Here is a 144,179-nt window from a genome sequence, read left to right on the forward strand (position 1 = left end):
TAATTATAGCAAAAATAAGTACTAAAATAGTAAAATTAATAAAATTGTTTTGTTTTTTTTTTTAATTGTTTTATTGAATTAAAAGAATCAGAGAATTGTTGCTGTTTCTTTTAAAATCAAGTCCTTTATATCATTAAATTTTTCGGGAGAGAGTAAAACTATAGTTTTCACAAAATTCAAAAACATTACTTAAGACATATTTCTTTCATATTTCAGGTATATATTTAATTGTCAAGTGGTGCTAAAAACATACACTAGAGAGCGTAAAAATGTACTTCAATGTATCTTTAAACTTTTCAGGTTTATTTTCCGATTCGAAAATTGACCTTTACGTTGGTTTAGGTAGGTAGTTTATCCTAAGACAGCAATTGTGGCCAATCACGAGTAAATTGGGCTTCGAGTCGATCGACATTATTGGTCATTCTTGTTTTCCAAGGTAGCCATAACCTACACTATAACCCTGCCAATCGAAAAGAGTACATTTTAGTATTTGAATAAATAAGCGCAAGTGACAATATTTATTAGTCGTATACGGTATCTCAGGATCTTTCATTCGTTGTTCGTAATGTTCGTTCGTAGTGTGTCACCTTGTAAGCATCGTTTACGATGAGAAGAAAATGATTTTGGATAATAAGTGTTTATTTAAACGAAATAACTATGTTTCGCAAATTAAAGAGTTAAAAGTGTTGTTACAATAGTGTTCGTGAGACTTTAGTGAAAAAAAAAATGAAAACAGCGTTTTTCTTTTGACCTTTTTACATTCTGAAGTGTCAATATGGATCCTAGCGTAATGAAAAATACAGTAGTTTAAATATACAATCTACCTGTTTTATTGAGCGGTTTCACAATGGGGCCGAAAAGGGCACCGCCATAAAATTTTTAGCACCATTATAGCCCGTCATAAAGTCATTATAGTTGATGTTTGTATATAAAAAGTGTTCAGTTGAGGATGGTGAAATGTTCGGGAGTTCCACCGAGGCCGCGGAGCAATGATCTTAGGGCGGATAGAGATGCTAGGTGGAATTGCATCGCCACCGTCGGTGGATTACCGGTCACGTCCAGCTAATGAGCAGCTGGCGTTTGCGAAGTGTGATGATTGTGGAGGATGTCAGGCAAGCCCGCGAGTGTGGCCGCGTCGCGAGCGGGCGTCGCGAGTGTGGCGGGCGTGGCGGGAGCGCCGCGCGTGCTGCTGTACGTGGCGGAGCGCCAGCTAGAGCACGCCGTCGCGGGCTCAGACATACCGCCCGCAAGCGCTCTCTTTGACGCCGTTCACGACATACCCCACCAAGTACCCTTATCGCGATCAATCTATAGACATGATCAAAATGATCCCAGGAATACGTCTGGCGTAATTTATAAACATTTCAATGACGACACTAAATGCGTGTTTGACGAAAATGTTACGCAAAGAACTGAATTCTTTAATGTTACACAGCAGTTTTTGAAAGAGCCTCTCAAAGAGGATAAAGCTCTTGAAAGACAGAGTAGTGTTAAGAGGGATTGTTCCAATCCAAATGCTGCTGAGTTTAGTGTAGAGACATTCCAGGGTAGGGTTCCTGAGGTGGGAGAGATAGCAACATATCAGAGATGTCCAATTAGTTCAGAGAACATGCCCTCCATGCTTCCTGTAGCACTTCGTCATACTGAAAATCAATTTGAGAGTGCAGTACAAGTAAGTGAAGGTACAAACTGTGGTGAGAGAGAGATTTCTATGAGTAAGGGTTATGTGAACTATCAATTCCTGGAACAAAGTGCTTCTCATCAATCTATTGTGAATCAAAGTATTAATATACTTAATCAGCAAGTTGGAGTGAGTAGAACAATTGTTAGTGAGGGGGAGAGCTGTAGTGCACCACAGCTGGTTCGCACCGCAGAAGGTGTAGTGTTGGCGGTGCTACCATCGCCTGCTGTGCCCCAAAACAGTGAGCCTCTGGAACATAGAACTGCACAGAGTGAATTGCCACAAACTATTACTGTGCCCTTGGGTTGGAGAAGGATTGTGAGTGGCAGCTCAGTATTGTACATTAGGTATGTATTTAATATAATTTTGTCAATCATATTTTCCACTTCATTATTACATATAAAGTATAAGTTAGAAGCTATTAGAATATAATTGATAGCATTAACATTTTAAGGTAGATATAATCTCCAATGATATTAATATTAGTAAGTTTGTTGCAAAAAAAGTTATACTAAGAATTACATTGTATGCGTCTGTTAATTTTTTTAACTGGCTTTAACAAACTTGAACTGTGGTCAGAAAATGCTAATTAGTTTCATTTTGGCTGTATGCTGTTTACAATGACCAAAACCCAAATAAAAAGACAGCCACATATATTTCATAATGAAAGAAAAAACCTACATAATAAAGTAACAATTTAGAACTTCTTTTCAATGTTTTTTTAAAAATCTTGTTTTCTTAAAAATGTATTAGCAATCTACTTAGAAAACAAATTGTAAAACTTTGAGAAATCTTAATTAATAAGGCATTGTACTACTCTATGTGGCCTACTCAAGGTCAACCATATTTTCATGGCATAATTATCTGTCTACCAAAACAGTAATAGATAAATGTTGTTAAATCCAAATGCTTTTATGAAGGGATTTCTACTTATTTATTTTTCTTATTTGGATATATCATATAATAAATATGACACATTTGAGAGAATAAAAGATAAGTAAAAAAATGCCAGAACACAATAAATTTGAGGAAATAACTCATTTTGATGTCACTCAGGATTTTTTGTTATTGTGATTATTGTTTTTTTGTTTGAAATTGTTTTAATTATTTTTATAGAGTGGGAGTAATAAAATGTTTTTTAAGTTTTATGTGTGTATTTTGGATATGAAGCAATTTCTTATAAAATGTTATTATTGATATATTGTTTTGAAGATCTTAAAATAGTGTTAAAGGCACATTGATTTATATTTATGTTTTTACTGATATCACATACCCCAGACAAAGTACTATGATGTCATTTGAAACTATTTGAAAAACCCAAAGCTATGAGTCATGAGATAGTTTTAGAATCTTCTTTCCAGAATATTTTTATAGTACAGTGACAGTGAATACCTGGTTTTTCTTGCAGATATAAAATAAAATGAGCAAAGTTTTATTAGTTGATGTTTTGGAATCTATAAAGGCTAAGTTAAAATATTACAAAATATTAATATACATTTTTGGAAATTAGAAAGTTTAGTCACTCATTTAAAAATAACCCAAATAAGTCACTTCAATATACCAAAAAGCAATGAAAGTCTGGTGGTTAAAATTTGTGGTTTACGATCGTTAGACGTGGTTTCTACTTCCGGAAGGAAAAAAATAACAATTATTAAACACAAAAATAATAAAATAATATAAATTGTCTAAAAATAGGCAAGTCCTAGGACCAATAATTGGAAATAAATTACGAATTTCGTCCTCTTTGTAAAAGAAGCCCATTGGCGCAACACTGAGCAAATCGATGTTTCGTCTATGTGTCGGAATGTTAAACGGCTATTATCAGCGCGACAGACCAAAGCGAGGTCCCTTCGTGATCCCTTTAGGGCTTAGTTACGCCGAGGAGCATACAAAACGTAGTAAGAGTTCGGTTGCTTCCCAATCTGGTGAAATAGTAGGCGACCCGAGTAAAGGCAAAAGAACCGGGTAGGCGCACCGAACCCACGGAATCTGCAAATGTCACTTGGGTGAAAGTCCGGTCCAATTGCACAAATTGTTTCGGATATCCTCATGGAAACAAACAAATAAACATTGCGATGAAGTTCTTTAAAATGTAACAAAAGGACTGTCTTTTTTATTGTCATAAAAGTTTATTTAATGAATGTGTAGAATTATAAATAGTACTTCGCGGCTTTTACCACAATAGTTGACGTAGTCAGCATGGTTTCGCCCGTTGTGATTGTCTACACGTCCAAATGATACGATATGACGTACACGATTTATTATAATTAATTATATTATAAATAATATTATAAATAATAGAATTAAATTCTACTTTACTCATATAATACGATTTTGAGATAAGCTTATTTAATTATTACATAAAATATTACACTAATTAAAATAATTTTAAGCATAAAACTTAATTTTGCAATACCGGTAACACCAATGCCGTTTATTATTAACACGATTGTTTCTCTCGACGTATTTTTTTTTTAAATAAGCTTTTGAATAAATTTATTTTATATGTTGACATTTTAGCCCATTAACTAAAGATATAAGAATTTAAGACTTGATGCTTGTTTAATGTTGTCTTCGGTTTTTTCATCCCAAATGTGAATTATTTTTATATTGTACATTAGTAAATTGAATATAAGACGGAGGTTTTGTGAATAGTTAGCTTTTGTCGTTACACTGTTGTAATAGATTTGTTTACAGTAAACCAACAAATGGATGCACTTAATGTCAGTAATATCTTTTACGTTTTTTAAGGAAATGTAAATCTCGTTACACCATAACGACCGAAATACATGAAGGTCTATAAAAGCTAAGTTTTTGTCTAAAATTTAAAAAGTGTGGACGTACAGATAGATAAAATACTACATAGAATATTAGATACGTTACTGCATAAGACAAAGGTTAACAGCATGTGTAACAAACACTTAATTACAAACTCAATAAGCAGAAATCAGTATAGTTAATCGATAATGAAGTACTGGGAGAGCATGAAGGCGAAGCAACAGCGCGGTTCGTGCGTTAACGTTAAATCAATCGGGCAAGTGGACAAACCAGTCGGGCAGCTGTTCCAACTCGGTAACGGCGCAAATGACGAGATATGCGTGTATTTTTAATAAGTTTTCAAAGTAAATAAGAGAGACCTTCGAAATTCGAAATATCTATTCAGCTAGACCTTTACAAACGTACTTTTGACTCAACTATTTTAACATCTAATAGCACAATGGTATTAAGTTACCACCAGGCTCGGAATGCTGTTCTGAGGAAGAGCCGTCCAGAAATTCAACGGTTGGTTTTTTTTAAATGAATTCAAATTTTTGTTCTTTCCATTGTAATATCGACTATATATAAGAGTCTACCAACCAAATTCCACACATTTTGGTCAATCAAAAACTCTTAAATGCTATTGCTTTTATTAGTGTTAGTAATATAAATTTAATTATAGATTTAAAATTAGGATAAAGATGTGTAAGATATCTTGTGGAACTTTATTACATATCCGTACAAACAAAACCATGAAGGATTTGTTAACTTTTTCGTAACGATTGTATTTCTATTTTTGGTGTCATTTGTCTCACTATTTTTAATATAAATATTTAAATTTTGGCGCATAAACCATATGGCATTAAAAATATATTTGTAAACTACTACCACAATACCAATTTCATTTCAATAATGGCGTACTTTCAATAAACATACTTATAACAAATAATTGTTATATGGACATATTTTTTATTTAATACAAGGATCTCGATTAAATTAATAAAGAATGTTATAAGTACGAATTAAGCCAGCGCCGGATAAAGAACCGGGCAACTGCTCGGGGCTTCAAATTATGAGAGGCACCGATGTAAAAATATTTTCTTTTTATTTTTTTACAAAAAGCATTACAAAAATCTTGTATGTCACATATACAACAGAAATGGCATTATAAACTTTTCATAAGCGCTCGTTATGCTATTCAATGTGTAAATAACTATTGTATTATTTTTTAAATAATATTTTTACACAGTTCTATATTATGTAAGTTTTTGACTTTATCTAATTTATTTGTAGTAAATTTGTTTACCCTTGTATTAAAAGGCGACAAATTTTATTATGACCAGTTTGTTTAAAATTCTGAATCCGGCTCCGATTTAAGCAACATTATAATCAATCATTCTTTATGTGTTGCAACACTATTATTTAACTTCTGACTTATTGAAAGTTAATTTTTTTTAATTAATGTTCGTGGTAGAGTCAAGTTTCCGCTTAAATATTTAATAATTATGCTTTACGACACTAACGGCGCATTTAAACTAGCTATTCAGATGGAGAGATAAGACTGTTGTGACATTTACATGAGATTCTCCATTTTGATCATTTATCGAAATCGTATCTGTCTTATTTTGAATCTCCACTTCCATTTAAATACGAACACATTTACGAATTAATTTATTGAATACTGTTTAAAATATTATAACGTATACTAACCTGATTCATTTAGTGCCCATAATGAGAGGAACTGTGTCTTACGCAACTTTTAGTTGATAAAGGATACTCCAAGTATTACTTACTTCATTCTAGTGACAAGAGAAAAGAAAACGCGTTGTTAGACAATATCAAATTCAGATATAACGCTACAAAAAAAAAAAAAAAATATATATATATATATATATATATATATATATATATATATATATATATATATATATATATATATATATATATATATATAAATATTATAACATTTGAGAATATATAGTAATACTTGTGTTATTACGCTTATGTTATACAATTGGTTGGTTACAGGTTACAAAAGGTAGGAGGCAATAACTTCTAGCAGTATAAACTCAGCAGGAGTAGATAGTAAACAATAAACAATTTTATTTTGTATTATTCTGAACTTTGATTGCTTTTTCTTACAACATTATTATTATTATCAATTTATTTATTATTTCTAACAAATATTTTTGGGATAGGGTGTACCATAATTAGTTTAGTTGACAGCGAATGAGGTACATATTCACCCATTTAAATCTTTTATATCTATAACGAATCACCCCTGTATAGAAGATATATTATAAATTTGAAAGAAGTTTAAACGAATTTAAATATTATTTATTATTATTAATTATAGATTCGATAACGTATGGACGGCATAACTTTCTTGTTTCTATTCTTTGACTGATATGTGAAAGTATAGTAATAAATTAGACGCTAATATATATTGCTCTGTGCGTCGGCTATCAGTCGCGAAGTGGAGTATAACGTACAATAAACAATGGCTGTGGCCCCATTCAATTTCCGCATATCGGAGAGCCAGTAATAATCGTTCAATCTGCGCTTTTGCAACTACCGGGATACAGCACGGGACGTTATGTACGATAATTCTATCTTTCATCGAATGACTGCCTGCTTTCCGTGACTCGTGTCGTATGAACTCGTCTCCTATCATTTTATTGCCGTCATGGAAATTATAAGAATGGGTCTATTTTTAAGTCTATAGGAAGACGTTAATTTTTATTCATTATCGTTTTTAATTAAACTAACGTGGAATGAAATTTTTCGAGTGTTTGTGTGGTAGTAGTAGTTTTTTAAAAATTTCGAATTCAAAAATATAACAAATCTTTCGTGACTCTGGATGTTTATATAATAAAGTTCCATAACATGTCTTAGACCTTCCTTGTCTTAATTTTAACTATATAATAAAGCGTATTATAGCATTTAAGAGTATTTAGTTGAACAAATGTGTTGAACTTTAACAAAGTTCAACCAACACATTTGTCCAACTCTTGACTCATTTACATGGCTGTTATTATAATGCAACAGCATTTCGGACTGGTGATGGCTTATTACTTTTGTCAAAGCAATTGATTTTAAGCTGGCATATAAATGTCCGCTTGAATACAGATGTTTTGAAATTGATTTTAACTATTTAAAATGAAATAATATTTGCTGGAAAGATATGTATAAAACAATGTTTACATTGTATAAAACGAGCAGAATTACCAAGAATAAACAATTTAAAAAGGTTTCGGTAAACTACGCCGTTCGATCTGGCATCATTAACCAGTGTTGAAACCGAAGAGAATCGTGGAGAAAGTTCGTTCTACTCCGCCGTAGGCGTAACCATTATATGTGAACGTATTCTATAGCCATTTGGCGTTCATATTGGAATAATAAACCGAGGAAAGAAATGATCACTATTACCATACATTTATACAAACATTTAACTTTTTCATGAAAACTTTAATGTGTTCCGGGACGTACGGACTGAGAAGGACGTTTAGATTTAAGGCGTCATTAGCTTGCACCGTTTGTGGGAACCTTGTCTCCAGAGAGGCGCCCATTGTTGCATGCTTGTTCATTACGCGCCTCTTATCTGTCATTGGCAGCACAATGCCCGCCCAAACAATAACTGTTACTTACGCATCCACGGAGATAATAAATAGGCGCCGCAGCTTCTATTCATTACCTTGTAAGAGTTTATGTTATATGAAACACTGTGATATTATATTAATTAATAATTAATTTTTAAAGTATAATTTCATACAAAATATTTTAATAAGAATAACTATACTTCCAAAGAATCTATTTTTAAGGAATCATGAACTATCAGTTTAATTTTATCTCAGAACAGTGATAAGTCGAAACAGTTGTATAGCATTTGATATTATCTCTGACATAATTATATCTGTCGGCAGACGCTCCACTGCAAGGCCTAGGTCTTCCCCAAAGGCCGCTCAGATGATCGGTCTGGAGCTGTCCGCATCCAGCGATTTCGTACAATCTTAAGTATGACATCGGTCGACCTATATATCGAAATGATATTCACTGTCTGGACAACAAGAAGTTATATCATATAATAGAATTATATAACAAATATGCGTTGAAATAAATTAACAATGTGTTTTAATGTTTTTGTCACATCGTCTTACAGCTGACCGACTGACAAAGGAAAAGCCGCCTATCACTCGACCTTCTTACTGGCCATTGCCCAACTGATTTACGAGCTATGTGCAAAAAGCAGACCCGCGTGTTGTATTCTTTCGAAAGTCGGATAAAGAAACAGCGGAATTTCTTTGGCCTTCTTTGTGACGTTGCATAATACGGGGATCGACTGTTCTGAATTGTATTGAATACGCACACGGTCAGAGAATTGTTTTTACCGATGGGACGGGCGTCAGGCGCAGTGATCCGATTTTCCATTCGTTCCAACTTTCTTTACAAGCTGCACAATGGGTTGGGTGCCTAGATTCATTGTGTTTAGACACCACCCGTGGCGCGGAATCCTTTAAATTATACCATTTTTATGTTTAGGGTTGATGTCTGAATTTATGTGTTCCTTTGTAATACTTTACCATGTGTTATCACATTTGTACTTTGACTTATGCCGAGTAAATGTAGTAGCAAATTCAAATATTGTTTATTCAACATACGATGGATTACATCTCTTGTTGCAGTTTAGGCTACCAGTTGTTCTGATGAAATGTCTGAGACTTGAAATTAACGGCAAATAGATATGTACAAAGAGCTACATTAATTCAGTATAAAATTACTGCTGTACATATGTGATTTTGCAGGCGGTGTTCTTTAGTATACAATACAAAATACGCATTTTTGTGAAACATTTATATTCTATATTTGTCGTCTTTTTCGGCAAGTTATTTAACTAAAGAGAAATAAGATCCCTACCTGCGGTTGGAAGTTCATAAAACTTTACAATGTTTCTAATTTGAGATTTATAGTCGGCTCGAGTGATGAATGGCGATTGTGAAATACAATACAGGGTGTAAAACACAAGAATCAGTGAACGTAATTCTCTGGGTTTAGAACGAACGCCTTTTATTTTTCATTGTTATATCTGAAAGTATGATTATATATTTAAATTCCCTCATGGTAATTTTTAATAAAATCAGTCGTAAGAATTGTTCTTAGAAATTTTGGTTTTGATTTACTCTAATTTCTTTCTATTTATCTTTGACAAGGAAGTTTTGTAAGACTAAAATTCCTAATAGTTTTATAATACTGTTTATTATATAAAAAATAACAAAATAACGCAACAATAATACTGTGTATTATGGTTGCATATGTATATCATTTAATACGAAGTTAAAAGTACAACATACATAGTTATAATTTAAGTTGTAAAAAAAGAAAACTTCTGATTTCTTTGCATAGAATTTTACTAAGAAATAACAATGTTATCGTGGATACATTTCTACGGCATTTACTAAATAAATTACACCTATAGTTTTTAATTACTATATGGGTACAATGAAAAATTTAAATGTATCTCTGTGCTATTAAGCTTAACACTCATATTTTGCAACAAAAATCAGTATTCTAGTAACGAAGGAAGGCAAAGTATTTATTCAAATATATATCTTATGGACCTTTAACTTCACGAGATAAAAGTCTGTATGAATTTCATTGTTCTTATAATTTTATCTATTTAGTATATTCCATCGAATTAATTACATGGTGCTATCAAGCCTCGTAAATTTAAATATGTTACTATTATTTGGGACATTTTATAATTGATATGCAAACTTTTAAATGACATGCCCATAGCAATTAAAAGCTTTCTCACTCTCGTACATTAGTGAAAATTCGTTTATACACATTTAGAACCGTTTACAAAAAGTGTATGTTGTTTTTAAGTACACAATTTTTTCAACATATTAATTTGAATAATTTAGTTAACCGAAAAGTACGAAATAATGATTCTAACAAGTTTTTTTTACACCAATCTGGATTAAGCAATAATTATTTTGCGTTTACATATGTGTAGCTGTTGTTAATATAAGTATAACAAGTTTATTGTTGAAAGATAAAATGATACGCGCGTTGACCTCCGTTGCCGTCCCGATGCGGAAATAATACGGATTACGTAAGCGCAGTCGAAGATTTTTTATTGCTCCATTAAATGAGGCACACCGCCCACACCGGGTGGTAAGTCTCGCAGCCAAATAAACGACTCGCGTTAACGTTACAGAGGTTTGTCTTTTGTTCATTGCATTTGTAGATTCCGTGGGTTTGAGGGTGGCTGCATAGTTGAAGACCTCTTTAAGGTATCGAAGCTCGAGGGCTCATGATGGTCCCTCGGCTCGGGCTGCTACATACTGGTGTTCCTCCTCCCACCCAAGGGGACCTCGGCTTAGGCTGTCACTCGTCGATAATACCGTCATAGCATTTCGATATAAGGGCTCTTAATAGACCAGAATCTTTATTTGATAGTTGCTATTGCCGGTCTAATGTAATTTAAGGCGTGAGGACCTATCTCCTTGGGCTACGTCAAGCGTCCAGCGTTGAATGACGCATGTAAATTTGCAAATTTAAGCTTTTGCATAACATTTTGCATTGCGCAAGCTAAATATTGAGTAAAAATGTGGCCGGTTTGAAAAATCTTTTTTTAATGTGAACGTTTCGAATTTTATGAATACGCTTACCCCTTTATGCTTTCATTTTATGCATACGGAGGTTTCGTTTTGCTTTCTTTTCTAGGGGAAATATGTGGAGGTGTTAGTGTAAGAATATTTTTAAACGCCTGCTCTGTTCGTTTTCTCCCGCGTTTTATGTTATCGCTCAATGATGGATAAATTATAATTTCAAAATTTTGAAACTCATAGATTTAGAACTTCCTGTATTCGATTTATTCATTTCTGTCATTTGCCCCGGCATACGTGAAGACAAAGTATGTTAAAAAATATATTGTTTCCAAAATTTTCTTCCAATTTTTTTTTATAGAAATAAAAAATACTCATTCTCCTTGACTTGGCAGAATGAATTAACAAACGCAAAATTCGAGACTCCTGTCAGACTATGAGACTAACATTATCGTGATTTATAGTTTAATGAATATTATCCGATAACAAAAACTGTTTCTATTGTTATTGTAGAACTGATGAGTCACAACAACCATAGTTAAAAACGGACAAAACGTCTTAAACTTTTTTAAAATAGGCACTGACTTAAAGATTCCTAATGATATGCCATAAAACTTTTTAATTTTCAAGTCTACGTAGGACGTAATTTGTTTCGTATTCGCTTTTGTAGTTCTTTAAAGATCGTAATATTGTCGACGACTTTAGAGATTCCTTACTTGCGTTCATGAATATCAATTCACTCGATTGCATACTCTTCATTTTGTTGTTAATTCATTTTTAATGTATCATAGCGTGAACTATTAAATGTAACAACCACTTGAGGACGCCGTTGATAAATTATTGTGAATAAATTAAATACTTCATGCATAAATTTCAGATCATTGAGGCGGCACGTAATTATGACATAAAACAGAACTAGAATATGACTCACAAAAGGATTTATAGGTGGGGTGAAGTCCATCTTTTACTGAAGTGGAATTTAATAACAAGCATCAACTGTTTATTTAACTCTGAATTGGCTCACGTACGTCGGTAAGGTTTCACATGAGTAACAAAGTTGCCTGTGCATTTTATTCGAGCAATTGATCGACAAATGAATGCCAATGTACAATGAACGTAATTATTGATACACACGCATAAAGCAATCATTTCTAATTCATCAAGCGGTTTAATTTAACAGACCTATAAGAATAACTCATTAGATATTTAATTGCAACTGATATATAGATATTATTTGATGGATCAAGCGGATAAATATTAACAAATCCTACTCATTATCGAGGTACAACCTTTAAAATGAACGATTAGTGAAACTGTCAAGGTTCAGTATTGATGTTGTCTGGTAGAGAGTAGATTACAAAAACATTATGTAAAAATCTTTATCATTTGATACACTGTGCCTGCGATGGTATCGTTAATCTTTTCCTTGTAACAAAGGCAGATAAATAAACACTTCAGTCGCAATGTGAACTTGCGTTTAACTAGGGCTACCAGCTATTGGAATAGTAAGTCCGGATTTTGTTAATTTGGAATATTTCGGAATCTGTGTTTTATATTTCTTTAATAGTTTTAGTTTTGTTAACTTGTGCTTTTGTTTGAACTCTTTCCAATGTTCTTATTTATAATTTTTTTTTAAATCACTTACTATGTAATTTTTGATTTCACATATACATATATAATATTACCCCGACAATTTTATTACTGACAAAAAGAACTGCTCTTTTGCAATTTAATGAAAAAAAGTTAATTTACTTCAGAGCTATCACCTTATTTGTTTTTTAATGTCTAAATTATAAGGAATTACATATATAAATGAGTTTTTTTTTCTTAATCTGCAAAACTAGTAATAATATTTTTATTGTAATTGTTATTACATTATACGAAATTTTTTGTTTAATTACGTCCTAACTACAAGTCCTCGGTTAGCGTCACATGTCTGTGTGTGTAAATTAGTGCTTAGTCGTTTTTGTAAGAAATAATAGTGTTGTATTTGATTTTTTCTCAACCATTTTCCATGTTTTCTCTGCGTGTAACCTAAGTTAAACAGAGAAGAAAATAAATATCAGAATTGGTGAAGCCTTTTTCGAGGTTTATGCTGAGCAATACTTATCGCTTTTGATTTATATGCATAGAGATATCAACGATTACATAGATGTAAACCTTATCTTGTTTTATACCGTAAATACAACCAATGAAAATGTAAAAAAGTGTATGGAATATTCTTATTTATTATAATAAAGTGACGACTCATGACGGACATTTACACACTCGTCGTTTACAATTATTCGACACGTCTAAACACTGTAAATAGTATAAATAAAAATTTCTGAGCTACTTTCAATTTTAAGATACAAAATTCTGCGCCAGCTTGATAGACAAGATACATTTCGTAAGTAGTAATTACTGAAAAGTACGCCAGCTCAGGCGCTGTTTTGCATACTATTTACCGCCTATAATATTATAAGGATTTTAACCTTAATTAGCTTTGTTAAAGAGCGTAACTAGTAATTTCGTCGTCCGGTATTATTCACCGTTCAAAACCGCTATATTACGGTAATATTTAAACAGAATGCCAGTGTGCTTTTTGGCCTAACCGAGTCGACCTTTCACGAGCTTCGAATTATAACAGATTTTATAACTGAACTAAGCAAGTAATGCTATACGTAAAAATGATAAGGTTGTTGCCGACACTTTGGTGTTAATCATTCTAATTATTCTAAAAGCTTGGTGATCCATCCGAGCAAATTGTAGTATGTAGTGACCTGCGCCAAGGCTCACCAGAGACCTTTTTAATTTTGCTAGTAAAAAAGTTTTTAGACTAAGCGCCATTTTGTGCTCTGCTTCTTCGTATCTGCAAATACTGCTTGGACATCGGCAGTAAGCCAGATAATAAATAATACTCTCGTCGACGTATGTAAAAACATCCCATATAATCCGGTTGCATGGCAACCTTACAGTGAGCTCGTAGTTGGGCGGATGTAGCACGTCTGCTCCGCTCACATGGGATCCAGACGGGAGCGGGGCGAAGCGAAACCCGCGCACTCGACCGTTCCCACAGTTGCCGGGGGACCCCAGTCAAGGTTACCAATCTCACAAAAACTCAAGTATGCATAAGCAAACTTTACCATTTTAATTGCGATCATTTTTGCTACCTCTTTCATTTTAAGGAAGATACATTGTTAGGTTATAAAGTAAGTCAGCAATGTTAACAAATAGCTGGAATTTATTAAATTTTTAAGATGTTCGACGATCGTTAGTTACATCAAACTTTTGTGTAATTTATTTTATTTTCATTAAACATAAACATAAATTATGGAAAAAAAAATATTGCAGACAATATTACCGTGGACAGAAAGTAAATATTAACCACCCGTGACTATAGTAAGAATTAATTTGTGTTATGGGTACCGGAGGCAGGTCATTTAATATTATTGATTTATTTGTGAACTGTAGAAAAAACATGTGCTTCAATATTAACGTGTCACGATGATTTTATGATTATTCATAATATTTGTTAATAATTTTTAATTCCATACATTTTCATTGTTTGTTTTGACAGATGACTTTAGTAATTTTTCGTTTTGTTGTATTTATAGATAAGATTAAAAATAGCATGGTCATTTAGAAATATATCCGAGAATTGGTAAGGTAATTTGTGATACATAGTCACTTAAAAATATTAACATTTAGACTAGAATAATAGAAAACGCAAAATAAAAACTACTAAAGTATTACAATAAGCAGTCGGAGCCTGGGCCTATAAAATATATGTTAAAATGTCATAGTTATTTTATATCAAAAGGTGGTATAAGACAAAATTTTAATACTTTTCTTCATTATAGCATTATAATGAAGAATGCATATTTTTGATCACTTTTAATTTTTTATTAATATTATGGCCCAAAGGCCATGTCTGAGATCGGCTAGTGTCCCATCTGTAGGAATATTACATGACTAGTAACAATATATTTAAATGGCGGCTAAAGCTGTTTACGTATTTTGTGCCGGTGTATTTGTATAGGGGCGACCTTGTTTCTACAGTTGTCGATAAATTGGATCATTAGGAAAACAGTGTTCGAACATCGGCGAATGCGAAATACTTCGTTCGTCGCTTGTTAGGACGTTCACCTGCTTTACTTTTGCTGGCTCTAATGCTAGTATAGAACTGATATGTTTAAAGTGGTTTGCGATATTAAGTTTTTTCTAACGCGTTCATAGGCTAAAGCGTTATTTAGGTCATTGTCAAGGGGTTGAAATTTTACTGGCATATAACTGGCATTGACAGAAGTGATACTATTTTGTCATTTCCTGATACGAAAAATTGTCAAATACTATCTGAAATTAGCACTACTTTGGCTTCTAGGAATTTGTACAGCAAAAGCTCTCATCGCTACCAAAAAGCCCAAAAATCAAAAAGAAGACGGATGTCTTGGACATAATGAACAAGTACCACACCATCCCTGTTTCTAGGCATTTTCATCAGGCCAAGTCTATAATAATGTGCACCTTATGGGCACTGTTCTATTCTATTCTAGAACAAGCTAACCCCTTATCCTTTAATAGTAAAAAAAACGTTTATTAACGAGACTAACACATGGTTAATTGAAATTTAGATATTATTAGAATAACCTGAATGGCTGGATACCGAGTTTTATTGTAGTTTCAGCCCGAAGAAAATATTACATTAAATTATTCACTATGCAATAAATCATCTACAGAGTGTTTAACTAAATGTTTACAAAATCGAATAATGTTGGAAGTCATTAAATTTATGTAGTCATAAAAAGTCGTTAAAAATATTAACATATTATTTTGAAATATATAGCAAGGCGAATGATTAGTTATGGCCAAGTTGACCTTTCAAACGGTTTAACAATAAGATTCGAAATAATTTAAAGTTGATTATGTAAAACAATTGTTTAAAACTAAGGAGTATTAGTGAATTCAGTGTGTATATACATTATTATATATTATAATGTTTCGTTGAGATTTTTTCAAACACCAACATTTTTAGTATTGCGATCGATCAGTCATTCATTGGCAATGCATATTGTACCGACAAGAAGCTTGCTGCCCACGTACATTATTTACCCTGTTAAATCATGAAAAAAATTCCAATGTTTAGCTTGAGTGAGTTGTCGCAAAAACTTCCGTTTTATGTTTACAAAAGAAAACGTGAATTCGCTATTTATTCATTTTTTTTAACGCACAGAAAAAAAATTAAAACTAACTAAACGATCAAACTTTGTTTATCTCTATTATCTTTAAAGATATAAATATTTTTTTATTGATATTAACAAATCTTTATACACTAATGTGATCAGAAAGTAAAGTGAAATTGACATTTAAAATTCCCGGGAAGGCAAATAATTTATTTTACCGAGGTTGATAGAACTGTATAAAATTCGTCAAGCGTTTGTTTTTCAAAAATTGTAATGTCATTTGGCTCAGCACAAACCATTTTTAAGGATGTTTTGTGTCTCAAACGCGTCAAGTTTTGATTAGTGCCAAAAAAGTTAAATGTTTTTTCTTTTAAAAATTAAGCATGAAAAACTCGACATATATCGTTCCGCGATCACCTTATTCACCTACTATGGCTCGGAGCGACTTCTGGCTGTTCTGCAAAACTCAAAAGGTCAATGTGGTGACGCCGTTTTGATACGATTCAGAAAATAAAAACAGAACCTATGAAGGTTTTGTTGGCTATTCTGGAAAAAAGACTATTTCAACTGTTCGAGGGCTGGAGAAAACGTTGGTAAAAGTGTGTGTTATCGAGCGAGGATTACTTTGAAAAAAGATGACATTGATTTGAAAGAATTAATAAAGTATTTACATTTTCTGAACACATTCACCTTGCTTTTTGATTACAGTATTACTTATCATTATTAATTTGTAATAAAAAATCAGCTACCATATTTAAAAAAATATATAAATTATTAAATTTGAATGGATTATTAGTTACTCGTATGTTATTTGATGATTTTAGAATAGAATACTTGTCCCTAGGCTATAAACATCTATAGCAGTGTTTTGGAGTGTATTGAAATACAAAACTTGCATATCATCACACTGTTGTGATAGATAATTTTTGCGATAAGCGCATGTGTGGCTGATTTCCTCTATCTTCTTATAAAATAAGCTTTTTTTTGTTCCAATGTTTAGTTTTTTGTTTAAATTTTAGATATCAATATTTTGTTAAATTTAAATATTTTGGATACATAAGCGTAGGACATCTTTAGAAATATTTTTAGAACATGCTGAAAGATTATATTTGCCGTTTGTAATTGTTAAATTTTTCCGTCAAATCATCTCTCCCTATATTTCTTCTTTTAAAGTCAGTAAATGATGATTTCCAGTTGTCACAAGATATTTGTTTTATTTTAGCTATTATATCATTTATTCCGTTTGAATGAGTGGGCTCAAGCCACATTCCAAAGTCTAATCGACGGAAGTGTCCTCTGGGTTTATTGTCTCCTGTGCTAGATTCTGTTTTCGCAGCATCTCTCAAGATTTCTCTGGAATCAAAAACAAAAAGATATAACCAATTTTTTTTTTGTTTACACACGGAAAGGGCCAACTTTGAGCAGTCAGATTGAAATACGATTTACAAATTACAGGTAGAACGTGAAGATGTCCAAAATTTTATATTACTGGAATTTTTGTTTAAACATAAGCCGTTTCTTAAAGAGAAAAAGGCTTCCTATATTACTCATTTACTATCTTTTTCGTATTTATTATCCTAACATATATATTTTAATTCACAATCGTTTCTGACGCTGTTTATTATTAACCGCAATTAATGTGTGCAATTTGTACATTGCGCCCACGATCTTTATTCGTAAGGTTACATTTTTCTACAATAATAGAAGATTATCGTTTGTAAATCTTAAAATTGTGGCGTCGTAATCTCAGACATAACGTTGGTCTTAGACGGTTAAGCTCATTGTAATAACTGTAAAAACTAGAACAGTTCTAGCTCTGCATTGTAGATTAACACGGTTTTATCTAATGATTAATATGCTATTGCTATAATTTTCCGACAAGTCATGTAACCTAAATTTAAAGATGTATTGTGTGACTAGTTCGGATCATAAAAGATATTTAATAATGTAGGTATGCCAGCTAACAAAAGATTTAATACGTTCGAATAAAGACGTTCTTGAAAAGCTATGTTACAAAATTCAGTTAAAAGTATAGCATTATAGAAGTAGAATTTATAACTTTATTCATTAACATTCTGATATCGTCCGATGGCCGAGCGATACAACTGGTTTACAGCGCGAGCATTGTGGGTGCTTGACTAATTTCCCGTTTCTTGTTTTAAACACGTAAGAGTTCCGATCTGCTTAATATCAAATATTACAAAAATACTTTTATAATGGAGGAAAATTGGCAAGAATTAATTAATTCGCTTTTTATTATCTCATTAAGTGTGCGATATGGCTTTTATATTCATATACGTTGATCGATACATGTCGCATAAATAGCAGTCAGTATTTTTTTTTTAAAAGAAAAAGATATCCCTTTACATTAGCCGATATTACTAATATAATTTTGGTTATTATGGTATACTTTCAATACAACGCAGTTTCGGAGAATCTTGTAATTAACTGACGATGTAAGAGAGATCCGAACGTTTACGGCAGTTGAAGCGACAACTACTTTGTGACTGTGGCGTGTCGTTATTTATTCCATCTCTAACAAGTTACTTTGTATTCGTTTTCCTTTAATATTTTTTTATAATCAATTGTTATTATGAGTCTATTGTGCAACAGTTAAATTTCAATAATTACACCATTTTACAACGCGGTCGCTTCAACATTCACAGGCTGATAAATTAAAATTAAAGACGTGAATGCATAACTCATTTGTCACCAAAAAAATTCAAAGTAACAACCTCATACTTTCAGTCACCCTGTATGAAGTAATAATTCTGAAATATGTTACATTAATTTATTTTCCTAGTGGAATGCGTCGATAACTTCTGGCAGTGCGTAGTCTGCAGGAACAAATAATAAACTAAAATTTGTTTTAATATGTAGTAATCTGAATTATAAACTTTTCTTTGTACTTTATTATCATTACGCTACTTATTATTTTTGGATAGTGTGCTCCATACTTTAGTTGACAGCAAATGAGCTATACATTCACGCCTTAAGCTTTAACACCTGTAACCAATCACTCTGTATATATTGATAAGCATTAAGATTAGAATATATATGAAACTAGTGTTCCGAGAGTTACAGTATTTACCTCATGTTAAATAATTCTGCGATCTACATATATTAGTTTTTGATAACAAACTTGTTACCCCACAGTGTAATATCCCGTTATCGGTGATTGGATCCCCGGTATCCTTTATTCGGGAACTACTCGAAGGAACGATTAATAGCAGGATTTAACAACGAACATATTTAGATATACAGTATTTCTAACAATACTATATACATAATAGTACTATATATGTATAATACATAATACTATATATAATAATATAATACATTACATTTTTTCTATTACATCTATAATATTCTTTTCAATCCACTCACTCCGTCTTATCTCAAATCAAGGTTTAAATTTCTTCATGATAGACATTAGAGGTCTTAGAGATCATCAGAGAATCTGAAATTAAAAATTCCGGCGCATTGTTCTTCGTTTATGGCCAAATCTTTTAGCACACAGGCCGTTCGATTGTGGAATAAATTCCCGCTGACAATAAGACGTGCCAAGTCACTACCTATTTTTAAGAAAATGGTTAAGAACTATTTACTAGATCTATGATTATTTATCCCTTCATACATTACTTTTTCTTCCTCTATTTCTTTATTTTATCCGAGGCAAGTGCGATCCAAATCTGTGTTTTTTAATTTGTTAATGTATTCATAATATATATTATACCTTATTTATTATAAGTATGTATGTTTACATATATGTATGTTTTGTACACGTCAACTACCTATTATTTATACTTCTACCTTTTTCATACTATGGTTGGCTGTAAGAGATTGCCTTGTGTGATAAGACCGTCCATTGTATTTTTTTTTGTTTATTATTATGAAACTATTTGAATGTATCTTAGCGTGTACAATAAAGAATATTAAATTAAATGAAAAAAAAATATTTCCAGAAGAAATAATAAAATCTGCGATTTAGATATACGTCTATATAGCGTATTTTGAACGGAATAAAGCAGTAATAAAAACACCTTGACTTTATAACAGAAGTAAATCTCTCAATGTATTGATTGATTTGTGATGTAAAAAAGTTGCCTAAAACGGGTAACCTTAATGGTTAGTTGATTTGATTAATGGTCAATTAAAAGTCACATTAAATATTTGTGTTGGGTATCTACGCATTTTAATATTCATATTCAGTTCCGCAGTTATTGGGCGTCATCGTTTCAATTGAAAAAAATAATGATTAATATACGAATAACAAATTTTGAATCGACCGATACTAAAAAACGCTTAAATTGAAATACGAGTAAGAAACGAAATCTAAACATGGCAACAACTTTACATCGATGTAAAAAGCGGAGGGGAATTTTAGCCTATCAGTCAATACTCACGTTTATTGAGTCAATAGCGATATAAAGAATAAATAGAGCATTAATGTTGATTTATTCAGTTTCCTGCCAAGCGGTAGAACTGCGGTACTTCCTATGTTCTCTAGCATCGTCTGTTTTGTCGTATCGAACTTTTATATGGCTTCATCATAACTACCGTGAGTAATAAATGTGCATTTTAAGGTAAAAGTTGTTGTAAAATGTATTTATTTGCAATTAAGAAGGAAAGAAATTGAATATTGCTCGTTCATTTATTCTAAGTAAATCGAATGGCATGATACGTCTTTTTAATTACATTGTATTTAATTTAAATCTTATGTTTTTCATTAGCAAGTTGTTTTGAATATATGTAACCGCTTTTCGGTAAATTAATTTAAAGACGGTATGACAGACGAAGTAAGTATGGCAGACGAATTTTCGCATAAATTTAGTGGAATAGCCCGTTTGTCTATCTTTTAATTTCATTTCCGGGTACGGTACGATTAGGTACGGCTTTCTCGGGCGCCCTTGTTTCGGAATGCTTAGCGGGTATTATTGACGGATGCCAGCCTAAGCTGAGCTCTTTTTCTGGACGCCTTTAAGCGTTTTCACTCCATAGAGCGTCAGCCGAAACGATCTAAGAGCTTGGCGGCCTCCCAGTCCGGTGAAATTGTAGTATGTAGGGGTACGAGCTGTGCCTCCTACGGGGGACCTTGCGCTTCGCTACCTCAAAAGAAGCCCTAGGCTGTGTACCTTCTGCGCCCTTCCGCCTTGAAACCGTGAAATCTGCAAATATCATTTGGGCAGCAGTAAAAGTCCGGTCCAAAAATATAGAATTATGAATAACATTTAACAGTGAATTAAATTAAACATGTCTATTATTACTAGAACATCTTCTAGTGAAGTAAAAACCTAGACTTGATAAATAAAACCAAAGAATAAAAAATGTCACCTGGTTTTTTTGCGGAAACTAGCTTAACTGTCATTTACAGTTCACCTATTGGCTTTTTTGTCCTTAATTAATCTAGGTGTTTACCAGGGCTAGCAGGAAGTATCAGCTTACGTCCGGGAAGACTCAAGTTATGCCAAGGGCAGCGAAACGTTCGGGTAGGCTGACAAGTATTGATTAAGTATTTAAACTTAAATATTTCTAGGTAGCTTCTGAAAACGAATAAAACTTTTTAATATTTTTGCGTTAGAGTGGTGTAAAGCTAAAAGCATCTCTATGAGTCATAGAGATTGCTTTCTCTACGATATCGAATCAGGAATGAGGAGGTCTATAGACACGAATGTAACCGACATAGCCCAAAGGATTGGCAAGTTGAAATGGCAGTGCGCGGGCTTTATGGCCGTTGTGTCTTTATGTTTCTGGAGTGGAGACCACGGACCGGCAAGCGCAGCGTTGGGCATTTACCCATAACGTGGAAACACAATCTTGTTAACGTCGTTAGAAAACAATGTATATTAGTCTAATGCATATTGGAGACCACAATAAGGGTAGTATGGTATATTACACTCATGAATAATTTATAAAGTTTTAGTTATCCCTGTGGATTTACTTTCTGGTGTAAACCATACATTCGAAGCTTGTAGTTAACAGATGTAAAATCACACAATAATATCGGTTAGGTACTTCATATGACTATTGGTAAAATATTTAATTATTTTATATTAACCGTATTTCACAGACATTGAAATAAAAATAAATAATTATTATTTTATTTAATACGGATGGCCACTGTCACTTATTGGTATGTACAGAGTATACAGATATTGTTATTTATTTAAACGCAAAGATTTAAAAATGTGTGTGTAGATAAGCCAAACTAAGATCAATATGTAACAGAGTTGAATCTGAACAAACATCGACTATTAAAAATAGATTCATTTCAAAAACAGCGCTAATGGTTCACACGTTCCACTGCGTGTTTATTGACGGGGAATTCGTCTCGCGTCGACCTGACGAGAAATGGTGTAGTGTTCGTGTGGCTCGTATAATAATATTGTTACACATTGTAAGTAAACATAGTAACGGTTAAGTAACGGTGCGATGTAAGGCTGCGACTTGTTTATGAAAACACTGTCGGTAATTTAAATGAGTGTACATTTTACGTTTGAGGGCGTTTACGACTTAATTAGTACGCCCTTCCATTGAATGTACGATTGTTAACGTCCAAAAAAAAAAAAACTGAAAAGCTTTATTGAAAAGCAGTACATTGCTTGTCACAATATTTATTTCATCACTTATGTTCCTTTGTGTGGCGCGAGTAAATGTAGAAACAATCGTGCAATTTCCACAAATTCTCGAAGGTTTATAAAAGAGTACATTATAATAAGAGTTTTTCAATATATTTTGAAAATGATAGGAATTACAATTATTAAATACTACGTAACAATTAAATATTGTTTTTTTCTTCTAAATATAAAACTTAAATGCTTTTAGTTTTCGACAATTAAGATACACTACTGAACATTAAAAATAAAGGGTATCTTAAATGGTGAATGGATAGCTAGCGACAAATGTCAAATATATGCCAAACGACATTAGGTATTAGAAATACATTCACATTTATAAATTTGTCCAAAAATATTTGATTAGCACAAGCAAACATAAAGTAGCAAGTTGTAAAACTTACGAAATGATTCGTTTTCTCTACGAAAATAACCAAACTAAACGAAACGTCTTGTTTCACTTCTGTAAGCAATATATTTTGTGACACAAAAATTTTCTATTCTAAGCATTTATTTAGTAATCTTTGAATACGGAGTTAAGATCTCTTAAATCAGAGGTCCGGCCATCCGCCATGGAATATAACAAAAAATTAAATACTTTTTCAATATTATCTTGCAATGTGTAGTATATATTTTATAAATTAATTCCAATTTCTCTTAGTTACGTCATAAATTAAGAATGACTTTTCCGATTCCATTCACTCTTTTCATCAGTTTGTAGAAGGTTATTTTGGAATATTGCCTAGAAACTTATGAAAAATTAAGAAAAAAAATACAATGGCTATTGAAATTTTGCGCATTTGACAGTTCGCTTTTAGGTTAGAATTGATTATTCAAAGCTAAGACGGCAACGTCTGTCGAATCGGCTACATGTTTTATAAATTCATATTAATGTTCTTTCGTAATGCCGAAACTAAGGCGATTTTAAATTTGCAACGATATATCGAATCGATATTCTCAAGTATTTTAAACGCTTACTAATATCGTGTTTTTGTATATCTTTATCATTATCTATTCTACCTATTTATGTATATTTATATTGCAAAAATAACAATTGATTTGATTGCTTTCTTCAAATTTTGCGATTGTATAATAGATAACCTAATTATAGGTGGCAAATAATTAAAATATATATTATGTATACATAAATTACCAATAATAATATAAATTTTACTCGTTGGTTTAAGTAATTCAGTTAATTAAAAAAAGTCAATATTAATGACTACTTTTTTTAAATAAATTATTTAATTTCTTAATAAACCATTAAAGTTATTAATTGCAGTTAAAAGCTATCTTAATGTGATCTGAAAACGTACAAATTAATATTTCTGTTCGAAAAACATTAACATGGGGAAATAAATGACACTTGTTTAATTTATTCCCTCGCGTTATATAATGAGGCCAGCACAGTTCTAACAGCTTATAATGGAATTGCGTTGAAACGCGCTCATTATTCAAAATGGCCGGCTTTTCGCATGAGTGAAAATAACAATATAAACGGGACTATTTTCGATGTCGCGGTGCGATAACGAATCGAGTCACGAAAGGGTTTCCCTTAATGAGTCACTCGATGTAGCGGCCCGAATGATCCCACCGCAAACAAATGATATATTTGTACACAACTAACCTTTTCAGATTACATAACGCACCGATATTTACTCTCACATTATTGGTTGCGTATCAACTAACAAAATTACAGTTTATCTATTTGTTCTGGTTAATACGGTCATATAATCTTTTCAATTTACATTTGTCGTGTTTAATGTTTAATATTATTAAGTAGATATGTTTACGCGTGCTTTGAAATCATTGTATACTGGATCAATGATTTCAAAGCACGCGTAAACATATGAAGAAGTATTAATATCAATGTATGTATTGAATCTATAACTATTGCAATTCTACTTTGATATTTTAGATGCCATTTAAAACAAGTATTGGATTTTAGCATTAAATTCATAAATTTAAAGTTAGACAAAACGCAATGGCAGCGTCTTGCTCTATCAAAATCTCACATCAATATTACATATAATAAATCTGTTTATTGTTTATACCGTCTGCAATTATGTTCCATATGTTCACGAATGTGATATAATTAAGGTACTAGTTTATTTATTATTACGTTTAGCAAATATATTTGGTGAATGTGAACACCGACACAAACGATTACTTTATACGGTAAACATTTTGTCATAAATAAATGAAAAAATAGTACTGTATCATCATACGCCATTGAAAAAGTGCAGTCTGTTGACAAAGTATGCAGTAGTAAAAAAATAACGTGAAGTAAAAAGATACTTGCATTAATAATATAAATTATTGATGGTTCTTAACATGCTGTCCTCTAAAGATTTACTTTGTTTCAAGAAATGTGTAAATTTATTCAAAAAATCTGAAGTATTCCCATCGACTTCATTGAGACAGTCTTTTTATAGAAATAAAAAAGGTAATAACCTGTTATATGGAACGTAATTTCCTACTAAATATTAAACAGCGTTCATAATAAAGGCAATGCTGTCCCTCTCAATAAAAGACCCTGAATAAGAGCGGGCAGCTTTTGTATTCGATTGGTTTTAGCATAACTCGTTGACAGGGCGCAGAATTTTTCATATACACTTAAACAGACAAGAACTTGTTAGGGTTGTTTGTTTTTGTTGTAATCAGTTATCATAATATATAGTTTTCAAATAATGGAATCAACATATGGAGACAACTATATTAATCAATTTAAGAAGTAAGCTCGCTGACTTTGCACATCGCTCATGCTACCCACGGTCGTTGAGGCCGATAGGTTCATGACTACGAACCTGTAAACTTGGCGTGGGCCACTAGGTGGACCCATGACATAGCAACAACGGTGTTTGGTATATTGGCTGTCACGATGATATCGCGACATTTCTTAATAATGATTATATTTATATTCCGTTATAATATTTCCATTCTCTTTATTATAGATTTTGTTCACGATAGGAACAGTTTAAGATCAAAATTTGATATGTTACCTGGCTTTTGCTAAATAATGGTAAATTTTTTAATTGATTATAGTTTTAATCTTGATATTAGATACTCAAATAAAATAATGCCAGTTGTCTACAATATTGGAATCACACAAGTTTTTTTTCTTATATAATTTAGTTTTTTAGTAAGATGGTGTACATCAATCACATTGTTGAGAATCAAATAATATTTAAAAAAGTATTTTAACTGATGATACTGATAACTGATTGGAAATTTAAACGGCTTATTGTGTATCAGTTGCTTATAACTTTAATATTATCATGAAAACTGTAATTTAACACAAGTATTTCAAGTAAGAAGATTGTTTCCCCAATTGTAAAATATTTGCATTCATATTAAACAAAGTTTATGCGAAAGGCGAAAGAGAATCGAGGAGATTCATTTTAGAACTGGGGCGCTCTGGTTAAACGCGTGAGCAACAAATTGAGCTTTTATTTATTCATGCCAGGGGAGGTTGATATGGGTCGGGGTCGCTCAATAAAGGACACTGTTAGGCCGCCCGTCAAAAGATTCACAGACCCGTGTTTATTATTTCATGATAGAGTATCAATTGACTGAATACGCTTAGTTGCTCGTGATAGGCTCTGATGTCAAATACCAGTTGTACGATATGTATTTTGGCGTTATAGAATCAAGTTGTAATTCAAACTTTAACAAATTAGTTTAGCTAACGTAGTAGCCGTGTTAATCGAAACAGGTATTAGGTCAAGTGCCTGATCTTATCCTACCACATCAAACGTAAGCTCAACTGAAACAACAACTCGTATCTTAGGATAAAATAGCGGGTGGTATTGCAATGTATATTCATGAAGTCTTTGAACTTTTTCCATAAATTTATAAGAATTATTTTTTACTTATTAATTTATTAATGACTTAGCCAATAGTTATCTACGTTTATTGGAGAGTCGCGCAACAATGTATAATAATTATATAATAATATCATTGCAATAGCTTCTTTTTGCTATTTGTAAACTTTTACTTTGTTTTGATTTTTTTTATAAAAACAAATTTAAAGAAAAAAAATACAATAAAACGTAATAAAAATGTTTAATTAAAGCTCACTTGATTACTTAGCGACTAAGTATTAAGTAGAAGATACTATAGTAATGTTGCATATTTCTAGTATATAAAGAAAGAAAGACGTTAAATGTTAGAAAAAGAAAACATTTATTTATTTCAACCTTTGAAGGCTTAAGTTATTTATTGTTATATTTACTTTTTCCGACACATCACTGGACGGCATGTGCAAATATATCTGAAGATGTGACCTTTTTTATTCTGCTTTTATAATTTTTCCTTTGTGCTACCAAAAGAATGTTCCATGAATATCAATTTATTTTATTGAGATTTATTTATGGTCGTTTGATATCAGATGTTCTGAAATAACTTGATTACCTATTTGATCGTTGTTTAGTTTCTGTAAATCTAACAAATTATCTACTAAAAATTGAATTCGCTTGGCAGTTTACTCGTACCTGTCTCTGAGAAAAGGCTAACGTTATGCCAGAAGTGAGACCAATAAAAGTAAATATAAAAATAACTTTTGTAAATATACAGGTTGATTGAAAAAAGGTGCAAACCTTTTTACTCGTAATAGTTTATATATGTATAGCTCTTTTGTTGTCAATGTCATGTATGGTACATCCAATCCATCTATGATTTCAGATATAATTAATAACGTAGTGATTTTACAGTAAGAAAAGGCGTTTTTAAAATTCTGATCCTGCATTTTAAAATAAATCATTTTTTACTATCTGTCCGTAAAGACTATGTACTACCGAAAGTTATTGACATTTGTCAGCTATACTTTCACCCCTCTGTTATACAGATTATTTCTAATAATTTTGTATTAGAAAAAAGTATTTTCTTATATTACAGTTTATTTATAATAAGGTGTAACATGTAGGTTAATCAGAATCAGTTCGGTTTGCCGCGATAGAAGTGCGGAGTAACAAATCTAAATGCAATCTCTTTATTTTACTTTTTTTTACACTTGGTCCTATGGTGTACTTAATGCTTTAATCTTTCTAACAGTCAATCTAGAGTAGTACAGAGATAAAGGTGGATGTGTAAATAAATGTAATGAAGAATAATACAAAACATAAAATACTATATACTGCACTTGCTGTCGTCCGCCCGCCTCGCGTGGCCCACATCGGTGTAATTTCATAAAATCCATTTTTAATTGATCTTTACTCTGCAAAAGGAATATTTCTATTAAATTTCAAGTCTCTAAACCTTATAGTTCTAGAGACATAGATATAAAGAGAGATGAGTCAATACATAGGTAGAATATATCATCTGTTGAATATATATGTATAATAGATACTCTAAGTATTATCCACAAAAAATAGTTCGTTAAGAGTTTTATTCGAAATGTTATTGGAAAACCAACGTGAAGAAATGTAATTAGTTGATACAATTCGTTTATTATATCTTTTGATATGCATACAAAAAGTACAATGAAATTCAATTAGATTTAGAATTGTGCGATAGCGAAAGCAATCGTCATCTCGCATCGTCTGCGCTGGCCCGGCGCCAAAGTATTTTACCCATCGTACAATGGTCGCTCGCGATCACAGGAAACGAGATCAATCACTGAACGCCCGCCGATATTACCTGTCGCCAAACGCCGCCACATTTATTTATACGCGAGGTGGATTCTAACATCGGACATGTTATGAATGTAAGTACTGACACCTTTGCGTTGTAAGTTCTTAAGCTGTAACAATTTCATTGATTTTATATTTGTATTGCATTTATTTTTCTGTCGTTAATTTCGTCATTGCCACACTTTTAGACTAACTATTCCTATGTCGACACATCCATCTTATCTTACACGTTTTCAAGAGAAACTAGAGACTTTTTGAAGACCTTACTAAATAATAATCATTTGGATCCTATTCCAACTTCTTCATTCAAATGTGTTCGTCTGTAAGTAATAATATCAGATTATAATTATCTTGAATAACTTTAAAATTATGTATGTAACGCCTTCGAAATATTTACTCAAATTAATACTCATCAAAATAATTACTGTAGATAATTGAAATTTCTTTTTTAAGTTTCAACTGTATGCTAAGCAGTTTTATAATCATCGATGATTTATTAGAAGTTCGACTGGAATTATTGCACCACGCGTTACGTGCAGCTCACCACTTAACATGCAATAATAACCATTTCATTTTCGACTATCTATTCTAAAGCAATTAAGAGCCTTTATAAAATAATTCACTGTACTATCTCTTTTAATACAAAGATTCCTTTGAAATTATACGAGAAATGTTAGACGTAGGAGTTTTGAAATCTTTCTAGTATGAATAAGGATAAAGCTTCGGTTTATTACTCAATACAACAGGAACGTGCGGCGGTAGGCACAGATTCCATGAAATTATCGAACTGACTCATGCGTTCTTAACGTTTTCACTTCCTTATTTGTCACGCCAAAAGTCGCATATCCGAAAGCCTTTCAGACCCTGTAATCGAGGAGTATGTGTATGAAATTTTTAATAAAAGATCGGTTTAATATAAATGTTATATTTTTTATCTATAAGATTTTTAAAATTAGGATTTCCACATTTACTATTTGTCCCTGCAAACTTTAAACTGCCAGCGGTTATTAGCCTGTTGCCTTGCAACATAAAAAATGAATTCATATAACCCTGGGTGATTCTAAATAGTTGTAAAAGTTTTAAAGCATTTCGCTGGCAAATAAGCTTATACATTTACCTTTAAAGTTTTAACATCTATAACCAATCACTCTGTATAGTTACCAAGTAGCTTTCAAGAATCACTGTAACTATAGTTTGAATCGGTTAATGTCATGCAAGCGACATGCTACTAGTAAAGATCAAAGCGACATGACGACAGGAATAATTCGTTGTTAGGCTTGGCTGATTGAGTTAATATCTGTTGTGTTGGCCTCCGAATTTATCTCCGTCATGCACGGGCTGGTATTAATTACACGATGGATTGATTGAATGATTTGTAAAAGTTCTAAATCGAAATTATTTTATTACTTACTGCAATATGTTTAAGGTTATTGATAGCAAAACGGGAAGTAGTAGGATAGTATTGTAGTGTAGTGGGCGTGCAAGGTGTGAAAGGGTTCGCGTGTTAAATAATTGATGCCGCCAGCTGCCTTTGCACAGGCCCCTTTAAAACTTTATGTGATTGTAAAAAGCGAAAATTTCGCCCGTACTGTACAAACACCCCGCAGTGGTCAAAGCCACAGAACCCCAGGGCATGAATAAAGGAAAATAAAAAAAAATATTTTTTGCGGTTGCGGCTTACCTTTGCGGAGTGTACCAGACTGTGAACAATCACCGCGAATTATCATGTGGAGCGTTTATGAAAGAGGTTGTTTGTAAAGCAAATCGAGGTGTAATAATGTCAGAGCGGTGTGCAGCTCTGTCCTCGTGAACAGATCGTTTTGTTTGCTAAATATTCTCAATGGTTCATCAATCTGTGTGGCTATATCTTGTTATTACATCTAGGATATCATTAGAAAGTTGTATTGTATGTTTAACATGTTTTATTTTTAGTAATAATTATACTCAACTGTTAAGTATTTTCTTAATAAAACACATACTTTGTGACATTGTTGCACGATTTTGAATATTTGTATCAAGAATTAAACCTTCCTTCAAGTTTCGTTTACATTCAAATAGTACGGATGTTTTTTATTTATTACATGACAAATAATAATAGTTTCAATCAATATTTTTATAAACCACCACATATAGACCTGTGTTACACAACACAGGGTCCCTATCTGTAAACAGTAAGTAAACGTATTAATTTCATTTAGAAATATATCAATAACAGGAAATAAATTTAAATAAGAAAACAACTTAGAATTGATTATAAATGTGTGGGCGCATGCAGTGTGCGTTTTATAATTTGCAAACGCTGCTTTAACGAGTGAAGTCAATTAAGACGAATAGGAACTAAATATTGTTTGACCGACGGTTGCAGTAATTAACATGAATCAGACGAGAGAGGCTGCACGGTTGACTAGAAGCTTGTGGCGATCGGCTCTCACCGGGCGGCGTTCACACGAATCACTGCACAGCGCCCCTGTCAGTGCACACAGCTAACTAACCGGCGAGCTCGATCATTGCTCATGAAGTGTGCACGCCGGTTGTATAATCTTTAATGTTATTTGTTGCTCGCAATCGGTAAACTGTAACGCTTTACTTACCGTTGATTTGCAGTTTACTTTAGATTTACTTTCAAATGTGTATTAATGCGTTTAGCGAACTATGTGACCAGATAATAAAATGATGTTAAACTATTTAATTATTTCATGTACGAACTTTATTAGTGTAGTGTTCACTTATCCCGTACATTTTAATTGTAAATATTGAAATGTTCAGACTTCAAAGTCTGAACACAGTTTTTAAAACACTGGATACATTTTTAACTTTTTATTTATAATTAAATTTAATATGAAAATTACCTTATCTCTGTTCATCATATGAATGTATACGGTATATATACTTCTTATATTCTTGTCTTATATTATAACCAGTAGAAGCAGTAAGAGTACGTAGTATTTATAAAGTCTGGTGTTTCTTAAATCTGCACTTAAAAATGGCACTACGTTGTAATCTCAAGGCCGTGTAGCATTTACAATCATATGTACTCTTTTTCCGTCTCTTCACTTTTTTACCTCATTTTTTTTTCATTGAAAAGCGTTGATTTGATTAATCATTAATATAAAAAATGCTGCAAAGGTTTATCACTGTTTATCACTTCTAAATTAAAAATACAAATTCAAAAATTCCATATTCAACATAGAATGGATTACGTTTCTTATTAAACTAAAGGTTAGTCTACCACCTGTTCAGATGAAAAATGATGACCTGAGAATAACCTAAACAAACTGCGAGACTACTATATATTTTTAAAAGAATACAAAATTACTTATTTGATTAATATTGAAATAGCCTGGAAGCGAACACATCGTTCGATTCATTTTTTATATTGTGTTAACCATTAGCACAGTCCTATGATATATTTTTATGTAGCAATAGAAGCTTTTCTCACATTATTTGATTTTTAATGTAAAATATTAATATGAGTATTATCTTTTTAATTAAAAAATTAGACCGTTCTGCAATTAAGATTACAAAGTATATGCTAATATATTGCATATATAAAGGAATAAAGTATTAATTACGTAATATCGTAATGACCTAGTTATTTTTTTTCAGCCCCAGCGGTTCAGTGCTGAGCACCCTCCCACAACTCCGGGAGTACCTTCAAACGGCTGGGACGTGCAAATGTGGTCTACCCTGTCCTTTAAGACCGGAGACCGCGTTCAACTTTGATCCAAAGGTAAGAAGTGCAAAGTATCGAGGGTTGTTAATTCATTTGCTCGTTATTTGTGCACAGGTAAATTCAGGTAATTCTGTCTATTCACAGGCTTACAGAATTACTACTGTTTATGACCATCCTTATTTCAACGGTAGAACATACACTGCTGTAAATGAAACTACAAATATTATTATAAAAATTCTAAAACACAGTAAACTATGTCAAGTACAAAAATAAATCTTTCTGGAGTTATTATTTATAAAGAGAGGCTTTACATAGACCTTGATGAAAATACTTATAACGCTATAACTGCAACTACTCCTAATTCAACATCAACAACCGTCAGACATCGGCTGCGGGGATCGGCAGCCACCTGTTAGATTTTCAACAGAATCGGTTTGAAGCGGACTGCATCCAGCATTCTCGGACTAGCATTATTAACAAGGTCATCATCCACCTTGTGTGTGGATGTCTTACGTAGCGCTTTCCAGCTCGTGGCCTTGTGGCCTGCCCATTGCCACTTCAAGGTGTCATAGTCGCTCCTAACTAGAAGATTCATACATAGAAAGAATGTCTCGTTGCAATGAAGGAGGCAAGGCTCATCTCGCCGCTCAAATCCCACGGCGCGCGAAAGACAACCGAATCAATTTTAAAATGCGCCACCTTCGTGTGTGTTTGCGGCGTAGTGCCACACTCACCGGTGACTCCAACCGATTCTCTCCCAACCTCGATATCGATTTAGCTAAAATGTCTTCGGAGAAAAGAATCACACCTTTCTCCGAAAACCGAGTATATAACAGTTAGTCAATACAAAATGTCAGGCGATGCTTCTGACGTAGAATTCTTATTATTTATTACCTCGCGGATTTGGAATCCGCGAGCCCTGGGTCCGAAGAAGCTGTAAAAGCCAGAACGGTTAACAGCCTGCAGCACCAATCGTATATAGCCACATGTAACTTTAAATAACGTAGGTGATTCACAATGTATGTGCAAAAATTAGCCGAAAAGATTTATAAAAAAGCCTAAACAAAAGCACTGAAATTATTATATATTGTAACATTCACCAGCGTTTATACGTTTTAAACTCGCCGCCGAATGAACTTTATAGTAAAAATCAATACGCACTTGTTCGGATTCAACGATAAAACGGAGTAAAATATGTGATTTAGTTTTATACATATTTATGAGTGCTTGATAGAACATCAGACAGTCAGTATACTTTTAAAAAGAAAAATAGTTTTACCGAATGCTGTGGCAAGTTTAAATAGTTAGGTTTTATTATATGTAATGACGACGTTCCATTGTTATTCGTAATATACTATCTGTTCAGTTGACATGCGTTTATTAAAATAAGAACGAAATTTTATAGGCAATACATTATTACTCATTGGTTTGTTACAATTATTATAATTATGTATATGTTCATCCATCTGATCCTATTGGATATTTATGTGAGTCCTTTGTCCAACAGCGACGTCCTGCGGCTGAAATAATGATGATGATTAATATAAAAGAAACAAGAAAGAATCAAGCATCCTTTATAAATGTTTATTTATTAGTAAACCTATGTGATTCGTTTTTGTAATCGATGCAATGAATTTTCTTTCACCGTTTTTTTATTATACTTGAATTTTTATATCGTTTTTTGCTTATCTGCAAATTGGTTGTACCTAGAGGGGCCCACGTGTCGTCAATAACAAGAGGAGTATTGTACGGACGCTGCAACAGCTTTACTCCCAAGGGCTTCTTTTAGGGTGACCATATTATGGATATAAAACAGTCGTATAAAATACAATTGGTTCTAATCTTAAATTTCTTGATAAAATGTTATTACCTTTTTATTAGGATGTTTGCGGTTGTAGTTACTGAAATATTCTCTATTACTAATTTTAAAATATAATGTCATTTATGTCTGTATTTGTGTAATGCCGAAAACACGCACCAAAATAGTAAACAGATTATCAGAATTTATCACAAAAATTTCATACAGTGTTTTCGAAAAGGTTTGCTTTCTAATTATATTCCATTGTTATAACTTCTTCGGCTATTTTGTAATAACAATGAAGGGCTAATAAGTTAGTTCTATGCCAAGATTTATTTTCTTTGTTATTTTAAATTAGTAGTTTCTCATAAATTTAATTTTGTAATTTCTCTTAAATCATTATGAGCGATTCAAATAGCTCACAAATATTTTGTACATCAAAAGATAGTATATTAGTAGAAAAATATAAGAGATTAATGCAACTGGGTGGCATCCTGTTATTATATATAGTAGTATGGCGACCCTCGTGATACATAGTTATACGGTACACATGAACGTTGCCTAACAAGTGAATCGTTATAGTGTGCCCCACTTTACTTTAACCCGTGTTTACAATGATCTCACTGTGCAGCCCGTCGGTTGGCGCGCTTTATTTACTCGCCTAAGCTACAATAATCGTACATCAATGTGTTCGTAATGTATAAACGCTTTTGTTGCTGTTTGTCTGGTGACGATCTCACCTATTCGCCTTTCTTTATTACCCGCTTCAATAATTATGATATAGTCAACATTATGGACAGTCCAATTTTATGTTAAGTCATTAATAGAAAAGTGAACTTGATTTAGTTCTGGACCGAAGCCAGCAAGAGCAGATGTTTGTCCTTTGTCTTTGCCTTTTTGTCATATTGATGTGTTCTTTGTGTCCGTCCATTCCTTATAACTTACCGAATGTTGATGAATCTCTTTACATGGCCTTCTTTGTATTACTTTGCTTCAGAAGCATAAACGTAATTGCGAGGTAATATACTATTATTAAATTCTATAATGCCAATAAATAGAACCAAAAATAAAATATTACGTTTACCTATATAATTACGTATTACGTTACATTTGACGTATTACATTTGACGTATTACATTTGACTTTCATGTTACTTCTATGAATAATATACATCGCTTTTGTCAACACGTTTATTTAATCAAAACAAGAAGTGATGTACACGTACAAAGAATTTTACAAAAGCTCGCACTGGATCTGTGCGCTACAGAATTGCAACCACAAAGCGTTGAAATATGCTTTTAAATGCGGTTCTATCCGTCTGTATAATTCAATAAAGGTGAGACTCGTCGGGTAACAGTTGTGCGACGGACAAGTTAATTCTGTCAAAGCTCACAGCGACCTCGCCTTGCCTTTGTGCGCACTTGAAATGTACAAATTGCATCGCGGCCCGCTGGAGGGAGGTCGGTGCACTCGTCTCCTGTCCCTCCCCCCTGCCCTCTCTCATCGATTCCTCTTTGTCCCGAGCATTCGTCTTGAGATGCACTTGGTCTCGGCGAGATCTCGATTTCACATTCACTGTGAGCGGTGCATCGATCCACTCGTATCTTTGCCGTTGTCGACGATGGATGAGATTCCATAGACCTAACTAGTTCTCGAGCGTCGCCGTGATCCGGACGGGACTTGAATAAGAAATAATGTTATTCGCCCGCCACGCCGTTTCATTATGATGTATTTATAAACTATTGTTGAGGAACTACGAGATGCGAACGTACATTCATGTATATTATTTTGGCATTTACTTTGTTCACTGCTGGAATGCAAATCAGCGTAACTTTCGGTAATCTTTTTTTTTTGGGAGAAAAAGTACTAAAGTATAGGGAATATTAAATTGTTCTATCGTAATATTTCAGAACAAAATGCGATAATTTTTTCTCGTTCCTGCTTTTTAATTAATAGAATTTTACATTTTGTATTATGTCAAATGACTTTTGCTGTCGATGGACAACCTGTGTACACGTAACTATAAAGAAAAATTACATTCGCTCTCCATATCATATTAAAAGAACTTTATTATAATTGTAAAGAAATCTTTCTTACAGATCCGAACGCGTATTTTGAACCATTAACAATCCTTTGTCATCAAATTTTAGGTATTTCGTGAAGTATGACGATGTAGCGTGGCTTTTCGCTCGTGTTCACCGACTTTAATTAATGATCACCTTAGTCATCCTCTACAGAGTAAATAAGTAAACACTTAATAATTTCAAAGATTATACAAGGTTTTTTTTAAAGTATTACGAACATACTCAGAAATTATTTGTATTCGTTAATATTGTTTGGGATTTGTTATTTTACGATACGTATACGTATTGTAATATATTTTTCAACTGATTTAAACGACTAACAGGTATTTTATTGTTTGATATGAATATATTATCAATACCTCAACTAAATTAGGTTTGTTCTGCATTCCGTTTGTATCTATTTTTTTCGTAGTCAATTTTAATATTTATGGATATTTAATACATTGTTAAAATAATGAAAGATGTTTGTAAGGATACAAAATACGAGCATAAACGTGCAATGAACCTGTTTATATCTATTGATCGCTGAATCAAAACTTATTTATGTATAATTTATAAGGTGTATTAAATGGGAACATTGCTAATAGTTTATTTCAAATAAAATTCACAAACATAATTAGCACCATTTCACTTTTAGTTTCTCTATAATTGCTTCGTTTTAGGTTACGATTTCGAAATGGACATTCGCACGTCGCGGGCGACGTTATAACGACCACTGTTATAGCATATCTAACATTAAATCGATCGAATTGTAAATTAATCACGTTTATAACTCCGAAACTCGTTTCACGCTCATCAAGGTTAACTGAATAGACAGGCGCTTGGTTCGTGAGTGTGCTGCTGGTTTTTGCCCGCGGATTCGCTGTCGTGGAATGGTATTACTGTCAGATAGTTCGTGCGACTATAACTTACGTATCTGTCTAGATAATATTAGTTCTTATGTAAAGGTAAATTAATTTTGTTCTATATTTCTTTCATTTTCTCTTTAAAAAAGTAGATTCGTGTACTGTTATAGCTTCTTTTCTACTTCACAAACATTTCGTATATAGAAAAGTGCTCAAGAAAATATCAAAATTTTTTGTAATACATAGGCAATGTAAGAAGAAAATAATTAATCACTCGTAGATACTTAACAAAACCGTATCAATTTCTCGTTTTAAATCAAACTTGCAAAATACGTTTGATAATCTCGAAAAGCCTTGGTTAAGATAGGAAGTATAATTAGTAAACATTGTTCAATACATGAAAGTAACATTTGTAAACTTAATAAATGTATACATTCATAAATAAAATATAAATAGTGGTAATATTAACATTTTGCTGGCAACATGCAATGTAATTAATTTGCTAGCAACATTGTTAGTTTTGTTTTCCTTGACCAATGATCAGGTTGGTACCTATGTACATTTTTATTACTAAAGTTATAAATTGGTTAAAGTTGTCCTGACAGCTTTCTTTAAGTTTGTTTTGGTCCTTTGAGTCCGATATGAACCAGCGACCTTCGGATCAAAACAAATAACATTTATTGTAAGCAAATATTGAAATGAAATTAAAGATTAGATAGATAGATTATATTACTTTTATTTAATATTTTTGATACGATTTTGCAGTTTTATTATACCAGTTTCTAAAAGTAGATAGCAAGTAATAAATTATAGTTAATAGTCGAAATCGAATTTACGATTTGACGTTTTAAATGGCATCTGTTTTGATCTAATTTAAGCTTTAGTTTAAAGTTTTAGATAAGTTTTTTTATAGTAAACGTTTGACTTATAGCATCTTATAAATTCATAATAGGGTAAAACGTCGTTATCATATAAACCGGACAGTATACTTCTGTACTAATGATGTATTATAAATATTAGTTGTATGCATATAAAGTTGTGCTTAAAAAAATTACTAGGGATGGTAAGGCTATCTATCAGTCGTCCTTACTGCGAATTTGAAATCTATGCCTCCGGATGAATGAGCATAAATAGACTTACATCAAGTTTCAATTTAAATGGCCCAACCTAAGATCAGCGTGTGTAAATGTTTGACAATTACTTTCTGAGGCTCATGGTCACTTTATTATTTAGTTCTGTTCATACATAACTGGTATGTTCTCCCACATTTATTTCTACCTCTGTACTAATTCTTTATTATGTATTTGATAATGATCATATACATCCGTTATCCACTTTTCTTGTAGTTTATCAATTCTTTTGTAATCTGTGATCTGTATGAAAGTACATTTCAAAAATCTGATTGATTTAAAGATTAGAGATTTAAAAGGAAGTCTCTCTCTCTCCTGCGCGTTAATTATCCCATCTGATCATGGGGTCTGCTTTCCTTATCCTTTTTCTCCACTTCGCGCGATTGGATACGTCGTTCGCGAAAACTTTGCAGGCAGTCATGTCTTTCGCTATGGTATCTGCCCATCTTGTTTTCGGTCTTCCTCTTCTTCTGGACCCAGAAATGTTTAGATCCATAGCGACATTCCCGATGTATTCAGGAGATCCCTTTACGTGGCCGCACCGACTAAGCCGACTCTCTTGTAGCTTATCCACGATATCACGTATCCCGAGGCAACCGCGAGCCTCGTTAATCCGCACATCCACCGAAGCATCTTCATTTCGGCGACTTGGACTGAAGGGAAAAATTATTAAAGAAAGTAATAGACAATAATCTGTGGGTTGTTTAAAAACCAAGATGGGTGAAGTAAAACAGAGCATCCAAGCTAAAAAGTATCCGCGTCTAGTACCACATTGCCGCGTATTGTCGCTTAAATATTAACGTTTTTGTGATTTGGCGCAAGATACTTTTCGGAAAGTTTTCCGTGTATTTTTGCACTATTTCAAAAATATTTACACACAGTGCATACATTAATATCTTTTTGCTATGTAATCCTAGCAATTTAACCCTGTAGAGGTTGATATTTAACTGACTAGTGTCGTTTCGGAACGATTTTTATAATCAATGGATCTTTCAACATACGATAAAATATTATTTAATCTGAAATACTAAAAGCAAATTTGTTTTTTATATGAAATTACTTCTTTGATAGTGCTTTTCAGTCAATGACTTCCACTAGGTGGAGAATAACTAATATAATGTATAACCATTCTAGTATTTCTATTTATGATTTTCGTGAATAATGCTACATACAATATTTCTTTTTAATAGGTTGTCTTTAAAGTTACCTTACCGATACCAATTTTAGATTTAAATTTCTACGCGTATTCATATATTGTAATTTCGCAACAAAATTGTGGCTGCACGATAATTAGTCATTTATTGTAACAAATTTGAACTTGCCTTAGAGCTATTGCCTTCCTCAAATCTTCGATGCGTTACATATCGACTTCACAAGTTTTGGCAGTACATTTAGTCAGGCGTTTAAGGGCCTTGCGTCATAGAAAGCAGTAGAAATATTAAGTGAACCTTCAAATAAGAAATTCGCTGATACGGTAAAAATTAAAAGAGATTTTTTTTATTAACTCTAATTTGTATCGCTAGTGTTTTTTTTACAATATTTTTTACGATTTTACTAAACGCAGACAGTTGGGAGAGGGTTGCCGCTATTTGATTTGATACGGATCTTTCTTCTACCAGCTGCGAGGCACGACAGCGTTGTATACTTATTTACAATTTTTCTTACACAATTTTCACTTATGCGTAGAGACACCTAAAATTTATATATATTAAAATACAATTTGGACGTTTTACTCAATTATATATTAGTACAAGTCGCAATAAAAAGAGATTATAAACGATTTTATTCGAGCCCAGCGGAATGATCCGTTGAAGTGGCAAGTAAGGTGCAAAACAGATGGTCACTGTTGACTTAAGATTCTGGAGTGGAGACGTAAGGACAGATGACATCGTTGAGGTCGTCGGATGATGCTGGATACAGTACGCTTCCAACAGTTCCGGGTATTGGAAATTTACGGTGAGGCCCATGTCCAACAGTGGATACCCTATGGCTTAAGTGCTGATGAGCGATGTTATGTATTGAAAGTTGAAGGATTATCATTAGACTTTAATTGTACGAGTAAGTTAAAATATTAATTTGTGCATTAATTCTCTGGACTGTCAACATGATCCAATTGATCAACAATTGAAAAACAATTTGATTTATCTGAAAAAGTAGTATTTATGTACGTACGTCGTAGTAAGCAAAAATGTAACGTTTTATTTGTCTACATATTAAGTTGTAACGTAGGAACCTTGTCTGCTACGTAATACCGACGCCATCAGCCAGGCGGAACTAACGATCTCTACAATAAATAATAAGTAACAGCGGCCCACGGACGTTATATTGCACGGACGGCCTCCTCCCACTACCAGACGGATTATAGAGCTCTCAAATTCTTAACTAATTGAACCAATCGAAAGTTTCTTTAAAATGCAGCAATTGTACATTGGTTTGATGTTTAAGATTTCATCGAATGTAGTTCAGTCTAGTCATATTTGCTGTACACTAATTTTATCTGTAGTACAGGGCTGTTTACTATCACTGTTTTTTTTTTGGTTAAGAAGAATCGTCGTAATTATTGATAAAGCGTGAGAATTATTTTCCACTGTCTAATAGGGTGTGAGCTGTAAACAAAATAATTTTTAGTTTAATCATAATTTTAAATGATTAATCAAGTGTTTGGATAATTGTTCTGCATGTAAGGCAATCGTTTATTGCCACTGTTTGTGTGCTGTTTTAGTTTGTTTAGAAATTGTTGTATCTTTATCAGCGGTTAGGATCTAAGTATTATAACTCCGAAATTTCCAGGGATTTATTTTAACTATCTTTCAATTATTAGAATATTGTAATAGGTTAGTTGAGCTATGTTAATAAGAGATGGCATTTATCACTATTTTAGACAGAGATCCGTTATGCATTACTTAAACCGAAGTCCGAAAAATTTATAATACGATGTTTACCGCAATGCGTTATTTTATTATTTCAACAACGAACATTATCTTTTATTAATAATACGATTTCCATAACATCGGTTCCAAAATTACCTGGTTGAAATAAAATACGACAACTTTTAATTTATTCACCACATTTTTAGTAATAAACACACTAACGCATTTAACCGTAATTAACTTAAATAAAGAACGTATCCGATAGTGGCGCGTGTTACTTGTCATGCATCAGTTAAGGTGAAATAAAGGTTTTTTGTTTAATGAAATTATAAAATATGGCGTAACAGATGTATTCAATGGTGTAACGAGGTAATATATTTAAAATGTTTTTAACTTTCTGGTATGACTGCATTAGTTAAGTTTTTTTGCTATTTTTTAATTAACACTTAATTTAACAGAAATAGTTTTCTGTGACACAAAGACTTGAAACACGTTTTAAATAAAGTTAATATATTGTCTGTTTATTATTAGATTTAAGGATTGTTTTTAAAAGGTAGCTAGTAATTTTCATTTTATTAGGTTATATTTAATAAAGAAATTTAATGAAGTGTAAGGATATGTTAAATCTTTAAAGGTTTGATGAGTGGTGAAATGATTACCTCGTCCACGAGTTGTTTTACTTCGCCCGAAATTTAAACAAAATGGCGACAGTAGCTTTGAAGATTTCATTGGTGTCGTATGACTGTATACAAAGTGATTGGTTATAAGCCTAAATATTTTACACCAATTTTCAATCTCTCTGAATAAAGTGATCACTCTAAATTACATAATTTTTTTCTATTCGAATATAACGATAACTTGTTGTTGTTGAAAATCTGCAAGGACTGATAAAAAACAATTTTTAATTTCAATATGTATAATCCGAATTTTGAAAATTCTTTTTCTTACTTAATTACTTTATTTATTATTTCTAAAATCATTGATGTTTGGATATGTTTTACCATATATTAAAGGTAAGCAAATAAGTTATACATTCACTGCTTCAAACTTTTAACCTTATTACAAATTATTTAATATATTTGACTCTAAGTAAAGCTCTGTAATGAAAATAATACTCAACGAAAGACAGAAGACTTGATATTCATAAAAAAACATAAGCAAAGGTTAAAATGGCACGCGAATCAAAACGAAAGGATCTCACATTGTTGCCACGTGACTTCATTGTTTCGACTTTCGCAGAACAAAGGTGCGAAACTTCCGCGTGGCAACTCTGTAAATGACATTTAAACTCGCAGCCGGTTTCGATTATCTGTATATCGATCCACAGTTTATTTTGCTGTATTCAAGACTCAATGACTGATGAAAGAATATCGAACGTTTTCCTTATTATCTTTTTGGTTACAATAAATTAGTTGACATACTTAAATATAATGATTGTTTATTAGATGCGCTGAATGGATTTACAACTAAATAGAAAAATCATTCATAAAATCTTTACCGCAAACATTTTGATTAAATATGTTGTTATTCTTTAGTTGCCCTTATTCATTGCAATAATGTAATATTAATTATCATTCACTATCAAAATAAACATGTTCAAAATCATACGTTAAAGGTGGGTCGCACTGTGTTAATATTTTAATTAAAGAGAGTAATATATATGTGCGTGCATTTTTAAATAAAAATGAACATGCACACAGACTCACACACGTTCACACACATATATTCAATAATCAAAAGCAAACGCATTATGCCTTTTTTCTGTTTTTTTTTCTCCTGTATGGTACCTTTTTTCCTGTTTATTTTTTTTTAGAATTTTATTTATTATAGATTATTTGCTTTGTACTTCAAAACTAGAGTAATATTATAACGTGGAAGACATCGCCTTTTGTAATAATGCACTCAATACGAGTGGAGAAACCAGTGCTTGACAAATTATATACCGATATTTTTAAGAACGAAGATTATTATTAATAATTAATATAATATATAACTAGCAATGCAGCATTTCGTGATAATAGTTTCTAATAGTATACGTATGCAGTGCCTAATTCAAATGGCGGCACAAAACAGGCGGTCACCAACAGAATGTGTTGTGAAACGTGCAGCGAGTCGGTTTCTAAGCGCTGGTAACTTTCTCAGTGCGAGGTGAAAGTGGCGACCGCCCGGAGCTGTACGTAACATTCCGGCCTGATAGGAGCCCCGCTTAGAATATTATGTACGAGATTATTGTGCGCCTCGCGATAAATCACAGCCCTTTTACATTCCTTTCCCGGAATACATAGCGGAGCAACGCTTCAAGAACGTCTGTCTTGCTGACCACGATACGATCTTAAACTCCTCGGTACAGCTTTGTCTATTAATTTATAATGTCAAGTGGATATATATTGCGTGCACGATTGCGATTGTGTATATTTAAGTACTCGTCTGAGATTACTTCTGACATTTAATTTTTTACCAAAATGTAGAAAATGTTTTTTTTTGTTAACTTGTCGAACGTTTATTATCTAAAAGATTTAATAAATCATTATTCATTATCATTCCAGGCCTTAGACTAGGCCTCCCCGGAGAGCCCTCGGCTTTCGCTACCTACGAGGTTTTAGGCTAAGTGCCTTCTGCGCTCTTTACATTCGAATACGCGGAATCTGCAAATGCCAGTTGGACAGTAGTGAGAGCGCGAGATCAAAAAAAAAAATCTTCCAATCGCGTTGTCAAGAGTTTTTAACAGGCTATTTTGTCAATTGTATTCGTTTTTTATTATTTTAATAATGTAACTGTCACATGTTTTAAATAATTCACCAGCAATTGTACTCTTAAAAACATAAACAGGAATGCTTACTTAGCTATAAGCTGGCCCTTCTAAATTATAATCAACAAATTTTCTAAACTAAACAATTTGTTAGATAAGTACTTAAAACTTGTTAAGCTGAAGAGAATTCTTATTAAATAGCATCATAATTTAAGACGCTGTTACTTGTAACCTGTTTTGTTAAAGCTCATAAACCTCGGAGCTTGCAGGTTATTTGCATACAATATAGGGAAACACGTCGATTTATTTTTAAGTTGCAGGAAAATTGATTGAAACATGTCATCTACCTAAAATGCATCCCAATAATACGGCATCATCTGACTTTTACGGTAAAAACAACGTTTCAAACGAAGTGGTCCAGACCATACTTGAAATGCCTTTACATTTTTATCTTTACAATGCGTATACGGACGGATGGACAAAAACAGACATTAATTACACTGGTGCCGTTTATAGAGAACGTGTGTTTACTAGTATTCTTTTATAAGAATAAATATAGAATTGCTATTTTTAAGAAGAACACAAGTTTATTATCAACACTTAAACATAATGTGGACATATGTTCTTTTGTTATGATCAGCCAGATGTATTTAAGATTGCTTGTTTAAATATACAGGATGATTGTTTAAAAAGCTTTAAGGGGGTTAATATAACTCATTTGTTGGCAATTATTATATGATACACTCTATCGGGTTTCAGGAATAATAAATTATGCAAAAAAATGTAACAAAATAATAAAGTTTCTAAAATTTGGGTTACTTCATGTTAAAATTAATTATTTTTTAATATATGTCCCCGTAGACTTGGTAGTGTTAAAAAGTTATTAGCCTATGGAATTTCAGTAGAATTCCACTGTGATCACTTTATGGACGTTTATTGGAAATAGGTATTAAATATTTAAAGATTTCTGCTGACATGCAAGTTATACGTTCACTCTTTTAAGGCACACAAAAAAACACTTTGACATATTAATTTAGATAATCTGTGTAGATCAGTTAAATATTGTGCTCAATTCAGTACACATATCAATTGACTATTTATTTTTAGAACCCTGACTCGCTCCGCGTATCGTTGACATATGTGTCAAACATGAAATATTTTTAACCAACTGGTAATTGTTTTTTTTTTTTTACAAAAGTTATCTCAAACCACCAGAGGTATGTGTTCATATTAAATTTGCTAATCATATTTACTCTGACGCTCTCGGGCGCCAAACGACTGCTAACTTTTTATCAAAGAAATTGTACTTGGCTAATAAAGTCTCATGACATACTTGTTTACTCGGTAAAGAAACCTGTTTAAGTTATTGGTTCTTCTTAACTCATTTTCTTTCGTCTTCTTCTTACAACAACTGCACCTTGTGATAATTAATGTCAATATGCATTTATCTCTTGTTATATATATTCTTTGTTGTATAGACATGACGTGAAACATTACAATAACAATATTGAAGTGTTGTTTGTTTTATTACTTTCGGCAATTTCTTATAAACGACCTTTGGATGGATTAAAAACTATTTGTATTTTAAAGAAAAAGAATTATATAGGTTGACTAGGTGAAGGCGTATAAGCTTCAAAGGGATTAATATTTAGCCGTCATTTAATGTATGAAGCACCTTATATAAAATCAATGGCTTTAGAAACAATAGGTAATGTCATGATAATATAGTAAGAAAAAGTATTTTCAAAATAAGGATTACTACACCCCAAAAATAATTATTGTTTATTTTCTTTCGCCAGTTATATATATATATATATATATATATATATATATATGCCATTAATTACTTTGGTGTCATATGTTTGACAGGGACAGACAATTAACGTGGAAAAGTAATTTATTCTGGATTATTTTTTCAGTACACGGAACAGTTTTTCCCAAAACGTAGGTTGAATGATTACAAAAACTAATCACTAGTCACTAAGATTAGTTATTATTAGGAATCCCTGATATTCCCAAAGTAGTCAATATTTGTTTCCTATGAACGGGAACAAACGAAAATTGTCATATTCCGTTTAGTGTAGTTTTCAGTTTTTTGTTTTTATGTGTAATTGTGTGTGTATTATTGGGATTTGAAATAAATGTTCATATACATATATAATTGTCTGAGTCGACGAGGTCTGAAAAGAGGTCTTTGTTTATTTAACACCAGTACTAATTTAAGACTGAAGGTAGGCTACCTGTACATGTATATAACTTGTTACAAGAGTGGCGTATATTTTAGTAGGACATATTGTTGTTATACTTTAAAAAAATCCAATTTAGTATGGGCTTTCCTGTATAAGATAATTCAAAATAAGACTTCTTATTTTTTATTTGCTCGTTTGTAAAGAATTTTGAATAATTTTCTTGTTAGGTAAAAGTTCGGTTGAACTTTCTTAAGGTTTCGCTAAAGCTTATAAATTTTCTTTGCATTTGAAATGTTTCTTCTTGTCCGATTACGAATTGTTTATGTATTAGAACGGGAAGTTACTTTTAAATTAATAAGTAATTTATGCCCCATAAACATACAAGAACTTATAAAATGACCGTATTTCGATATGTTGTTTTATTTTGAATTACATAAATGAGCATCTCTGAAATCGATAACAGACAAAGTTATTTTTAAACACATTAATACTACACACAGTGTATTATTAAATTAATAATATATAAAGTGGACAAATCCATTTAACCTAAATATTATCCATGTTTCCTAATACTTTTTATTAAAAGAAAGTGTAATTTATGTAGAAGTGTAATTTTGTATAATATTAATATCGCTTTAATAAGACAATATAAAGCGTTTCACATAAATACATTTCTAACGTCTTTTACTGAATTATGTACTTAAGTCAATTGTGAACTAGATTTTTTTCGTTGGATAATAATTTTTGTCTTACTAGAATTTATAGATTCCGCGGGGGTAGGGGTAATGAGCCTAGACCTCATTTTAGTCCGAAAGAGCCCTTGAGTCTTGAATATCCGTCTATGGAGCACCCGTCCAAGCTATGCTGGGCAGACGCTCCGTGGATTTACTTGGTGCACGGGCCTTCTAAAGCGGACTCCAATCACTTGCGAATCTTAAGTGTATATAATACATCTGTAAGTGTTTATGGTGTACTTTTAGGAAGATGATGGGCACGATGTTGTAAGAAGTTGCGCGTAATGGAAGTCACAATGTGTACCTAGGTGATAAATGACGTAAGCTTTTCTATTGTTCTTTATTCGGCTCGTATAGCCATTAAATTTTATGAAAACTAAACGATCTGTAGCATTATAGTTAGGTTTAACAAATAATATTGCATTTTTGTAAAGGTGGGTGAAAACAGTGATTTTTATATAAACGTAATATTTCCTGTTAGAACACGATATTGATCACACCATTAAAATTAGTGAAAACCAACGAAGAATTAAAAGCTCCTAGCGATAGCAATTTTTTTTTCAAACAACCGTAAGCTCTTTTTGGTTTAAAACTGGTGTAATTGATACATATATACATATAATATGAGTGCACATTCACTTATACATAAAATGTCATGTAGACGTTAACGTATATTTAGACATAAAGTTATAAATTCGAGACCGAAAGGATCCCTTAATATAAGAGATTACACGCTCAGGTACAAATTATAAAAAGTTTTGTCAGATAATTACATGAGTCAAACCGATTTACGGTTATTTATCAAGTGTACGCCGGAGTCGAGCTTGGAGGCAATGCACGTATCACGCCACAGCGCATTTGGGGGAGGGGTTGGGGGCAGGTGGTCCACACAGGCAGGTTTGGGAGCCAATGTCCACGTTAATTAGTGGCGGGAGAGCGACACTCCGGCGACAAATTGCGCTACATTCATCGCCGCGTGCGAATAAAACGATATTGCGCTCTTGTCCTCGCAAATTGATATACGCTAACGACGCCCTTGTTCCTTCCATGTTAAACGTCCATTAAACAGGTATCTTCCAAACAAATAATCATTCTGCGTATTAATTTTATAAACACATGTTTATTTTTAATCCGGTGAAATAGTTGTATATAGCGGGCCCTGCCACTTTGAACCCGTGGAATCTGCTAATGCCATTTGGACAGCAGAAAGAGTTCAGTACAAAAAATATTGGTATTTATCGATTGCGTAAAGGAAATTAGTATCAATTGCTTTCCGACAGTTCTAATTATTGCAAAAAAAGTCTTGTTAGTACTTCTGTTACTAATTACAACGAACGCAAAAATTGACTACGTCTTCATTTCTAAAAATTAACAGAGAAAGGCTGAATGCGAAAGTTCATCTAAAATAGTAGAAGACGTAAGCTAGAAAACGATGCATTTTGTTTTTCTAAATCATATTAAGTACAATATCGTTAAAAATAAAGAATAATAACGTTTCATGTCATTTATTTTTAAACATTTAAAAACTTAAATGAAATAATAAAAGAAATAACATTAATATGGCGTGAAAATAGCCCCAGGGTTAAGTACATTGTTCCAGACAAGTTCTGATTACATTTTATTGCTATCGATCTATCATTAGTCACTAGAACACAGTATCTATATAAATAGCATTAAATATAAGTTCATAAATGATAAAAATAATATAAGTTAATAAAAGTATCATATTATACGACGTATACAGTGATTGGTTATAGATGTAAAAGCTTTAAAGCGGAAAATGTATAGCTTAGCAAAAAGCTTTGAAGCTTTTACACATATTTACAATCAACCGGTGTGATCACACTGAAATATGTTACATTAATAATTGTTTACAATCTGTCCATGACTCTGTACTGCCGGAAGTTTTTGGACACTATGCCCGTGGCATTCCAATAACCTAAAAATATAACATCATTTTAATATGCAATAATCCGAATTTTATTACTATATTACGTAATTGATTATTTCTAAAACCTATAATTCTGAATAGGCTGTACCTGACGTAAATTGTCGTACACGAGCATACATTCACACTTTTAAAAGCTTTTACATCTTTTAGTTTTAGATTTTGTCAGTTAGTTTTAGATTTGGTTTGTAGAATATTACACTACATAAAATTTAAAGTTATTTGATTTCCCGCTTTTCATAAATCTGCGTCATAGAACTGAGCTAAGCTGTGAACTGCCTGCTATGATGAGAATATAAAGAATTGTTAATGGTTTGTTAAGTAAATAGGTTCGTTTTAATTAGCGCAAAGTCATTAGTTAGTCTGCCACGTTCGATACAATAGCGAGCTCGGGCGTGTCTGTCGCTCCGGTCCGTCGCGTACATCAACTTGATTGCTTTCATATTGGTCGTTGTATTTTATAGGAGGTCAGCAGTTAATGCAGAGTTTTGATTGTATTACAATATGTTGAATTGTAAAGTATGATTAATTACCATTAGGCGAATAATTTTGGGCTACTTCGTCGAACTTACGGTTGCTCGACGAACTATGGAGAGGGTTATGCTCGGGATTTCTCTAACAGATCGGACCAGAAATGAGGAGATCCGTAAACGAACGAAACTAGTGGACATAGTCCAACGGATCGGAAAGTTAAAGTAGCAATAGCTCGCAGAACAGATGTAAGTTAGTGCTTCAAGGTTCTGAAGCGGAGACTACAAACCAGCAAGCGAACCAGAGTAAGACAGCCACCTATAAAGTAGAAAGACTATGTTAAATGCGCCGTAAGAGCTTGGTTGCGGGCCGCTACCAAACGTTGTATTGGAAGTCTCTGGGAAAGCCTTATGTCCGTCCAGCGGTGAACGTCCTACGGCTGAAATGATGATGATGACAAATAATTTAAGACACATGTTTTTGATGACAGCCTTGTTTGAGCAACAAATTTTTTTTTCTATTAGGGGTTAAAATCCGGAATCTGATTTCAAATAATACTCAAGACAAATAAAGGATATAAATATTACTTAAAGAGGCCATAAAGTCACCAAAAATAATAAAAAAATGTTAATATCAATGGCGGGCGGTGTTCTGTTTCGTGGACAGACAGCTGAAGCGAAAGTTATCATCGTAATTAACATACGTGCAGCCAGGCGAAACAATTATATGCAACGGCCACGTGATGAAAGTCTCACAATTACATTACCAATTGAATGTCAAGCGATTAATAATATATGGAGATTGTTTACACGCCGATGAGCTTGCGCGAACCGGGTCATGGGGAATTTTATTACGATTTCAATTAAGTAAATGTTTTGTTTATATAAAAAATAATCATTAATTAGTGCCAATAGTTGGGTAACCTCTTTTTATTTACATATGTTCCTTTTAAATCAGCTACATGGAAACTATGATGGCCAACTTTGAGCCTTGAATAACTATTGAAACGTTTTCTTTACACACAAGGTCAATTATCAATCATTTTCCAACAAAAAGTTTTTTTTTTAAATTTTTACATTAATTTCTAATTACCCTGTATAAAGTGATCACTATAAAAAAAGTAATATACATTGTTTTTATATTGGAATTCAACAAGCCAATAACTTCTCTCAGTACAAAGGCTGTAGTGACGGATAGTAAACAATAAATAATTTTTATATTTAGTAATCTGTATTTTGTAAACGTTTTTACTTTTTATATTACTATCATTACATGGTTACTAATCTCTAAAACTATTGATTTTTTAAAAAGGAGTACTATACATTATAATTGATAGTTAATGAGCTATACATTCACTCCTTAGAAGCTTTTACATGTGTAACCAATTACACTGTGTAGGCGGCTACTTGGATGAAATGTATTTATTACATTGAAATAATCATATATATCATAAAGAGTACTTTTATGTCATTTTTGATAAGTGTGTTTAGATGTAAAGTAGACGAGATTAAAAATAATACATTAAAACACCTCGTTTTTTCAATCAAGAAAAAAAGAAAAGCATTTTAATTGTTCTTTTTAATATTAAGCCTTTTGTATAGTGTACACTAGGTTAGCACTCGACCTTCTTTCAACGAGGAGGAAGTATTACCCCTTCGCATTGTTCGGTTAGTTACGAGGCAGCGTAGAGTCGTGCCAAGTTAAGGTATGAGCTTATTTAAAATAAGTGAAATATGCTTACGTGGAAGGGTTGATGGCAAAAATTATCATATTTTACTCGTCTGTCTTTTGAATCATGCTATGTGTACTTATATCGATAACGTGTAAGGAATACAGCTGTATTAAATTATTGGTCATTAATTAAACTTTCGCTACCGATAGACTTGTTATTATGTTATTAACGTATTTTCGTATAGTTTATGGCGCAATGCTAGTCATAATTTGACGTTCGACTGCTAATGTGATTGCACGCTGAGTGGCACAAGGACGAATGTTTACGTGTCGCGTGACTGCTTATGTGTCAGTTAAAAAAATAACCGCACATAATACAAGTTCCATTGGGTATTTGAAAACTTGTATAAGACGCATTTTGAAAATTTTATAAAACTAATTATAGTGAATGAGGTGTCCATACATCCCTTTAAGGTTTTACACCTATAATCAATCAATTCATTTATTTGCGTAGTATAGTGTACGGTATACGAATTAGCAAGGCAGCGTTAGCGATATATTTTTAGAAGGGGGAAAGTCTGTTTATTGACATGTGATAATGTACTCTCCGTTTGTAAATTGAGCGTCTATTACCAGGGGCGCGCTAACGCACCAGTTACTTAGTGTGCGCTGAACGGCAATTTCCTTGTTTTGTCCAAACAATGATACATAGGGTTGTGCCGTTTAGAAATCAGGCACTTTATTTATTTAACATATTAAGAAGAGTTACAATTTTTTATAGTAGATTGCGCAAGAAAACACTAGTGTTATTTTACCGTTAATTACTTGTTCAAGCTATAGATAATGTTAATGTGTGTTCCATCACTCCCTTGCATTTCCTATAAATTCAGTGACGATTCTGTGTAGACCCGCACTTGATTCGTCCGTTACAAAACTAAGCTACTGATCTTTATTCTTTCTTAATATAATATTTGAATTTTTCGTTGGCGGGACTATTAACTATTAAAATTTTTTGTTTTAAATATAATAGACGTATAATTTACAGACAGCGGTGTAAAGAAATACTATAATAACTGCTTATTTAACCGAATTATTTATTTTGTGGTATCCGAGTTGACATATAAGAACAAAAAATTAAATACTTTAACGAAATTAAACAACGGGAGTGGGTGAAGAGTGCAAGAATATGTTAATCGATAATTTTAAAATGAAAAATGTTTATTCATTTTTGTCCAATATTGATTCTGAATAAAGTGGATTCACTGTTTATAGTTGATAATAAAAAAGAGAACAAGAATAAAACTAAAGTGTTTTCGTGTTGGCCTTTATAAAATTTCTTATATTCTATATGTGTTTTCACTAAAAGATTATGGAAACAGATTGAATACCTTGTTGCTACTGAAACATGAATTAAAAATAGTAACTACGTTTCGTCGCAAATGCAGTTTGCCGTTTCATTTGCTCATTTGCGTTCCGGGATATCTTCGACACAATAGTGCTTTTTGTATCGAATTTTAATCAGCCTGCACTTCTTCTTAAAATAATATACATTGAATAGCCGTAGGACATATGCTTATGATTTCTAATAAGACCATTGAATGCGGTCTGTCACCAGCGTCTCCTGGGGACGCCTATACGCTTTTCCTTAGCTCTAGCGGCAATGTGTTCTACGCGCCATATGACATGCCTACTAACACTAACTTCATTATAAAACTGAAATGTTATTCAAATTCATACAAATGGAAAAGGATTAAGCCTTTAAAAATTGAGACGAATGTAAATGGCATACAATTATCACTATCAGTATGGCAATATGCTTGTTGCCGCCCCGAATCGTTTTGTTTAACGTAAACTATTCGGGTACAGTTATCGCGAAGCATACATTAATATGGGAACGTATGCCTGTCATAGTGAATTTCGACGCGCTTATCAATCATGAACATATGGGCATAAATATTATTTAAAATATACTTTATTGTGTATTTTACTTTAACCATTTTAAAATAATTGAAATCCAATTGAAAAATATACGACAATTTTAATGTTTTTAACTTTAAAATTTTTTTCAGTTCTTTTGTCTTTAATTAAATTACTGCCGTTTGCCTATAAATTAGTTAGATAAGTTTGTTATATAGACAAATAATTCGAGGTAACGTTGAAGTGTACTGTTCACCATGAAGGTGAAGACGCTGAATGCAGGCCGCTTCCAATTTGTCCTGTTGAAAATTTATAGCAGAGGCCTATGTCCAGCAATGGAAGTACGGCTGAAACCATGACATTAAGACTATTTTTAAGTTACATAAAAGTTTAAATAGTAATAGAGTTACCATCGGTAGAGTCGTAGTCGTAGGTCGCGGTTTCGATTTCTGGATATAGTCTTACATAACTCACACTTTGTGCATTAAATACATAGGATTGCCACTGCTTACAAATAAGTTTGATGAGGATGGGCAACAGCCTCCTCTGCGTACCATAATGTAATATAATAAAATGAACACTGCGATCGCTAACCTGCATGTAGAGCGCGGTGATAATTGTACATATCTCATAGATATCTTCAGAGAAGGCTTATGCCTTCCAATGAATTAAAAATCAATATTTGGTATATGCATAATGACGTAGAAAACGGGTTTTATATTATCTCTAATTAAATAGAAAAGTTCTTACTCTATTTTAGATAATTTTATACCATGTCCACTTAATGTAAGTATTACAAAAAGTTATCTTGTAATATATTTAAAAATGATGTGCAGGATTTAATAGGTCGATTTAAATATACTGTTATGATTTACGTGAATAAAAACCATATAATATGACTATAATAGGTCTATTAATAAATTGTGATCACATGATTAATTTTTATTGAAAAAAAAAGATAGTGAGTCGACTCACAAGGATATACAGCTATCAATTCCAACAGCAATCGCTTACAATGCAGTAATAATATTTAATAACAGAGTAGTAAATGTTTTACTCGGATATTTTACTTGTTAAGGGCACTTTTTTGTGGTGAAAAGTGAGACGCTTTGCGGCTTTCTTCAACCACTAATTAGTCAGTTACAAGTTTACGCTTTGCCAATTAGTATTATTTGATCAGTAATAGTATTATTGTTATATTAAAAGTTTAATTTTATACAATTTGATACATTTGCCAATAGTTTTTTTTTTATGTTTTTGAATTTATTATTCTGTATTACATTTAATTATTTAAATATAGGGGACTGGTAGTTATACAAAAACTGTTGTTAATATGCGTAATATACAAAATATTTAAGAAATACACAAAGAACAATGGTGTATTTCTATTTAAGCGAATACGTCTTTACAAGAATTTTACACCTGCCCCTACGTAAAGACGTGTAAACCATCGTCAGTTAATTTGCTTTAATTATATATAAGTACATCTTAAACTGTATATTGTAATGTTAAATACAGGTGTTTATATTTTTTATAAAGTTGAAGTACGACATTACGAGAGATATATTTTTTATTAATTTATGGATATTTGACAAATTTATAAAACTATTTAGGCAGTCGACGTGTAATTATCGATGTCTAAATCGTATCTGTAATAACGTGTTTGCAAAGTTATACGGGTAATTGCTTATAGGTGTTAAAACTTTAAAGAAGCATAAGTATAGCTTATTTGCAGTCAATTAATGTATGGTGTTACCCCTATTAGAATCAATGGTTTCAGAAATAATCAATAACCTTATGATGATGTGGTAAAAAAAGCGTTTTCAAAATTCGGATTATTACACCTTAAAATTAATTATTATTTACATACTGTTACTGCAGCCTGTACAGGGACAGTATGTTAATAATAGCACTGTTACTGGTCTGACGCAATTAAAATAATAATAATAAAAAAAATGTTATATCGTTGAATATGAATATATATAATCAACGTGTTCACCTTATACAGCGGGATTGTAAATATGTGTAAAAGCATATAAGCTTTTGTTGACTAGTGAGCTATACATTTCCTACTTTGAATACTTCACACGTGAGGGCGTTAAAGAGGTGTGGTGGGTGATAACAATTTAATTTGTCATTTAAACCATTTTGTTACCAAATGAGCTATACTTTCAAATCCTTAAAGCTTTTAAAAACATATTCAATCAACATGTATATCATAATAATATAATGTTTGCTCTGTTTAAAGATTTACAATATTTGGATGTTTTGTTTTAGGTGGTGGGCAAGCAGTATCAACCGTCGGCTGGGCCGGAGTTGAGCAAGTTGTGCAACCACAAGCGGAAACTGCTGGCGACACTGCAGGCACGGGCGCAGTCGCCCGCCACCCCTCCGCCTCACAATTTAGAACAAAAGAAAGGTATTTGCATCCCTAATAATAGTTCTTGTTATAACTATCAACAAACTATTTATCCCGATAGACTTTGTATTGTCAAAAATTATTGTTCTGTCGCAGTCCAATATTGAAAATAAATAAAATGTGTTTCAGAGTAATCACTTTATCGATTTAATGTTTCATTTATTTACTTACTTTACACTTACACTACGTACAAACAAACAACGTTTTTACCAATTTAAAAATATTTTCTACTTCGTATATTGTGAGTTTACTAAAAAGGTGATTATATTTTCATGTTTGAACTTATTATGTCCAAACACATCTATTTTCGTCTTCGGTTCAGATCAAATTTTTGATAGTTGGATACGGAAATTTTTTTCTTTACATGTGAAGAGAAAAGCGTTGATTTAACTATTTTTAATGAAATTTTTTCTCTCCATTAGAACTTTCAGCGTGCCATTAAAAAAAATAAAAAGCCAAGTATTGTCGAAATTATTGCAAAACTAAAGAACGGTGGAGGTACTCAACAATTTGTCGATTTATTTTCATTTAAGTATATTGCAAATTGGTTAAAAACTCCTAGAAGAATCGAGTAAATAACAACGCATTCATACATAATACCAGATTTAAGAATCATGTCATACATCAGTTTTGACTTTATTTTAGGCGGTATATACATTGAACTCATAATCGTATACGATTTACGATTTTTTTTTACTAAAAATGTCTAAAGCTATTAATAATGTTTAATTTATGGTAGGTGAAAAATGTAACACTGCGATACATAATCTTAGTAATGTGTGAAGCTTCTTGGTTATGTTCAGTCTTGCTGCTTATCGGCTGATAAGCGAAAATTTGGGGCTGAAAAATATTTAATCCGGTGTCAATTTCACGGTAAACGTATTAAACTGTAGTAAGTCAATTAAATACCTCTGTATTTATCGATTAAAAATTATTAATAGTTAATTTTTTTATTTGAGTAATTTAACAGTCTATCTTAAATCTAATATTTAACATTCTAAAAGTATAATTTTTTTAAATGTTTGATTTAGTGTACTTAATAAAAGTGTTACCTTGATCAAAATAATACCGGAGATATCCACGGTCTTTAATAAATTACGTGAGGAAACTCAATCTCCAATTTGAAGTGCAAACGAGGAGAAATGAGATAACAATAAACAAATTATTATTCATGCTGGAAGAAGGGAAGCGAGGAATGAGAGTAAAATTGTCGGCGACGTAACGAGGGGCTGAGTAAATTGTGTTTGGTGGTTGTTCAAATAGCGGCCCGCTGGCGTTATGCGCAACGGAACGGTTTCTTTACCTTATTTTCTTTGCCGCGATATCGTGATCATTGCTCCATTAACAATCGAGGAAATTTATTTTTACCTGATACAGCGAAATGTACTTTCCGTCGCCTTAGTTGATTTAAACTATTTGTAAATGTTGTTTTTCGATCTCCAAGAGCAGTCCCGACCATAGCCCTTTTTGTTTACATAGAAAGTTTAAATTCATTTTGATAAAACATCTATTTAGAAATATGACACCTAGTTTAATGTCAGCTTCTCTAGCAGCTTGTGTTTTATTTTTGCCGCTAACATTACTGCACAGGTTTATGTTCCGGTCTGAAGGGCGTCGTGACCAGTATAATTAATGGATTAATGAGACGTACTATTTTATGTCTTAAAAGCACTTTTTTTTAATAATTAGTAACGGGCAGGACGTATCGCTTGCAGTCAGGTGAACATTCTTCCCGTCCCATTAAAAATAATACCACTGTATATTGGAAAGAAGTTCATTGATGGTAGATGCGTTAGACCGATTTAAATATAATGAAGTGTATATGATAGCCTTTCAACCTGTTAATTATGGTGCCAGTTATTAAAAATGCTTCATAGGTATTATCAGTGCAGAGATAGCGAGTCGGTTAGTGTGTATATGTAATAAAAAAAATACAAAACATTAAATACAACATATTATACGTGTGTTAAATACTATATCTAATATCTAATTATAAACACATACTTAAATAGGAGGATGTGTTATATACATGAAATACACATGTATAGTATATAATTAGAGTAAATTTATGAGTTCATCCGATTTGGATTTTCTAGTTGAAGGTTCTTTTTAAATATTGCAGAATGCGGGCTTTAGTAATGAACAGAGTCAAAGGAAATAACAAAATCATAAACGTAGCCCTTTTTTAGTCTTTTAATGGATAAACGTGTTCACTAGAATTTTAACTCAGTCATCATAGTTAAAGTCACGAGAAGTTGCCGGAAACGAGCAGCGTAGGAGCGGTCATCACGGCGATCTTAGAGCGAAGACCATGCGTTGCAGGGGGCGTCCATCAACTAAAAAAAAGAAGAAAGTCGTCTTTCGGACCAACGACATAAATAATGTAGATCGCGTGAAGTCGCTGGATGCAGGTAACGCGAGACCGCTCATGTTGCGATCTGTGGAGGAGACTTGTACCTTAAAGTGAGCGTCCATCGCCTGGCATGATGAAGTTGTTTAAAACGTTACACATTTGTAAATTGTGTAAAACGTTTAATGTATATTTTATGATATACCAGCGACTTGGCGTAACTACGTCATCTTATTTACCTTTTTTTAATACCTACCAAAGCTTAATTAAGAAACTGGAAACGGCCAAGATATCAAATTTAAAATTTTCAACGCAGGCAATCGGCTTGACGTACTTAACGAACATTTATAATAGCAAAGTTTCATAATGGAGCGCTTTATCCGCATCGTCCGCAGCGAAGCTCGAGGAAACAACGAGTCGCTGTGGATGCACACTTGCAAAGGGAGTATTATTATCCGATTAGCGGGCGGGTGTTCCGGGCGCAATCTCCGCACTCGGCCCTCCTTTATCCAATTACGCGAGTGTGAACCCGCCGGGATTAGCCGGGAAGCGCCGGGAAAAGCCCCGGACCGATCATACCGATGCAATCCGGGTCGCCTGAACTACACATTTTTTAAATATTATACACATACACAACAATATGGTTGAAATCTTTAACGAGGTGAATGTTTTATTATTACAAAAAATATATTGAAAAATATGTCGTACTATATATGAAGTGACCATACTTGTAATGTTTAAAACACGTTTCTGACTTCGTAATATGTATAAGGTGATTGGTAGGCGTAAGGGCTGAATTGCTATACATATATATAGCTATTCTTACAAACAGCAGCCACAAACTTGCTGACAATCAATTATTTTTCAAGTGAACACTCTGGAGTAAAGTACATTAATTTAGTTTTCCATTAGAATGCGACAGGAAAAGAATGTCTGGCAGTACAAAGTTTGCAGTGATGTATCCGTCAAAAACAAAATAAACAATTTTATTATGCAGTAAAACGAACTTTCTTGCTTCTTTCTTTTCTTTCGAATTTGCATTGGGCGTATCATATAGTAATTGACAGTTAAATGTCAAATGAGTTATACATTCACACCTTTAAAGATTTGATTGATTAATCATGTTTAGTTTAGTTGCTGTAGTTTAGTTTGGAGCCAGCTAAATTGTCACAATCTATTTCTGACGAGCAAAGGAAAGTGGTCGACGGAGGAGCGAGTTGTTTCTTATAACAAAGAGGGGTAGAGTCGGTCTCTTTGTTGTTAAGTGGCGGCGGAGGCGGCAGGGGAGGGGGGGAGGGATGCGTTTAGTGTGGCATGAATAGCTTGCAACTGCACTTCGTCAGGCCGGGAGTAACAACCTGGGCACCCGACGCCCACCGCACCCTCGCAATCCGCTGCCTCGCCACCCCGCCAGCAATAACAGTTTTTAATATGCAAATCACTTCACGTTTCGCGTGCTTTACCTTGCATTACCCCTTGTAACACAACGCAAACACGGGCCACTTGAACTGTGACATGGCTTCACGTGGAGCGCCAGTTCGCAGTCCCCTTATTTTTCTCTTTCGGTATCGTACTTTAAGATAAGTACGTTATAAAATTTTGTGAATATTTACAGGTTTACTTTAACGTTATATTTGTGAATACACACATGTTACACCTACCTACTAGTAATTAACAACAATTTATTTGTTTAACACGTTATATTTATGGTACCCGGTGGCCTTGCCCAATTCGTTACACGCTTAGTTAAAAAGAATCACAGGACAGTAATAATGTAATTTAATTACGGAAAATGTAATCACGACGGTCAGTTAAAAATAAATAAGTACCAAAAGAACCTTGTTTTAAAGTCGTAAGACGCTGGATCCAGGCCGCTTCTTATTTTGTTGGTAACCTATGGGGGCAGCATCTATAGCAGTAGATGCCCTATGGCTGAAATGATTATAATGTTTAAAAATAAAATAGTTTTCATTTTCTTATTTTAAAAATACGTAACGTAACCGGTCAGTTATGCCGACTGTTTCCATTTAGTATTGTATGAGTAGGTAGCGGCCGTGCGATCGCACCACTTTACTCAATTAAACGGGCAATAAACAGCGGCCACTGATTATAGCACGTCGATTCCGTTTTTACTGACAGACAGAAGTAGGTCATCTGATACATTACCCTTATACATTGATTTTATTACGTCACACTATGGAAAAAAAAATGCTTGATTTAAATAACTAAGCCTTTATCTTTAATTATCATTAAACTGCAATCCAAACTGACACATGAATATGTCATCGTGTAATCCGCAGAAAGTTACCTACAGGACATGGTCTCCTCCAAAGATTTATAATAACACCGTTTGGAAACATGTTGCATCCAGCGTTTTCCGGTGAACTTAAAAAGTTCTTCTGTCTAGTTTGTTAGTCGTTTATGCCTCATTACAAAATAAAAACACAGCCCCGTTTCTGTTTTAAAAAAACTAGCCGTATATGAAAGTGGGCATACCCAAGGTTTCCATTGATACCCCTAGACGTTTTATATAAAAAAGTGCTTCATAATAATTAGTGGTTTTTTATTCGATGCGTAGTAGTTTAGTTAAACATTATTAATAAACCATATGTATCAGATGTAAGCATAGGGTGGCCGATAAGATAATGTCCACAAAGAAGATTAAGCACCGGAGAGTGGTCCGAACAAACGGGGGACCCAGAAGCCGCAGTATTGCGTAATTACCGTAAAGGAAGTCGACCGCTTAGAGCAAACAAAAACGCTGGCGACTCGATCAGCGGCGGGCGAACAAAGGGCGGGTGTAATTTGAAACAATCGGCGGTGCGGAGCGGCTCGCGCACCCCGACGACTATTGATCTGACGAGTCGCGGCCAAACGCCCCCTCCCGACCCCACAGGCCTCCCACACCTACCCCCGGTCGCCCCCGTGCCATCCCACCGCGCCCCGGCGCCTACAAGACCACCCTCGACTCAACCAGTATTTTAATTGCAAATCTGCCAGATAATGTGCAAATAGATAACGGCATTATACTCGGCTCGCTAACTAATTATGAAGCGCTATCGAATTAAGCCCAACATCCTTTTAAGCTTTGTAACCTTAGTGCAAACGCACCAAGCGATTTATTTCACAAATAAAACTACGCTTGAGCGAAAGTGATCACCCTTACACATAAAGTGACGATTGAATGAATTCTATAACGGCTAATGAGTTTAAACTATGTTTTTTCTAATAATTAATGTACTGATAGTAGTGAAACATCAGTTATTCTTTAAAAGGAGTTTTATTTTTAACTTAATCTTATTTAAAATGCTTCATTTATTTAAATTCATTAATCGTTTTGAGTTTCAAATAGTTTAAAGATAAAAATTATAAAGCATTAAATTTCATTTAAACATTGTACGTGATTAGTTACTAATTTTAAAAATACACTGAGTAATAAGAGGTTTTTATTAATGTGACGCATTTAAAGTATTTCACTGATATGGTCGTAATTATTACAAACACTTAAATGTTTTAGTTGAACGTTTATTTATCATCACGGATTACTTAAGAAAATATTGAATCGTTTTAAGTAAGAAGGACGTTTAGAGAACACGCCAAAGACACGCGGCCCGCTAACCTTCGACCTTTATTTCACTAATCTAATACATAACGAGCCAACTCGTCCCCACAACCAATCTTTTCTTAATTAATTTGGGGAATACGACTCGTTTATTGCTTAAAATATATTAATTTATATAATATAATAAAAAAATAAATAAAATAACAGGCTCTAAATATCAACGGTCTCTATAAATAGAAATAAATTTATTTTACAATATTAGTAAAAAGCCTATTTAGTAAAAAGTGTATAAGACGATACTTATACATGACATAACAATTGTTAGAGAACATATCTCTAGTCGAAAGTTCGATGTCCGGATACCAAAAACGACGTATTAATAAACTATATATGTACATGAAATATCTATTTAATAATTCAGTATTGAGTCCTATTACAACTCGGAATGAAATACTGATCCACCCAAAATGATATCAATCGATTGACTACCTTATGCTGTAAATCAGTATTTTGTGTAACATGATTTCTTAAAGAGACGCTAAGTGCAGACCGCTTCCATCCGGTCTTGTTGGTAATCAATCAGGAAAGCCTATATCCAGCGGCTGAAATGATGATGATGAAAGGATCTCTTAATGATTCCAGTTATAAAAAAAGTTTTAAAACTAAAAATTTAATGTACATATTTTTTGTATTCAATTATTCAAAAATCATTTCCAGGTCCTGAGGTAGCAGCTAAAAAGAAAATGAAGAAAAGAGGCGGTTACATTTCGAATATGAACGTTTCTACGTTAATGGTGCAAAAGGATAAGCCCCTCGGTGACTTTAAGGTACGTTATCCTTCAATGATATTACGTATTCATAGCGCTGATAAGAGTTGAGCCGTTGCCAAGACAGCTCGCGGGCTCCTACTTTATTCATAACTACAGAATATGTTTTCTTTTATGACAATTTTTAATGTCTCAGTGTTGTACGTTAACTAACGATTATTTATAAGATATCACACGTGATAACAATAAGAATAATTATTATAAGAAAAACGGAAACTTTATCGTTTTATATTTATTCATTCCTATGGTGTTTAACATTTTTATTAATTTAGGTTCAAATTTTAAGCAACTATTAATACAAAATCTACAAGACAATATAGCAACACGTTAGGAACAATGTGTTAACTATTTAATCTAAATATAATTTTTGAACGTTTCAGAATCAAGAAATCGAGTCAAAGCGCACAGTTTCTCCAGGGACACTGGTACAACGTGGGAATATACATCCTTGTCAACCCCCGAACCCGGTACAGCAGAACGTGTTGAATGTTGTTGCACAAGAGAATGATAATAAACACGAAGCACTTGTTCAGAGGAGCTCGCACTATTTGACTGTTAACAGTGGTTGGATTACACAACAACCGGAAAACATCGATGGACAGAAGCAAATTCATTCTACACAAAATTCGATCAACACCCCAATCAACGTGGGCCTACCAGTATTAGGGACAAATGGACAAATAATAGGAGTGAACACAGGATTTAATAAGCAAACTACAAATTTAAAAAATGTTATAAGCATTCCCACGCAGAGCGCAATTGAACAGGAACATAAAGTCGAAAAGAAAGAACTGAATTCGCATATACATCAAGTCAGGCAGCAAACTAAAGACGATGATTCCCAAATTTTTTGCGGTTTGAACCAAGCGTTGACACCAGAAGTTATGCAGAAGATAAATGAGCAACAGCAAATATTTATACAACAAAATCAGAAACAAATAGAAATGGCCATGAAAGGATTCAAAACACAATTAAATGATAATAGTAATCATAACAAGTCACACGCGCAATACGTTCCTCAAGGTCAGCTGGTGATTCAGAATGGAGCTGTGGTCAAAACGAATTCGGCTAAAACACCGCCGTGGCAAGTGAAGAGAAATGATTCAAACACTTCCATGACAAGCCCAAGTCCTAAACCACAAAAAATTGACAATTTAGAATATGATGAGCAACATTCAAATGTACAGGAGGAGTCTTCGAACTCGTTTAATTCTTTCCCAAGTCAAGATAGTATGACACAAGGAATGTGCTCACGTGTGCCACCTTTGCCGCAACATTATAACATAGTGAGTCAACAATGGCCTGCACTTGAACTTAACAAGAAAAAGACAAAAGTTAATAATAAAGCTCCTAAAAAGAATTTTGCTGCGACTGAAAACAAGGCTATGTTTGGTAACAACGGCCTACGGTACGTTACGGATTCTAAAGGAAAAATTTATGATGATGCACAGACAAATAATGTTCCTTCTTTTATGGACGATCCAAATGGTTATTTAGCACAACAAACTGTTTTACTCAATAATACCATTTCAAAGCAAGTTGGAATCAATTCTTCATATAGCGGTAATCAGTATGATAATTCCAATAATTCCTACAACACCCACAATCAAAATGAAAAGCAAGGTAAGCAAGTTAACAAATCTTGTGAAGGAATTAATGTATTTAAAAATAACATGGTAACCAATTCATCACCTTCACCACATAATACTCCAGATAGTAGTTTAGTGCCTGAAAAAAATACTGAAAATTCAACTCCGCAGTGCTGTAAAGCTTGCAATAATCCTTATAAAGGAAATTGCACAGAATACATCGAAACTAATATGCGGAATAAGTATTTGAAACATAATCATTGTACAATGGAAGTAGATGGTAATTCAAGCACTTCTAGTCCTAAACATGGATTTGATGATAATCCCGTAACGTCGTCAACGTTCATAGAACGGAATTTAATAATAAACGAAAACAGTGGACCCATACAGGCTGGCGTTGTCAGTACTAGTAACGTATCGCCCACAGACACTCTTCAACCTCCAGAACCTTCGCCAACTTTGTCCAATAGTTCAAGAAATACTGATACGCCTCATAGTAGCGGAAGCAATAATCAATTGCCTAATAACAATACATTCCCTGTACCAAGTCCCGCCTATTCTGGAACTTGTAGAGACGGCCCCAGTAGCAACCCTTCAACTCCAAATAGTAACCACATATATCCATATAATTCACCAGGACCGCCTCAAAGTCAATCGGCATTGGGAACGCAGATGATGCATTTTATATCAAATCACAATGTAAACAAGAATCTAATGGAAGTCGATAACATATCAATGGTTGGAGTGAAGCCAAACTTACGGACCTCTCAAGACATGTACAGACTAGAAGGGAGAAAGCGTTTAGAGAACCTAATGCCTGGTTATTGTCCACCTCCACATTTAGGAGGAGGGCCTGCACATTCATTAATACAGACTTGTTATGTGCAAACATTTGTCACTACCATGGCCAGTGGTTTCTCTGTGACTCGCGATACAGTCACATCCGTTTTAGCTGGAAAGGCGAATACAGCTACAACTTCAATTAATGCATCTCAAGCTAATTTTATAAGACCTCCTCCACCTCCTAGCGTTAATTTAGCAACAACATATGCTATTCCTACAAATCAGCCAGATCCGTTTATCAATGCTGTTAACTTACCCACGAGTTATCCCTTACACATTGCTGGCACGACGGCGCAAAATATGATATCGAAATCTCCATTAGAAATGGTTCAAAATGTGATCAGCAGTTTGCCTTCAAAATCAGAAATAAGCAACACACATTCTACAACATTGACGCAAATCGGAAGGCGAACTGGGCCCACTACACCCGGACAGATATTAATATCTTCAACTGGTCAAATTATTGTCTCTAATAACCACATGCCTCCACCGCCACCTAAAACTACGTCAACCATTTCACCTGTACAAGTTTCTAATGCAGTAACAAATGTGACCACGTCGGTTACGCAAGTTGTTCCTGCTGTGGGAAATGTGCAACCGATCGTCAATCAGCCAACGGTCGTCGTTAATACGTTGCCTGCGCCTTTCGTTCTTCAGCCTCCAATGATGGCTGTGGATGGCCAAGTTATGCAGCCCAATGCCGTTTTACCTCAAATAGTTACCGGCGGAATTGTATCGGGGCAATCTAACGACAGTCATCGACAGATAGAAGTCAAAAACGGACAAAGTTTCGTCCAGGGCATGGCAATGCTGTCTCCGGAAACGTTGAAGAAAAGAAATAAAAAGAAAAAGACCCAAGCGCCAAGTATAACTAACGTCCTTCAAATTGCTGCTCCACAGCAAAACCCGAACAACATAATGGTGCATCATTCGTCGCCGCAGCACAACTCTAGCCCGCAATTTTCGCCTCGCGGTTTTCAATTGTCGCCGACAAATAACATTTCTCCGACACCCATGTTACAAGCGTTAACTATCGTGCCTGGTAAGTCGGGCACGCCAGCGCACATCGTAATGAATGGACAAGGAAATGCAAACAATTTCGGATCGCAACAGATATTAACCAACACGTCCCCGTCGCAGCAAATCAATCTATTACAGCCCGTCAATTTAATTAATAATACAACAAGCGTTATGTCCAATTTTCCCGCTTTTCAACAATTTATTGTACCAAATCTCGGAGGAATGGTTATGACTGCCGACGGAACTGCTATTATACAAGATAACTCAACTGGAATGCCAATGCAGTTGCAACTGCAGACGGTCAACGGACAGAACGTTTTAACGCCTGTTCAGAACACCGGAGTTTTTACGGCAGGAGCAAACAGCGGTGTGGTATTAAGAGCTCAAAATCAACAAGGAAAGATAATTCAATCACAGCACAGTCCAGGCGCTCAGTTCCTGTCCCCTAATAGTCAAGTTATGATGAACAGTCCCAGCTTTAATGGCCAGCTGAGTCCTCTACTCGCTAATTTAAGTCCAACTAATGTAACTTTTAACACCAGCCCACATCAAGTAAGAACTGGGAATGTGCAAACACAAGAATTTATACAGACAAATCAGATGGGTCAAACTTTGATGGTCCCATTATCCCCTAAGCAAGTATCAATTGCCTCAGCGACGAATAACAGAAGTAATTCTACGTTTGTGCAGCAAAATACAACAATAGTTCAACAACAAACAACATTAGTATCCAATTCACATAACACTCAGATGACATGTCAGACGAACCTGCATGGAGGTAATTCGTCGCGTCTAAGTATAGATCCCAACCTTCTCTTGGCACATAAACAAATAACGAATCAAAAAGGTCGGAGTTTCGTTCAAATATCAACGGAGAATAATCAAATTGAGGAAATAAAAGAAGATAAACACACATCAACGGCATTCGGTCAGTTGCAGTCGAACGACAGCGACGTCAAGATGGAGAACGAAGGGTATGCTAGATTCATGAGCGACTTCAATCCTTCACTCGGACATGGGACTGTGAACTCGCATGTGCGACATTCTGTGTCAACACAAACTTTAGTAAATCAGCAAAGGGGTAAATCTCCGAATAACCAGGCGGTGTCTGGCAGTAGTCCTCCCGACACAACGACACACAGTCCTTTGGGAGCTTTAGAAACGGCTTCCAGTCCTCGGGTATACGGCGCTAGGTGCATGTCAACGCAAGGAAACTACGCGGACACGACCACCAAGTCCCCAGAGCCAGCTGACATGAACTCTTCGGTATGTAGCATTTATCAGTTAAATTAATGCATTTTTATAGCCATGGTCATATTCATAAAGTTGGCTAATGAAGTGTTACTAAAATGTTATTTCTAATTTTAAATATTTTAGGAAACCTACAATCATATTGGAAAATCCAATCAATAGCTACAAAGACTGTGTTTCCTCTTAATTGTTACATCTAAATTAATTATTTTTTGTCTAATCATTTTTGGAGGAATGAAAAAGTAACGTTTTGATAACATTTAATAGTATCACAAGACGCGTCCCGAGTTGGTATTGTTTTTTTCATATTGACATACTTAAATACTATCAGAAATTAATAAAAATATTTGTTTGATTGTGTCGTTATATGGTATTGATGTGATTGTGATATGATTTAAGGGCATGGTGCAGTGCGTGTCAAGCAGCGAGCAAGACATGGCAGAGTCCAGGGAACGCGCTTGGCCCACGCCCCGAAACGATGTCACCTCCGACAACGACACGCCTAGTAATTGATTTTTTATTGTTATTTAAGTATAAAAATGTTTCAAATCTGTAGCAGATTTGTTTCATAGATATTAATAGCAACGAATTTTGAATAACGTGTAGCACAATACAGAAATTAGCATTTAAGTTAATTCAATATTCTTAATTGTACTTGCTAGAAAACATATAAATAGTTTCTTAATATTAAACAAAAAAGTACAATACGCAGTCCTATCACACAAGGCAATTCCTTCCAGACAACAATAGTATGGAAACAGTAAAATTTTAAACATATATTAAATAGCATGTATACTACATGTTTTAATTACTGTCTATAAAACTTTTGACACATTAAATCTTATTCAATGCATAACTTTAATTACTTGTTTGTGATTTCACTAAAATACAAAGGTTTATTTACTTAACAAAATGTAAGCAACATTCAAGTGACAAACTTCAATTTAAAGGGTATAAAAACATTGAATTGTGTGATTCAATTATAATTTAGTTACAAAATTCGTATATAAGTATTATAATACGTAAGATATGGCTATATATGAAAGACAGATTCCATCTCTAAGTTCATATTTAGGTATTATCATATAAGTACATATATAGTCATGGTTAATAAATTCGCGAAATGTTTATATAGTTGCCACCTTCAATTAACCGCTATACTGTTGTATGTGTTATTTGAATTTGTTACATAATATCATTCGTTGATTTATATAAAGTTTTGATGTTTATGGAAATTCAGTTTGTTAATAATATATCATGTTCACATATGGTCAGGCATCAAAACCTTGTAATTATAACTCCACAGGACGCCGCCGCTGTTTAGATGAAACTGATTTCCATAGACCACACACTTCTTAGACACCTGCCACTATAATTGTTTGCGAATTTTTCGTAAAATTAATATTGTTTTCTCGACTTTTCAGGTATGATCTCAAACGTCCCAATAATGAGACAGAATCGGGCGCTCAACCCAGTTGAGACATCAGAGTTGCATTACAATCAAAACATGAACGCCGCAACACTGAGCAATCAGCACGTGATGCCCGTAGTGTCCAATTACTATGACCGAGCACAGAGCTACAAACGGAAGAACGAATTCGGGGACGGCTCGTCTTACAGAACAGATAAAATAATGAGGACCAACTACAGCATGGTCCACGGCATGCCCAAAGACGAATACGACAGTTTAGGAATGAGCTCTCCAGAAAAATCTCAACGGCATTTCGCTACATCGGGGACCAGTTCGGGTTCCCCGATGCAGAAGGTTTTCGATAGGCATAATTTAGGTTCCGGCGATGGTGAGTATTGTTCTACATAGCTTAAAGATCTTTCACTTAATGCTTTGGATACTTTACCGCCTAATTCGATGAGATTTTAACGCGCTATTAGCTTTTTGTACCGACTGTCCCAAACACGATATTCTATTATAAATGTTAAGACTCATTATCAATTACTGAAATTAGTAAAAAATGTATTGTCTATATGAAAACAATATTTGCGTTTACTTATTTATGTGTTGTTTTTATTTACTTCTTAAAAAATTTCTTTTTGAACATTGTACTTTTCTATTGAACTTTTTCATGTTACAAAAAGCTTTTTAATATCGATTCTTCCGTTACAGAAAATGTCAGTTAAAAATTAAATCTAACTCTCGTAAACTAATATCCGGAACCATCTCACGCTTTAGTCACATCTAACAAAATTCAAAATTCTTTATTACAATGTTGTGTCTTGTATTGGTTTTGGATTGATTGTTACCGAAGCGGTCACACAAAATTGTATCGAGATGTAAATAGAGCAGTGTGAAAGAACGAACTCGCTCAAACTGATGTGTATTGTGCTATATTTCAGCTTCTACATAATGCGATATTATTGATCATTGGTTTTCTTTTGGTTGGGTTAATACAAGATACAGCTGTTAATAAATGGTGTACTGGAAACTAATCAGAGTTTAGCGATGCAGCGTGCAAACGCTACGGCTACGGCTTTCTGTCGCTTTCCATTGCACCACACTCGAAGTAACAAAATTGGCTCACAAATTGGGATCCCATTACTAACGCATCATTGTAAAGCCATCATCATTTCATCTGTTCATCATTGTAAGTAAAGCACATTTTCATTTTAATGTAAAACCCTTCAAGGGGAAGGAAAAAATACAACCGATTTATCTTTAAATGTAAACAGTGTCCTCATTCGATGTATTTTTTCCGAGCCTCGTTCACTGAGGGAGTAAACTCTTACCTTCATTTCGTCCGCTACGGATTTTGTACATTTCTACTTTACGTTTCTGTATCAGCGTGACAATTCGCAATATAACTGTATACTTCTAAGCTTCTATATAGTCCCGTACATAGCGCCATGTACAATCGCTTCCCTTTGGTGTCGGAAACGCGGTGATGGCATGTTACTAATTAGTATCGAGTACAATAAAAAAACAATAAATAATTGTGATGTGGTAGATTCGAAGAGCGGGGACGAGTCTGACGGAAGGGGGGGTGAGGTACCTATTGAGAAAACTCGCAAATTTGAGGTTGGGGACCTTGTTTGGGGTCCAGTGAAAGGGTACACCTCTTGGCCGGGGAAGTTGGAAGCTCGCTGCGAAGACGGCAAATGGAGCGTTCGCTGGTTTGGTGCAGACAAGACGACGGGCTGCGTGGAAGATTCTCGACTCCTAACCCTCAGCGAGGGTCTGGAAGCTCACCACGCCGCACGCACCAAACACAGGAAGTGAGTGAGAAGATAACGAAGCGAAGCGCGACTATGAATGATTACCATTGCGCTAGTCGTGCGTGCACGCAGCCACGAAGGGAATCGCAATCCCTTTATTTGCCATATCTATCTAGCTAATGTTTTAAGGGCCATAGGAAACGCTGAAGGCTTGTTCATATCAAATGGTATTATTCCAAAAACATGTTAGGGGCAAAAATTATTTTTAGTAATTTTTTTTTTAATTTTTAGTATTTAGATTTTCTCATACATGTATATCCCTTTAGATCCATCGAAATATTTTGGATTATGATTTTCATAGTAAACTATCATAGAATAAACCCTTAGACAAAAATTTTTAGTTTATTAATTTACATTCGTTTTTATTTAATGTACATTGTTTATAATCGCCCATCTCTTCCTTAAACGGTAATCATTACGTTAGATATATTGTTAGGTGGGATCAGTAATCGCCACTGGTTATTAAGTTGTTAACATCCGACTGATAAACAGATGAACAGTGTAATATTAACCCAACCGAAAGATTACCGTCAATTGTATTAGTTACCGTTGATGTAAGAGTTGATGGATGGCGTAAAGGTTGTTTATAGCGTTCTGTGTTGTTATGCAGGAGTCGAAAATTGAATGCGTTGCTCGAAAATGCAATCCAAGAGGCGATGGCCGAGCTGGACAAGAAGTGTGATAAGACTAGAGAAAGAAGAACTGATGAAGATTCAGACGTCGGCACAACCATTACAGAAACACCTAAGAGAAGCAAAAAACACGAGAAACTTAGAAACAAGGATAGGCATAGAAAAGCTACCGCCAAAGCGGATTGTACAAAGTTGCGTAGTTTGCGATAACATTTTAATGAACAAGATTATAATTTTCAAGTGTCAGTTGCAGGGATATTATATAAATATTTATAATTCCTCTAAAATAATAAATTTAAAGGTTATTTCGGTATGTGTCCTTAAAGACTGGGTGCAAATGTAACAGAATGTCTTACAGAATGTTTTTATTTATAGAATTCTGTGAATGACAATTAAATAGTTTTCAAATGTAGTTTCCATATAAACTGTTGCGATGCGTTTATCATGTAAAATGATCTATAAATCCGGTGCGTATCGTGTAAATAATTATAACGCACTCACTAAGCATTCCTTATTTATTGGAACTTGCGCTAAATATTTTGATGTTAATATAAATGAATTCTTTAAGAAAGTACGGAATTAAATGAATAATTTACATTTTACAATCTTCCTAATAGTGTCAATGACATGTTATTGATACAGTGTAATAAATGTAGTGTTTATGGGTAGCCTCAGTGATTTTGAATCACTGTTGTTTTGCTATAATTTATAGGATTAAATTAAATTGATTGTAAAAGAGTTCTATTTATCGGGACATGTTTGAAGGGCGCCATTGAAATCGTTAAATTGTGTGGCGATTTTATTGTTTTAGTAGATATTAAAAAAATAATGTGCGTAATGCATCAGATTCTTAATTATGAATAATATGTTTTTAATATTAATAACAAAGGAGGAATTAATTTATTTGCTAAATGATGAAATTTTAAGAATTTTTATGGCGTCCTCTTTTTCGCACATTTCATCGATGTTGTACAATTTTTAATGAACTGTAAATTAATAAGAAGAAAAATCGCTATATATCGTGTACATTTTGTTTTGTTAGAAAGTAAAAAAAAATATGATTTCTAGTCAAAATATTGATGCATATTAAAGTGTAGATACGTGTACGGACGATGTAATTGACAATAACACTGGCCTGGCGACCTGTCATCATTAATACTATCTAAAAGTACAGTATTTGTACATTTATATTTATTACTTTTGACGTTAATTCTTTGCGATTGTAATTTCGTTAATAATTATTATATAATGCAATAGTTAAAATATTAGGTTGCTATGAATTTAAGGTAAGTTTTGAGTTGAGTATAAGGTTTTGGAGAGTTTAATACTGCTGTCAGTATGCTATTAAGTATGTTTTTTTCTGTTTTCATAGAATGTACCTTTTCAATGGCCTATTTTGTAAACCGTAGTCTTGGCTATCCCACGCGGTATAAGATCCGTATATTCAATTCCTTCATTATCACGTGGCCTTACACTCAAATCTGTTTTTGTGCGGTGTATAAAAATTTTAATGAAATGGAACATAACTGACGTAGTTGTTAATAATAAAATAGTAAGTTTAATCGTCCTTTCAGGTTTTGAATTTTTGATACTAGCCAATTAATATATGTGTATTTAATTCTATAAAAGCACAATAAATTGGTGAACATAATTACAAAAGGTTTTGCAAGGTACCTGCCAAGCCTCTGTCTTGATTCTGTTTACAAAAGGTTTTATTTTCAACGTGAGACTTTTATGTCGTCCTTGCCTAATTTTTTTTATTGTGTTGCGAAAACTAGTTTTTATAGAAACACCAGATTTTTTTTGAGATTTGTCTTTGCACTTAATCCGGTTTGAGTATATTCGCCACGTACTAACAAATAAAACATAAATTAACACAGTGAGACATAGTTAGTTCTTTGGTTGATAGTAGTAAAGCCGCGAAAATATGGTTTCATTAATGTTTTGACAAGGCCAGAGAAATTGTTTTTGAACAAAAATACTTATTGTGATAAATGTTAAAACGAATCGCGGAAGACGTTCGAGATTTATTTACTTTAAAGCCTTACGCTGATATTATTCGTGCATCACATTTCAGTACCTTTTGTCCTTTTATGTTTAAAAGTAAGATTTTCACTATAAGTGTCGCTTAAATGATAAGTTTCGGTTTATGGTACAAGGGAGATTACTTTAAAACATTTCTAAAATGATTTATAACCACAATACGCAGATAATATCTAGATAAAAAAAATTCTAAAAATTTTAGGTAGAATGTTAACTATAGATCATGTCGTAAATACATTTTTTTAGGTAATTTGTTAACGGCAGTCATTGTTAGAGAATATTATCGACGTGTGAAATTAATTTATGTGATCTTTGAATATGTCCGGGAGTATTATATCATGGATTTATCATAGCTTACTGTTTTTATATTATCGTATTTTAACTTTAGGAATTCAACTTAATTCTCCTAAATAATTAATGTGACTCCAGATATCAACGTAATATTACATGTTAAATGGATATTGTTTATTAAAACGAATAGCACTTCCCTATGAGATGGTATTATGTACATAATCTAACTGTAGTTATGTATAGTATTTTATTTCATTGAAATTAATGTTTTATAGACTAATATACAACATAAGATTATTTATTTGTTTTGCTGTGTACATATTTTTTTCAATAAAATGTACCTGTTTTATTTATGTTTTATTGTTTTCAAAAACAAAATATTTTTCCGAATAGAAAAGGTAAACTAATCTCCATCATTAAAAACTATTCAATAAAAATATTGTTAAGAACAATATTATGTGTTTCATAAAAATACTTTCACAGTTTTGAATGTAATTTATCAGTAGGTGAGGTGCTCTTGTGGTGGTTCAAGCACCAATTTTATTTATTAAAAAACTGGTTTGCAGGCGTAGCTTTGTCATATAAATTATTTTTAGGATATAAACAAACTTATTGTAAGCGTGTGAAGGTGTGGTAAGTCAAGGAAGAAAGTGCTGTGAACGACGATGGAATATAAAAATAACAAAATACTAAACATTATTTTTAATTTATTATAATTTATACCTAAAATCTATCTATATCATAATAAAACTTAGAAAACAATATCAACCCCTATTATCAAATTGCAAAGAGTAGAAAATTATTGAAGTATTAATATGGTTTTTACAAAATTGTGGTTTATAGTAGAATGGTGAAAATTCAGAATTTTTAATGGAAATTGAGTAAAATAAAAAAAATGAAAAAATAAATAAAAATGCTGAGGCGTGTTACACTTATTATTTAAGTATTTGAAATATATTTTGCATCCGATTCTTAGACCTACTGAATATACAAACGAAATTTCATAAAAATCGATTAAGCCCCGTTTCAGACGATGAGAGGTTACATACTACTAACATGGTGACACGAGGACTTTATAAATATAGATAACTGTTGTTATCTGTCGAAGTCTTATAATAGTTATGATAAGAAAAGGTAAATTTAAAAACACAATTCAACTCTTTAAAATTTTGTAATTGGTCTGCAGGACCAAGAGTATTGATCTACTGAATGAGAATAGAGAATATTATTTATAATATTATATTATTTTAATAATATAATAATTTGTTACTTTATTCGTTGATGTAAGGTACTAACTGTTGCCGTTATGCAAGTAATTGATAATTTATATTAGGTTGTATTAAACGACATGGTGATGATATAAAGTTTGCTTGAAATTATGAAATGAATGTAGAAAGTTTAAACGGGACAAATAGAGATGGCGCTGAAGAACAACTTAACACATAGACAAAAACCCATATAGTATACGTATATATGTAATATACCTCCACACTTGTAGGTTCACAGTTGTGTAGGATTTTTGTGAATTTTATTTTACTAAATAATTTTTCGTTTTATTAATAGTTTCGAATAATTAAATAAAATTATAGGTCATGTTTAAAGTTTTCCGGACTTAAGTAATAAAGTGCTTTGTTTTATTCAAGAAATTAAATTTCTGGCAAATTTGAAAACTTAAAATTTGAAAACAAGACAACTGAATATGAGTTTTTGGACAATTTGAAAGAAATTTTATTGAATTTTCAGATTGTAAAACATTTCCAGAATTTTATGAAGCGCTTTAGTTTAAAAGTACCACTGGCAACCAAGCAGCCCATGTGGCTTTAACAAAGCAAAACATCTAGTATTAATCAAGCAGCTCGTGAGGCATTAACCAAGGTGCCTCAATCATTGGACATAGAGGGAGCCTTCGATAACGACGGGTGGCCTGCTATAAGGTGCAGACTGGCTGAGACTCGCTGCCCCGCGAATCTGCAGCGCCTTGTCGACTGCTACTTTAGCGATCGTAAGGTGTCCGTACGGTACGCGGGTGCAGAGTGGGCCAGAGAAACCACCTAGGGGTGCGTACAGGGATCCGTAGGCGGCCCAATGTTCTGGACCCTCCTCATCAACCCGCTCCTGGAGGAGGTGGCAAAGACCGGGACACACTGCCAGGCGTTCGCAGATGACATCGTGCTGGTCTTCTCGGGGCAGAAGGCCCAGGACATCTCGAGCCTGGCCAATGCGGTTCTCGCCCATGTTCATGAATGGGGAGTTAAAAACAAGCTGAGGTTTGCACCACACAAAACAAAGGTGATGGTGCTAACCAACAAGCTGAAGTATGCTTACCCATTACTGAACATGGGAGGTGAGCCGCTTGGCCGGACTGGGGAGGTCTGGATACTAGGCCTCACAGTTGACGATAGGCTCACGTTCAACACTCATGTGAAGAACGTGAGCAAGAAGGCCCAGGGCCTCTATCGTTAACTGTGCAGGGCTGCTAAAGTATCTTGGGGTCTAAACTCGGAGGTGATCAGAACGATGTATCTGGCGGTGCTCGAGCCAACAATACTGTATGCGGCGAGGGAATGGGCGTCGGCGGCTAGGAAGCTGCTGGTACGCAGGTCAGTTGGAGGCGGTCCAGAGAGGCTTCGCTCAGAAGATGTGAGGATCTACAGGACTGCGTCCTTGAACTCGGCCCTTATCCTTGCCGGGCTGCTTCCTCTGGACCTTCGGGTCCAAGAAGCAGCCCATTTATTTAAAATAAAACGGGGTTACTCTCGGCAAGTGGTCGGGGACCGGGACTTGGAGTTGCCGGTCAGCTACCTGAGACTTCCACACCCGTCTGGTCAGTTAAGTGTGGACTTCTCCTGCCTGGAGGAAGGTGAGGAGGCTGCCCGACTTGCCACCGCGTTATTTACACTGACGGCAGCCGCATTGAGTGTTGATAAAGTGAGTGCGGCGTTCTGCGTTATGCGAGACGTCGCACAGCTTTACAGTAAAAAGCTTAAGTTGGGCAGCTACTGCACGGTATACCAGGTAGAGTTGCTTGCTTTAGCGGAAGCAACAGGGTACGCGGCCAGCGGGTCAGCGCAGTCATGCGCGATACTGAGCGACTCGCGGTCCGCCCTCCAGACAGCCGCAAGATCGGACACCCTCCATCCTTTAGCGGTAAGAGTAAAAGAGAATGTTATGAAAGCAAGAGAGAATGGTAAGAGTGTTAGATTTTATTGGGTGGACCAACTGGCCAAGGACGCGGCCCTCAAGAATAAATGTAAACCTGTGTATGAGGGATGCCCCATCTCAATTGTCAAGCGACAGCTCAGACTGGAAACGCTTCACGAATGGAATAGGAGGTATGTGTCAGGAGCGAGGGCTTCAGTAGCGAGGATATTTTTCTCGAACGCTACGCAGGCCTACCGCGTGCTCCGCAAAGTCGAGGTGGACACGGTCTTGGTTCAGCTCTTCACGGGGCACGGGGGGTTTTCTGAGTACCTTTACAGGTTTAAGCTCAAGGAGGACCCCTCGTGCTTCTGTGAACCGGGCGTGGACCAGACCGCGATCCACCTGGTAGCAGAATGCCCTGCATTTGGAGGGCTCTGATACGAGACCGAATGCCGGATAGGCACAAGGATAGAGGAGGCCGAAAAAGAGAAAAGGGAGGCTTTCCTCGGTTACTGCAGGTTTGTGGTGAATAAAGTAGCAGAAAGAAATAAAACTTAAACATGTAAACACAAAAGGTTTAGTATAATGTAGAAAAAATTATAGTAGAAATGAATTAAAATGTAGCTTAAATAAATTGTGATGTAAAGCTGTGATAAAAATAACTTGAGGAAACATAATAAATAAAAAACAGTAAAACATTGTAAATAACAGACTGTTAAGCCGCAGTTATCGGGGATGGATAAGAGGAACTGAATAGAAAGGAATGAAAGATTGAATTATGAAATAAGAGAAAGTCGAAAAAAAGACAATGTGAAGCATGGAAGACGAGAAAGAAAATAAAAAATAAAGTGAAAAAATTTCGATTTTAGAAATTCAAATGGAACTTCCCCTAAAATCGCAAAAAAGACCGGAAAAGGTGCGATATCGGAAGTTCTCCCCACCACAAAGGTCAAATCTAAAACGACGGGTCAATAAAACCAAACTTTGACCCATCTCATAGCTTGTAAGGACTAGTGTACTAGAGTTAAGACCATTTTAAAATTTTACTAAGTGTAACTTGAGAAGCCTTTTTGCCATAAATTTAAGCTATTGAGCCTATTGCTGAACTAAATGCCATTTTATATTAGACTAAGAAAAATTTTAGATATAAATAATTCAAATTAGGTTATTAAACCTAAAATTTTAAAGTTTGGCGAGTAACCCAAACGAGAAATAAAAAAATTAAAATGATTCGTACCCCTACAAAATGGATTAAATTTATATGGCGATACTTTTGCTTGAAATAAAAAAAAACCAAGCTGCCCATGTGGCATTAACTATCAGACACCAAGAATTTAATTTCAATTAATAACGTTTAAATACTACTCTTTTCATAAAGTTATTACTAAAAAATATTGTGACTACTACCATTAGTAACAATATTTGAATGAACCAAAATATATAAAATGCATTCAAAATACTTTAATTAAAAAAATAAGTTCACAAATAATTAGCTTGAATATATAGCCCTAAATTATCAAATGAATTGCTATTGTGAATGATGCGAGGAATTTCAATGAGGCTTAGGTGCTAAAATATTTCGTACGTAAACTATTTTGGTAATATGAGAGTGTCTTGTCCACAAAAATCACTTAATAGTGGCAACGTAGAAAATAACTCGCCGGCAATATTTCCGGATTAAAAAATAATATCTCGGTTGTTTGCTGACGAAAGAGTAACAGTTGGGTCTTCGTAATACTCTTTATGCGCCGACTATTCAAAAGCTTTGCCGAGGGAGGTACTGAATAGTCTATCATCTATCAAATAAGGATTATGTTTTTGGATGTTTATGAATTTCTTTATCCAGGGCGCGCGTTCACAACATAATCTATAAACGTTATAAACAACATTATAATAGTTAGCAACAAATTTCCTAAGGATTAATAAATGTTTGTAATTAAATTTAAAATGTAATATTGCACTATTGTTTTCTTCGTACTATTATTTAATAATATATCTTCTAAAGTAAATTGAAAACATCATCAGTGTGCTATTTTCTCTTCCATTATTTTTCTATTTCGATTATTATTTCTTATTGATTAAACGTCCCGTAAGTAAGAATGTGTAACTCATTTTTTAATTAATATCTGATATACCCCATTTAAAAATAAATGGTTTCGAAAATAACATACAATGTAATGATAATATAGTAAGAGAAAGCGTTTTCATAATTCGGATTACTACATATCAAAATTAATTATTGTGTTTTCATCTGTCCTTGTAGACTTTGTACGGACATAATTAATTAGGGTGTCGCATTCCAAGAGAAAAATGTAATTAATCTAACACATATCAGAGTGATTAGGTAAAAGCTTTATGCTGACAAATGTTGCTTCACCCCTTTAAAGCCTTTACCCCTATAACCAATCACCTTGTACAGCCTGAGTAAGACTTAACTACGCAATTCGTATGTAATTGGATTTAAAAACTGTCTTTAACTATATTTCAAAGAATTTAATATTCAAATAACTTATTGACATTATGTACATATTCTTTATACATTTTTTTCATGTATATGCGTATTCCTGTAAACATTTCCACATTTCGCTTTTTAGTCCGTCCAACGTTACCAAAACACGGGAGCCATTTATTAGCCGGAATCCTTTGTGGTTTTATTTTGACCTCGTCGATCCCATACAAATGGACAATTGAAATAAGACGTATGAGATAACAGATCACTCAGACATTTTATTTCGTTTAACAACAGAGTAGTGCCCGGCTGAGTTAAAACGGCAATTTGTTTTGCGCAATATAAAAACCAATAAACCTAACATATTAGATGCAATTTATCAGTATTTTATTACGCTTAAATACTGGGTGCGATTATTAATATGAATTTGAGTTTATTTTTAACAATTAGAAGAATAGATTTTTCGCTGTTTCAAAATCACAACTTTGTTTGTCATAAGATTAAATTTCTTTCTTTTTTATCCTTAATATGTTGCCTATGAACAGTTGTAAATCAAGAAGGAAAAGACATTGCTGTTTTTTTAACTAGATTAAATTACCTTTTTTGTAAAATTCTTACCCGTATACTGCTAGCACGGGCAAAAACTCATATTTTTGTGATAATGTTAGGGTAACCGGAAAGTAAGGTCGTTTCTGTCGATATATTTTATAGAAAAACCGATTTTTACCATTCTGACATTGAAAATTTCTATACTACATGGCAAAATGGTTGTCGATAACGAATGTAAATATATCGTTGATTAGAAATAAAATTGTTAAAAATGTAGTCGTATGAATTTGACTTATAAAAGCGACAAAACTTTCCGGCCCCCCCAATATGAGTAAAAAGTTAGTGTGATAAGATTAATTAATTATGTTAATTTAATGAGACTTACACATTTGTTTTCGTACGATACAAATAATCTTATAAATGAGTGTTCGCCGAATACCTAATTACGTTTAGGAAAGTATAGTGTTTCGTTTGAAATACTTTAGTATTAAAAAAAAGAAAGTTGAGCAGTCTGGATTTACCTTAAATCAACAAGGTACTACATAAATGGTCAAGGTAAAATAATAGTTTCATTAATAAATTAGCAATTTAATTTTTTATGGTTTGTAATAGTAGATCATACTTTTAAATTATTGTAACACTTTCACGAAGTAAAGAATAATTGTCGTTTGGGTAAGATATATATAATAAATTTAAGCAACAACGAATTCTTGTCCTGTTAGTAATGAATTACATTAAACAGTACTAATAAGAGATATTTCGGTGGAGCAAAGACGAGGGCATATCCTTTATATAGATAATTGCTTTCCCAGTTTGTTTCATTAGGGCTGTGTCTCTGAGTTTGGCGTGAGCTTTTAGGAGCTGGCGTAGGGTAATTTAATTGTTGTCTGGTGTGCTATACAGTCAAAGCGTTTATGCTTTTAGGTAATTACCGATTCAATTAAGCGACGCTCGGTCTAAACTTTTACCTGTGAACACATAGGATGAACGAAACGTAATGAGTAACGTGTGATGAGGAAGTTGTTTAAAATGCTATACCATCTAGTTCAAGGACTCCCATAGTGAAACATCTCGGTTTTCCAGAGTTCTTCGTAAGAAAACTAATTTTGCGGGTCAACGAGATTTAAAAATTAAAAAAAAAATTAACGCATGTTCTCATCTCAAAATTTCAAGGTATATGCTGTTTTGTAATTACCAAACCTCCAAGTTTTTAAATTGGTAAATATTTGCTACGAATAGGAAAAAATTAAAGATTTTTAAAATAATTTGGCAATGGGAGTCAGACGAATCAGATAATTTTGGAAAAGGGATCGCTGGCGTAAAATAATTTGTTAATCTCATCTAATTAAACACTACATTTTATATTATGATTTTTTCTATTTACAAAGTACGAGTATTATGTAGGTTTTTAGTAGGAACCTACCGATAACGTTGCTACCACCGCATAGTCCATCATATTTTGGCGAGCGCTTTAAAACTCTCTTGTCTCAGATTGCATGTTTCATGTTGCTAATTTTAAAGAAAAAAAATTCATTTATTATCCAAAGTAATTTGTGACATGAAACTTCATTATTATAGAAATATCCAAACAAGTCGATGTCGTGTGTTATTTTTAACAAAGTATTGTTTTTAAAATTAACCTTCGAACAAGAGCTATGATTGTAATCAAACATTAGCTAGCCTAGAAAATAATGTGTCATTTTCCATGTTGCGTACTCGTATATATTGCGTAATTTTTTACGCATAGGGACTAGTTGTTTGCTATATAGGTATTCAATTACTACGCAGTCATCATTATTTAAATGCAGACAGACAGTATACATTCTTCATCATGGTTGTAACTAAACGCCGCGGTAGAAACTTTTGACCTTGACCTGTTTAATTCAACACCTCTTCCTTACAAGAACATACAAGGTATTGGTTCTATAGATGTTAAGTAGTGACGTAATATATTGTTATAAATTATATTATGTGACCTTTATACATTTTACAAAAATGTTTATGTTACTGATTTAATAATATTTGTCCAAATAAAACAATATTAATTAATATGTAGTAAATGCATAGTTATTTATTTTTATTCTTAATAATCTTTTATTTTTTTTTTGTAACCTTAAAATAAATTATTAAATGTCTCGTCTATAATATTAGTCTTCTCTATTTTGTTTGCATCACACATTATACTTAGAAGCACTGACATTGACAAGATGATACTTTGCTGCATTTTGTTAAATTGTCTTACTTTCCTGTTATCTACTTGTTCAATTACAAATATCTCCTACGCTATGAAAAGCTACGCCATTTATATCTAATGAAAAATATCTCAACATTCCGAACATGCGAGAAGATTCAAATGATAATATCTGCGCACAGTATAGGAATCACGTATTCGATTTGCGAAGTGAATAGAAAAGCTTTGTTACATTTTGTACTTGATACGTTTCGTAAAATAATGCAGCAGATGCTTGCAATATAAATAGTTACAAATAATATTTTAATATGAGGTTAACCCATTTGGTAACAATTAAGCTATCTTTATTTTAACTTAAAAAGATTTTTCAAATATCAACGGTATTACTGATTTTTATACGACGATTTGAGTATTATATATTAAAACAAAAAATATAATTAATGAAGAATGTCGTGATATGAATTAAAATTCAAGAACAAAAAGTAATGAATCCAACCCCAAAAGTAGTTCGATATTACACTAGCAAACGATACAGTTTAGCGATCGTAGATTTTTAAGAAAATAGGTAATTAAGTGAACAAACACTCAAAATATTGTTTTAATTTTTTTATTACAACCATTTTTTAAACAAAAAATATTTTGAAATGTATACAAATTTTTTGAGATTAAAGTAATTTAATACTTAATATTTAAGGACTTTTACTAAAAAAACATTTTTATTCAAGTAGGCATTTAAATGCGCTATTGAATCGTCAAGCAGTAAGCTACCACCGGCTTTAAATTGATCTGTAGAGAAGAGCCGGCAAGAAATTCAATAGTTGCTATTTTAAATGAAATTTAACCATTCATACGTAGATTATAATAACAATAACGTAAATGAGTCAACAAAGCTAGTTCCGCACATTTCGATTAACTAACTAATAATTTGCTTTACATTTTAGATTTAAAACTAAGAAAAAGAAAATATAAATTATCTTGTGGAATCTTATTATATACGTGTACCACCCAGACCCATAATAGATTTGTTATTACTTTACACTCAACAAAACAATAAACATTTTCCTTTATACTCCTATACGTACGAAAGCGCCTGTTGTTGCTGCTGATGTGTTTTCAGTATTTTCAGGGACTTTTTTATTAGGTTTTTGATTAGTATACAGTAAAGTAATATATATCTGATAAGGTATTAACTTTAAAATTTAAAAATGGTTCTAAAAGTTACACATTAGTCACCTTCTTAATTGTTAGCGCAGTAGTTTTTATTCTATAAATATTTCATTACTCAAAACTTTAGTGGTTATCAAAGTTAAAGTTGATATTGTAAACGTAACAAACTTTTTTCTTCATTTGTTTGATCTTTCCACCGTACGTCGTAATAGGATTCTTTTCTTTAGTTAACTGGGTCGTTTTGTAGCGAGTATGCCAAGTATGTCAAGAAGTGTGATAAAAATAGTCTACAGTTCTCTTCTTGTGGCTGAGAGAAGTGTGGGTGGGCTTTTGTCTCTCTTACGGTTAATTTGCTCTTTGCTTGTACTATGTGCCTACGGCTTTGAATATTAAACATGAAGCTTCTGCCTCGCACTACAATTATAAATCATACATAACTTTTATTACATCATCTTTTCTTAACAAAAGATAATCAGTTTTTTTTATAATAGATTTCAAAGGAAAAATCGTATTTTATTAATCCAGTAAGGTTTTTTTCTTAAAGAAAATATTAAATTTATTCTTTTATTTGAAAAATTTCCATTTACACTTTAAAGTCAAATTGTTGTTATTTTTTTACTATTTAAGAAGTTCATGATGAAATTATAGACAAGTCGAAAAGTTCTATGTGCTAGATTTAAAGTGCAAATATATGAAATGAATAAGGAAATAATTTAATGGTCATTTCTTATAATATACTCGTACAGACGTAGCACAGGAAACCACCATTTTTGAGTTTTGTTCTTTTGATTCTTTTTGCTAATCCCATATTTTTTTACAATAAATCAAAATCAAGTTGGAGTATTCTTTATGTGAACTTGATTTTTTAATTTCGATTAACAATTTTTTAAATGTAAATTGTCTAAATATTTATAATAAGTTCCTTTGTACAACCTTCTGATATTAATCATATATAATTTAAAAGTAAATTAACATGCAAAAGTAATATAAGTATTTTTACCTTTAAACTTAAAGTAAATGGCACAGGAAAATATGCAACGGAGCCAAATAGCGCTAGGGATACTAATTACACCCGCCTCCTTATCCAAAGCTTAAATAAATGGCTTAAGCGTAGCAGTGCTCTGTTAAATTTCAAACTTTATGAAACAGGCTTTAAATAAATTTCCATTGCCAATATTTTTTCATTAAATTTATAAACAATTAGTTTATAAACATAATATGGTGCGTACGTACTAGATATTACTGAAAACTAAAATTGAGACACATTGTATTTTCATTATAGCACGATTTATGATTGGAAGCTATTATGGAATATTTATCCATTATTTAGATTTCATATCGTAAGATATTTATCTCTTTTAATACCTACTAAGATGGCGGCACGAGTAAGCTTGATCTGACTTTTGGCATGGACATAACTTTGCGGTAACATTAAAGTTTTATGATGTATCAAATTTTCGGTGCACCTCTTTTTCCTTAGTCATATAATTTACTGGAATGGAATTTTTGTAATCTTTAAACATTTTAATTTCTTTAAGATAAAGATTTATCCCTTTCTGTGGGTAAGTGTGGGCAAATCATATAAAAATAGTTTTTAATGTTATTTTTCCAAACTGAATCATAGCTGCCCTTTTACTATAATTTTGTGTAAAAATTAATTAAATAATTAAAATGTATATAGATACAATTATCACGGTAACTTTATTACAAACAACAACAACGTAATAAAAATTGTATTGCACGACACGGAAAGAAGTTCACGATTCATTCTCCTTATTGGAATAATTTTAGAAAAGGTGGTTTTATTTTTCTTAAATGGCAATACTACTCGACCCCGTTACTCTTTTGTGACAACTTCCGATAAAAGTATTGAGAGTGGTGGGGTCTAAACAGCGTTTTGATTATTAAGTCGGGAGCTCGGTCAGTTCGATAACCACCGAAGTCATAAGTTCACTATGGAAACTATGCTAGTTGGCCTATAAGAGTATTATTAAAGTGGAATAAAAGTATTCACTGTGCTGTGAATTGGATTTTTTTTTGATATTATGTTCTGTAAACATGTAAAAAAATATTTCTTCGCTGGAACAATAATATTGTTTGCTAAAATGTTTATTGATAAAAAAATGTTTTTGATTAACTACTAGATCAGTATTGAAAAGAGAAGAGGAAGAAGAAGAAAAGAGAAAAAAGACACGCTATAACAAATGAAGTTAAATGAATGGATAATTTTTACCTTAATTTACTATGACCATAAACAAATACATTAGTTGTAATTTATTGTGAGATGTAAGCCTATACCTAACTTATCTACTTAGCATAAGTATTTATCATTAATCATTTTAATATTAATCATTTTGAACGGTTTGGTCATGTTTTGTGGAGAGATGAATGACCAAGTAGTTCTGAATATCGATGAACCAAGGATGTAAGTCTTTATTGGGTAAAAGCGCACGCGGGGACGAAGGGGAATAAGAGGGCGGATCAACTGGTCAAGATGGCGCGCCCCTGAAGTGCAAAAGAAGACCGAAGAATGCTCCAACTCATTCGTTAAGCGATAGCTTAAGCTGGAGGCGCTTGACGAATGGAATAGGAGGTTTTTGGAAGGGAAGACTGAATCGACAACGCGGAAAATTCTTCCCGGACGTCGTCTCAGCCTATCGCGTGCTCCGCAGTATCGAGGTGGACGCAGTTTTCGTCCAGCTCTTCACGGTGCACGGTCGGTTCTCCGAATATCTTCACCGGTTTAAGCTCAAAGAGGACCCCTCGTGCTCGTAAACCGGGCGTGGACCAGACCGTGGTCCACTTGGTAGCCCACTGTAGGGCATCCGGAGGACTCTGGGTCGACTCCGAATGCCCGTTGGGTATGAAGATCTGCGAGGAGGTATAGGCCTCGCTAATGAAGGAGGACAAACAGAGACCAATACTCATCGAAATAAAAGAAAAAAAGAAAGAAAGAAAAAAAATGAAATATAACAATAAGTGTAAACAAAAGAATAGCAAATACTGCAAAATAAAAATGAAAAGTACATACAACAAAATGTTTAAAATAAAATAAAGAAATGTAAAACTGAGGAATGAGGTGAGGAATGAATGATATTGTGATATGAAAGAGAAAGGCAGAAGAAATGTGGAAAGAAAGATGAAGTACGAAAGATTATAACAAGAATGCAAGAAGAGCGCAATAAAATAGTATTATGAAAAAAGTTATTAAATGAAATAAAACGATCCTGCCTTAAACTTTGAATGATGATCAGTTGAGAAACGCCGGCCAAGTCAACAGTTGCTCTTTTTCTAGCAATGATATCAAACATTTAAAATAAAATTTACTTAATTTAATCATTATAATATCAACCAAATACCTAAACGTATCAACAAATCAACTTCCGCACATTTTGATCCTCTGAAAATTCTTGAAAGCTATAAATGGATTTATTTAATAATATACTTTTAAGATTTTTTAAATTTAAAACTAAGCAGAAGAAGGTCTGAGATATCTTGTGGAACATAATTATATATGCGTACACTATATAAAAGGATTTGTTAACGTCATTGCAAACTTAAATCACGGGTCGACTCGCAGACCCGCCACATAGACTTGTGCTTTTTGTCTACATGTATCTCAAAATGCACTAATCAAAACAGTAACAGCACTTACCATACTACTTTCTAATCTGATGCAATAAAATGTTTAAAGGTTTATTTAAATAAGTTACGAAAGTTAGATATAATATATATTTAAGCTAACATTCGATGCTTTGTAGAAATATATGTAAACAAAGATATTGAATGAATATTTAGCTTTAAATATAGAGAGCACTGCATTTGTTATTTTTTATTTACTTACTTTATGTAAATTATAGGTTTATAGGTTTTATTAGTTACAATTCATATAGAGGTACAAGACGACATCTTATCGCTCGAGTTGTTTTCTAACAGACAAACTCTTGAATGGAAATGAGAGACATGAAGGAGAGGACAGTTTAGGGTACATACAAATACATACATTACTATAAACATACATACAAGAATACTTATATGTACATATTTACACATGTACCTACCTTTATAATTAGTATTGTAAAAAAGGTATTACATGAATACGAATAAATAACTGATGCTACACAATAACCTATTTTAGAAGCCAAGGAAGTGTTCTTTTACGATTTTTTCAAATGAGATTGTCACGCACTAAGGTGTCCTGCAATTTTACAAGAATGGGTCTACCTTTCCGCAGAGAACAATGATCCAGCCTTCGGCAACATTGCACTTCGTCAGCCATGAATGAGTGGAATCTTTCTACCTCTCTGCATCTCCATGGAGTCGACGCTACGAGATAATGCGGCGATATCTTGTTGCAGCAATTTAAAAGTATGGGTAATAAATGAGGGATGCGAGGCGAACTCCACTGCTTTCCTCCAAAAATCACCTGGCGCATTTGGCGCCTTATGCAGGTCAAGCTCAAAAGTGGCCATTCTGTTTACAAAATTTTGTTTCAATTCTTAAATAGTGGTCCGTAAACCAAAATCTATTTTAGTGGAAAAATGAGTTCTCACAATTGAATTTATAGAGATGATTTAACAGGAGATAAATACTAAACTAGGTTTAACTTTACTTTAACACTTTAAACAATATTGACACACTTAAAAAGTACAGTTTTACTTTTTACTAATGCGACTGCTTTGTACAACTACCCACCATTACCTAATTTTGTTCAGTTATTAACAGTTTTATTTGGTGGTAGGTCTATCTACCGAAAGACCATATAAAGATATACCATAAATCATATAACTCACATTAATATTTCTGGTTTGAGTATGAAAATGTGGTGAACATAATTAATAGGCTAATGAGACGTACCATCTCGTTTCTTATGTAGATAAACGTAGATGCAGGATTTGGGAGTATTCATTGATTCTGTATGACAGAATTCTGTGTTTTTGTTCATTTGTTTTTTCACTTGATAATGCACCATAAATATTAATCATCATGATGTTGAAATAATCTGCTTTTTTGTAAGAAAATACACAGTGTACATATATTTTAAAGATTATTAAAAATTCAATTCACCTTTGTGTATCCTATTTGCTTAAATGCTTGCAATTTAATTTTTATATACGTTAATTATGTAGTATCTATGTTTATAGAATAACAAAAAAGTAAGCTTTTTATGTCGAATTAAATTAAGTAAAAAGTCATATAGATGATAATTAGACTAAAAGCCTTGTAGTGTAAGCTGTAATAAAAAAAAAAAAATTCGCGGGCTTTTACACGTCAAAACAACGTTATTGAGTTATTGTCGTACCGCCTTAACATTAACTTCTTAATTCTATATTACTGAATAAGTTCATAATTTTTCTTTATTTTATAGTAATTACAGTAATGTTTTGAGTGAAAAGTGTGTTTTCATAAGTCATTTGTAAAATTTCTATAATCATTATGAGTTCTCTTTTATCCGCTGAATTATCTGCGACATGTAATGCCTTGGGAACATTCGACAAAAAAACAGGAAAATATTTGATTGATGAATTCACACTTAATACGGTCAAAGATTTGATAAGATATCTGAGACGCGATGGAGAAGACCACGAAATACGAAGGCACTTCGGACAAACCAAGGTGTTGCAAACTGATCTATTGCCTATGTTAATTGATCACTGGGAAAATACAGAGCTTTTTGATGTATCTTTAAGGTAAATAGGAATGATAAATTGTTCCCTTATTTTGATGAGATTTAGTGAAAATTTTTGTAATTATTGTTAGTAAAATAGATGCAAATTTCTTGTAGATACTAATATTGGTAGTTGAAATAATTTGTATGTATACTATGAGCATATTGCAGGTTACTGGTGAATCTAACAAATCCAGCTCTGTTGCTATACAGAGAGGAAGTGCCCATTGAACGCACTGCTCGACATAATTACATGCAAATATTAAGTCATTTACAAAGCTACAAGGAAGAGGCTTTTACCAAAGTTGAAACATGGCAAGTGTTTTCTAAAAAACTTGCTAAAATTTTAGAGATTGTAAGTAAACATATTTAGAAATTGTTATTTAAGTTAATAAAGGAATGTATTTTGAGAAATTTGTTCTATGTCCAGGACTGGTCTGAAAGAGATGAAGACACAGGATTGATTATTGAAAGGATTTTAATACTTGTGAGAAATGTTATACATGTGCCTGCTGATCTTGATAAAGAAAAAAGACCTGAGAATGATGCCAGTATTCATGATCAGGTATCTCTTCGAATTTTTATATTTTATTAAAAATATATTCCATAAGTTTGTCGGAAAATACATATTTTAAAATTTAATATTGACAGTTCTTCTTTGTTTATTCCTATAAAAGTACTTTGCATTTTTTGTTTCATTGTATGTGTAGTTAGTGTACATTTTATCAATAGATATTTATTTCAGCAAATCATGGCTTGATTGCACTTAATTCTGTACTCTGATAACTTAATGATGAATGAATCATCTTTAGAAGAACAATACAAAGTCATGTGCAGTTTGTAATACTTGAATCAATGGCAAATTAGGTAAAATCTTTTTTTTCAATTATCCCACACAGGTATTATGGGCTTTAAATCAATCAGGAATCCTAGACATAATCCTGTACATGTCATCTGAAAATGAAAAACAATATTTCATGCACATTTTGGAGATTATTTCACACTTATTAAGAGAACAAAATCCAACAAGCTTAGCAAATGCAGCCTTGCAGAGAAGTGTGGATGAGAAACTTCGAGATGAACAGGAACTTCTTACACTCAGGTGTAAGGAAACAAAGGAAAGAATTAATAAGATTAAACAATATTCAGCAACAAGGTACGGATTTATGATAATATGATATCAATAAAATAAAACAAAGCTTAATTGTGAGATTTTCTATTAAGATTCTTTTTTAAGTCCGGCCAAAACTGCTGTAATGTGTGTTCTGTACATAATGCAAATTGATCTAAACATATTATATTCCCTGCATTCCCAAAAGTCAAATAGGACCATAAAACAACTCATTCTTATCTATTCCTCAAATAACAGACAATATTCTTCATCAGAGCCTAAAAGGTGATAAAAGGCGTACAATCCTTATGTCCAAACTTATTCAATTCCATCTCCCTTCTATCAAAGACATTGAGAAGATTTATGTCTTATAGCTATTAGGTAGTGATATATTTTATTCAATTGTATTCTACTTGTATTTTGTACAGTGTACAAATATGTAATCTTTCTATTTTTATTAATTATAGTTAAAGTAAGGCCTTTTCATGTCATTGTCCTGTCGGTGGAAACTTTTAATTAGTTTTTGCTATTTTTTGTAACATTTGTTATTTTGTCCCTATTTTTCAATCTTATTATTTATTTAAGCACACACTTTTTCTCTAAACTTTTAAAAAAAATATTAATTAGTACTATTGAGTGGCAATAGATCTGAATTTGTTGTATCATAAGTTGTTAATATTAGATTAGGTGTTAATGGTTAGTTTGTTATAACATGCAAGTGCATATTATTATTACATTGGGTTTTCTCCAGGCGAAAGCCTGTCTTAGATACCATAGAGTTCCTGTTTATTACATGGAACATACATAATTGGACTATTTGCATGATATGTAAGCATGCAAATAACAAATTTCTTTTTAGTTAATAATTCTGATTAATTTCTCAAGATAGTTAGAAGATTTATTTTTTAGCCAAACTATTACATAAATTTGCAATTGTTTTTATTGAGTATATTTTTATACTGACTTTTTTGTGTAAAAATTGACCAAGATTCAGCAGGAATCTGTGCATAAAGCTGGTTCTATGGGAACTAATTGAATACTCTTTATAAAGTGTTGTTGCTTCAAACGTGAATGTATTATAAGTATATAGCAATAAAAAAAGCATTTGTGCTGATTAAAAACAATATAAATTATAAACAATGCTATTTCTGGAAGTATGTTACATGTGGAATGTAATTCCTCAGTGTTGAATTTGAAAGATTTAAATTACATTACTTTAAGCATAGAATGTTCAGCTCATTCCACTTTGATTAAATAAATCCTTAAAGTTAATAATTTATGTATAACACTCATTTTTATTTCAGGCATTCTAGATTTGGTGGCACATATGTAGTGCAAAACATGAAGTCAATATCAGATAATGAGATGATATGCTTGAAACCTTTGAATAATTTATCAAGCTTAGACTTCGGTGGAAGTAAAAAATCAAAACTTGTTAAACCTAAAAATAGGAGACCAATTGAAAGTGGACAGTTAGAGAGACGGTCAGCATTTGCCGTTAGGTATGCATTACAATTTTTTTGTATTCTTTCAGATGATAGTTCCAGATTCTCAATATCACACTTATATGTTTTCATTATTTTGTAATCTTGCACAAAATAAATTAATTGAAAGTTTTTTATTCCATAATTCAATAGTTTTATATTGTTACTTTTATACACAGTGTCCCATAAATTAACGTCAATAGAAAATCAATATTAAATTTCTCGAGTTACTACCTTTTCTGTTACCCGATTTCGGCTTCACGTTGATTTATGGAACAACCTAGTATGTTCATGGTTTATATAGTATAATTTTTTCAGGTTGTTTCTTAAAGAGTTCTGCATAGAGTTTTTGAACAGTTCCTACAATCCGTTAATGCATTATGTGAAGGATGTGCTTGTTAGATCCAAAGCCCAGCAAAATGATGAGTCCTATTATCTATGGGCCGTAAAATTCTTTATGGAATTCAACCGAGGTCACGATTTTCAAGTTGGACTTGTGAGGTATTTATGAACACATCACAAATATATAGTATCATTACTTTCAGGACAAACGTAAATATGGCAAATTTTTAAGATGTAGTATTTTTATGATGGAGTATAGCATATACTGATATAAAATAACATAAAATGGTTTAGTGTATAAACTTCGTATCGGCAGTTTATTCAATAGCATTCAGTCTTTGGAAATAAAAAGACATGTACAAAGTTTGACAATTTTTATATATACGACTTTAATCAATCTTATTTAACGAGTTACATATATACATAATAATATTTTGCTTTACTCTTATTTTGATAGAAACATTATGTAATCAAGGTAATTGTATTAAATGAGTGTATTATGTGTGATACTATAGTGCTTCCGAAACAGATGTACTGCAGTAGGTATACGGAGCGGAGAGGTCGGTACCCTTTCCCTCCGTTACTCGCTGCGCGTATTCCTTTGGCGCGGTATAGCGGTTTCGGTAGCATTAGTAAATTTCATATCATTTTAAATTAGAATTTCCTTGAAACAATTAAACAAAACTCGTTTTTTGTTTGAAAACTATGTATAGGTAAATAATTTCTAAAATTGTGTCTAAAACAGTTTTGCCATTTTATTAAGCCCTGTCAGCTAAGATTTCATCGAATTTTGAAAAATTTCATAGGTAAAGAGGCTTTTTTTTTAAATGCTTCTATTTGCATGCAACTTTAGGTCGTATGGGTAGAAAATTTCACCAGAATATTTTTTCGGCATGTTACGAATCACAAAGAATTTTATGAAATTACACACACAAAGGCCACAACGGGTGGAAAACAATTATTGTAAATATAAAGCTGTAAGAACCATTGCCTAGTGGCACACGGCCATAAAATCTTTATCTACTCATATAAATTTATATCGGATCGCTGTAAATTCGGACGAAGGCGATAGATGGCGTATTTAAGGGCACCACTCGGATGTGTCAGAATCGGCACACGCACACCTACACTATAGACACTCACAACTCTACCTACGACGTCACATCGCACGCCTAAACACGTGAGGTATTACAAAGTCAAGTACCACACAACATACAAACCGACGCGTTTTCGGGGGCAGCTACCCGCTTCCGCTTCCGCAAACAGCGAGGCCTCAGGTGGGATTAGTATCTTATATTTGTTTACAGAGTGGTCCTTGCTGCCCTCTAAAGCCGTACACTCACATTCACTCAATCATACATTAGCTCGCGTAGGACTATCTTTTTGGTTTTAAGGGAAATTTTTCAGATGTTCAAGATGCCCTGCCTCTGGAGGGAGGACAGAGTTATGTGGGATTCCTACATACTAAAACCTCCTCGGTGATCGCCCTTTGCGCTATGCAAGGGACGGCGGTATTTCGCCATTAGATCTTCCCTCGCGTTGTGCTGCTTTAGATAGCCCATCCCGAGTTATGCGTGTATGGCTCACACTACCCCTGAAACCCTTGTGGTGCTATTATGATGGTTCGAAACCACATCGAACCATCGTCCGCCTCAAATTTGCTGAAACTAGTAGGAGTATAGGGCCCCCATCTTAAGCACATGCGGAAGGCCCAGTTTATGGTAGGGGCCATTAGCTCGTGTAGAACTGTTACCTTTACGCGATCGTCATTGTCCAAACTGGAATACGTCTGTCTAGTTTAATTTTTGAAAAGTTCACGGACTCTTCCTTCCAGTGAACTCAGTTCTGACGAAGCTGTAGAAGCCCTCTGGCATAACAGCATTAACTTACTCCGAAACAATAGATGGTCAGAACTAATTAATTAATATGATATTTTAAACAAGACTTGTTAAGGCTCTGATAACGTATTATATAATATCATCAACATTTATTGTCCATGTCACGATTGCGTTAGTCGTCCAACTATTACAACAGGGTCGAGGTAATTCGGCCCCATCTCATCGAAAGCCCTTGTAATTGAGCATTGCTGACACGGCGGTGAGTTGGGAAACAGGAAATTTGACAAGTTCGTGCTTGTTATTTTCGTACAAACATAGGACTTGTAATTGTTTCTCTAGTTACGTATGCCTTTGTGTATGTTTAGATAAGAAGGAATTTATGTTATTTTAACCATACTGTAAATAGAGTGATTGGTTATAATTGTAAAAGCTTTATAACGATGAATGTATAGCTCATTTTTCAGCAATAACCTTAACAAAAAGGGGGGCTTAAAAACCCGAAAGGGTTAAATCTTTTACAAATTTTTCAAACAATTTGTAAAATGCGATCACTGAAACTATTGGAATGCGACATCCCAATAAATTCTACCAGTACAAAGTCTACACATAGTAAATAATAATTAAATTTTTAATAAGTAGTAATCTGAATTTTGTTAATATTTAACTATGTTATTATTATGGTGTTTTCAGTTCTTGAATCCCTTGAGTTTTGAATAGGGTGTACCTTACATTACTTGACAACCAATGAAGCTAAACATTTACCCCTTCAAAGCTTTCACACCTATAAGCTATAACCCTGACATACTGAATCAAACAGTTATAAATAAAAGTAATATCCAGATTATATATTAGATAGTTTGTTTTTTATAAATTGAACGTCGATTTCCATTTACGTATATACCAACTTACTCTAAATTGTGATAATTATTAAGGTGACAACATAATGAAAATATTTGTACACTAAAATCACGTGTTCATCAAAAATATGAACGCTCGAAAAGAATTTCTATAAAAACAATATAGTTGTATTATATTTGTCTCTCTCTCTATGTTTCGTAAACAACTTCAATCTTAAATCTGGCGTATTGCTGTGTGTTGTAAAACCAGATAAAGTATTAACTCAAGCAGTTGTTTTTGATGTATCTTATCAGCATTAATTCAACATTTATTTTATATGAAAATATTTATTTCTTTATTATATATTCATTATATTCGTGTTAGCGTTCTCATTTAATATTTATTGTGGTGGCAACATTTTAAAAAATAGGGAGGTATACTTATAACAAGTGGTAACATCAGGAACAGATTTCCTGATGTTACCACATATTATGATATTAAAATTCCTTATTTAGTTATTATACTTTCACATTGCCTTATTGGCTACTTTTATTAGGTAATGTTGTCAAAACCACTTCTACTGCATAAAAGAACTGGTTGTGATTGCACGATATACTATTATGCTGACAACAGATTCCTAAATATTATGACGATAGTTAGTCAACAATTGTATGAAAACCGGAAAAGTGTAAGATTTTTTAGCAATATACAGGTAGGTAGGTACAGTGTAGGTCTGTATTAAATATTAAGACAAACTTCCTATATATTTTTCTAGGCTTCACAAAAATAATAAGTTCGCTGTACGATTTCATAATAAACTCTTGTGGGTATTTCAAAATTACCATAAATAAAAATTGGCCACTATGGACGTTGGAGCCGAGTGTTACTCGAGTGGCGGCCATAAGCCGGTTGACGCGGCCTGGGTACTTCTCTCACTAAGTCATGGTTGCACAGACTTATTAAGACTAGGGACCACTCGGGCAAATCATGAACTGATGGCGGGCCGGCCGCCAGAAGTATAGGTAATTAATGAAGACATTAAAGTATTGATAATAATTTATTAAAATTGAAAAAGATTGATTAATTTGAAGCGTGGCACTGCATAGTGCTTACAATCTTTTTTATATTTGGCTCAAATTTATTTGTAGCAACACGTAAAACTGCTTTCAAACTTTCATTTGCAAGGCGGTTTCGATTTTTTGTTTCATTATTATTTAGTATTGAAAAATTTTGTTCACATATATAGATAGAACCAAATAAGCTGGCATATTTCAGAGCGTTCTCTTCTCTAACTCTAACTCTTTGAACATATTTTTATTAATGCAGCGGTAAAAGTTCAGCAAGTCTCATTCGTTGAATTTGTTGCGTAAATCTTGGTCATTTTGAATGTCGATAATTTCTAACTGCATTGACTCTGGCGCATTTTCAACTGAAATCGTGAAAGGATTGCTGAATATGTCCAACAGAGGTTTACTTTTTTAAACTCCGAAAATCTGTCTTGAAAAGATTAAATCATAATATCTTTTCTATATAACTGAAAGTAGTCGCAGTTTTGTTGAATTTTTCAGCCATTTTCTTATAATTCGGAAAATGATTGTAATTTCCAGAATTCAATTGTGATCTGAAAAGTGTCAGCTTGCATTGAAAGGATAATACATGAGTGTAGAGCTGGGATATCAGTTGATTTTTGCCTTGAAGTCGTGAACGTTCAAGAAATTCAAATGATTTGTAATGTCAACTAAAAAAGCCAAATCACACAACCAATCAGGATTTTTAAGTTCCGGGACATCCCTTTGCTTTTCCGCCAGAAATATTCCAATTTCTTCTATTAAATTTAGATATCGTTCCAGTGTCAATCCACGACTTAGCCATCTTACTTCTGTATAATACAGTAAATCTCCGTATTCGCTTTCGATGTCATTAAGGAATTATTTGAATTGTCTGTGATTGAGTCCTCGTGATTTTATGAAATTTACATTCGAAACTACCACTTACTACATTTTGAAATTTATTTTTTGAGAACAGAGGGCTTCTTGGTTTATAATGCAGTGAAACTGCACGAGATCTTCAGCGTTTATGTTTTTTTCTTGCAGATGCTTTTTCAGCAAAGTATCTAGCCTGGAATTGACACCAATCATCGAAGGAGCACCGTCAGTCGCAACTCCCAATAATTTTGATAAGTCCAAATCAGTTTTTGAACACTCATCCAAAAGTACATTGAGTATATCAACTCCTTTAGTTTGACCTTTCTATGAACACATTCCTAATAACTCTTCTAAGACCTCAAAATCTTGAGTAACACCTCGTATGAATATGACAAGTTGAGCTGTGGAACTAATATCAGTGGATTCGACGAGTGCTAATAAAAAAAAATTCAATGGTCTTAGTATTTTCAATTAATTGTTCCGCAATATGATCTGACAAAGACATAATTTAGATAGTCATACGATTCAGTTAACTTTTCTCAAACTTTTTTGCTGCTTCTGGACACATTTTTTAGCGGCAATTTCTAAGCATCCTTTTACAAAATCGCCATCACTGAAGGGGCGACTTCGCTTTGCTATCATTCGAGAAATTTTATAACTAACTTCTGTAGCTGTTTCTGAATCTTGAATGGGTTTTGTAAACATAGCTTGCTGACCAACAAGCTCCCGTTATAATAACAACATTTTTTGCTTTCTAAATTCGCCTGTAAACTTGGTAAAAGAAGGATGCTGCGTTTCATAGTGCCTTTTTACATTATATTTCTTTGCAACCGCAACAGAATTCTTGCAAATTAAACAAAGGACTTTGTTATGCGACCATACAAAAAAGTATTTCTCAGTCCAAATTTCTTGAAACTGCCGACTTTCATCTTTGACCTTACGTTTTTTACAAGGTCCTGGCTTCTCCATGTCGCGTTCTAATCCTGGCTAGGATTAACACAGCACCTAAAAACAATTATAGTACCTACTTAAATTACCCATCCTTTTTTAATTTATCAAAAATAATTGATTAGATATTATTCCTCAGAAATTTTAAGATTTTTATACAGATTTTATATCTCAAATAATGACGTTATTATGACAGTTAGAGAAATTCTGATAAAAGTAGTAATTTATTTGTTTTATTTTAATATTTGGCCAACATTAAAGCTAAATTTGATTAAAATTGATTAAATAGGTAGGAAAACACTTATTAATAACAGAGTTTTACTTGCACGGCCCTTGACGGGTTAAGACTGCAACAGGAAATCTACGTTGAATGTGGATCAAAATATATGACACCGGCTAGTCGAGTTAAAATATACATTAGAACTATTGCCTTCCCAAAACACCATTAAACTGCACTTATTACTTCGCTTTGTATTTTCGCGCTTATTTCTTTCTATTGTCACTTCACTCAAATTAAAACCGAACTGTAGGTCGCTGCGGTTAGCGTGGCTTTTATACCGCGCATACGACTCTGGAAGCTACGTGTATCTATCTACCTACGCGAGCAATCGGAAATTCGGGACTATTACTATCTCGCTTGCTCACACCGCGCTAGAAAATTCTTAATTTCTCTACTATTTTGAACTTTAAATAAAGGCGGCAAGCGATGTTACTTGACTTAGCATTTTTGGGCGCTAGATTCGAATAGCGCGCGCGCGAGATTCAAATTACTTTTCGAACATATTTTTTTTTTGGTTTTATTCTGGAATAGAATTCAAAATTTTTCGAATGTACGAAAGTATTATTTTTGATGTCGGCGGGCCACCAGTATTCGACCGGCGGGCCGCGGTCTGTGCATCCATGCACTAAGTGGAGCGATGTAATAGTTAAGGTTGCGGGGTTGCTAGAGCTCGGCAGGGTCAACGACTCATCGTGGCGAAAAGTCCTGTAATAGTTTAAAGGATTTTTCACTCACTGATTGGCATTATAACGGGCATACACTTTAACTTTAAGAAAATATGCATTGGAATTTTCATTTTTTTTTAATTTTTCAATCTTTTTTTCTCTTCATTTTAGTGAAACAATGTCAGTGCCAATGTTCCATTACGTCCAACAACAAATGGAGAAATACTACGACATGATTAAAGTGGAGAAGAAGAAATATTCGTCGTGGGTGCGTCGTTTACACCTTGCACTCAGAGCGTACAAAGAGTTACTTCATACCCTGTTAGCTATGGACAGAAGTAGTGATCCGACAGTCAAGGAGTCGGCTAAAGTGTTAAAAAGCAACATTTTTTATGTATTGGAGTATAGGGAGTTTATTTTGATGACATTTTTAAACTACGACGATAATAAAATGCCAAGGTTTGTTTTAGTATTTTTTGTCAGTTAATGTTCGTAAGATGATTCTAGAATAAAAGTTTCATGATCAAAAATAAAAATGCAAAATAAATATAATTTACGTTTTTGAAGAGTTGCAAAGATATCGGAGGAAAATGTTTTAATAAAGTTTTTCGTTTGTTGGTCTTTAAGTCGTAATTAATTGTGTAAGTTTTTAGGTCTTATTTAGTGGACCTAGTTGAAACTGTACATCTGTTCCTGAAAATGTTGGAGTACTATTGCAAGAGAACCGGCTTGGTCGTTCAAAAGAAAGTTCGCAAAAAGTCGAAGGCAAAAAGTAAGTAACTTTCGCTGCGCAGGCCATTTCGATACACGTTACCCAAGATATTTCTTCTGTTTAACGCGGAAACTTTATTGCAATTGTAAGGCAAGATGTTGATGGTGATTTACAAACCGATTCGCATCGGAACGGGACTGTCGTATATTTGTTTTCTTTCGATTGTTTTGTAAGTTATGTTATTGCTTGTTACGAGTTTTCAGTGACAATGATCTTTTATGTATTCAATTTGTGCGCAGAAGCTACATGTCACACTTGTATATTAAGGTAGTGGGCGAAATTGTTTTTTAATCGCTCATTCGAATCCATTCGGTCTTTTCTGGAAATTGTCACACCTTCTGTCTTGGCGCAATCTTCTGGTTTCGATGTTGCATTTGGTTTATACTGGCGGCTATTGGAAACTTATCATCAAATTAGCTTAATGATGCTATGATGTAGTTTATGATTAGATCATATTGCTGTTTTCATCAGTAACAAAAGCTTATTGAGTATCAGCTAAAATTAAAACTACTTCATGGAGCATCCACTGAGGCTATCCATGAGCTATCCTAATTCGGAGAAATAAATGATATAAAACCTCAAGCTAATGCTCCTATCGTATTACTCCTTACTATCATAAGGTCTCTACTAAGCGCAGTATTTTGCCATTTCATTCGATAAGACTGTAAACTCGCATATTTATCAGTGACAGAGGCAAAATATAATTCTCTAGGCATTTGTGGGTAAAGGGAGTCCAGGATTGAATAAAAGATCCAGTAGGAATGTACGCTACATTTTGCCTTAGAGGGGCGATGTTGATTTAGCCGGGGCTACTGAAGTGCAAAAGCAAATTCTCACTATAACCATAACCGGATGAAATATCGTACAGCATTTAGTCGTCAAAAGTCGTACATAGTCTTTGTTCCATGAACACTGAGGGACAGTGTCCATTGTCGGCATTTTCATGTACATTTTCACCCATTTTATTGCGCATAATCATTAAACACTAACGAGATTTACTCTGACGTTACTAAAATCGTCGAGTGGAATAGTTTGACTATGTTTAAAAAATAATTGTCCGAGTATTATAAAACATTGAATAAGCTATTACTAGTTTATTACATTGGCAAAGATTGCATTTGCATGGTCGTATAGCAATGAAATTGCTGTCTAAAATAAAACATTTTAACCGTGTTGAATTATTTTTATGATGTGCGATTTTTAACTTTTCTTCATAAGTTTTTAACAAAGTAACAATTTTTTTTACATAAATAATATGATTATATTTTCATATCAATATTATATAAAAAAATAATAAAACGTATAAACTCCAATAATTTATTTTCTGCATAAATGAGTACAGTTGTAAAAAAAATAGTTTTACTACTTTTTATTCTCCGAAAACTGATATATTACGACTGATTTATTTGTAATTGTGATAGGATTGATTTTATTAATTGTGTCCAAAGCTTATTTACAATGTACTGGTTAATTTTTAAAGAACAGAAACAGCGACCTCAGAAATCAAAGAGCATTGCCCCGGAAGTCCCCCCATGGGAGGAACATCGCCCTCAAATAGCGTGCGTATTAAGCAGCGGATTAGAAGAGTATCCACCGCCATTCGACGCAGCTTCTGACGTGCCTATAGATCAACAGAAGTGAGTATTTCGCAGTCATAGATACGTACAGACAGAAATAATATTGTAACTACACCTTTCAATCGCACTAATAAATGAAGTAGATAGATATGTGGTATAGTAGGATTAGTAGCCGTGGATAATTGTAAAGAGGCATTTACACTTGGTTAATTTTTAAAAAGTTAGTAACAATAATTTTATCAGAACCTAAAACTTCGACATTTAATTAGCTCCATCTCGGTTTCATACAGATTATTGCTTCTAAGTTTTTTCTAAGCTTCTAAGTCCTTAAGATTTATTTTCAGTCTTCAAGGTCTAGGTTAAACAGTAACAGTGAACAGCAATAGACTGTGTCCATATTGTGTAAAAGTCATTTGAAGACACATTTTGCCCCGTTGTAAACCATCCTTTACTTCGACCGATCATTACTTACGAATTAAATACATTGTGTATTTTCTGATATTAACTCTATTAAACGAATATAGTAAATATTAACTGTTACTTAGAGGAAAGAAAAAATATAACAAAAAAATAAAACAATTTTTTAGGAACTAAATATGTAACTACCCTGCATTCGTATTAATAGTAGTAATAAAACATTGAAATTGTTCGTCTTGTTAAAGATACATAAAAATTTCTAATCACCATCACCAACATTATGTCAGCCTATAGACTCCCTGTGTAAAGCATAGGTCTCTCCTAAAGATGACCAGTTTTGCCCTGCCTGAGTCCACTGACTTCACGCAACCATGACTGGACCTCATACACCTTGTGAGAGGTCTATATACGTCACGTCATTTTAGGTTCTCTAGTGGTACAATATGTGAAATTGTTTTTTTGTTAAGTTAATATTTTCTTTCACAGGGAAGATTGTATGAAAAAGATACAAAAATTAATGCGAAATTTCAAATACGAGGAAGCTGTGGGAACCTTCAGAGCTGCTAGGTAATTGTATTAAATGAGTGTGCTATGTAAGCGAATATAGTGCTTGGTAGCAATATAGTAGCACTGCACCGAGATATAGGCCCAAATGCAAAGGCCCAAAGTTTCAATAGTCATCATATTTTCTAAAAAAAAATCGAAATTTACCGCAACGTTATTTTTTTTAATAATAACTTTCTACAGAGTATTAGAAAGCATGAAAAAGGTGAGTAAAAGCACTAAAGTCATTCTCAAGATATGTCGTGACCAAGAAAAATTGGGATCTATTTTTTTGTATAACATTATAGGTGTATAAACTTTAAAGTGATGAATATATAGCGTATTTGTCAGCAAAAAGAGTCTAAGCTTTTATATATTTATCTATATCCAATTATCCTGTACAAAGAGATCAGTGCGAAGTATGAAATATTTTTAATGGAATGCGGCAAGCCTATAACTTTGACTGTACAAAGTCTGCAGGAATCGATAGCAAACAATAGTTCATTTAATAAGCCGATTGCTTTTTTAAATTTTGTTTATTATTTCTTGAACCATTCACCATTGATAGTAAGTACTATACATTGATTGAGTAAATGAGCTATACATTTACCTCCCTTTTACACCTATAAAAAATCATTCTGTTTATATATATCGGATTAGTAGCCATGGTTTTTAATTTTATTTTTTGTTTATAATCTATATTTTTATTTAACGCTAACAACTAGCTAGTTGAACAGATGATAATAGTCTATGTATTATTATGTACTAACTTGACCCGGCCATTATCGATCCTGTTTATGTATGCTAGATAAATTCTCGTTAGTGCCGTACATGATTAAACCGGATTACGGAAAGCTAGGGACATTGTTACATCTGAGAGACAATGGGTACGGCTAAAAACACGACGTCGAGATTTATCCTGGCATACAGACATTTTTTTCATATATGTTATTATATATATGTAAAACTAAAGCCTACTGATAGTCAAGTACTTTAAATTAGTTAAACATACATTTTTTAACAAGGTTTTAAATTTAATTAGCCCTACAGGTTAATGAAATGAGCTTAAAAATACAAAAGAAGAGGTAAAACCGCATGGTCGTTAAGCCCCGAATACTTTAACCTACTCTCTACGCGATGGACTCGGCGCTTGCGCAGTGAAATGCTGAAAAAATATTTTACCAAAAATATTTAATCATCTTATTATTAACAACCTTTTGTCATTTAGTGTGAAACTTTTATGTTGGATCAATAAAATCAATTTGTTGTCCAACTTTATGGAGATCGAATTTTACATATTGTAGTGTCCTTTTACACTTGTACTAATTATACTACACAGATGACGTGTATATTGTTAGAACACTATGATGCAGTTAATATTAGGTAATGTTCGCGGTACGCGCGATCAAGTCGAACTCGCCGTCGAGTGCAGACAGGTACAGGGCCTTTCCCTACGCCCTTATCGATACCCATCTGTTCCTAAAACAATAGAATCTCATATCCGCTAAATTTCAAAATACATCCAATATCTAGGTCAGCAAAAGTTGTTTATTTTTAAGTTGGAAGTATGCACTCAAATGGCCACTGTCATTTGACTTACTTATTAGTTAAAATTTGATTAGTCAAGCGGCCTGACTATAGGGATGGACAAAAGATATCCCTGGCAAAAAAAGAGTGATTTATATCTTATCGATCTTGGGATATATATCACTCTTTTATATCTTTAACTCATTAGGTTCAGTACGGCTCAGAGAGAGAATAAAGCAGCAAGACTAAAAATATATCCTTTATATGTTTGGCTCTTTCAGCTCAGATTTAGAACTCGGTAAGGCGGAATAAAACGTGTGAAATTGAAATAACGGAATCCATCAGAGCCAATGATTTTCCTTCATACTTGACACACACAGTTTACATTTTTAATACAATCATGCAATACCTATGTCTCTTTTTTACGTGTAAATTGCTATATAAGCCCATCTCTTTCTTTCTAACTCTGAACGAGTCGTAACTAATCACGAAAATTGACTCTTAAGGATAAAGATATAGAGATATATTTGATACACATGCGAGCTAGAGTGATTATATTTTATCTTTTGCAAAGATATATATCTTTCTTGTCTTTAGCTCGTGAGCTACCTATCTCTATCTGACTACGCCTGCAATTAATGATAATTGCTGGCATATTTGATTGGTGCTGGATGTTACCCATTTTGGCTTTTACAGTTTTTTCGGACACAGGGCTCGCGGATCCGAAATCCACGAGCTAATAAATTTAAAAAAATCTTTTTCAGATGCGTCGCCTGACGTTTTGTATTGATTAATTTTTAATGATATTTGATTGCCTTTAACGCAAACTATAGACAACATTACTATAAATACTAAAAGAAATAATATACGAATAGTTTAATGAAACGCATTAGTAAGTGTCGGACGGTGTACGCAGAGAGGTGTGGCCGGAGGAAGGAATCTTCGGTTTAAACGGAATCTCCGAAGACGAAGAGCTCGACATGCTGGAAACCATTTACAATACGGATTTGGGCGACGACCTTAACGGTATTATAGTAGTATATAATTTTAAATTCAGTTAAAAATATTATTAATACAATAAAAAATTCTTTTGATTATTAATTATTGTGACTTATTTATTTATAGATGTAATAGAAAAAGAGGAAAACTCCGAAGAAGATTTAGAAAACGAAGAAGGTAAAATTATCATTTATTTTATTTGCTTCTATATCTTAAGTCGTAAAATATTAAGTAAATTTATATATTTTGTTAGTGATTATTCCTTAATTTCAACAGATTGAAATGATTTATATTGAAAGTTAATAATGAGTTTCGCATCTACATCGTAATTTAATTGCAGATAAGTAAATTTGAAATATCTCACGGTATCCAGTTATCAAGTCTACGATTTCTCAGAAAACTCCGAGTGTTACTATATTGTCACTTAAAGGTAGACTCGTTGATAAATATCGTTTGTAAAAACAGCTTTTTAAGCAACTCCGTCGTCAGATTTATTTAGTCCCAAACGTGACCGGAGTTATAAATGTATTATCTTATTCGAGTGTCTCTTTAGTCTAGAAGGTTCGTCGCTGAATCTCTAAACTTGTCTCAGTTCTTAGGGAAGTGAAATAGTATGACATAGTAATAGTAAATATAGATCGTGCCCGTTGAAAATTTTACGATATAGTTCATATAATACTGCGAATAATGAGACACGATTACCAACTAACTTTAAATAAGTGTGATCTAAAAGTCTGAAATTGGCGGGTAAAGGAAAATTATGAAGACACTAAGCTGTGATTGGTTGTGATTCTGTGCAACATTTTATACGCTTAATCACATACAAATAATCTTCACACACACAACAACATACCGTATAAGTAAATATTAATCGTTATGATACACTTATTTTTATATTAAATAATTTTTAGGTTTTAATTACTATTGAAAATTAAATTATTTTTAATTTAATTTTTAATAGTTTTAATTAATTCAAATTTACTTATTTGAATATATCTTTTAATTACATTTCGATATTCACGGACGTTGATTTTTGAGGGTGGTCTATGCTATGCTATCGGTGATGAAATGAAATAAATAGGAAACTAGCTCGATGGATTAGATTTGAGTTCACTCCTCAATTACTCGGCTTCAATTTTTGTATAGTATGCGTACCTTATTAAAGACACTTAACTGTAAAAACATTGAAAAAAAAATTAAGTTAATATAAACTAAAGGTTTTAAATTAATATGATCGTCCTGTTTATTCTGAGTATACATTTTTTCACATTGTTTTAAGATGAAGAAGAAGATATCACTTCAACAGCTGTTGTGGAGACTGACTTTGATTTCCAAGACTTTGTGCAAAGGTAATGTATTATATTTAATTTATTAATATAATACATAATTTTATAATAAAATAGACCGTACTGTATTTACACTGGCACTTCGAATATTGTATAATTTTGTAAACGGCGTTGGTTAGCTTAAGATTAGGTCACCTGTCTCTATGGAATAAAAAAATCCGCTTGTTGTGGGATTTTTAATGAACGCGCCTTCTTTTAATATAGCTTAAAGAAATTGACTCTAAATATAAAAAAAAATATTATGCTGCACATGCAGTGGTAGCCGTGCAACAAAGTGCACCGCCCGCCAGCCCGCCGACAAATGCGTATGCGGCAAACAATGCGAATCACACAACCACCACCGCCAAACCACTTAACACGTGTTTCACCCCTCCACGGGGCATCTTCAGGAGTTATGTTACACCGATTACTGCTAAACACAGAGGCACTTTGTTGCACGACTACCACTGCATGTGCGGAAGTGGCTAAATATTGGTCCTTTTCTTCCTTAGGATGGACTTTCGCAAGGTAACGCCTGATTCCATTAAATATTATGCTAAAAGACATTGTGATGCTGAATTACTTCTGTGATAAAATTACTACATTTATTATAGATGACTAAGATAACAGTTTTATTTATTTAATATTCTTTATTGTACACGCTAGGATACAATTAGATAGTTTGATAATAATATACAAAAAAGTACAATGGGTGGTCTTATCACACAAGGCAATCTCTTACAGACAACCATAGTATGGAAAAGGTAGAATTATAAACAATGGGCAGTTAACGTGTGCAAAACAAGCTTTGATAAAGCCATAGTTTTATTTTGGCGGTGGTTTTGCTTAAGTTTGCTGTAAATAATGTGGACCAAGAAAAAGATGTTTGTAAACTAAAACGTTGTAAATTTTTTTTCGTCTATGTACCATCAACAATTTTTTCTCGTAATCATCTGCTACAGGTTGCGAAAGGATGAAGACAATTTACGTACACTTGGTCTTCGTTTTCTTCCAGGACTACGGCTTTTGTCGTTTTTAAGCGTAATCTCAGATTATTTTAGTTTTATTTGTTGTGTCATCTAATTGTAGGTTCTGCAATCCACGAGTAGTAAGTGCTTGTGCGTATCTGTTAGAACGCTATGAAAATAACACGCCGCACGTAAACCACTGCATTATCAAAATGCTACACCGAATCGCTTGGGATTGCAAAAGACCCTCGATGATGTTCCAGGCTTCACTTTTCTTAACTTTTCAGAAGATTTTCCATAACCCTATGCCGCATTTAAAGGTAAGTGTAACATGTGAAACATTTATTTTCCTAAAGAGTTAAAAGTCAGTCGATATTGTAACATTTTTGGTAAGATATCATTTTCGTAAAATTAGAAGAAAGTGTCGTGAGAATCAAAATATAAATGCACCGTATAAAGTGTTATACTAACTGGTGGCAGAAAGAGATAGGAAATACTCTGTTGATTTAAAAAAATTCAACACATAAATGTAACTAAATAATACAAATTGAGTTATATCTACTTTCACAGGCTTTTGTTGAATAAATTGTACGATTTGTCGGTGTAAAATTTATGAACGAAAACATATGATTTGGAACAATTTTGGAGGATAGACGTGCACCGCAAAAAACAATGTTCAAGTTCATATTAAACACTGTTTTACCACTTTCTTAACAAATGTATTTGTAACTAAACGGGTCAATCGTCGCGGTTTATTACTTTTGCTGCGAGTACAAACGTTGATGCTTATAGGAAAAAGTAACATGTGTTATTGAAAACGAAAATTGAAAGAATTTTTCTTTGACACACCAAAGTGTTAGACGGGGGCGCCTTTTATACAGAAAAACCAGAAAAACACCGAGGCCTGAAAACGTAAAATGTAATCTAAACCATAAATTATTAAAAATAATATTCTACATATTATAATATTACGGAAACTCTTGATCGCTTCATTAATATTGATGACATGTACTTTTTGTTTCTTTCATGGATAAACTTTTTTCTTTCAAACAAAGAATATCATTATGGTATATATTTAATTTCATTTTTTTTTCTAGAATACCTTTCTAACAAACTAAGATTTTTCGGGCCTTATATTTGTATTATTTTTTTTACTTTAGTGGCACAGTTTCATGATTAGTCCAAAAATTTGACACTTTTCCGAAATTTATTATCCAAAATTGATAACCTAAGTGAAGTATTTATTAGTAATTTATCACCAAGTACCAAACATCATCTCAGCCGTAAGGCTGGACATAAGCATACTCCATAGATTTTCTATAAGACCGGTTGGAACCTGTGGCCATTCTGTTCTGCGTGCCATGTTGCCTGCTTGTTGCTATTTTAATATAAGGATGGCCCTGTATGAATCGGTAATGTTTAAAATAATTGATATATTATTTATAGTTGCAAAAAGCGCTCTATTTTCTCTTCTAGTAAAATATCCCAGACAGGTTGTTGTTTAAAGATAGTCCTAGATTCAATAGGTTGTTATAAAGTTTGGTTTTCGTAGAATTTCAAATGATCTCCGTTCAAACAGGAGTTGGAAAAGTTTGGGCTGTTCATCTTTAGAAAGTTCGCCGCGATCGCGTCGAAAAATACAAAAGTTTTCATCGAACTTTTGTTCTGGAAGTCATCTAAGGACGCGATCGAAATAGAACACGGCTACGACCTTTACAACGACCAAAAGTAAGTCCACCAAAGTAACCGTTTATTCTAATGGCTCTCTACTCTTTTACTTCGTCCTTGTTATTTTTGTATCATTTAAACCAATTTGTTAATTAATAGGTTTGTTTGGTAGTCAGTGATATATTGATAAAAATATTAAGACGCGACTCGAAAATATTATTTAAATTCCCATAGGCCCTCTCAATAAAGTTTGAAATAAGGTGACGTGTTGATATACATTTTTAAAGAGAAATAACACGTACAAGGACAATGTACAAGGGCGTTTGAACACTGGTAAATTTTAGTTTATCGTTTTAAAAGGATCATAAACAAAGATTTGTTTTATATTAATGTCATGTACTTATTTTTGCTATTGCAGATAATTTTTATGTATTAATAATCTATATGAATATAATATTTTTTTACACTTCAATGCCAGTTTACAAAAAAAAAAAAACTATTGAAAATGCAACCATGACAAACTAAACGCTGTTTGTCTCTTCAGTAAAAAAAATATACGAACGAACTCAGTAATCCAAATTTTATGTGGTACAAAATAAGTTCATGTAAACACTAAATATAATTCTTTGAATTAAACAAGTAGTATGCGAGGAATTGTTGTAAAAAGTCTTTATAATTACTTAATTGAAGATCGTTGTTCACAGGGACAAGTTGGGTAAAGGCGTCTGGACTGAAGAGCAAGAAGAGGAATTACGCACCCTGTTTATGGAGAACCAGACCAACCCTGTGACTGATAAAGGTATGAACTTTCATGGAGATACTGTAACTTTATGTGGTATAATTGCCTAATCCCTTAGATTGCGAAAGACTCAAATTGACCTAAATCCATACTTGGTCAAAAAAGGTTCTAATGTTTTTCAAAACCTTATTGGCCGCCAACTTATACTGTATTCGCTAAACAGAGGCTTTTAGCGCTATTAAAATCGATTTTTTGTACACAAGTGAATGCGACGGATGATCGAAGTAGACTTCAATTGTAAGTAAATTTAAAGAAGAGTTTACAGTCGAAAAAATTTTTAAAGACGCGGAAGCGAAAATATTAATATAATACAAACTTTCATCCTTGTGATTTACTAACGATTTCTTGGTTGCTCAAATTAATTATGAAATTTCAGTTTTATTTTCATATTCCATATTTCCAAACTGATGGAATCATCATGATAATTTGATTTTATTATTTGTAAAAGTATTCGTAAAAACTTTTATATACGTAGTCATTATAAAAGCAGTAATTACAATATTTATGAGGTGTTTTTTCATCTTCGTTGTTATGTTCCCACTCACATATATTTTTTCTTTATTTTTTATGTTAGCTTATTTCACCTACCTTCATTAATTTTCTCTACACCGCCAAAACGGTTAACTGGTATAAAAAGCCTTCGGTTTTAAATTCGCGGGTATACATAGAAAAAATAAAACGTAAATCAGTCCAAAAATCCATTATCGTAGAATAAAATGTAAAATGGAATAGTTAATCAATCTAAGAGCTGGATAAAGTAGTACGCGTCTGTAAACGTCAGATGTAGACTGATGTATTTTATTTGCATACTTTTTGGATGACATGTAAACGCACCTTTACCTATCAATAAGTAAGTAGTGCAATTTCTGGTATTAACTGTCGGGCGAACACAGCATAGTTTCGTCCCATGATACGCTAATGACAGACAGCTTTGTTACGGTGATTTTATTTTAAGCGATTGCAGTCCCAGATGACTCGTCCGAACACATTCTTTTTATTACTTTAGTTGTTTATAATCCCATTTCTTTATTTATATGACGTCACACATGCCTAAAAGCAGGACAAATTGCAATTGCAAGCTTGCGCTTCCTAGGAGGGGAGGGCGTGCAGCGGTTTCGATAACACTATAGCAATTTATAAATATTGTTGTTTCACCATATCTCACCTAGTAGTAAGTACCGAGTATTTATATTTCAAAAGTCAGATTTTACATAAATGATTTTGTCACAAAATCTTTCGTAGTTTATAATACTTAACAAAATGCATTATTTAGACTCAACTCTTTTTTATACGATTTTGAAATAACGCGGTTCAGCAATAAGAATTTAATAACACTAAACTACAAACACGTTTTAATTCCAGTTTTTTTTTCAGGACGTTTTTATAAAAAAAAAAATATTTTACATGATAGTGTGCATTAAAATTTCAACGCAATCTTAATTTTTTGTGTAGATGGTTATCAAAAATTATAAAAGCAACTTGAGAAACCAAAAAATAGTCGCTTCTAGTAAAATTTTTCGTCTATTCCGTAATAAATGTTCACACTCGTTATTAAATAGCAATTAAACGTTACAAAATTGTTTTTATGTCCAATTTCAATTTGTATATATGTTTTGTACTTATGGATTGAATTTTCGTATTACTAATGAATTGTTTTTGTTATATAAATACTTATAATAATAGGATATAAAAGGAGTGTGAAAAGCATATAAAAGGAGTAATAATATAATCCATGTTAGATTATATTATTACTCCTTTTATATGCTTTTCATGGATCGTATATAACGTGTATAAAAGGTTGGTATATTTTCTACTGAAATTTTTTTACAGATGTGATTGATTGGATTCTTGAGAATTTGATCGATCAAAGGCGAACAAGGCGGAGCGTTATTAAGAAATTAAAGGAATTGGGCCTGATATTTAAGGCGCCTACGAAAAAGAGCAACAAAGAGAGGCACACAGAAAGAGTTTCCAAGGAATTCACTGAAGAAGAGGACGCGATGTTGACAGAACTTTGGAAAGAGTTCGGCGATTCATCAGGTATTTCCTTCTTTTATATTCTTTACTATCTCCCTCTCTTTTTCAGCCGGTAGACGCTCACTACTCACTTTGTGATCCAAAAGAGCCGTTTAAAAGAAAAAACAATACTGGTGTTTAATTAGCAATTTTTCGAAAGAGTGGGAATGTTTTTTAGCGAAATTTATTTTCTACGCATCTGACATTTCCAAAGCTGCATTAAAGATACTAAAATGTAGATACTAATTATTTATCAAAAACAAGGTGCCTAAATAGACTTTGTACTATCATAAGCCTGTCCCAGGACAAAAGAAAAAAAAATGTACTTCAATTTATAAATAATTCTTCAAGAAACAAAGTTACACTATTTTTTTTCGTTTGTCTCGACTCTCTTTTGACACGCCTTTGTTGGTTACGATTGGCGTCAAATATTTGACAGATATAGATGTTTTAATTGACTGTACGACTTTGTAAAAATAAAAGTATTGTTTTAGCTATTTTTTTTCATAAGTGACTTAATCGTGCGTTAATTAAAATTTGATAAACATATTAGCCGAATTAGCCGGATCAATTGTTTGTAGACAGTGTTACTAAAAACTTTTGCCCTTGTTAAATACGGTAGATTAAAAAAGTAACCATAAAATAACAAAAAATAAGACATTAAATATATAAGTCACCAAGTACACGCTTTTACAAAAGGATTCCAGATAAGGTCCAGAAATTTTCTATTGTTATATTTAAAAAAAATGTCAAAAGCGGTTGTGTGGTACTACAATAGAAATGACTTGATAGAAAATTCACATCTTAGTGTGTTCTCGCTTGTGGGCTATTTCAATGTTCATTGAAAATGTAATTTTATATTCTTTAAAAAATATATAGCCGCGCCAAGTTTCTTTCTCCTGTTTTTCTCGACTTTGAGGCATTTTGCGTCCGAACGGGTGGTAGAATTATTTTGACGTTAAGAACATCTAGATTACACAAGGATGACTAAAAATTTTTTTTATTTACTTTAAATTTTAACTTAGGCAAGCAAAGCTTCTCTTAAACAATCACGATATATAGCGTAGTCAGTAGTTACATGTCTTTTGAACAATTTTTTTAAGTGCAATTACTGACTATAGTTTTATCTTACCCTTTGTGGCCGTAGAACAGGCAGAAGGAGGGTTTGGCATCAAGAACCATTTTGGAAAGTTTCCGTAGAACACGATCGTCCAAAGACGTGTCCAAACCATCTGGGCGCAATATAATTTTAGGTACAATGTCGAACAAGCCTCTATGGTTAGTTAATACGCTGAACAAGCTTTATTATAAATTTGAATTATCGCTCCTTAATTGACTATGTATGCGAACCGTAAATTATCTTTATCACACCGCGACGTAATAACAAGCTCGAGGGAGTGTTAGTTATGAGATTTTGGCCTTTTAGTTAAGCGAGCATTATTCTTAATTATAAACAGTTTAGTTATATATTCAAAATGAAATAAAGTTTATTATAAAATTGATTTAATGTGGAGCACGCATTCTAAGATTTTTTTAACTAAATAAATAACCATTTATAAATTACGTCATTTGAAATAAAAGATGAAGATTAAGAGCCGTTTTTTTTGAATGGCGATTTGTTCCTTATAACTATGTAAATAAAAGGAAAATATAGCGGTAATTGACTAAAGGGGGATAGAAATAGTTTTACATACAAATTACATTGTCTTATTGAAAATTTGTAGAGAGAGAGACCTATGCCCAGCAGTGGACGACATTTTGCAGATCACTGATAATACACTGTTTATTTATAATACTTTAACATAATAATAAATACATGTTGAAATGATACATAAAAACACAATTATATATAACAATGTGTACATGTCTGCGTACGACGTTTACCCACAAGGTGGATAGAAGACTTTAACATCTTCGAAAAACGCTGGATGGAGACCTGGATGCGGTTTTTCCTATAAGAAATCTATGGGAAAGACTTGTGTCGAGCCGTAGAAGTTCCACATTTAAAATGATGATGATCTCATTGTAAAATACTACAGACAATTGTTTATATTTTTTAGATCCTATGGGAGAAATAATTTCTCGTATGCCTCGTAAACGACCAAGAGGCAGCTTGGTGGAGCGCCTTTTGCATTTAGATCTCATACAAGACAAAAAACAATGTAGGAAAAAGAAAGAAAGCAAATCCAAAAAGAATAGAGACGAAGATACAAATGATTCTGATGGTGAGTTTATTAATACAAAGATAATTTGATATTAGGTTTAATATATTTCATTTAAAAACGAGTATTATCTGATGAAAAGGTTTTCAATTCACTAATTTTGCGACCAATATTTTCGTTATACTGCTACCGAAACAGCTGTACCGCGCCTTAGGTATGCGCGCATTCAGACGGGAGAAGGGGGAGTATCGGCCTGGTCGTTCCATCACTCGGCTCTTGTTTTTGGCCGCGCTTTCCTATGCTACGCCCTAGAGCGGTTTCGGAAGCACTATACTTGATTGGTAACTGTATCAACGATTGATGACTATATTACACGGGGTTTGAAATGATAAGAATTAAAAAACAATAGTTATGTGAATGTATCTTTCTTACTTATCTATATTTTAAGAATTGTAAAATATGAAAAAGTTAGGAATATTTCTTAACTTGATGACACATTTAGACTTTGAGCAGTTTTCCGGTATTGCCCGTGTTTCTAAAACCTTTGAGCGTTATAAAAATTTATATAATAATAATTTTATAATAAAAAAAAATTATATAGCGTTATAAATATTTATAAAATAAATATTTAATAAATTGAAATCGGTTAAGCGAAAAAATATCTGAAATTTAAAATATTAAATAGTCATAAAGGTAACAACGTGCAAATAAGCGTAATGGAGTTTGGTTTAAATAAATAATTTGTTTGCATGAACATGACAAAAGTACCAAAGAGATTATTTGTTAATACAGGAAACTCTTCAAGTTCGGAATCATCAGATGAAAGTGGTTCTGACACTAACAATAGAAGACTAGCTCCTCCAAAAGTTAACAGAACTAAAAGAGCAGATAAAAGGAAGTCAGTAGCAAATACTAAAAAGCCAACAAAGATCATTGAACTGAGTGCAAGAGAGATCGCTAAATTGTTAGTGCAAGCTGTTGATAGTGGTAAGTGATCTTAATTGATATATTAATGATGATATTAATTTCATAAATTTAGATCTAAAACTGTTCTTAACTCTATAATTTCTCTTAGGTTTGACCATTTTTTATGCAATCTCGCGTCTTTGCATCTTTGCACAGGTTCCCAGATTTTTTTTATAGATCACTTTCAAAATTTGTTTAGTGCCGCTGGACCCTTGAACCCATATTTTAATCACATTTTTAAACTTCGACAAAAATGTAAAGATTAGACCTTTTAAACAGCTCGATACGTCGTACTGAATATGCAAGTTTTTATAAGTAACAGTCACTGAACTACTTAAAATATTATCTGCCTACGTAGATGAATTCGAGCAACATTTTATTTTAAAAAAGCAGTTCGCTTACGAATATTGAACCTCAAATATTTTTATCACGCTAATATAGACCTCGTAGAATCTTTTATGGATCTTACAGGTTCACCTGAATCACTTTAGAAATCATTAGATAATAGCATATCGTCGTGCCACTGGGGAAACTAACATTTTAAAGTATCTTCGTTCTAAAATCCTTAATGCTAAAACTATAAGTGAATTTTAATTTAGTTTTCTATAAAATATCTAGTTATATTGTAAAATATCGAGGTATACAGTAATCTTACAGTCTCGAAACATGCAATTTTATATGGGATTGTATTACATGTATTATTATAAACTTCTGTTTAGCTCTACTCGATAAATATAATATTACAATACTCGAATAAATAATAATAATACTGCTAGAATACACAAACTAGAATTACATGCAGATTCATGAGACTGTTATTTATATGTCAAAGAGATGTGAAAACCACAGGCAGAGTGAAGAACCGGCATTTACATTTAAACTGAGCGTATTATCTTATTGTGTCCCAAACGTGACGGGATGTGGTTACACTTTATGTTCGCGTGGCGAAAATATGAACACGAACTAGTTTTCTGTACGTAACAAACTGACGGGCAGACAAGGTTTCTATTGTTACGTACCTTTTTAAAGTGAATACCACTTTACACCTGAATTTGTATTAGATATATATTTTTAACATAAAAAATAACTTTTGGACTTTTTACGTAGCTATCGGCGCTTCATTAATAAGAAGTCGTGTAATTATGATTGCGTCTTTAAACTTAATGTAACTAGTAAATTTAATTTTTTCCATTATTATGATTTCATAAATAAAGCCAAGACAATCAGTATATAATCAACGAATGTGTGAATTTATAAGTGGGTATGTACATGGAGATAGAACTAAGGTCTACTGTAACCTTGAAGAATTGCTCTTTTGAAGTGGCGGTGGGGCACATTGCTTGTGCAACCTATGCCCGTCGGGGCCGAAATGTTTTCGAGTGGCGACCACGACCTCCACCACCACCACGACCACCACGACAAGGTAGACCGACGGCATAGTTAAAGTCCTGGGAAATCGCTAGATGAAGGCAGCTTTAGATCGGTTATTCCTGCGATCTTTCGAGAAGGCCTATCTATAACTTGCAGTTGGCAGTATTAATAAAAAAAAAATAAGAAAAATGTATTAAATAAAATTGTGTCTTTAAAGTATCATTGTCGATAAAATAATGTCTTCTGTATATGCTTATTTTTATAGTGTATAATACAATAGCTTGTTACATAGAAATCTTATACGAAAATTTTAAAAACGGCGACAGTATACTCTGAAACAGGGGTGAGCCACCTTTTGTTAAGGGACCAATCCAAGTTTCCTAATTTTCGGGTGAGCTAAAATTACACTTTTTCAGTATTTCAAATTGTATTTTTATTATTAACATAACGTTACAAAAACTTTACATTAGCAGGAGAATATATGTAAAGTGTAAAAACACTCAGAGGGCTGCATAAAAATTTAAAGCGGATCGTTGTTTATTCGCCCCTGATCTGAAAGATTTCTATATTAAAAAGCAAATAATGAACAGGTTTAAGCGAGGCTTTAAAATGGCTGGCGGAGAATCTCGAAGAAGTCGCTTTGGATCAAGAGGCGGAGGGCTACGATTCAACAGCAGAAGGCACTCCTCTTGTGCCGATCTCAGAGGACTCTGTGAAGGCTATGGAGAATGTAATGTTTCACAATGTGTTAAAGGGAGTCGGTGTTTTACCTCCAGCGGACGAACAGGTACAGGAAATTTTTCTATTTTTATTCTAATATACTTCATTCTGTCAGTTTTTATTATTCAGTTTAGAAATATAAAGAAATTCCTTATATTACATTTTTTAAATCAAATCCTTCTGAAAAATTTAATGGATAAATTCATCGGTAAATCTGTAAAAGTAGTTATTTATTTATTGGTAAGGTAAATGAAATAATATAGGATTTAAATTACGAATCAGAGGTGGTATAAGAAGTACCATGGAACAAAGTTAAATTATAGGTATATTTTTGTTAATTGGCTATAAATAGGTTATTTTGAAAATCCCCCATCTTCGGTCAGATTTGTTTACATCTCAAAAAAAATTTATATTATTTAGTAGCAATGATAGAAGTATGTCAAATTATTTAATTTTACCAAGAATCTTGCCAACCCTCGCCCACCCACGATTTCATAACGGTTCAAATATTTGTTTGTCTACTTAGATATTTATTCAGAGGTTGGGAGTATTTCGTGAAACCTTTCGCAACATAAAGTATAAACATAATTCTAGTGATAGGCCCGTTGTATAAATATAACCGAAATTCCAATTATTATGGGGAACCTTTTGTTTTAACCAGTTTTGCTCTTTAATTGTAACCGTTATTATGTTTCAGGAAACATATTGGAGAATACCAAGTCATCTTCACTATGAGACGATTAGAAAACGCCGCGAAATAATAATGAAAGCTATTAACAAAGAACTTATAATTGAAGATCTTGAAATATCTAAAAGTGTTATGCCGGAACCCGAAACAGAGCTAAGAGAAGAGAACGAAGAATCGAGTGATGACGATGACCTATTTGATAGCTTGCGAAAATTACGCGATACTAACAAAGAAAGTAATATTAAAAAGAGTGGTAGTAGAAATGAAAGTAAACGTAAACGTAGTAGAAGTGACGATGAAGATGAAAGCGGAAGGGAGAAGTTACAGAAAATCGAAGAAGACGAAGAAAAAGAAGTTGCAAAAGAAGACGATTCAAATAGCGATGAAGACATCTTGTCTTTTGCTAAGAAAACATTGCAATTGGATGAACCTGACACAGAAGATATTTTAAGTAATATTCCTAAACACGATACTGGTATGATTTCTATAGTAACACCGACGTTTTTAATTGCACTGCATTGGTTTTCATTGTATTAAAAAAATATTTTGCATTACAGACGATAGTGACAACGATGACGATATAGTTCTGACATCTAAAAGAAGAAAAACAAGAGTTCTCATTGACGATGACTCTGATTAAACTAATTTTCAAATCAAATACGTCTGGCGTTCTGAGTGTATGTTAATGCGAGATTGTTAAATTAAATATTGACGTTCAATTAGACTTTGTTTTATTTTTGAAGTTCCACAAGTCACTAACAGTTATACTGGATGTCCTATCAATCAACATTGAGCACAAATCGGCTGTCAAGGCAGGTCTGTGGTTAATCCCACAAAATTAATGAAAAAAAGTCTGTCATATACATTGTATCTCAATACGGTTGATAAAAGTTAGATATAATAATCATTTCAACTTAATAGTATGCAAAAGTATTATTTTCTTTCAAAATTAACCAATATAACTTGTATTTGTGTTTTGTTTATAGTTATTTTTCAAAATAAATTGAAAGTGAATAAAAATAAAGCTCAAAATTACTAGCAATAGTTATAGAACATCAGGTTATATAAAATTAATTCACTTAGGAATGGCAACATTTTAAAATACGTATCAGATTTTTTTCATTAATCTGTGGTTAGCCACTACCTACTCTATCAGCCGATTTAGACCGCATGATGATTTGAGGCATTTTTTCATCGGGTTATAACATTTATTTGGTGTTCAATGCCCTACCATTAGTTTGAAATTATAAACTCTCTGATAACTCTCAGCTTTAAGTGTGATATGAAATATAATACCGTGTCGTATAATATGCCTAGAGGCAAGTACGATTGCTTATATATATTGAAGTTAATATTTTATTTTGATTATAAAAAATACGGGCAAAAACTTCCGCTGTCACTCACTATACGTATTAGAAGCAGATAAGTAGGGCGGGCATTCGTTTAATAGTATTCAGCCTTTAATTTTGCATGTCTGAAACAATAAACTTTTATAAACCCAATCAGTTATAATTACTCTTTATACGAACCTATGTACTTACAAATTTATCAGACTATGTACATCGACATTGAACCAAAATTACTGACGTAGCTTGAAGAATTGCTCGTCAGATGTTGCAGTGGACACCGCTCGTGCCATCGATGGTCGATGGCGCCGAAAGGTTCTCGATTTTTTTGTTGACCAGACTCTCATTGTTGCTCAAATGACATTTGCAGATCCCGGATTTATTGAATACTCTGTCCTTTCTTGCAACGGAAACTGGCAATCAATTCATTGCGCGGAAATACGGGACAGCAGGTAATGATATTCCTCGAGTTTGAGATGGCGGTCAGCAGAGCCTTAAAGCTCAGGGCTTGCGAGGCTCAAGGGTTACCGGTGGAGCCTCGGCTCGGGCTGCTACATAAGAGAGGCCGGATCTATTGAATCTAGTAAGGGCTCCCGGGATGCCTTTCGACTTCAAGGTTTTCCTTTAGGAGGTATTAGCTGTCAGCTAGGCATTCAGTTTTTTCTCTTACTGCAAGGCAAGAGTCGGATTATTCGGGCGCGAGACGTGTCGGTGGGCACGAGTGCAGGGACCAAGCTCTCGAGTGGTGACCGCGAGCCGATAGATGCGACGAGGATAGGCCCCCACCAAGGTAGACCGAAAAAATAAATATCGCTTAAAAGAAGCGGCGTTTATCGGCACCTTAAAAGAAGTGTGTGTAATAGATAAAACAAATTTTAATGTATCGGTCAATAATACAAGATAGATTTACAGTTTGTTAGTTTTTATTTTTATTTTAAAACTTGTATGAAAAAAGTCGAATTAAATGTTAATTACTACTGATTTGATGTTCGTAGAATTATAACATATCGAACTGCCGTATTATAGGCCGATCATTAGTTATTAAACTCGTGTATACCTATTTACGTATTATAAAGTTTACACTTAAACGCTGGAGGTGATGGAAAACTCGCTGAGCTTTACACTTCAGCCTCGCCACTTATCTGAATAAATTTTTAAAATGCAATTTTTCTCTCAGCACGCTCCGAGTCTTATGAAAGGAATAACAAATACGCTAAAATGACAGTTAAATAGAAAGAGAAGTGGCTTTTATTTTCTACACTTCCCAATTGTTTCACAAAGCCGGCCGCTAATGTTTTTTTTGTTGAATTCTTTTATTTTCTCTTTTGCGACAGTCTTTTAAAGTAAAACAATTCAAATTTTCTAAAGATGATTCAATCTTTTGTTTCAATGTTTGATGGAAACACTTTTGTAATTAAAGGGATACATTTATAAAGATTTTTATAGACAGTATAATTTTAATAAAAAAAATTTATCCTTATCTGACTCGCTTTACAAATCTTTTAAACTTGCTTATGTCTCTAGGAAAGCACAGTTTGAGTATATCGTGATATTGGATTAACTAAAGTACCTCAAACAATGAATAAATTGAGTTATGAATCATTGCAATGATAGTCTAAATATTTAAATAGAAATATTCAATTGCTTAGGGATGGATGGGATTAGCTAGTAATGTTATACAATTTCTGAAGGTAAGTCTATCCGTATTTGGCTTATATTACGGATTGGTGAGTTACTTTTTTTAATTCTTCATTATTTATCATAGAAATGTTATTTTTATTATTATACTATAGATAAAAGAAGGAATAAATGTTTTACAAATAATGAGTCTGTAGACGAGCGTCTATATGTCAAGGATATCACTAACTGAAGTCGAAAGCAATATACTCGTATTCAGGTTACGTAATCTAACAACATTGTCAAACCACCCAAGAGATTAACGGGTAGAGAATGCCTACAGAATTAATTTCGCCGTTGTACTCACTACGGACCTCATTGGTAAGCTCGCCGAGTTATGAAGTAGGATATGCTTGGGATTTCTCTTTGAGATCGAATCAAGAATGAGTAGATCCAAATGCTAATGAAAGTGTTCGACATAGTTCAGCGGAATAGCAAGTATGGCCGCTGGGGCCTAAACGTTCACAAGTGGAGAACAGAGATCGGCAACCAAACAACCTTGGTAAGGTCATCGGAAGACTCCGGATGCAGATCGCATCGGTCCTATTTGAAATTTGAAGTAGTAGCAAAGGTTCAACAGTAATAATCCTACGGTTGAAAGGTTGATGACGACTTAGTATAGTAAAAGATTTACATAAGTATTAATAAGTAAATTTTGCTTGTAAAATTACAGTGATAATGAAACCATCTCTGTGGAACATTTGCGGTGATCTAAATAAATGATTTTGCATTTCAAAAGCATTGGATATCGAATAGGTACCTTTACTAAGAGCCTTTTTATCTTCGGGTGAATGTTTTTCTCTACAAATGTAAAAACATTGTAACGGTTAATTAAATTTATATAATTATATTTACTTATGTCAAAAAATTCCATGCACACACTTTTTAGTTTATTTTTCCATAACCTAACTCGATTTGTAATGTTTTCATTTTAAGTTTTTAAATAAATAATATTTTCTTTTTAAAATGTCTGGATACAATAATAAAAAAGATTTAATAAGGGACTACGGTACGATCTAAGTTACATCTTAGACTCTAACTATAGCAATAAAATACGTTTTACCGCCGAAGTGAAGCGCCGCGTTGCCAAATTGTCTGATACGCCCATGCCTATTTCTCTTTGAATAATATTACACAAAGTAGTATATAGTGTGCACAGTGGTTATTGCGTCTGGTCTTATTTTATTTACATACTCAAAGTGTGTACAAGAAATATATTCTGCATTATGTTATGCTGTCAATCACTAATAGCATTCTACTTTATGTATACGACAAAATTGTCATTTAACTTATTAAGGTTATGTAAGAGGATTTGATTAGAGTACTTCCCGTCACTTACGCCATATATAATCATATGAAACAGTGGTATCATTCTTAATTTATTCTTTTATAATGTTTTTGTTTATAAACTAGTCACTGGAGCCTCCCTTTACATACATTTATATACGCAAGTGCCCGTATTAAGAGACTTGGCTCGTTAGCAAAGGAAAAAATATTTTATAAAATTGTAATATTACTATGTTATTTTTATTTATAGCTTAGCTGCGTCTAAAGACCATGTTGTGCTATTTTATACACTGCAAGATTAAGAAAACTAATTATTGGAAAACTAATTTATGTTTATGCATGTCTGGTAGCGGTTCTTAAAAATATAGACATTTATATATATATATATATATATATATATATATATATATATATATATATATATATATATATATATATATATATATTGTAACTATCTACAAAAAAGAATCTTCGTAAAATTACTAACCTTGTTGTAATAAACCATTTTAAAATAATATTGGCGAAGTACCTAAATTTAGTCATACAGCAGGCGCTTCGTTTACGTTTCATTGATTAAACACGACAATTACTTGTTCATTGAATATTTAAATCATGGGAATTACCTCTTTTGTTCATTCGAGCTTGATTAAAAACGTAACATAATTTGGCTATGTGTGTTTTTCTCATTATATTTATGTTGTTCATTCTGAACTCTTAAGGAATATAGAAATCTTTTAAAAGGATGTACATACATTGCTAGTGGAAGGCAATCGATTACCTAGGAGACTATTGTGTTCGCCTTTGGGTGAAATTTGCTTTTCTCGACACTAAGGTTTTAAAAAACATATTGTTACATACGTACGCTCTTTGTTACTATCGTGACACGTTAATTTTAAAATAATGGTAACCAAAAATATCTATGTGACTGGTCTACAAATAATTCCCAAAATGAGCGCAGTGTCGCTTGGTTGGGGAACCTCAGAGACAAGACTACAAACAATTTGTTGTTAATTTTAATTTAAGATATATACCAACTGTTTGTTACACGATTTTGAAATAACGCAATTCATCATTAAGAATAAATACACTTTTTTAAAGCTATTATTTTATTCTTCCTAAAGATTTTTTAGTGTGACAGTGTTTGCAGGAATTTATTTATACAGCAATAAAATACAATTGGAGAAATATCTAGTTAATTCAAACCCGACAGTTGTGCTACTATACATCTGCATATCTAACATACCTACCGATAGTATCATATTTGGTCCACTCCAATCCTAACAAACGTACACACTTAATATATTATCTAGTATCGATGAATAGTTACAAAGTTGATTTTTATTCCTGATTTCAATTTCTATTTTCAATGGTATTTATGGATTGAATCTTAAATACTTGATTTAATTTACTTAATAAAAAGGAATTGTTTTCGTTTATTACATATCTAGTTAGTAAGGTAACAATATGGTTTTCGTTATTAGTTTCTAAAAGTTTTTTTTTTTGGAAAATATTTTGATTTCTTTCATCTTAGATGATTTTTAAGAATAGGTTTAACATGTTCTCAAATTTACCATGTCACACGTATTACATACACAACTTTTTGCAAGCTTCTCTGCGTACGTATCTATCGTAAAAAAGAGTTGGGTGTGTACGCTTTAAGTTTATATAAGCAGCATATTCTTTAAGATAAACTATATTTCAAATTTTTCCTAACAAACAGACATGACATAACTAATAAAATAATTTCAATTGTTTTAATTAAGAAAATAAATTAAAAACACGTTGTCTGATCTACAAATATTATATGCGTTTGTTAAAAAGAGAAAAGAAATTTTAAAGACAAGAACTAGATTTAGAAATTGTCTTAAAATTGCTATACTATTAAAATTATTTGTCATTTATAAACACAGATGTCAAAATTAAATTATTCAGATAACGGACTGTTATACTCAACAGAAATATAAAAATTTCTGCAACAGTAAGCTGTTGTATGAGGCGCTTTCAGCTAAATAGCGTTGATTAAATCGTTATAACGAATTATGAATATTATTTCAGAAGTAGCTAATAATAACACTGCTAAAAATATTCGACCGTTCGTACAATTGTACCGTATACATTAAGTTAGCAAACTGTTCTCTGGTCTGCAGATTATCTGCTCACGGTACGTTATCTGCGGGATAAAGTTTTATCCGCCTCATTCGTATTCGTCCAGCGTAGACGTTCGCCCGAGAGGACAACCCTGCGTTCGCGATTATGTCGACGCGTTACTTGCTTCTGTTAACGCTGCAGCGAAACAATAAGTTATTCCCTTTAAATATTAATCATCACTTATATATTAAATTATAATCACCGTAATCAAATAATTCGATTAATTTATTCAATACTTTAAATATTCATATTTAATACGCGTCGGGCCAGATCGTTCGTGCAGCCGAAGGCTTTTTGGGCCAAAAGGGTCTTGACTGGCGAGTACTAAACGAACGAGTAGACACGGCGTGAGGGGGCCTATTGCCTTGAGTGGTCTTCTATTGGCTGATCCGATAATGATTATGCACGACTTTGTATTGTACACGTAATTTTAATCAATCAAGTTATTATGCTGTAAAAGGTTCTAGAACAAATGCCTTCATAGAATTATATCTGTGCTTGTCGCCCTGAATCTTTTCCTTTTTGTCATTTTTAATTTAAAGATTTAAACTACTGAAGTAAGTTACTAAATATATAAATATTGTTGGAATTTGGGAGGAAAATTCCTTTTGCCAAAATTCACCACTCCAACCACCAATCCAACACTCACCCGCCAGAGGGTTGAGAGAGCTTATATAAATTACATCCTGCATATTGAAAATGACCAAGAATGGATTTCCTGACATTATACGCACAAAATAGTGTGTGCCTCGCGAAGCGGCCGGAGGACTGTTTACGTTATATATTATTTGGCACTTAAAACGATTTTTATGCGAAAGAAAACGTGAATAATATTTTCATACACATGTGTTTGTTTCATAATTTTTATACAGTTCATACAACAAGCATGTAGCAAAATATAGAAAAGTAAACTAAGCCAGCTGTAAAGCGTAACGAGCTAGGAATATGTTAAAAATCTATTCACTCTTGGCATTTCTGCCTATTTGATTTTGCGTTCCGTTTTATTTGAACGTCAAATATTTGTGAATATATCAATCGTTAACATTTTCAGTTAAATATTCGAATTGAGTGCAAATATGAACTAAAATCAATTGGGAATAAAGCCTATCTTCACATCAATGGCACATATAAAGTATTATTATGTATTTATTTACAGATTGCCATATACTAATTTTGTTCATTAGTTTCAGATGAGTACCAAAAGTTTGGGATATGGTAACTCAAAGTATGTGTTGCTAGTTAAATAAATAAATATCGATGTCATTCAATATTAAAAAATAATCTTTTTTAACCACACTATATATCGGATACAAAAACTGACTATCAAAAACATTTTGCCTGTATTAATACAACAAAAGATACTTATTTATTAATATTTTCCACTTAGAATAATTTACAAGGACCACTTGTGTACACCATGAGAAAAATGCTAGAATAGATCAATTTGATGCTAAATAGAATCAGATTGAACTTCCCTGTAATGGCATTTTTTAGCCTAAGGTTACGTGGGTTTCAAACACACCGTTTTTTTGCGGTGTGCTTAACTATGTATTTAACACAATGATAGTGTAATTAATTACCAGACTCTATTATAACTTTAAAAAAAGCTTCACACTAAAATAGACATTTATAACTTCCTGTTTAATAAACTTTCTTGATTAATTGCGTCACAATTCAGACATTACATGGAAATGTATTGTAACACCGCAGGTAAGATAAAAAAGTCGAATCTTCTGAAAGTATTGTCTTTAGAAAGATTAAAATCTTTTTAAAAAGGCTTGATATTTACTTTAATGAAGGCAGAACAATAGTATTGCATGAAATATGGAAAAAAGACAGCACTATCTTTTGCTTTTGTCATAATATTTTCGTACGTAAATAAGTAATACATAAAATTACAATAACAAAACAACAAAGTGACGCCTGCACGACGATCACATCATTACGTTTATTATCTATGTGAGATTTTATCAAAATTTGTCTTTAGTAGTAACCGGCTTTGAAAAGAAGCGAACTGCGGTTAATTAACATGTTTCGTACACTCATCATCGTTAATACTATTACATAAGAGGATTATTTGAGTCGAGAGTAGCAGTTTTTTGTTGTAGTATTTACTCTGGAAGATCCTAGCCGCTTTTTATGACAAGTACTTTCATATAATTATTCAACAATAAATTAAACATTATTCCATATTTATTTACCATTAAAAAATTTTTATTTTAAATGGTAATCGGATGTTTTTTGCACTGTGTACTACTATAAAATAATAATTAATATTTAAAAAAAAATCTCTAACACTGCTCATAATTTTTTAAATTTCTTGTATCAAAAATTGGTAGTTAATTTACAGCATTTTGTGTGCAGTCACATTAAATGTTTTTGCGTATCGGCGTCAAATTAAAGTCGCTATAATTAAAAAATAAGTTGCTTATTCTAGTGTTACTTGAATTAAATGCTCGTAAGTTGATCTGCTCCCTGACAGACACATGTAAAAATTTTGAAAAAAAAAATTACAAAATAAACAAACAAAAAATGACTCGTTATAAAATGTTAAATTGTACAGAAAAAATAAAAAAACTTTTCCAAGAAAATATATCAATAAGTGCACCAAATTTATTAAATAACATATATAACCTAAATAGTTTCGTATGGATGTTTAAGTTGAAGTCTTGATGTTTAATATGCACAACTTGAGACACCCTTATACGTAGCAACTAAAACGTTAAGGGGGAATTGTTAGAAGTTCTTACCTAATGTTAAGAGAATGCTACTCTACTATATGCGTCTTTATCAAGAATTATTTAACATAAAATATTTTCATTGAATTCTTAACTTATGCAAAAGAGATCTTCATTGATATCTTTTGTATATATTAGTAATGTAATAAGTTTAGAATAAAAATTAAAACATTATTAATTTCCTTTCTTTTTTTAAGCAGAAGATTTTTTTGCTAACTAGCTTGAAAAGAAAACACAAATACATACTCAGCTTTTAGTCTTTAATATTTTTAAATGATTGTTTTGTTTTTACAATAATTGCGTACATTTCCTTGATCTTAAATGTATCCATTTTTGTATTTTTTGTCTGTGAGTACTGTTAAAGTTTCTCAGTTCTTTTTAAATATTTTTTTTTAAATTCACACGAACTTTTGAACGATTGAAAATATAGCAATTTCAGTTTTCATATATTTTGCGTAACTCACATTGTCTTTTTTAGTTTCTATAATAAAAAAATACTACCAACGTAAAAGTAATACTAAATGTATGTTGCATATAGACGAGTTGTAGTTAATGTATTTCATTCATTTATTGTTTATGATATCAGACTTTCTTAGAATAGTATTGGCTTTAATCGTCTTGAAATAGTTTTACGCAATAGTGTTACATGACAGTAATAGCTTTTTCACCTTTATCATTTGTTTTTCATCCAATTTTTTTTACGATTTAGCTATTCTAACTATTAGAAACTGTGACGGTATATATTATACTGCGACAATTCTATTTTCATTAAGATTCACAATTCCATTTCATTTCTACTAAGAAGTCAAAAAGTATACTCTATACCGTCTCAATTCTTAGGTGAAATAGAAGAGTTTAAAAAAGGTAGTGTCCGTAGTAAATTTTATAATGAATCACAAATTTTCTTTTTCTTATTTATAATAAATCAATATGTCAAATACATCAAGTAGGTTATGCATTATTTTTATTCAAAGTGCAGATAGTTTTACAGTCTATCTGTTCTGAAGCTTTTTCGAATCAAATTCAAACCAAAATATACAATGCTTTAATCTATATAACGCAAACAATTTTAGAGAGCTTTCAGGACAGTATAATTTCAAAATTTACATATTGTATCACTTGAGTTTGCTATCGTAGTGTCTATGTAACAAAATCGGTTGTATATTTAAGATTTCAAGATTATGAGCTGATATATAATGAGCCAGTTGGCGGTACGTGGCAGTTGCCTGTTTTTTTTTTAAGAAATATCAATTTTAATATATTTTTCGCATGTAAATGTAAATGATCTCTGATTCACTTATTATATTTATTTATGTAGATTATTTAAGTCGCGTAAGAAATATTGTATTTGATATTTTTATTTTTGGAAGCATTAAATTGGCTAGTTAGTTTAGTTCTATAAATTGTGTTTATGACGTAATAATATCTATGTATTATTATTAATAAGTATATAAGTATATATGTGCTTATTTTTATATTAAAAATATTGAAAAAATTCTTCTGTGGGTATTTAATAAAAACACAGTGAAGTAATAGGACAAAGAATATATTGCAAAAACAACTTGTAAGATATTGGTGCCATGTCCCCGGTGTTCGTGACAGGATGCAGCCGCACAAATATACGCTATTTCTTGTTAGAGCTGTTTCATAATTTGTGCTAATTATTAAAAGAAATATAGCGAGTTAAATAAATAAAGACCTTCTACAAAATCGATTCAGAAATGGAAAAATTCGGGGTCGTACGGAAGTGACGGACTTAGTCCAGCGGATTAGCAAGACGATGTAACAGTGGGAGCGCCACATAGGGCGAAGGATAAATTTCCACTGGAACCTTAAGGTTCTGGAGTGGAGATTAGAGACCGGTAAGCGTAGGTCGTCCACCCGCGAGGACAGAAGACTTTGAAATTATTGTCGAAAGACGGAGGATACAGGCCGCTTCCAATTAGTCTTCTTAAAAATGTATGGAGGCTTATACCCAGCAGTGGACTTTTCACGGCTGAAATAAAAATGATTAGATATAGATATATATGATTAAATACATAATGAAATGAAACAAATTGCGAAGGCAGAAATACATAAACATTTTTTATCTATTCAGCTTTAGTGACGTACATAAAAATATTCGTAGAGTAAGGTTGATATGCTTCATTGAATAATGTTATTAGAAAATCGATCGCCAAGGTAGCTGGAGATGAAATATTTTATTTCGTAACCTATTTGTTTGATCTTGCATTCAAGCAACTTTAATAATTCATATTCAGTGTATGGATTTCCTCTCGATGCGATTTATATTATATGCTGTAGCCTACTATTTATTGCAGCGCAGGATTCTTGTAGTAATCTACACGCTGATTAACTAAATTATATTAGAACAAAGTGAGAGTAATAAAAAAAGTCAAAAAGATAAAGATAAAGATATGATGATTTTTGTGCATATACAATATATTATAATATTAAATGTAAACAATTCGGCGTTGTTAAGTATATAATCTTTTAGGATTGTCCCGGTGCATTAAAATAACATATTCTAATTTTATGTTTGTTGTATCGATTTTAATTACTGCTCTGCTTTAAAGAGATGTGCTATTCGATGCCTCTTGGAGATAGTATAGATAAACTGACGGATTTTGAACAAGAATCGTTTGCCTTTTTGTGAGGGATTAGTGGCATTTGTAGGGATGTTCAGCGTATAGGTTGTTTAGCCCAAACATCTATGTTGTAACTTAGGTCGAAAGCCGTTGCATAGACATTTAATCGGTTGCAGAGACCGCCGAGGTATAACGTAGCTTTGGAAAACACTCCGTGGAGTAACTATGAGTTTTATCTCTCTAGAGAAAATTTCAGATTAAGCTGTCACTCGAATCGCATTTATTAGTTTATACATTATCCACATAAGATCGTCGCAGTACATTTGAAGTAATCATTACGTACATAAAATACATCATAAAACTCTTCAAAGAGTACTAATTTAATAGAAACTATAACTATATTGAACTTCCCACTCATGACGTTTGAACTTAAAACCACGAGGTTTCTAACATACTTTGATTTAAGAGGTGCTTACAAGAGGCTCTGACGTGTTTATTTGTGGTCACTTTTACAATATCATACTTGTAGAGCATTTTATTTATATGTTTTATTTATTATTTTAATTTAAAATCCTTCACATTGTAATAAGATTATTATACATTTATTGTCCTATGATCTACTTGAATTAATTATAACATCATTTAGAAATCATTGCTATATATATATATATATACACACACACACACACACACATATATATATATATATATATATTTATAAAGATTATACTTGTATATTACACGAGAAATTTAGAGCGTTCTAATTAAAGGATATCCGAGATGCTCGAGACTCGACTTCATTGATTGGTTTTTTCGGGCTATCTTTTCAACAGGTGGTAGTCCAGGGCGCTTTTTGTTGTTTAATTGAATAAAAGAAAGCATCTCTTTAAAAACTTTAATCATTTAGTACTATAATAACACCCTCAGGTCAAACCCGTAATTTGTCAGAGCACCGTGTACAAAGTAGTGAACGTGTATGGCTATTTTTTTTAAATAAAAAAATCCGGTGTCTGTCGTTTGATCACTTGAATTAAACGTGCGCCGTATCGACTCGAACCGTTCGCATTGCAACTAGTCGGGCGTGTTCACATTAAATCGAACGTGAACTGGGGAATAAAAATACTGCGAAGCTACTCGTACATTCTAAATGGTCATGTAGTGCGGTGTTTACGTAGCCACCGGCGAACAAGGGAGTTGAATCTCTGGCAAGAGAGCTCCATGTATTAATAATCTCATGATAATGATGACATGGTGTAGGTAAAACGATTTGTAATTTCGATTCGAAAAATAAATTAATGCGAAATAAAAATATAATCCTAAGAATCACGTTTAAAATCTAAATCAATAATAGTTTGAAACGAATTAAAAAAATATATTTAGAACAGTTTTTAATTTTTATTCAGATATGTCAAAAGATATTGGCTGAACAACGGGTAGACAGTTTTCACTAATGAGGCTTCAATGTTAATGCCACACCGCAATCGAATAATCACACTGTGCTGGATATTTTTCTTTCGTATGTTTGTTGTTTGTAAGTTTTTAAGTTTTGTTGTAATGTTTCTAAGTTTTATCATTTTATACACAACCATTTTGAGTTTCATTTAACAAGTATCTTAAGGTTACAATTCTCTATACGCACAGCATACTCTCTTGTTCCAAAGGATACATTTTCTTAAATTTCTCTTAATTATCAAATGTTCTAAATTCATCTGGTTTTGTTTTTATTTAAAACTTCAAAATTATAGGGTAACTTTGGCAATTTTTGTTAAACATTTCTAATTCCTTTTTGTTCTATTACAATATACTAAGAGCTATTTACAAATATTATTGACTCCTTTTAATATATTATACGAAAATATGTAACATTAAAAAACAAAAATAGTATTATAATAATACCTTATTATAGAATTATTAACTGACTTCGAGTGTCAAACTACTTCAAAAAATCTTTCCCGTTTCTATTTAAATGAATTTTGTCATGTTTTTATTTAGATATGTGAGATTACAAATTTGCAACTCACTACAAATTATACGTCGGTGTATGTACAGCTTTTGAATCAATGATTGAAATGAAAACGAATAAAAGCTTTTAGAGTTAATTACGCCTATGGTAGGCGCAATCGTTTTCTGATGTGTACTTTAATACGATCGTCTGAGTACTGTAAATATAATACAATTTCAACTGATGCAACATTTCTGTAAATATATTCAATGTTAATGTTTCAAAAAAATATTTATTAAATTTTAAGGTATTGAGATATCACATAATTTGTAAAGGGTAATTGGTTATAGGTGTAAAAGCTTCTAAGGGGTGAACGCTTATTTGTTAGTCAAAAGCTTAAAAACTTTTACACCTTTTTCCAATCAACTTGTATAAAGTGAAGACTTTAAAATATGTTACATTAATTTTTTTTGGGAATACGACGTGCCAATAATTTCTGATGGTTCAAAGTTTTTATATGTACTAAACCGAAATTTTTAACGCTTTTTTACTGTATTATCATTATATTATTTATTATTTATGAAATACGTATAGTTTGTAAGTTCTTCTGGCCTTTTGTTTATTATATAATATGATAAAAATACTAAAGAATAGATAATAATTGAGGTTTTAAACAACTCGCTGTAAAAAATTATACAATGAAAATCTATTATTTTGGGGCGTGATTGTAAATATTTTTTATTTAGATATCGGGATAAGTTTTAGCAATGTACGAATAACATTTATGACTTTAGTGTATTCTCTGCTTATTATAAACGCTTATAGTTAATAAACAACTATAAATTAAAACTACGTAAAAAATTGTGTCTGACCGAAATTACGATCTTAAGCTTGAAATATAAGATAACAAAATAGTTAATAGGTCAAAACTCGAGTCATTTTTGTTGACCAGCATCATCAGTCCTGCCGCAGGAGTTCCACTGCTGGTCATAGGCCTCTTCCAATAATATCTAATAAGACCGGTTGGAAACTTCCTGCATCCAGCGTCTTCGGAAGACAATAAAAAGGTTGTTTTGTTCTAGGGTGTGAATGCCCTACGCCGTGTTAGTGGTCTCCACTTCTAAACTTTAAGACTGCAGGAGTCATCTGCCACATTTGATGTGACCTGACCACTGCCAAATTAATTAAGATTATAAATCTAATTATAATTTGTTTAAGGTTTTAAAAATGACTTTAATAAATATATTAGATAAGCATTTTTATACAAAAATGACAAGTAGCATTAAAAGTGATTATTTCAAGTTATACACTGCAAACTACTTCAAAAGATTTTCAAGTAAAATAAGGGGGAAGTTGCTAGATGCTTCTAGCGCAAAACCGGTTCCCGTGGTCATCTTTGTGAAGGCATATCCCTTTTCTATTAGGTAAAAGGTATTATTTTTAAGGTGACTAACCTTATTAGCGCATACTTTAATTACTTAAGGCGCGTATGCTTTCAAATATTTGTATCGGCTGATATGATGTAGACAATGATGCTTTTAAATATAGATATCGTTACATTAACAGCATTGGTAATTGTGATATTTTGTTAAAATTCTATCCGTTGATGGTAATTTTTGAAACTAAGCCCATAACTTTCGTATTATTTGTAACATTGCAGTTTATTTTTTTGTTTTAGATAAATCACGTAGTAGGTATTGCAATCATGTTTTATTTATCTTATAAGTTCCCCTTGAGTTTTTGGGTGTTTTATGTGAAGATGTAATAGTTTTAATCCCTTTTATGTTTCTTTTGACGTCGTATATCCCCGATATTCTTCCCCTCAGAACATTTAATCAAAATTTACGAGGAAGTTTCAAACTTTATCACAAGCAGGTACATCAGGAATCGTTCTAGTTGCTTGTTAGCCAAACGCGTATTACTTATAAGTAGTAATAAAGTTTTTGTTATAAGTTAAAATAATTAAATTTATTGATATTGTTACGAATAAAAAGTAAGTTACTTGTTTTGTTACTTGTGTTGTTGTTGTTATTAAGTTAATAATGAACTACAACTCGTTTCCATAGCCGTCTGCATTACAAGTCTGTCTCTTTTTGTCGTTGAAGTCGACACTATTAACCTTGCTGGTAGAGTAGAGTGATGTTACTTCACTCTACTAGCAAACTAAAATTGCATAACAGTGTGACATTCAACTTGCCATCCCAGAGAACCAACTATGGTCATCACTCACTGATATGACGTAAGAGTAAATACTAGAATAATAAGCTACATGAAAGATATATTTTTTACAACAAAATACAAAAAGTTAAAAAGCTCGGATTATTAACTTCTATTCATAACGTTTCATTTTGAAATAAACATAGTGTAACTAAAACCCTGTTTAGTTTACTCATGTAGTGTTCATTTTAAATAAAGTGTTTCTCTTGGTTTAGTCTTATGTACACTTTATTTATAGTAGGTATAACCGAATACTTAAAAACATATTTCTTTTATTTTTGAAAATTTTATAGTAGAGATAGAACGAAATCAAGACTTATATAATATCACATATTACTAGATTTTTTACTCATGCTTCCGCATACACGGACCTTTCACAGGTGCTGCTGTTCAAACCCTTATAAAAAATTTATTTTAATGCGATTGTTTTTATATTATCTGTAAATAAAATAATCTACTAAGAAAATTGATTCAGTAGATTGTTAATGAAAATACTACAATAATAATGAACAGTTTCTTTTTTATGTAATTTTGTAACTTGCTTACTTGCTTTTTGTTATTATTACGTATTTTATTGCATAATTTCAATAATTACATATTACTTTTCGGAATATGTAATTGTTGAATATTGTAAATATAATATTACTTTTAGTCAAAAACAGATATCACCAATGAATTACGTAACTGTCACATGCATCTAAATCAACGTAAGGGCACTCCCCTATTCTAACTTGTGTACACATCGAGACAAAGTCATATTATTTTTGTTAGGGGGTGTAAAGTTGTTGATGTGTTTTTTGGATTTATACAATTACAATTAAATTGTATTTTTGTACAGAATGGCAGGAAATATGTTGGTTCCAAATAAAGATAAAATTTGCGTAAAAGATTGTAAATACACATTTTTTGTTTTTAGTATTGATTGAAAACCGTCTTCCGTAACTCGATCACTGACAAACTTATAAAATAGTTCTTAGCGTAGTACTAGCGTCTCGAATGATTTCCTATTAAAAACGTTCTAAAAACCGCCGACGAAGTCTGTTGCGGGTCTTATTTTTAGTATTTCCAAGAAGTTATTTTTTATGTTTAACTTTCAACTTAGTTAAACTTCTTTTATCACTTGTAATTAAGTGCATGGGAACGAAGAGTGCTTTAATTTAGTTCGCTTAAAGTTCAATGTTATAAATAACTAGTTAATTTGTGGTTTTCTGACTGGCGCATTTCTGCTTCGATTTGTTGACGGTAGCAAAATTCAGTTGAATCCAGTAAATATATTATATATTATTTAGTTTATTTTTACATAACCTTTGACAAAATCTTGAGCGTCCTAATTAAACGGTTTTTTAATAAGCGAAAATAATTAATTCATTAGTCAAATCATATTACATTAATATTTGTGCTTTACTGTTTGATAGCAGAAATAAATTCTATCATAATAGCTTGATTTTTATTTTAGTTCGCGTGGACTTTAAAAAAAAAATATAAAGTTTATCTAGTTTTCTTCATTCGTATTTATAGTTACCTACAAATACAAGTCTCGTTAAAATAGGTCCAGCCATTTCAGACATTAACCGGAACAAATAGTTAGACAGACAGAAATTTAAAAAAAAAAAATATTTATCCAAAAGAATGTAGTAAAAAGCGATTATTTTAATATTACAAACAGACACTCCAATTTTATTTATTTGTATAGATGAATTCAAAACAAAATAAAATGTTGTGAAGAATGTGCATTTAGATATAGGATACTTAATTTAAATGTCTCTTCGGAAAATTTTAATTTTTGAAACGGTCTCAAATACAATTGAATCCGAGAATTATGACAGAATCCAGGTTAAATTCAGCGAAAAATGAACTAAAACGGAGGATATTCTTATTATTATTAATGCGTGTCGGATCTTTCCCAGTTTTTATTAACTTTGCTCAATGTTATTACATGTGGACAAGGATCGATGATCCTACGTGTCAACGGTGGTTTTCTTATTCACTCTATTGCTTCAAGGAAAAGTTTTTGTTGATTGTTTCGTATTTAGGGTAAAGTGCTTTTTTTAAATAGCATGGTATTGAGTAACGCGTACTAGCTATATTATTGTGGTTTGACCTGGGATTTCGAAAAAAAAAGCTATTCATCGCTACATTCACGTTAAAAAATTTGGTGAAGATAAATTATACAACATTTTTGTGAAGCGATTACAACGTATTCGAAAAAATAAATAAATATTGATTAAAATTTGATTTTGAATTTACATTAACCTCGGGAGACAACCGTCGACCGTAGTATGACAATTGTTGGTAAGAATTTAATTAGCGATATTCATAGAGACCTTAAAGTATATCTATAGCAAATGCTTATATCCAGCTGTGATCATCAGTAAGAATGTTGAAATGGTGATGATAATAATGAATAGAGACTACATTCTGGTGAGATTTGATACAGGGTTCCTCTATATGTTGCCAAATTTCATTATGCAAAAAGCTTAAAGTCGAACCTTAGGTGTTGGCCTATGGTAATAAATACGTTAAGAACAAAGTTGTAGTGTAAAGTTTAAAAAGGAAAATATAAGACTTATTCGAACTTATCTCTGCAGAAAATGCTTTCCAACTCTAAAGGAAGTATTAAAATGTATATCAGAAAGAATCGGAATATATTTAATATGTGTATTAAATTCGGGATAAAATTTAAAGTAAAGCGATAAATCAATAATATTACTGTGTTATGTAAGTCGTTTGCGCGTCGGTTAACAAGTAAACCTTGAATATTTTTAATTTTTTTTGTTTTAATCTGATGATTCGTTCACTTCAAACCTTACGACCAATTTTGTATTTTACTGATAACTTTACACTTCAAATATTAACGAAGATTTGACGCAGAGGCTGTGACCGATCATGTCTGCGCTATTTATGTCGTACAAAAAGAAATATGCCCAGTTAGTCCAGTGGAGCACTATGAAACTGCCTACTAAATTCTTCAGTTAAATATTAAGCAATAGTTTTTTTGACTATTTATTCATTGTTAAATGCTTTTTATGTATCATATTAATACTATTAATATGTCTGGAATTTGTCTAATAATGTGGTGTCTCTTATTCTTTATCTCAATATTATTATTTTTTGTACTAAATATTACGCCTACAATTTTTTGCAAACCTAGGCAAATCAACCCCTTAAAATTTATAACGGCATGATGACCGTTCTTCTTTAATTATAGATAATATAGAAAATTATTTTTTAAATGGAAAATGTATTACTCCGGAGAGTTCAAACATGAAAATTTTAATAAATAACTGTTATTGTTAATAAATATTTGACATACATGCTTGAATATATTCGTGATATTGAAACGTGCCAATATAATTAATGATCTTGGTAAAGAAGTAAATAGCGATATAAACATTGATAAGACACGCATGCAGACTTTCCATAAGCATTGACTTTATGGTACAAAATGTTGATATTTTTTTTTATATTTACACAAGTATATTGTATTTGAGCAAAGATTGATGACAAAGGCGTCTCCATTTATTTCCCCTAGATAATTTTGTTCCCCCTAGTAGAGGAATATGCGAGTGGAAATTACAACAGAAATTTTTCTGCTCTGTAGACAAATGAGTGCCGTTTAACGTCACTGGCGGCTACCCATGAATTTGGTTCAGAGTATGTTTTATGGTTGCGTGGTTTTTATACAACATTATAATAAGAATAATACACGTCACACAAATGTACTAGCGACATTTATGTTACAGTCAGATTCTTGGCACTACCTTATGTAAAATATTAATAAGTGTATGTAGTTTCCATGACCAGACACGAAGCATATTTGTCAATACATAATTATTACAATGTGTAACGCGATTTATGACAAGAGTTTATAAAGCAGTCAAATTCTGCACAGATAATTTAAGTCTTCTTTAATTCCCGAAGTAACTAATATTTGTGGAAATAATAACAAGGTAATAAATAAATATTAATAATATATAATAAATAATAATTAATAGTTATTTCCTCAAAAAAAAAATAGAGTAATTCGAACGGATTGCGTGTTTAAAACAAGTATTTCCGGCGAAAGAAATCCTGGCTCGCCAAATCAAATGTCGCATAATGTAAAAGTAAATTGTGCCACAAAGTTTTTAGTATTTTTATTAGGCATTGTAGTTGTTGTCGCTTTTTAATAGTCACAAGGTATGGCTATTGTTATAAGTTGCGGCTTTTAATATGATACACTTCCGGTAACTGTTTTTTTCAATGTTACTATTATTATAAATTGACCATGACGTGGTGGAGTCAAAATAATTATGATTTTGTAAAATTATATTATTAATTTTTTTTGTTACATAATTTATTAAATTTAATTTTTTTCATCAACGCCGACGGCCATAGCTCTCCAACATAATATATTTAATATACTCGTCTTACGTACAGCGAGTCAGTCAGACACGAAAACCAATATCACAAAACATATTTAGGCATGCTTAAATCAATTTCATTTATTTTTCTATTTACTGAATCTGTGGTGTATTTATGTTTAATAATTAACAATTACGAAATAATCAAGTAATAACTTGATGAGTTGTTTTGCCTTATATTAAATCAATCAATACCAAGATAAGGGTTAAGTGAGAGGAGCCTATAATAATTTTAGCTGTTTATATATTTTTACCGAACTAATAAAACCTTCTGTCGTATTACACCGCTAACAAAAATATCGAAACGAAGCGTCGTGGGGCAATGATCAAAGAAGAATTGCTTGAACAATTCTCTTTTCTTATCTGTTTGATCTTCCAATTTCGAGCGAAGTGATTGATTTATTCCTATAAGATTTTTCAGTGACGTAGTCGGAGGCGGACATGTCTGTCGAATCGGGCTGGTTACCGCAGGATCAACTCTCCCGCCCTTGTTACTTATAGCCACACAGGGAGAAAGAAGATTCTCAATAAGTAGTAAAATAAGAATTTATTCCTAGTAAAAATATTTTTGTACGAATAAAGATTCTGTTTATGGTTGCATATAAAGATGTTGTTATTTCATAAATCTCTTGCTTATTTTTGATTAAATTGTTATAACAAATTAATCTTCATATATCTCATCACTATTTTTTTGAACATGTTTTCATTAGTTATTTTAGTTGAATATTTTATGTCATTATTTTTTTTATTTCATAAATTATTAATATTATCGTTTTCTTATCATTTTATCATTTTTATTATAGTCGTCAAAATACGCAGGAAGCTTGCCGCTTCCAATTGCTTAATAAAATATGGTAACACCGTACTTGGAAACTAAGATTTTACAATTTACATTTTGCAATGCAATTACAATCATTATAGTTTATTATGGTAGTGCCGTGGCTTAACAGAATACAACTATTAACGAAAAGTACCGTGTCGTTATGTTTTAGAGTGAAAAAAAGAGAACGTAGACATTATTATTGCTAACAAGGCGTGATGTCTCGAAAGTTAGAAATAAATCTGCAAATGATTTTTTATTAAAAATAATTAATGTTATTAGGATTAATAGATGTTGCGTATAATATACGCTTATTAACCTTCTCCCTAAAATAAATAAAATATAAATGTGTAGTTAACTGGTCCTATTGGAAATCAAGAGGCCATTTCCTGCGTTGGATTATATGTACGTAATTTTTATTTATTTATTCCTCTATTGCGGATATAAATTTAGTAAATATTTTATTTTATTGTTAAAAGCATAAAGTTGAATTGGTATTCGCCATTTAATAATCATTATTCGAAATATCTGAACATTACCGGCAATCTAACTGCACGAAGGATTAACGAAGACTCAGCGCGGTTGAAATTTATCCTCTCGATACCGCAGCCGTAATTACTTTTGAATATTCATAACCAAGTTAATCACTCCCGTAGAATGTGTTCAATTTTTTTATACAAGTTATTAGTTAGATATATTTATAATTACTATTATATATGTGTATATATACATATATATATTTGTTAAAAACAGGCTTTGGTTCAGATGGAGAACAGAATTTATGTAGTCTTTATTTATTCATATCATTATCCACATAGAATCATTAACAGTGATCACTTGTGTAAGTCATGAAAATGCCACAAAAGACCAGTTTATTAGAAACCACAATCAGATTTAGCTTTCCTAAAATGGTATCTTTAAACTGGAATCTACGAAGACACAGACCGTGTTGTTGTGGTCACTTTTACTATATATGTAATATAGTAGCATAGAAATTCATTTCTTTTATTATTTTATAATGGTTAAGAAAAAGCTTTAAGAATATTCCTAGTGCTAACATTGTGAACATCGTTATAGTACATTGAGCAGATAGTTTTATATATCGATCATGTTGTAGGTAATGTAATAAAATTTAATCGTAACGTGTAAAATATTTTAGTTTAAATATTTTTAATAAATGTAGCGATAAAAGTTTAACAAATGCGGTGTCAAATACAGGATTTTATGTGCGAATGACAAATCTTTCGTAAGTAAGGCACTGTTTCTGAACGCGCACCTGTAATAAATGGCTAGACTACAAAAGTATTACTACGTGATAAGTCACAACATCAATATTTAGCTATATTAGTAACTAGCTTTCCACCGGCTATGTGAGATTAATGAAAAAAAAAATCGATCCTTGAAATTTCGTAAAATCTTTAACTGTCCTCTGCTCGGCAAAAGGTTACCACACTGTTCCACAGATATCGTGGTGAGTCATTACACATGTAGAAATCTCTTATATATACAGATAAATTATTTAAGCTTTTATCATTTAAAATAAAATAATATTAAAACACTGATACTATTTAAGTATAAATCTATACTCATTTTAATAAAATAATCATTATCTTAGTAGTTGCTACAGTACGTTCAGTAATTTTTAAATTACTATCATACGAAATACCTACGAATGTTATTCAATACTGAATTTCACCCTAACATATTACCTTATAGTCGGGCCATAAATACTGTTATAATTTTAAAAAAATATTTTTGAATTTGGGTTCTGTCATTTTTATATGATTGTTTATCTTGTTTTTAATTTTCGTGCCAATGTATTCCAAAATATTTTTCGATATTAAAATGGAGTGGGCTGATAAAGAGAACCGAATCATTTTGAATTACATTACATAAAGTAGGTATGGTGTTAAATATTTCTTAATATCGGTCATTAGCTTGGTATTAGTAAAATGTATGTACCAGTCTAACGATAGTTTCAATGAAACCTCCTCTGTTTGTGATAGAAAAAGATCTGACCGCCCACGTAGTGTTCGTACGAAAAAGGCAACCAAAACAGTAAAGTATATAATTCGAAGAAATCGTGTCCGAAAGCGAAAGATTTTATCTCATGAGATGAAGATAGCACTTAGAACCATGACGCGTATTTTAAAAAACGACTCAAGAATTGCAGTTTATAAGGGACACACTGAAAATTTCTTAACCACTAATTAGTAAAAACAATTGAGTGGTAAAATCAAAATAACCAGTTAAGTGACAAGCAATGGAAGGTCACAGAAAAATGTTATTTACGCATGAGAAAATGTTTACAAGTGTCTAATATTTTAACTAATAAAATTACCACATTTGTGCTGAACGTTCTCAATTAATCAAAATGATGGCTAGGAAGTGTCAAGTATCAAGTGTTAGCTATGAAGAAGTGACTGAACCATATTTTTGTGAAAAAAGTATCAAAACATTGGCACAAGTTTATTAAGATACTATTCTTGAGAAGGTAGTTAATATCCTTAACAATACCACGTTCAATAACCAAGAATGGTTCTTTCAGCAAGACTTGGCGCCGGGTCAGTTTTTGATCCACCCAATCTTGGTTAGAAACTGACGTTCCGGACTTCATCAGAGTTGCTTATTGGCCAGTTTTAGAGAGTAAGGCTCGCTCCAAATGCCATGGTAATTTGATGTCCCCAGAACAATCCATACGATTGGCAGTGAAGAATTTAAAAGACTGTATTGCAGCCAATGGAGATTTAAAAAAAAGAAATTAGTATTCGACGCTCGCTTAATATAAAGAAGTAATTCCTAAATAAAACTTTGATCTTTTTTTTAAATTTTTATTCAACAACGGTTAAATATCATCATAATATGTAATTTTTATAGTTTCTACGACCCAATGCGTTCGTGTTTAGACGGTTGAGACTTACATTTATTTCTATGCATTGTTTCTGTCTTCCTTATTGGAACAAAGTCATTATTGCAATAACCAGAGGAGAAATCGGTGTTGTGATGGTGTCGTTCTAGAGGGTCTATGTTAAGGGAACATTATTTCATTAAAAATTTTGTACATAAAAGATGAAAACCATTATTTGGAAAATATTATGTAGAACATTTATTACATTATAAAACCCTGGTCGCCCAAGTCCATGACTTAGCGTTATAGCTGTACCGATAAATTAAAAAAGTTATTGGCAGTTTACTCCGGTAAAATATTTTTCAACGAGCTTTTATGTGATATTTAGCTACGAAAGTACTTAATAAAGTCTTCATAAAAGAAAGTAAAGGAAAGCTGTAAAATATGTATTACCCGAAAGACTTCATATTTTTCTAAAATATTTGAAATTCATGTACCGCACCTTTTTACTTATTTCATGCTTTAATAAGAAACCGGCTCTAGGATATAATTTAATAAAAAAATTGAAAACAGTTTAATTTTATTTCATAAATTAAAATTTGAGTAATTAATCAATATTTTAAGCGTGCTCGTTGTTAAAACAAATTTTATAATACAGGTCGATGATGTTTGTGCTTAGTAACTTAAGATTTAAAATGTCAACTTTAGTTATATTTGTAAAAATTTTACTTCTTACTGCGATGTATTGGAGAGACGTGTTTCACTAACAACGATATATGGTATTCCCATAGTTGTTCTGATAGATATGATATACAGCCCGTGACAAGAAATGAGGACACGGAAGAAATATACTTTTAGCGGTATCCACAGATGTTTTTTTTTTGTTAAAAAATTTGGCTAGAAATTTGGCAAACGTTTGTATATATTTCTTGCAATATTTTATTTGCTTTTTATTTATTTTTACTATGTATTTGTATTTTAGTAATAATTAATTAAAAAGCTCTAATAGATTATTTTTAAATTAATAATTGATATAAAAGTATAGTAATTACAATAATAATTTTATTGACTTTGGAAGCAGACGTGTACTATTAATTTATCAAAAATGTACGCTTGAAGAACGAGCTACGGTTAACAAAAATGTTTAATAATAATTATTTCCTTACACCATTGTTAGAGAGAAAGCAAGTAGGGTTTTATTGTGCGCTTATGAATTCGTCCCCTAGGGCAAAAATGTGCGGGCGTCTGCCGAATACTAATAAGACGGATAAAAGTTTAAATCCCTAGAAGCTAACGCTAAGCCTATAGATAATTTGCAGCATCACGTGTTAAGGATTTCTGTCTCACGTTTCTTTGCTTGTATATAACTGTAAGTACAATGTACGTGCTTGAATAAATATTATAATTTAATATGAATATTACAACTGCTACTACTACTAATTGACATGTTCGCTTCGCCATTACTTTTCTATTGGATGCCGTGATACTTTAATGTACAATACTTTGGATGTTTTATCCGGCCTCGTGTACCGCCAGTATCACATAAAATTTAAATGTTTTATCTGGAAGCATGTGCCAGCGAAGACTTAAAAATGAAAGTTTGATCTATCGGACTGTGAATACGTCAAAGTTAAATTTTCTAAAATACGGCCATGTGTAACAACTCATACTGAATATTGTACCATACTGCTTGTAGACTGTCGAGATCTCAAACTAAATTTTTGTATTGGTTAGCGAGTAGTACTATTTATCTTGAGGGATATTCCGCAGGTAATTTGCACTTAGTTTTTAGGATGGTGTGGTAACACAGGTGTCACCATTTTTATTTTCCAAGTGAGCAGCTTGCACCATAGACAGCTCAAGCTTGATTGTACTTTCGGACCGTGTACTACTGGTATCTCGAACTAGGTTTTTCTATCAGACAGTGTTTTCCATATGTGTCTCATACTTGATTTTTCTATCTAGTAGGGTGTACTGCGTACGTTTCACTCTTGTTGGCTGACACCAAATTTTTCCTATCGAGTTGTTTTTACCACTGGTTTTCCACGCTTAAATGTGGTTGTGGCTAACAAAGTGTATCTTATATGGCTTACGTTTGACTGTTCTGTCTAATGTGCAATGACGGTATCTCAAAGATTTTTTTGATTTTCCTATTGGGTAGCGTGTAACACACGTGACTCACACTAAGTACAAAGGCTCAATTCAGTGGATGGAGAGGATTATGCTCGGGAATTTCTTTACAGGAAGGGTAAGAATAAATACATAACCCAGCGGATTGGTAAGTTTTAGTGGCAGTGAGCAAGTCACATGGCGCAAAATAGACAGCGGTTGGAGCCATAAGGTTCAGGTATGAAAACCACGAACCGACAATCTTAGCGCAGGTCATCTACATACAAGATGGGCACATGACCGTGTTAAGAAGGCCGGAAAATGCTGTCTGCCTTTTTTAAATGAAAAGGGGTTATGGACGTCCGACGGCTGAAATGACGATGATTAAGACGACATGTTATACTACTGGAATTTTTAAGAAAAATGTATCATTTCCATTTCAGTTTTCAGTCCGATTGGATTTTATTTTATATTTTATCAATCCGCAGAACTTTATAACGTTCGTTATTTAAAGTAAGGTGTTAAGTTAGGTTTAAGTAAGACGGTCAAATTTTAATAATGATTTTAAAAAGTCTTGAATTGAAATATAGGTATATATTTCTCAAATAGTTGAAAAGCAGACTTAAAATAATCTTTTGGTTGATTTGTTGTAATTTATTATGAAGATGATTACAAATGTATATGCTTTATAATCAATAATATATATTTGGCTTCAATATTAATTTACGGCAAACCTTTTTTTATCCCGATTTTACCAAAAAGCAACCGAGAGCTTTTTAAAGATAAATTTAAGCAAAACTTACGATGTACTTTAAATCCGAATAGCTGCTGCGAGCGACGGGTAATTTCTAGAAGGCGTCAATATAAACAGGGCAAAATTTCACCATAGGTTAGCAATAAAAGTAATATATACCCATATAACTTCATGAATATAACAAATGTTATGATAAACTTACGAAAACATATAAAAAATAATTCATTAATGTCAATATATTGCGATTAGTCTACAACCAACATTGCAACATTTTTTTCCTTCCTTTTGAATCTGTGATAAGTTTGGTACCTATGCACTTTTTTTACTAATGTAATAATTTGGTTAAAATCATATAAAACTTATTTCAAAATTCTTGAATATTTATATCAAAATTTAGTTTTCGTTTATATTTTTATTTCGTTTAAAAATTCCCGTTAAAAAACGGCATACACTATGATTTATTATTATTAATATAATACTTAAGTTTTTATTTAAAACCTTTTTTTGTGAGTTATACAGCTTACAAATTTAGTTTAATTTCAAGAGAAAGTCAAGAATTTAAAAATACTACTCTCCTGTAAAATCTATTGTGTGTTCCCATTTCTGCTTCGATAGTTTGGAATACAGATTATAAAATCTATATTGATCGATTGAACGAATTAAAAATCTTAAATTCCGATTCAATTACTCTCTTAATCCTCGTGGAATAAGGTCTCGTAAGTTACTAATAGCGAGATGAGGGGCCAAGTCTTCTAGTTTAAAATTGTCAACAACTATATTGATTCTTATTATCTTTGAAATAGGTTATCGTTTTGATGCCCACGTTGTAACTCATTTGAAAAAAAATTATTTCAATTTAAAATGAGCTAGTTATAATTATAGCATGCAAGATTCTGGCATCATTGTTTGTTTTGATTATTGAATAGTTTTGAAAGATCTAGTATAAAATCTTTAGATGGAAATTATCTATCTTCACAGTCTTAATCTTTGAAATCACTTTACTTATTAATTTGGTACCTTTAATCCAAGATCCTTTTTTATTTTGGTTAACTTTAAGGATTTACGGATATTTCTCTTTAGAAAATAACAAGTGTTATTAACAAGACTATGTTCAGTTTCGCCGTGAGTCCGAACTAGAAATGAGAAGATCTGCAAAAGAACCAGAGTCACGGAAGCTCGAAGAATTGCTTATCTGAAGTGAACGAGGCACATCGCTCGTGTAGACGACGGCTGTTGGTGCCGAAAGGTTCATGAATGGTGACAGCGAGTCGGTAAACGTAGCGATGGTAGGCCCCCATAACGTGGACTGCAGACATAGTCAAGTTCGTTGGAAGTCGCTGGACTCGAGCAGCGTAAGACCAGTCATCGCGACGATCTTTGGAGGAGGCCCATTCCTCGCAGTGGACATCGATCGACCGAAAAGTAGAAGAGGAATAACAAGATAATGTATTACCATTACACACATTTGTTATTTTCTGTGTTTCCCAAATATTCTAAAATAAAACGAATTAAAAAAAATAAGACTTGTTTATATGTAAAATTGCTTTCAAATGATGATTTCCGGGAGGCAAACACTTATAGCACACAAACAGCAGAGAAAAAT

General features: G+C 32.6%; 3 protein-coding genes across 5 annotated transcripts; all 3 read left to right on the forward strand.

The window, feature by feature from the left end:
• The first annotated feature begins 574 nt into the window (after positions 1 to 574).
• LOC137931877 (homeobox protein 5-like) lies at positions 575 to 72,887 on the forward strand. 3 transcript variants are annotated; one of them, XM_068775390.1, is made up of 9 exons: positions 575 to 2,028; positions 32,059 to 32,182; positions 54,809 to 54,950; positions 61,580 to 61,689; positions 62,070 to 66,407; positions 66,792 to 66,897; positions 67,817 to 68,191; positions 69,353 to 69,620; positions 70,231 to 72,887. In XM_068775390.1, the coding sequence occupies exons 1-9, from the start codon at positions 1,106 to 1,108 to the stop codon at positions 70,460 to 70,462; spliced, it is 6,618 nt and encodes a 2,205-aa protein (XP_068631491.1). In that variant the 5' UTR covers positions 575 to 1,105; the 3' UTR covers positions 70,463 to 72,887. The 3 variants fall into 3 exon arrangements, with proteins under 3 accessions (XP_068631491.1, XP_068631492.1, XP_068631493.1); XM_068775391.1 differs by lacking the exon at positions 69,353 to 69,620 and having other exon boundaries at positions 70,231 to 70,338; XM_068775392.1 differs by lacking the exons at positions 69,353 to 69,620; positions 70,231 to 72,887 and adding an exon at positions 68,745 to 68,837.
• A 2,216-nt stretch (positions 72,888 to 75,103) lies between these two features.
• On the forward strand, positions 75,104 to 76,165 carry LOC137931826 (uncharacterized). Its single transcript, XM_068775337.1, has one exon. The coding sequence runs from the start codon at positions 75,104 to 75,106 to the stop codon at positions 76,163 to 76,165; it is 1,062 nt and encodes a 353-aa protein (XP_068631438.1).
• An 11,252-nt stretch (positions 76,166 to 87,417) lies between these two features.
• timeout (circadian regulator timeout) lies at positions 87,418 to 116,406 on the forward strand. Its single transcript, XM_068775414.1, has 22 exons — positions 87,418 to 87,773; positions 87,923 to 88,106; positions 88,182 to 88,316; positions 88,651 to 88,907; positions 90,167 to 90,364; positions 90,665 to 90,847; positions 97,353 to 97,640; positions 97,835 to 97,953; positions 99,434 to 99,590; positions 100,434 to 100,514; positions 102,934 to 103,043; positions 103,143 to 103,193; positions 104,296 to 104,365; positions 105,431 to 105,629; positions 106,889 to 107,037; positions 107,682 to 107,776; positions 109,607 to 109,816; positions 111,853 to 112,017; positions 112,747 to 112,941; positions 114,882 to 115,078; positions 115,709 to 116,174; positions 116,257 to 116,406. Exons 1-22 carry the CDS (start codon positions 87,520 to 87,522, stop codon positions 116,337 to 116,339), a joined length of 3,846 nt encoding a protein of 1,281 aa, XP_068631515.1. The 5' UTR covers positions 87,418 to 87,519; the 3' UTR covers positions 116,340 to 116,406.
• The last annotated feature ends 27,773 nt before the right edge of the window (positions 116,407 to 144,179 follow it).

Source organism: Battus philenor, unplaced genomic scaffold (assembly GCF_028537555.1).
Source record: "Battus philenor isolate CCGP_79_NKW_IND1 unplaced genomic scaffold, ilBatPhil1.0.hap1 SCAF_8, whole genome shotgun sequence".
Classification (NCBI taxonomy): Eukaryota; Metazoa; Arthropoda; class Insecta; order Lepidoptera; family Papilionidae; genus Battus; species Battus philenor.

What these genes read in the sequence shown, in the direction of transcription:
- LOC137931877 (XM_068775390.1), top strand. Translation starts at nt 1,106, where the DNA reads ATGTCAGGCAAGCCCGCGAGTGTGGCCGCGTCGCGAGCGGGCGTCGCG. An exon ending in AGCTCAGTATTGTACATTAG is followed by an intron (nt 2,029 to 32,058) that starts GTATGTATTTAA and finishes ATTTTTTTTCAG; the next exon opens with CCCCAGCGGTTCAGTGCTGA. An exon ending in AGCCCCTCGGTGACTTTAAG is followed by an intron (nt 61,690 to 62,069) that starts GTACGTTATCCT and finishes TGAACGTTTCAG; the next exon opens with AATCAAGAAATCGAGTCAAA.
- timeout (XM_068775414.1), top strand. Translation starts at nt 87,520, where the DNA reads ATGAGTTCTCTTTTATCCGCTGAATTATCTGCGACATGTAATGCCTTG. An exon ending in ATGCCAGTATTCATGATCAG is followed by an intron (nt 88,317 to 88,650) that starts GTATCTCTTCGA and finishes TATCCCACACAG; the next exon opens with GTATTATGGGCTTTAAATCA. An exon ending in AGAGTTCGGCGATTCATCAG is followed by an intron (nt 109,817 to 111,852) that starts GTATTTCCTTCT and finishes TATATTTTTTAG; the next exon opens with ATCCTATGGGAGAAATAATT.
- LOC137931826 (XM_068775337.1), top strand. Translation starts at nt 75,104, where the DNA reads ATGTATCTGGCGGTGCTCGAGCCAACAATACTGTATGCGGCGAGGGAA.